This window comes from Hibiscus syriacus, unplaced genomic scaffold (genome assembly GCF_006381635.1).
Source record: "Hibiscus syriacus cultivar Baekdansim isolate YM2019G1 unplaced genomic scaffold, ASM638163v2 tig00110777_pilon, whole genome shotgun sequence".
NCBI lineage: Eukaryota > Viridiplantae > Streptophyta > Magnoliopsida > Malvales > Malvaceae > Hibiscus > Hibiscus syriacus.
The window spans coordinates 1,350,276-1,494,454 of NW_024062858.1; the positions used below are offsets into that span (position 1 = coordinate 1,350,276).

General features: G+C 33.5%; 2 protein-coding genes and 3 pseudogenes across 2 annotated transcripts; 4 read left to right on the plus strand and 1 right to left on the minus strand.

The window, feature by feature from the left end:
* Window positions 1-4,156: 4,156 nt before the first annotated feature.
* LOC120139875 lies at window positions 4,157-11,855 on the plus strand (annotated as a pseudogene).
* Window positions 10,320-27,057, plus strand: LOC120139876 (annotated as a pseudogene).
* Window positions 27,058-28,391: 1,334 nt separating this feature from the next.
* On the minus strand, window positions 28,392-30,221 carry LOC120139877 (bidirectional sugar transporter SWEET7-like). The gene is made up of 5 exons (XM_039154985.1): window positions 30,119-30,221; window positions 29,985-30,021; window positions 29,030-29,411; window positions 28,806-28,925; window positions 28,392-28,687 (listed from the first exon to the last, which is right to left on the minus strand). Exons 1-5 carry the CDS (start codon window positions 30,165-30,167, stop codon window positions 28,496-28,498), a joined length of 780 nt encoding a protein of 259 aa, XP_039010916.1. The 5' UTR covers window positions 30,168-30,221; the 3' UTR covers window positions 28,392-28,495.
* An 8,598-nt stretch (window positions 30,222-38,819) lies between these two features.
* LOC120139996 lies at window positions 38,820-65,973 on the plus strand (annotated as a pseudogene).
* A 3,817-nt stretch (window positions 65,974-69,790) lies between these two features.
* On the plus strand, window positions 69,791-76,407 carry LOC120139928 (ABC transporter F family member 3-like). The gene is made up of 19 exons (XM_039155023.1): window positions 69,791-70,126; window positions 70,222-70,434; window positions 70,564-70,753; window positions 70,930-71,138; window positions 71,234-71,392; window positions 72,241-72,369; window positions 72,452-72,553; window positions 72,656-72,802; window positions 73,272-73,334; window positions 73,437-73,483; window positions 73,596-73,655; window position 73,827; window positions 73,882-73,963; window positions 74,244-74,338; window positions 74,842-74,928; window positions 75,098-75,185; window positions 75,536-75,621; window positions 75,968-76,030; window positions 76,134-76,407. Exons 1-19 carry the CDS (start codon window positions 69,923-69,925, stop codon window positions 76,257-76,259), a joined length of 2,151 nt encoding a protein of 716 aa, XP_039010954.1. The 5' UTR covers window positions 69,791-69,922; the 3' UTR covers window positions 76,260-76,407.
* The last annotated feature ends 67,772 nt before the right edge of the window (window positions 76,408-144,179 follow it).

Below are 144,179 nucleotides of genomic sequence, written 5' to 3' on the forward strand. Positions count from 1 at the left end.
TCGACCACGACATGAATACCTTATTTAGTGGAAGGAATTTCCCGAGAGTGAGGGAAGTTGGGAACCTACCAAAGCTCTATGGAAATTCTAAGATAAGATAAACCAGTTTCACTCTAGCCGCGCAATGAGGGTGTCGCTAGAACTAGAATGTCACAGACCGCTAGCCCATGACCGAACCCAATTCGTTCAAGGCTTCTAAAGACTATCTTTTCCACATTTTGGGCCTTCCAGAAGACTTTACAAAAGATCCAGGAGAGCTGGCCCATCCACCTTGGAGAATGCGATAAGGCGTTATAATTATCAGTAATTATCTTGTTCATAAATCCTATAATTATCACTTATTTTTAGGTTGTAGATAAAGTATGACTCTCATCTTGGCCATTGATGTAATATAGTCTTAAAAGTTGATTGTAAGGGGATCCAACTATAAAAGGAGACTCATTCCCACCTCATTTACATACTTCAGATTGAGGAATACAAGTTAGCATCCACTAAAAACTCTCTCTTTTTCTTTTGAGCACCCATCTCATTGTTCTTCATTACTTTCTTTGTTTTTGCAACATTCTAAGCTTTCTTGCTTAGTGAAGGTTTGGGTTACTTAGTCAGTTTTTGACCTTGAAAACGTCTAAGTCTTTATGAGCTTGCTAGCAGCAGTCTAGCCCCATGGCAATAACATGCTACTCATCATCTTCCCCCCATTCTTATCATCGTTGGGATCTCCATGGTGAAGCGTCCATCGCTGGAAATTTCAACTTTTCATCTCGTTAGGTTTCCTTATTTCTTTGGTTTCATTTCGATTTTCCCCCTTTGATCTTTGGTGTGATGAATCTTGGTACGTTGTTGTTTCCATAGAGGAGGTTGAGGCAGTCATCGTAATTGTCAGTGTCATTGGCAGTTGGGAACCTGTAAGTCCAACTGTTTGGGTTTACTGTTGTTGCTTTCAACAGATGTTGTTGTTGTGGGCAAGGGAAAGACCGATGAAAAGTGACATTTTTGCTTATTAATTGTTGGTTGGATCATTGTTGGACATATCATGGGATGGGTTGTTGGGCCTTGATCGCTGATTAATTTTACTATATTAGTGACATGATGAGTTCACCGTTTGGGGTACAGATTCGAGTCTATGGGTGTAACCAGGTTGCTAGATCAATTATATTATAACATGTCATGTTTGTTTGACTTTTAGGGGGTATTTGGTTCACGGAAAAGATCATTATAAAGGGAAATAATCTTTTCCGAAATTGCATTCTCACATTTGGTTCATGGAATAGATTATTACAAAATACTCTTTTTTCAATAGTATCATTTTTTGGTTAAATTAGTGGGAATGTTATTACCTCCAAATTCTTGGGTATTACACAACTCTCACAACTTTGGATAAGAATATCATTGAACTAATGAATTCTTTTTATAATGATCATTCTCGATTCTTTTTTTTAGTTTTACTCAAAATAATAAACATAATTATAATATAAAAGAATTTGATTTTCTAAAATATTAATAAATTTGAGAATTTAAAAAATATTTTATATTTTTAATATTAATTATTAATTATTTATAATGTTATGGGATGAGAAAAATAATATTATTGCAAAAATATAATTATTTAAAATAATAATTAACTTTTAGTTATTAAAAATAGATCTTATATATTGAAATCTTTGTTCACTCAATATCATAATATTTTTTTTCATATTATATTATATTTTATATAAATAAATATGATACTTATGGATTTTTTAAATATAAATTTAATGTACTAATTATACTAATTATATATTAAATATATTTTTCTCAAAAGTTAGATAGTATAATGATTAAATATTTTTATGAATTTTCATTCAAATATTTATAATATAATATTAAAATTTAAATTTTAAGTAATATATATTACAATGATAATTTGATAAATATATATATATATATTTCTTCAACCAAAAATTATAGGCTTTTTGACCTAAAAATCACCATATGAACCTAATATACCCTAAATAACACCATTTGACCAATATTTCTCTAACTAACACCTTTTCGTCTGAGATGACACAAATACGCCACCCAGTAACGTGCTTTAGTGGGGTTTACTTATGTGGACAAATCTCCAGCTAATGTGGTGTCACGCTGGAAAGAGCGTTTCAGGTGACGCGCATTTGAAAGAGCGTTTCAAGGAACGCGCATTTGAAAGAGCGTTTCAAGGAATGCGTCTTTGCTTTTATTTTTAGGTATCTTGAATTTAGGAGCAATTTTCTATTTTTGTCACTAACATAGTTTAATTTATTTCAATTCGAATCCTTCATTTTCACTTTACGTTAATTTAGTCACCATGCTAAATTTTTATGTTTCATTCACATTACGTCCCTAATTTAATTGTTAGCTACAATTTAATCCTTAAATTAATTGTAGTATTAGTTTAATAAACACATTTTTGTAATTTGTAAATAATTATCTAGTTTTTATTAATTTGCATCGATAATTTTAGCTTATTATTTTTTATATGTTAATTTTGTTTATTTGATTTTAATTTTAATTGTTAAGCAACTTTACTTTAGGTTTAACCTTTTCTTTAATTGGTTAGATTTTAGGATTAATCCTTTAGGGTTTAATTCTCTTTAATTTAGTTTATAATTAGAGCCTTAGACTTTAAATTTAGTCCTTAGATTTAGATTTCTCAAACTTTAGTCCCTAAACTTTTAATTTAGAGAGTAATTTGAATTGGCTCTCACATTAACTTACCCGAGGGACCATTTTAATTATTCGATTCAAAATTTGGTTAAAATAAATTAAGTGTTATATGTTTCGTTAAGGTGAAAGTGATGAAGGATTTTGTAGGTTAAAGATTTGAAAGTGTTACATTTAAAGAAAACACAGACATCGACGTTGGCTACCGCTTGACGAGGGTTACTCCCTTTCGACAATTCTTAAATCATAACCAGAACACTTTACATAATAAATTAATAATTTATAATAACTCTAAACCATAAACATCAAATCTTTATTAAAAAAACAAAGGCGCATTTTTTTAAAACGCTCTTTCAAAGGCATGTTCCTTGAAACGCTCTTTCCAATGTGACGCCACATCAACTAGAGATTTGTCCACATAAGTAAACCCCGCTAAAGCGCGTTACCGAGGGCACGTCTTTGTGTCACCTCAGACGAAAGGGTGTTAGTAAGTAATATATTGGTCAAAGGGTATTATTTAGAGTATATTAGGTTCATAGGGTGATTTTTAGATCAAATCGTCAATATTATAATCTTATATTTTTCTTAAATAAACTAAATAAACTAAAATAATATTTTTATAGTACTCAATAATCATTCCGTAAATCAAACAAGACATTAAAATTAATTTTTTAAAATTTTTGTTCTCGGTTCACCCCGAGAATGAGCTTTTCTCTCCCCCACAGCCCCCACCCACACAATAAAAATCGAAAATGAATGAACATATTTTTTCTAAATAAAATAATAATAGTATTACTTAAAAATCAATCAAATCGATCCAAATGATACTACAACATGACAACAGGCCGAACAGTGGCATAGAAAACCACAGCCATACTTAGATTGAGGCATGCGTTTATTACCAAAAAAATTATTTATTTATTTAAAATCCCAAGCAAATCAATATCCATCTATCACATATATTTAAAATACATTTAATCTAAGTATATAAATACATATAATTTTATTAAGTCACATCGTTTTCTTAGTTTAGTATTCAAAATTCAGTATTTTATAAACAATTACATGTACCGAAAAATTCATATATAATTACAAATTAATCTATATAAAAAATTAATAAAATATTTAATATTATGTTTGAAAAATCAAATTTCATAAAAAAAAACAAATTGAATATTTTTGAATATCAAACTAATTTAATATTGATTAAAATAAGAATTTTATTTAAAAGAATCATATTTTATCCTATTCAAAATTCGAAAATTAAGAGGTTTACAATTTCTACTTTTTTAATATGCATAATCTTATAACGAAATGTCAATGATTGATGGGAAACTATCACGTTTCATAATTTTAATAGGTAAAATCAATATCTTTTTCACAAAAAATTGTTAGATAGATTCTACTCACACTGTAGGAATACCCGCTTATTAAAGAACTCTTCGCCGCCCACTCCCAATACCATAGTCACCCAACGAAGAAATGAGGTCTCAAAGTCGAAGAGGTGATAACTCCACCGCCCCGGAACCTAACAATCAGCCTCCTTTTCACACCCTGGAACGCCTTTCACGGACAGGCCTGAACCGCTTCTTTGCGGCGGTTTACACATTCGCCATCCTGGCTCTACTCTACCGCCATGCGCAAACACTTGTCAATTCCACGACCTTACCCTCTTTCTCCAACACCCACTCTTTGCTCATCGCTGATCTTGTTCTTGCCTTCATGTGGGCAGCCGCACAAGCTCTTCGGAAGTGCCCTATTCGTCGTAAACAGTACCCTGAAAACCTCAAAAAGTTTATCAGAGAAGAAGATTTTCCAGGGTTGTAAGTGTTCATATGCACGGCTGATCCTTACAGGGAGCCGCCGATGGGGGTGGTGAACACGGCTTTGTCTTTGATGGCTTATGATTATCTGACGGAGAAGATCTCCGTTTACGTATCGGACGATGGAGGATCGCTTTTACTCTTTTTGCGTTCGTGGAGGCCGCCAAGTTTGCAAGCTACTAGTTACCATTTTGCAGGAAGAATGTTGAATATTTAGTGAAGAAACACAAAATACAAGTATATTGAACAGAAAATGAATACCACATCTGGTTTACAACTCCTATGCTGTTTATATACAGCTCTTTATAGTTGTTATAGTCTTAAAAGACTTTGTAACTAACCATTAACAACCTCAACTAAACATTAACAGCCTTAACTGCTAACAAATTTCTAAAATCACTAAACAACATGCATTAACTCATTATGCTAACATTCTCTCTACTTCTTCTTATTATTTTAACCTTGAACACACTATTATAGCAAACTCTAAAAAAAACTAATTACAACTCATTTCTGACATTCAATCTTCTTGATGAAAAGATGAACAATTGAATCGAAAGTGTCGATGCTTCCTTTCGTTCACTTTGAATTGAAAGTGCCGATGATTCCTTTCGTTCTTCTTGAATCGAAAGTGCTGATGCTTCCTTTCATTCTTCTTCCTCACCTTCATTTCTTTCTTCTTTATTGTTATTTCAATTATACAAGACCACAAAAAAATACTACGCTACATCATTTACCGAAAATTCCATTGTTCTTTCAAGGCTTTGTTCTTTCCATGAAGATGCTGGTGCAATGATCCATGTGCCATAAACTCGTAAAGCAGAAGTCGTTCTCCACCCTCTTCGCAGTATCCGAGCAGATTCAAAAGATGGCATGGTTCAATCATGACAATAAATCTAACTCTGTGCGGAACTCTTTCGAATTCTTTTGTTTATCTAAAGATATTATAGCCTTTATAACTGCAACAACTGTCCCATCTTTCAATACCCCTATAAAAACGCATGAGAAACTTCCTTTTCCAACCACGGATTCTTCTTTGAATCCACCAGTGGCCCTCTCAAGTTCTTCGTAATTGAACATCTGAGCTCTCCTGATCTTAAGCTCATCGAAGTCGGAACGAATTTTTATGTTTTCTTTTCGGCAAGAAGCAACCTCATTTGCTTTCATGAATTTTGACTCTTTTGCTTTGCAGCGATAGTTATGCAAACTCTCGTTTTTACTTCCATTAGCAGCATCAGAATTCGAAGGCGAAGAACAATTAGAGAAGCACTCCACTGAATTACAACTAGAACAATTGTAATCACAAACACGATCGGCCTTCAAATTACATCCTGATTTTTAGTACATTTCAGCAGGGCAACCAATGCCGAGGTGACAGTGAAGGAAACGAGCAATCAACAACTTGGCCGCAAGGGACTTATGGGCAGCTTCCTCGGTTGTAACTCTAACAGACTTTTCATCGAATAGTTTCTGGGCAGTTAGGGATAGAAATCCAGCCAGTGATTGGGTGGCAGATGGAGGACCCGATTGCAGGAATGATACAGGAGATGAGGGAGGGGCGATAAAGGGCATTACAATGCCAGTCAGATTGCTTACATTTTCAGCAGTTGAAACTGCAGCTCCAGGTGCCACTGGTTCAGGGACAAGGACAGCATGGCCAATTCGCTTACTGTTCTTATGAGATCCGAAACACCAGTAAAAGCTCCAACAGCTTCCCCATCGTTTCTTCTGAACTGTGGTAGGTTGGACTATGGACTTGGCTGAGACGATGGCGGAGGCAGCCGCCGATGGCATATTCTCCTCCTCTTCCATGCAGCGGAAGAAAAAATATAAAATCATGACCGTTTGGCGAATGATACCATGTTGAATATTTAGTGAAGAAACACAAAATACAAGTATATTGAACAGAAAATGAATACCACATCTGGTTTACAACTCCTATGCTGTTTATATACAGCTCTTTATAGTTGTTATAGTCTTAAAAGACTTTGTAACTAACCATTAACAACCTCAACTAAACATTAACAGCCTTAACTGCTAACAAATTTCTAAAATCACTAAACAACATGCATTAACTCATTATGCTAACATTCTCTCTACTTCTTCTTATTATTTTTAACCTTGAACACACTATTATAGCAAACTCTAAAAAAAACTAATTACAACTCATTTCTGACATTCAATCTTCTTGATGAAAAGATGAACAATTGAATCGAAAGTGCCGATGCTTCCTTTCGTTCACTTTGAATTGAAAGTGCCGATGCTTCCTTTCGTTCTTCTTGAATCGAAAGTGCTGATGCTTCCTTTCGTTCTTCTTCCTCACCTTCATTTCTTTCTTCTTTATTGTTATTTCAATTATACAAGACCACAAAAAAATACTACGCTACATCATTTACCGAAAATTCCATTGTTCTTTCAAGGCTTTGTTCTTTCCATGAAGATGCTGGTGCAATGATCCATGTGCCATAAACTCGTAAAGCATAAGCCGTTCTCCACCCTCTTCGCAGTATCCGAGCAGATTCAAAAGATGGCATGGTTCAATCATGACAATAAATCTAACTATGTGCGGAACTCTTTCGAATTCTTCTGTTTATCTGAAGATATTATAGCCTTTATAAATGCAACAACTGTCCCATCTTTCAATACCCCTATAAAAACGCATGAGAAACTTCCTTTTCCAACCACGGATTCTTCTTTGAATCCACCAGTGGCCCTCTCAAGTTCTTCGTAATTGAACATCCGAGCTCTCCTGATCTTAAGCTCATCGAAGTCGGAACGGATTTTTATGTTTTCTTTTCGGCAAGAAGCAACCTCATTTGCTTTCATGAATTTTGACTCTTTTGCTTTGCAGCGACAGTTATGCAAACTCTCGTTTTTACTTCCATTAGCAGCATCAGAATTCGAAGGCGAAGAACAATTAGAGAAGCACTCCACTGAATTGCAACTAGAACAATTGTAATCACAAACACGATCGGCCTTCAAATTACATCCTGATTTTTGGTACATTTCAGCAGGGCAACCAATGCCGAGGTGGCAGTGAAGGAAACGAGCAATCAACAACTTGGCCGCAAGGGACTTATGGGCAGCTTCCTCGGTTGTAACTCTAACAGACTTTTCATCGAATAGTTTCTGGGCAGTTAGGGATAGAAATCCAGCCAGTGATTGGGTGGCAGATGGAGGACCCGATTGCAGGAATGATACAGGAGATGAGGGAGGGGCGATAAAGGGCATTACAATGCCAGTCAGATTGCTTACATTTTCAGCAGTTGAAACTGCAGCTCCAGGTGCCACTGGTTCAGGGACAAGGACAGCATGGCCAATTCGCTTACTGTTCTTATGAGATCCGAAACACCAGTAAAAGCTCCAACAGCTTCCCCATCGTTTCTTCTGAACTGTGGTAGGTTGGACTATGGACTTGGCTGAGACGATGGCGGAGGCAGCCGCCGATGGCATATTCTCCTCCTCTTCCATGCAGCGGAAGAAAAAATATAAAATCATGACCGTTTGGCGAATGATACCATGTTGAATATTTAGTGAAGAAACACAAAATACAAGTATATTGAACAGAAAATGAATACCACATTTGGTTTACAACTCCTCTGCTGTTTATATACAGCTCTTTATAGTTATTATAGTCTTAAAAGACTTTGTAACTAACCATTAACAACCTCAACTAAACATTAACAGCCTTAACTGCTAACAAATTTCTAAAATCACTAAACAGCATGCATTAACTCATTATGCTAACAAAGAATATTATTATGGATAGAAGCCCCCATGTCTATTTTCGTCGGTTCATTCTAAGAACTCCGAGACCGACAAGATTAATGTAAAGCCCTTTTCACTAACTTCAACTGTTGCCTTAATCGGATGTACCGAAGATGGGGACGAGTAATATAATGGGGACCGACAAAACTATTGTTGTAAATAGGGTTTATGATGTAACGATAAATGATATTATTTTAGTTTTGATGATTTTAGGTTTGAAGTTTAGTTTCGAAAATTTTCTTTTTCTTTTGTTAACAAAAAATTATTTTATTAATTTTTTATACATAAAACCTCATAAATTCGTGTTATATAAAAATATGTTTATTTAATAATTTATTTTAACTATTTTTTGATACATTTATTTATTCATGTCATATTAGTCTTATTTTATCTGTTATATTATATTGTGATTGTTGATGCTTGGCTTAAAATATTCCAAATCGTATTCTTTTCTTTTAAACTCCCATCATCTTCTATCATTCTATTAATTTAGACTTTTTAAAATTTTCCTTAAAAATTGTGAAACTCAAACCAAAAATTAGAGGATAATAACTCTGAGATCAACGTGGAATCATGATATATTGTTTGTCTCCTCCTTCTCTACCTTTCCATAGTTGAGATTTGATAGAAGATACTCTAATGTTAAAAAATAAATGGAAATCCAAAAAAAAAAAGTAGATTAAAACTTTGGAAAGGAAGATTTTGGAAGTATTTTCATAAAATGGAAAAAAGTTTTGGGGCTTTTCATAAACTTTTATAAAGATGCTCTATAATAATGTCGTTAAATAATTCAAAAGTTTAGTATCAAAATTGAAACTTTTTGAAGCCAGACAGAATAACGGTTATCCTGTAGGTTAGTTCCAACGGATGATTCACAATAGAAAATTCGCCTAAAAACCAGAGAAAAAAAGTCTCTAGAGTTTAATAAAATATTATAAAATCAAAATTGTCCAAAATCAGTCCACAAGCCGGACTGTTATAGCCAAAAATCTTGTTTATCGGAATTTTACCAAAAATAGCAAAATCCCGAAAATCACTTTAAATTGAAATTCAAAATAAAATAAGCAATATGCAAAAAATTTGGCCGAAATCGGATTTAAAATGACTTCCTAATTGACAATCGAAATATTACCATAAATAGTAAAAAATATCTAAGTCTAGTGATTCGGAGGGGAAAACGGCAGAATTTGAGGTCGAAAAAAGGCCACATGGAGCATAGCTCATGTTGACAGCATGCGCGTCGAAAAGAGCTTTCTGGATTGGGGTCTTATGCGCGATTCTGACACCCGTAGCCAAAGTTATGGCCAAAAGACTGAAGCACACTTAAAACGGCCCCAATGAGGAACATATCACAATCAATTCCCGCCTTTGCGCTGATCTGTCAACTCATGGTATCTCAACGCCATCAAGGTGCAATCTGACAGCTCAACATCATCTGTCTCGGATCCCTCTGCATCACTTTTAAAATTGAGTAACTAAAATAGGAATATGGTCAAAGTTGAATGATAAAAAAGGCATAATTTATCCTTTTAGTTTTGGTTTACCTATCCTAGATTTAATCGACAAGATCTTATTCCACGATGTAAAATTATTTTAGTTTTATATAAATTTATAATTGTTACATAAATGAAAATAGACGACGTAGAAAATAAGAAGATACTTAGTCTTATAATCTCCGGAAATCTTCAACATTATAATAGAATCAGAATTCAATGCACTTGGTGCATTGCATGTGGCAGGAGATGTATGAAAACATGAAGGCGAAAGTTGAAAATGTTATGAACAGAGGAGAAGTTAATGAAATTTACATCAACGATGATGAAGAACGTGAAGCTTTTAACAAATGGAAATCTGGGTTTACTCTCCAAGATCACCCTACTGTTATTCAGGTTCTACTAGATAGCCACAATAACAAAGACATCGCCGGACATTTCTTGCCTAATCTCATCTATGTTTCCAGACAGAAAAGTAAGACATCACCCTACCATTTTAAGGCCGGCGCTCTAAATGTTCTGGTATATATAATTCATCATCATTTTACATTGTTTCCAACCAACACTGTTATACATTTTGTTGGATCTAACGTTTCTCCTTTTCTTTTTCGTATATCAAAGCTTCGGGTATCGACGACCATGACAAATGCTCCTTTAATATTAACCCAAGACTGTGACATGTATTCGAATGATCCTACAACACCCCTGAGGATACTATGTTATGTATACGACCTTGCCATTCAACCTACTGTGGGATTCATTCAATTTCCTCAACGATTTCAAGGCTTGAACAAAGATGACACCTATGGATGCGAGTTTAAACATATAATCCGGTTGTATCCTCAGGGTGCCGGTAGTCTTTGGGGAGCATATTACTTCGGGACCAGAACCTTTTTCCGTCGAAGAGCTCTATTCGGTGATGCATCAGCTTGTGTAGAAACGGGAATTCCTGAACTCAGCCCTGACTATGTTGTGAAGAAACTCATTAAATCCCCTGATGTTTTGGCATTAGCACACAGTGTAGCAAGCTGCAACTATGAGAATAACACCAAATGGGGTTCCAAGGTGAGATTTTTTATAAGGAAATGAACAAGATTGCATGAGTTGATTGAGTTATTAACATTAGTTTTAATTATCAAAATGCATAGTTGAGGACTTATTCACAGGTTATCGGATGCATAGTGAAGGATGGAGGTCCATATTTTACGACCCTAAAAGGGCTGCATTTCTAGTGAATGCACCAATTAACCTCGTTGATTCATTGTAACAATGGGACCGATGGGGGTTTGGCCTACTTGAAATGGGTTTATCCAAGTACTTTCCCATAACTTTTGGAACTCGAACAATTGGATTGCCAGTAGGTCTTGGCTATTCTTGCTACATATTCTGGCAGTGTTATCCATTCCAACTACAATCTATGCCTTCCAACCTCAATTAGAACTCTTCAATGGAGTCTCCATCTTCCCAAAGGTTTAGATTGTAGATTTTTCTGTTGAATATTGTTCATTGCATCAGCTTACCATGATAAACCTATTTGCAGATGTCTGAACCATGGTTTTTCGTATACGTGTTTATTTTCCTGGGTGCTTACGGCCAAGATTTCGTTGAATATGTCACAGAGGGATCAAGTTTCAGGAAGTGGTGGAACAGTCAAAGGATGTGGATGATTAGGAACCTTTCGAGTTTCGCCTTTGCTACAGCGGAGTGTCTTCCTAAGTCGATAGGCTTGTCGACTTACGGGTTCATTGTGACCAGCAAAGTGGTCGATGATGAGCAATACAAACGCTATTCTCAAGGGGTGTTGGAGTTTGAAGTCCCGTCCCCGCTGTTCGTGCCGCCAACAACGGAGGCAATAATCAACTTGTTCTCTTTCATCTGGGGAGCTGTTATAATCTTCAGTGGAGGCAGAGATGTGGGGGAAAGCCTGGTTTTACAGATGTGACTTGCAGGGTGCATTGTGTTGAACTGCCTACCAATTTATGAAGCGATTGCCTTGAGGAGTGACCATGGGAAAATGCCAGGCAAAACTATCATAATTGCAACATTTGTGGCAGGGGCTCTTTATGCTGCAACTTCCATTATTTCCAAGTGATGATACTACTTTCTTTTCATTGTTCATCAAAATAAACTGTTGATTAAACAACAGTACTTGTAGTCTTTGCTTATTGCCACTCATTTTAAAACTACTATTTGTACTTGTTTAGCTGTTATTGATCGCTACTCATTGCAGCTGTTGTATCTTTTAGGAATCTCTTTATAATGTAATATTTTTATTGTCATTTTTTTCTAAAGTTTTTATAACAGAAAAAACATAACTTAGGGTGTTATTTTATATATATATATATATATATATTCGTAATTTTATAACAGAAAAAACAAAATAAATCATTTTTAACAATTTATATTAAAAGTTTATGCTTGCTGACAAATTGGAGCACTTGCTGAATTATTTAACCTAGTCGCTCTAAACTATTAGTCTTATTTTATTGTACAATCTCTAATAAAACAAAAGAAAAAAATGTCAAATATCATAAATGGTCACTAAAATATAGGGTGTTGCAAAATAGTTACAAAATAGTCACTCGATTATTCATATGTTCCAAACTTATCTTTTTCCGTTAAAATAATTGACAACCATCTGAGATGGATGTTAACTTGCTAATTGGGATATGATAATATCGGATCCATAACTGTTTGAGTTGTATTTTGTGGATCGAGTCACTGTTTACAATATGCTATCGAGCTAGTGCTTAAAATATTATGTTGTCGAGTCAATGCTTGAAAGCAACGATCGGTGTCAATAGACATCATTAAAATATGATTTAATCATATCTTGATCAGTAGGTTAACATCCAGTTCATACAACATTCAATTTTTTAATAGAAAATGATGAGTTTGAAACATATGAATAGTCGGGTGACCATTTTGTAACTTTCAATAGTCAAGAGACTCAACAAACAATACTTTATAGTCAGGCCCCATTATGTAAATTTTAATAGCCCGAAGACTCAACAAAGCAGTGTCCTATAATCGAGGAACCATTTGTGCACTTTGCCCATTTTACAATATAATATTACTTAATATATTATTAAAATATTATATTATCTTGTTTGATTAACGTAATACTATCAATCTGATTTATAAGTCAAATCGGTACCACGTTATAAACTCAGAATTATGACTCATAATTTTTGGCTTGATTTAGAACTTTTAGATATCTCATGTAATTTAGTCACATACTAATTCAGTCAAACTTAATCAGATGATAACCTAAACAAATAGGTGACATCCTTGGATTGACGAAATTATACACTATTAGACTTGGCTGTAAATATTTAAGCTAATGTAAAAGGATTGAGGACATTCAAAATCATATATGAAATATTTTTTTACTTGATAGTATCGATATTCACTTGTGAATATTGTTATTAATTCTAATAGTATCGATATTTCTTTTTGAATATCGATATCAATTTAAGCCACGACGTTGATACAATTTTTATGATACCAATATCCTCACATGAATATTAATATTATCATTTATAATATCGATACTTATATTCAATATAAATACAGATTTTATTTAGTTTTTTTCCTTTTAAGGTATTTTTGTTTATTGAATTAATAATGTGAATTGCATCCGAGGGAGCTTACAACTGGTGAGTGGGTACCCCGCCGTCTCTTTGTCGCTATTTATGATGGAGATGACTTCAATTTGAGATTTGCACCTTTTAATATTATTAATATGAACATATGAAATTTATTAAATGATCTTATTTATAAAAAAAATGGTGTCCTTTGTAGATGATTAAGTTTGAAAAATAAGATGTGCACATTCTTAATAAATTAAAGGAATTTTGAATAAATGTCATTCTATAATTATTTTAAATTATTAAAAAATATATAAACACCTACAATGGTTTTAAAATGCCTGGAATCTAATACATGTATACCATTAATAAGATAATAAACTCTGGCAGTCAGTAATTTTGAGAAATTTTCTTTTTCAGGCAGATGGAATGTTTTCGGATAAATTTGAGAAAAGCTTCACATCCTTCTGCATGAGATATTCCACTTGTAGTAAAATCATGTGGACGCAATGAACATTTTTATATATTATGGATGTCGATAACACATCACCGTCGTCCATCTGTTTAATTATTCTTTCTTATTCGATAAGAGGTGATCAGTGAAGTTGAAAGATTTGCAATTATTTTTGTGATCACAGATTTCAATAAAGAAAAAAAAAAGACGAAACAAAGAGGATGGTGACTGATGAAGGTGACAATGGAGGGGAGCAGCAGAGAATCATCTCCTAAACAACATGTTTATCCACATTGTAGCAACTAGGGGCAGCCACAACCCAGCTGTGGATTCCATCGATTGAAATATTTCTAAAAATTGGAAAAGAGTCATTTTTTACCAGTTCCCATTTAACAGTTGCTGAATGTATGTGTGTGTTTGTGATTTTTTTTAATGTTTTTCTCTCCTTCCAAACAGCAAAGAGAAGAAAGCAACAGGCCAATAGTTATTGAAGAAAGCCAAGTTCCTTTCCGTTTTGTTTCTTCTTCCCCAGAAAATGTGCGAGCCAGATGAAGACAACGCGTGTCCTTTGCCGCCAAAACAGCAGCACCACCAGAGGATAATGGATGTGGATGATCTTGATCTCAACACTTCCTGGCCATTGGATCACTTGACTTCCCTTTCTAACCCCACCTCTCCTTTCACCATACCTTCTTCTTCCTCTGACCACCCTTGTTCTCCTCTTTGGGCTTTCTCCGATGAAGATAAGTTCGGCTTTGCCGCCGGTTACAATATTTTTGTCACGTGTTAGTCCATTCTTCAACTTCATAAATTTGCTATTCTTTATCTCTCCCTGTGCTTTTATGTATTGGTTTGCTGATTTGGATTAGTTTTCACTTTTGAATGTTTTGGAGCTTTAATCTGGCTTTGTCTGTCTTGATTGAATGATATATTCTGAAAATTTTGGATAATTTCTGGGTTTAGTTCATATCATAATACTAGAAAGTATTGTACTTATTTAATTGGTCCAAGCATCTAGCTTACCTTAGTTTTATTTGTATTTTAAATTGTACTAAATGCAGGTGCTTCCAATCCAGTAAATGAAAATGCAAAGGAGGACAATGATAATGGAGGGTTTCCATCTCCATGTTTGGGATTGCTGCCCCTTGAAAACCCATATAGTTATCGAGTATTTAAAGAGAGGATGACACAGGCACTGCGTTACTTCAAGGAATCCACTGAACATGTTCTAGCTCAAGTTTGGGCACCTGTAAAGAGTGGGGGTCACTATGTGCTAACTACTTTGGGGCAACCCTTTGTCCTTGATCTACGTGGCAATGGGTTGCATCAGTATACGATGGTTTCTTTGATGTATACGATTGATAAGTGTTTAATTTAGTTAATATTTTTTTTAATTATTCTTTAATCATTGATTTTTGTGATTTATTTATTCATTTTAATTTATTTTCTGTACAGGATGTAAGATTATAGAAATTGCATAAAAATGATACAATTCTGCAGATTTTTTATTTTCGGAATCAAAGCTGGCTGGAATTCGGATTTGGATTAAACTCAAATTTAGGATAATATTTTAAACATTATATTTTGTCTTTGTATTTTAGTTTAAATAGGTTTTTAGTATTTTAAGTAAGTTTTAGGATATTATTTTTATATTTTATCTTTATCTTTGTATTTTAGTTTAAATAGGTTTTAGTATTTTAATTAGGATTTAGAATATTATATTATTTTTTTGGGTATTTTAGTTTAAATAGTTTTAAGTGTTTTAATTAGGATTTAAGATGTTTTAGTTTGTTTTTAGGATTTTGAAGGCTATAAATACCCTCTAAGGGTGAGCCTAGAAACATATCTCTCTCATTTGAGAATAAAATCTTCTTTTTATTTCTAGCTTTCTCTCTATTTTTCGGATACTTTTCTATTATGTTAAGTATGACTTTGGTTATGCTTAGCTAATTTTCTTTCAAGCCGAAGACTAAAGCGAAAACTCAATTCCAAACGTGAGAATTGTAAGGTACTTAAATTGCTTCGGATTTTCTCTCTGTTTTATGAAGCTTACTTTTCAAATCAAAACTATTTCGACATTGGTCCGGATATTGTTATGGTTAATGTTTGAAGAAGGATTTGCTTATTGAAGCATATTCAACTTCCTGAGAACACACTTAGCAAAATTGTTTGCTAAGAGGAAACTGAGATCGGAATCAGTTGTTGTTGAAACGACACAATCCGAGTTGGCAGCGAAGAATTGTTCTTGTAAGCTTACGTGAATCTTGAAGTAAAAATTTGTTTCGATGATCCGAGGAATTTGAGGCGAAGCTGAAGTCTGAGGCTACTTTCACAGTAAGTTTCTCTTTATCTTAATCTCTTTAATTTGTTTATTTAATTATTTTTTCTTTTATTTAATTCTTATTTTTTATTTTAACCACAACTTTTAAAAAAAAATCCTCCTTTTATATTTATTACTATTACTATTTATTATTATATTATTACTTTTTATTTTATTTTAATATATCTTTTCAACTTCATCTGGAATTCTATCTTTTTCTAAAATCAAGAAAGAGTTTTATTAAATCAGAAACATCACAGTCCATGTGGATCGACCCTGCTTCTCTATACTACATTTTCATTTTCATTTATTAAGAAGCCAGGAATTATTTTGATAGCAAAATGACGGTTATCAAATTGGCGTCGTTACCGGGGACTAACGGCAAGTACTGATTTGTTTTTCTAGTTTTTGATTTATGACCAGAAGTAACCCAGGTGAATTAGTAGATCTAGATCCAGAGATCGAAGCACGAGCATGAAGAATCCACGCACAAACGCTTCGAGAAAAGAGAAAAAGACAAGAAGAACAAGAGCAAAGTTCAGAAGTAGAATCAATTCCAGAGACAGACTCTGAAGCAGACGCATACAACATCCCGATGGCAGAAGAAGAACAAACGATCCGAGAGCTAGCCACAGCTCCTGTCACTCAGACGCCATTATGCATTAATTTTCCTAGTGGTGGGACTCCGTTTCAATTAAAGACAAGACTCATTCATCTTCTTCCCACTCTCCATGGCTTTCCCACTGAAGATCCGTACAAACACTTGTTGGAATTCCACATGGTTTGCACTAGCATGAAACCACAGTGAGTTACCGAGGATCAAATTAAATTGAGAGCTTTCCCTTTCTCTTTATCTGACTTGGCTAAAGATTGGTTATTTTTATTTACCTCCAAATTCAGTTAATTCATGGGCAGACATGAATCGAATTTTTCTTGACAGGTTCTTTCCAACGGATAAAGCAAGCGAGTTGCGAAGGAGCATTCTTTCCATTCAGCAAAAGAGCGAAGAAAGTCTTTATGACTATTGGGAGCGATTTAAAAAGCTTTGTGCACGTTGTCCGCAACACGGATTAAGTGAGCAAACGTTACTTCAATACTTTTATGAATGTCTTTTACCAATGGAGATGAAAATGGTGGATGCCGCCAGTGGAGGAGCATTAGTTAACATGACCCCAAAAAATAACAAGGGAATTGATTTCAACCATGGCAGCCAACTCTCAACAGTTTTCGAGTGAACCCAGCTGACGGGTTCACGAGATAAGTATATTTTCCCTTGAAAATAAGTTAGATAAATTAACTGAAGTAGTTAATTCACTTGTTGCAGGAAAATCTGGAGCAACAAGAGTATGTGGGATATGCACAAAGCTAGACCATCCGACGGATTGCTGCCTGCTGATACAAGAAAGAGGCAATGCATAAATCAATATAGTAAGGAACTTTCCAGGTCCTCCACAAAGACAATACAACCCATACAACAATACTTACAATCCAGGATGGGGAGACCACCCAAACTTCAGTTATGTGGCAAATCAGAGACCAACTTATCAACAAAGGCCTCCTCCTCAACAACAAACGCAAAACTCATCATTGGAGGAACTCATAGGAAAGTTAGCAATTTCACAAGAAAAGTTCATTGCATCCCAAGAAAAATTCCAAAACCGAACCGAAACACATCTTCAAAAGTTAGATAATCAAGTAAGCCGACTAGCTCAAACTATGGGAAAATTGGAATCACAAGGAAAACTACCTTCTCAAACGGAGTTAAATCCAAAAGAGAATGTTAGTGCCATCACACTCAGAAGTGGAAAAGTAATCTCACCCGAAGTTCCAGCAGAAAAAGACGCATATCAAGAAGAACAAGAGAAAACGCCACCTCTAGAAATACAAGGTATGTCTGACTCACATCCTTCTCTTTCTTCTCATGAAATCACGCCACCACCCTTCCCATCAAGGTTGATGAAGCGTGATAAAAGAGATGAAGAAAGGGAGATCTTAGAGGTTTTCTAAAAAGTTTAAGTCAACATACATCTTCTTGAAGTAAATCGACAAGTACCAAGGTATGCTCAATTTTTAAAAGAACTTTGCATTACAAAGAGGAAATTAATGGGACACGAAAAGGTAAATTTTGGAGAACATGTTTCTGCAATTTTTCAACGAAAACTCCCACTAAAGATGAATGATCAAGGTATGTTCGTTATATCTTTCAAAATAGGTAATTTCAAAATTAAACGTGCAATGTGTGACTTAGGAGCTTCAATTAATGTTATGCCATTTTCTATATATAAAATGATTACTAACGAGCCTTTGAAGGAAACAGGAATAACCATACAGTTGGATGATCGATCTGTGATCTATCCAGTGGGAGTAATGGAAAACGTCTTGGTAAAGGTCGATGTATTATTCTTTCCTGCAGATTTCTATGTCATTGACATTGAATATGATAGGTCGGACTCTTATTCCGAGTTACTCTTAGGCCGACCCTTCCTAAGCACAGTACATACAAAGATCGATGTTAGAAGTGGTATACTAACAATGGAATTTGATGGTGAGATCGTTGAATTTGATGTTTACAAAGCAATGAAATGCCCTGATTATGTTGAAAGAATTAATTTTGTTGATATTATAGATCTTTTAATTGATGAATATATTGAATCTAATTTTTCTTATGATCTTTTTAAGGATCCTGAACTTTGCCACGAAGATGAAGAAATGGAGTTTGAAAATATTAATTCAATCAATTTTGATTTATCTTTATATTCCTCTAAAACTAAAATTTTACATTCTGTTTTACAGACACCTGAGGTAGAATTGAAGCAATTACCAGAGCATTTGAAATATGTCTTTTTGGGCGTAAATGAAACTTTACCAGTGATCATCTCAAGTAAATTATCCAAAGGAGAAGAGGAAGCTTTGGTAGCGATATTGCACTCTCACAAAGAAGCCATAGGATGGACCATTGCCGATATTAAAGGATTAAGTCCCTCGACTTGCATGCATAAGATCAAAGTCGAAGAAGGAGCAAAGCCATCACGTGAAGGACAACGTCGATTAAATCAACTGATGATGGAAATAGTAAAGAAAGAAATTCAGAAACTCCTTAACGCTGACGTAATCTATCCAATTTCGGATAGTAATTGGGTAAGTCCAATTCATGTGGTTCCCAAGAAAACGGGAGTCACAGTGGTAGAAATCAAGAAGGGGAGTCAGTGCCAACAAGAGTTCAAAATGGATGGCGAGTTTGTATTGATTATAGAAAGTTGAACTCTCTTACTCGAAAAGATCATTTTCCTCTTCCTTTTATAGATCAATTGATTGAAAGATTAGCTGGGAAAACTCATTATTGTTGTCTTGATGGTTTTTTAGGTTTTTTCCAAATCCCAGTGGCGCCAGAGGATCAAGAAAAAATGACTTTTACTTGTCCCTTCGATATATTTGTATATAGACGAATGCCCTTTGGTCTTTGTAACGCACCAGCCACCTTCCAAAGATGCATGCTAAGTATATTTTCTGACTATGTGGAGAAGGGCATCAAAGTCTTTATGTATGACTTCACGATTTATGGTAACACTTTTAATGAATGTCTTGATAATTTAACTAATGTGCTTAAAAGATGCTTAGAATATAACATTGTTTTGAATTATGAAAAATGTCATTTTATGGTTGATAAAAGGTTAATTTTAGGTCATATTATTTCCTCAAAAGGGATTGCGGTTGATAAAGCTAAAACATATGTTATACGCTCACTTCCTTACCCTACAACTGTGAGGGAAATTCGTTCTTTTCTTGGCCATGCAGGATTTTACCGCAGGTTTATTAAGGACTTTTCGAAGATAGCACAACCTTTATGCAATCTACTTCAAAAGGATCAAGACTTTGACTTTAATTCAAAATGCAAAGAGTCTTTCGATTCATTAAAGGAAAAGCTTATTTCAGCTCCAATTATTCAGCCGCCAGATTGGAATCATCCCTTTGAACTTATGTGTGACGCATCGGACACTAGCGTTGGAGTCGTTCTTGGCCAAAAAATAGGGAAAGAGCCACATGTCATAGCCTACGCGTCCCGAACTTTGGACTCGGCTTAGAAAAATTATTCGACAACGGAAAAAGAACTTTTTTGCTATAATTTTTGCTTTAGAAAAATTTAGATCCTATTTGTTTGGTACTAAAATTACTTTTTTTTATGATCATGCAGCTATAAGGTATTTGATGAGCAAAAAGAAAGCAAAACCAAGGCTTATCCAGTGGATCCTTCTTTTACAGGAATTTAACTTGGAAATTAAAGACAAAAAGGGATGCGAAAATCTGGTAGCAGATCACTTGAGTTGAATTCCCCTTTCCACATCCGAACCACCACTTAGAGAAGAATTTCCTAAAGAAAAATTGATGGTGGCGCAAAGCATAACTCCATGGTTTGCAAACATGGTTAATTATTTGACCACAGGTAAGTTACTATTAGATTTGATGAGAGCTGAAATCAATCGAATTAAGCGAGAATCCCGATACTATATTTGGGACGATCCTTATCTATGGAAGCACTACTCGGATCAGGTAATTCGACGATGTATTGCCGAAAGTGAGGTAAACTCAATTTTACAATTTTGTCATTCTTACTCTTGCGGTGGTCATTTTGGGCCAAAACGTACATCTCATAGAATTCTTGAATACGGTTTCTATTGCCCTAACATCTTTCGGGATTCTTATCTATTTTGTAAAACTTATGAAAGATGTCAACATACAAGTAATTTAAGCCGTAGGAATGAAATGCCGCTTAATTCTATACAAGTTAGTGAAATTTTTTATGTTTGGGGAATCGACTATATGGGTCATTTTACTTCGTCATTTGGAAATATTTATATTATTTTAGTTGTGGATTATGTTTCTAAATGGGTGGAAGCTAAAGCCACTCGGAATAATGATGCTAAAACTATAGTTAATTTTTTGAAAACTATTTTTTCCAGGTTTGGCACGCCACGTGCTATAATAAGTGACAGAGGAACACATTTCATCAACCGAGTAATCGAGTCACTAATGAAGAAATTTGGAGTAACTCAAAGAATTGCTACCGCTTACCATCCACAAACAAATGGACAGGCTGAAGTATCAAATCGAGAAATTAAAACAATTCTTGAGAAAATTGTTAAATCGGACCGAAATGATTGGAGTTTAAAATTAACCGATGCACTTTGGGCATATCGAACTGCTTATAAAGGTCTCATTGGGATGTCACTATACCGGCTTGTTTTCGGTAAACCATGCCATTTACCAGTCGAGTTAGAACATCAGGCTTATTGGGCCGTTAAACAATGTAACATGGACATGGATGCAATTGGTGAAGCTCGGAAATTATACATTCAAGAACTTGAGGAAATCCGAAGAATTGCCTATGATAATGCTCGGATATTTAAAGAAAAAACAAAAGAATTTCACGATAGTAGAATTTCTTTTAAAACTTTTTTTGTCGGTTAAAAGGTTTTATTATTTAACTCCAAATTTAAACTTTTTGCAGGAAAACTCAAATCAAAATGGCTCGGACCGTTTATAGTTACTCAAGTATTTCCTCACGGTGCTATTGAAATTGAAGATAACTCAGGAGTACGATTTAAAGTTAATGGTCAAAGATTGAAGCCATATTATGAAAATGCTTCGGTTGGTCTAATCGAAGAAATCAATTTAGATAAACCCACGCTTTGAAAAATCAGGTCGTCGAGCTAACGACGTTAAACAAAAGCGCTTGATGGGAGGCAACCCATTTCGTTATATTTTTGTTTTTATTTTTTAAATTTTTATTTTCGTTTTATTTTTATTTTTTTAGCGAACTTTATTTCATTCTATTTATTTTATTTTGATTAATTTTATTTTTTCTGAACAGATCTAAATTCCGATCGAATATTTAACGGGAAAAAAATGCAGAAAAACTGACTTGGTTCGAACTGAGCAGAAAAATTCGAACAGAACATTGCAGAAAAACCTGATTTGGTTCGAGCAGTGCAAAAAAATACACTGCAGATTCAAACAATGCAGTGCAGGAAAAAAAACAGTGCAGAAAAAAAAATAGATTTGGTTCGAACTGTGCAGAAAAGTTCGAACAGAAACAGTGCATCATCGGACAATCTACTCTATAACAGCTCGTCTCGACGAGGCCGTGATCGCCACTAGATTGGGGAGTATTCTTTTTTTTCCTCTCTTTGTTTTTAAATTTGATATACGTTTTGGGACAAAACAGAATAAGTGAGGGGGAAGGATAAGCATGTGTCAAATTTTTCTTGACTTGTTTAATCGTTTGAAATTGAGTTATTCTGATGTTGATATATTGTAATCGTTGGTTGCTAGTCTTGAATTTCGCTTTATACTCTTGCTTCCTTTTAGATTATGACTATGTTTTTTATCGAATTTAATTTGCATGATTGGTGATTGATATAGCTAGTGAATTTTTTGTTGAGTATTGATATTTCATGCTTTTGTCAATAGAGATGAACTTGACTCAATGCATATAAACTTTTCTTGTGAGATTTGAGCCTAACGAGTATACATTTTCTTTCTTGCTCATTGTTTGACTTGTGTGTGCCGAACTAATTAGGATATTCTAGAACTTGTAATCACAATGGATATCGAGACTACATGTTGAACGTAATGTTTTAATGTGATAAGGGCACCTAGGATAAACCCACTTTTCCCAAAAAACCTACCCATTTATATATCCACTAGTGAACCACATTTGAGTCTATTTCCCTTTCTTTGTTTTTACACCTCATAATTAAAGCCGAAGCCTTTTTTTTTCCTCTCTTTTCACACCCTTACCTAGACTTGAGATCTTGTATCATTGTTGTTCCAGGGAAAAAATCAATGTTTAAAAAAAAACAAGTTGTTCACTGTATCGAACAGCAAAAAAAAAAGACCCTTTGTTCGGGAAAAAAAGAGAAGGAAAAAAATCGATCACTTCAATTGTCTTTCATCTATTCTTTTTCCTTGTTTTGTTCTTCATTGCGCTTCATGTTAATTCGTGGATTGTTCTTAATTATTTTGATCTCTTGTTTCGGTATTTTAAATCTTTCTTTTCTGCCTTTGCCTACCTTAACCTAAGCCCCGTTACACCTTGTTTAAAGACCCATTGATTATTGCATTATGTTCATTTTTCGTGATGGAGACTTGATTGGATTCCAAGCCTATGGTAATATTTTGGTTAGTTTCGGTTTGAGCGGTTCCATTTACCCCAAACACTTTGAGCGGATATGTGTGAATCTTTGTGAGGTATTGAGTCATGTTTCATTGAAGTTGGCAATTAATTGAGATATCTTACCTACTTTAAATTTTCTTGGTTATCTCTTTGCTTGATTGTAACTTGAATTCGACAAATGTCATTGACTTAATTCGATTGGAAGTTTGAGGAATAAATTGAAATTGAAGATGACAACTTATGATTTTGATATGTTAATTGAAGAATGTTTTAGGACAAGCATTGAATAAGTGAGGGGGAATTTGATAAGTGCTTAATTTAGTTAATATTTTACTTTTAAATTACTCTTTAATCATTGATTTTTGTGGCTTATTTGTTCATTTTAATTAATTTTCTGTACATGACGTAAGATTATGGAAATTTCACAAAAAGGACACAATTCTGCAGATTTTTTATTTTCGGAATCAAAGCTGGCTGGAATTCGGATTTGGATTAAACTCAAATTTAGGATAATATTTTAAACATTATATTTTGTCTTTGTATTTTAGTTTAAAGAGGTTTTTAGTATTTTAATTAAGTTTTAGGATATTATTTTTATATTTTATCTTTATCTTTGTATTTTAGTTTAAATATGTTTTAGTATTTTAATTAGGATTTAGAATATTATATTATTTTTTAGGTATTTTAGTTTAAATAGTTTTAAGTGTTTTAATTATGATTTAAGATGTTTTAGCTTGTTTTTAAGATTTTGAAGGCTATAAATACCCTCTAAGGGTGAGCCTAGAAACATATCTCTCTCATTTGAGAATAAAATCTTCTTTTTCTCTCTAGCTTTCTCTCTATTTTTCGCATACTTTTCTATTATGCTAAGTATGACTTTGGTTATGCTTAGCTAATTTTCTTTCAAGCCGAAGACTAAAGCGAAGGCTCAATTCCAAACGTGAGAATTGTAAGGTACTTAAATCGCTTATGAATTTTCTCTTTGTTTTCTGAAGCTTACTTTTCAAATCAAAACTATTTCGACATTGGTCCGGATATTGTTATGGTTAATGTTTGAAGAAGGATTTACTTATTGAAGCATATTCAACTTCCCGAGAACATACTTAGCAAAATTGTTTGCTAAGAGGAAACTGAGATCGAAATCAGTTGTTGTTGAACCGACACAATCCGAGTTGGCAGCGAAGAATTGTTCTTGTAAGCTTACGTAAATCTTGAAGTAAAAATTTGTTTCGATGATCCGAGGAATTTGAGGCGAAGCTGAAGTCTGAGGTTGCTTTCACAATAAGTTTCTCTTTTTCTTAATCTCTTTAATTTGTTTATTTAATTATTATGATTTTTTATTTAATTCTTATTTTTTATTTTAACCACAACTTTTAAAAAATCCCACTTTTATATTTATTACTATTAATATTTATTATTATATTATATTATTTATTTTATTTTAATATATCTTTTTAACTTCATCTGGAATTCTATATTTTCTAAAATCAAGAAAGAGATTTATTAAATCAGAAGCACCACAGTCCCTGTGGATCGACCATGCTTCTCTATACTACATTTTCATTTTTATTTATTAAGAAGCCAGAAATTATTTTGATAGCAAAACGACGGTTATCAATGTTTTCGGTGGAGGGAGAGAGTCAGGATAGAGTTAAAATTAAATATTGATAGGGGTCAAAATATTAGATTATTTAAGAAAAATATAAAGACTTATTAAATATTTAAACTCGAAATTAGTGAACAAATTACCTTAGTGATTAAGAGGATTGTTGTTATCCTTGAGGTCCCAATTTCAAACACTGCGTATATAGGGTATGATCGTTCATTGTCAAATAGCTAAAATTCTTTGTATATATACTACATTGTATTCACCTTAATTTATAATAAAAAAACTCAAAATCACAAGAAAACTTTTAATTTGTCTAATATTTAAACTTACACTGACATAAATTGTAATTAGACTAAAAATTTGAGAACACGTACTTATTATTCTTTAGTTCAACCACTACTTGATTAAATATTTAATGAATTTTTATTTTTTTAATTTAAATATTTTTTTACATGAATCAAAATATATTAAACCAAAATTATATCGAATATATAAATTTTAACAGGGTCGGGGCTTTTGGGCCGTAAGGGAGCTCTGTGAGTAATGTCCAGCTCGGACTTCCTGCCGTGTTTTAGGGCAAAAATTACCAGAATGGACTCCGAATGTACAGTATTATTCCAGCAGAGAGTATTCACGGCTTGGTCATGCTCTGCATTACAATGTCCAGGGAACCTTGGCGTTGCCGGTCTTTGACCCTTCTGGACAGTCTTGTGTTGGTGTTCTTGAACTCGTAACAACTTCGCAGAAGATTAACTATGCACCCGAGGTTGATAAGTATGCAGAGCACTTGAGGTTGGGATTCTTCTCCAGTATAGCCATTTTACATTTTCTTATATGATTAGTTGAGTACTGCTAAATTATCAGTCTTCCTAGTCATCGGTCTTACGGATATTTCTAGCTTTAAATGCTCTGAGATTCCTCAGTCATGTAAATTCAGTTCTTGTGCAGGCAGTGAATCTGAAAAGCTCAGAAATATTGGATCATCCGATCATCCAGGTGAGTTTTAATTGTAACTTTATCAGATCTCGTTATTTTTGGATTCTTGAAAAAAAAAATCTTCCCCATATCCTGACAAACTAGTGCTTTTATACCAGATTAGCAATGAAAGTCGTCAAAATGAACTGGCTGAAATTTTGGCGATTTTGACAGTGGTCTGCGAAACTCACAAACTACCTTTGGCTCAGACTTGGTACCTTGCAAGCATCGCAGTGTTTTGTTCCATGGTGGTGGTCAGAAGAAAAGCTGTACAAGTTTTGATGGTAGCTGCATGGGACAAGTTTGCATGTCAACAACTGACGTGGCATTCTATGATGTAGATACTCACATGTGGGGTTTCCGCGATGCTTGTCTTGAGCATCACCTACAGAAGGGTCAGGGGGTTGCTGGGAGGGCATTTTTATCGCTCAACTCCTGCTTTTGCTCAGACATCACCCAATTCTGCAAAACCAAGTATCCCTTAGTACACTATGCTCACATGTTTGGATTAACCAGCTGTTTTTTTTTTTTGGGATAAATGATTAACCAGCTGTTTTGCAATCTGCTTTCGTAGTACTTATACTGGAGATGATTATGTTCTCGAATTTGTTTTGCCCCCTGCTATTGTTGACCACAACGAACAACAGACAGTATTAGGCTCCATACTGACAACGATGAAGCAGCATTTCCGAAGTCTTAAGGTTGCATCTGGAGCTGAACTGGAAGAGTATGAAGGATTTATCGAAATCATTGAAGCTTCTTCAGAAGAAAGGCCTGATACAAGACTGGAATCCATTCCAATTCATCAATCTGTGAAGTCACCATCCGAGAATAACACCTCACCCAACAGAGAAGAACATCAATTAGATTCTTCGAAGCAGCGGTTAACTATGAATTTTGACCCTGCAACTCATGGATACGACACTGTTGCTAGTGGAAGCCACAATCCTGATTGTCCTCTGCCGAATAAAGACATTAAAAAACCAGAGAGAAAACGTGGGAAAGCTGAGAAATCAATTAGTCTGGAGGTGCTCCAACAGTATTTTACAGGGAGTCTCAAAGATGCTGCAAAGAGCATTGGTGGTATGCATCTTCTCTCTTTGAGAAATTTTCATTACCTTCTAAACTAAATTTGTGTAAAAGAATATATGTTTTTGGTACATATTGATATGGACTGTTCTCAGAGAGATTCTTGGATATATAATTTTCAAATACTTGGATGACGATAATGAAAGGGTTTTGATAGCTTGTGATGCTGATCTTCAGGAATGTGTAGATGTTTCAAGATCATCAGGCAGCAATATCATTAGATTGTCTGTTCATGATGCCACGGCCAATCTAGGGAGTTCTTGTGAGAGCACTGGTGAGTTATAATTAGGTTGTAGATATATATTATTAGTGTAATTCTTACTCCTATAAATTATAGGAGGGTGAAAGTGCAGATTCTTCTTTTTTGTCTTGTATGATAGGTGGTTTAATTGTAATTCAGCAATCCACTTCATTCTTAACACAGCCCAATTCCTCCCTAAATCCAGAAGCTAATCTTTTAGACCATTCATTGGTACCAAGATGTCTTTAATACAAACTTAATTGAGTTTTTTTTTTGTTATTTTTTTGTTGCTCTTCCAGTTTCTCAAGACTATGCTCTGATTAATTCGAACGGAACTGTGCCGCACACCTAATTTGGTGAGTGAATCTTCCGACAAAGATTTTCTACATACACAGCCTCGAATTTGAGACTTGTTTAAACATTGTCAAATTATTTATCACTTGAATCAACCCATTAATCATTATTAAAGCATAATGAAACTATGCTCTAAGAAAATATTGGAGCACCTTGGGCTTACACTTCATAAGATAAGAAAATCTAATGAATTTCACATTTCAATTTGCTCAACATAGCCTCTTCTATAATTTTGTATATATTTTCTAGTCATTTTTATTGTCTAATTGTTGTCGATAATACTTAGATGGTAATGGTTAAAGTGGTCTTAAAAATGGAAAATAAAAAATGGAGATAAAATATAGAAGAGGACCTAAATGATTCTCTTATTCTACTTTTCATTAATCTTGACCGAGGTGATTTATAGTGACATTTGATGTCAATGTTAAATTTAAGATCATTATGATCACTCGCATATTAACAGACTGAATTGATATGATAACATGTAAATAGTCGCATATTAACAGACTGAATTGATATGATAACATGTAAATAGATTTGTTTCTAACAGAATATGTGAATTTGTCAGTAATCATGTCAAAAATCTTATTAAGAAAAGGATTATAAATAGTAAAGAATAAGACTTCAGAACCTCTAATAAACAGAAAATACATTTCGGAGGATCTCTTATTATGAAATTACTTGTAGAGAAAATCCGAGGGAGAGATCACAATTTTCTTCAACAACATTAAACCATTAAATGCAGAAAATTTTGTTCTCCATAGCCCAAACCATAGATTTAAAGCAAAAAGGAACCAAACACGGATTGCAAAGAAGTCGAAAGGACTCCATGTTTATAACTAAAACAAACTCTCACTGATTTTTGTCTATAATTCTGACAGAGAGTTGGATACATAACTATACTGGAAATGGATGGTTTGGGTCTCTTAAGGTGCTGCTCCGACGCCCTTCTTGGGACCAACCCCGCCGTTGGAAACCGCCACCGACGACGACGGCGAGAGTTGCATCTCTATCTTCGCCTCTTCCCTTGCTGCTATTATTCTCTTTGTGGACTTGTAATATGTACCGTATAACAACAGCTGCGCTAAACTAAACATTGTTCCCACTCCATTTGGAACCTGCAGCACACATACATTTATTATGTGTATTCAAATACAAATAAACACAACAATTTTTCTCTTAACTTCCACCAAATAACATAAATAAAAAAAACCAGTCACAATAAGTAAAACTTACGGCAATAAAAGGGTCGAAAGGGAGGAAAGCGTAAATAGTCCAAGCAACACCGTTGAGGAATGAAGCCAATGAGAGGGAAAATGGCATGTACTCCACACTTTTGGTCGTAATCACCAGTTTCTGCACCATCATCGTTTATTATTATTATATATATGTTCTCTCGTGTAGATATTCTGCGTCCGTTCCTACGAACGGGCACATTCTCCTACCATATTAACACTTACCATGACAGATAAAGGAGCGGCATACATCATGATATTGAAGGAGATGGCTATAATTCCGACGACCATGGAACGTCGTTGAGTGGTGTGAGCTATGGTGAGAACGAAAGCACCCAGAGCGGCCATTAAAATGATCTCAACCATGGCGATTAGCACCACCATGAGTCGCTTCTTCTTGTCGTGACAGAAGACAACGAAGAGGGTTAGGAAGACGACCTCAATGGCGGTGCCGGCTCCATTGATGGTCACCACAAGGGTGCTGTTAGGGTGCACCATTGGCAGCCCGTAGATCACCCAAACCATGCAATTTATTAAGGTCGCTAGGTATGGGACTGGGGAAAACTGCTCCACTGAACCTTTCTTCCAAATTCGAATAAAAGTTGGTCTGCAGTAACAGATGCTATATTTAGGCAAAAAGATGAATAACATAATGAAGGGAATTAAATCTCATTATTTATTTATTAAACTATTGTAAATTGGAATTTATAATTTAATTAACTTAATTTCATTCAAAAAATTACCACACAAAATGCCTTCTTTTATTCCTAAATCATTATCTCCTTTGTAATAAAAAATACTATAAATTCATTTTGGACCCACACTTTATTTTTTGAGAAAAATAATTAATTTTGCACCGTTGTTATTTTAATTGGAACAATACAATATTTATTAACTTGCTTTTTTTTCTATGCCAAAAAACCAATTTGGGTTAAACTGTTTTCCTTTTTTATAAGGCAAGAAAATTAATATTCATAATAATAAATATAATTTCTACATACATAATAATTTTGATAGATATTATCACTCCATTAAATATTAATTCGATTAATATTATTGTTATTGCAATATATTGAAAAACATAGACTCGAATATGTTTTAGTGTACAATATCTTCTTATCGTTTCCGAGATGGGACGAAAATGAAAAAGATAATGCTAAAGCACAAAGAAGAAGCTTACAGTGGAGACAAGAACAGGAAGAGTGCGATAACGTTCCCTGGGAAGAAGAAGAAGAAGAACTCATTAGTTAGTTTGTATTTTTTTTTTCTTAAGTTCTGATATGAATACACAGACGTATACATAAACTAACATACCAGTGACTCCAACTACATTGCGGATAGTGTTGACTAGGTGAGCCACCATGACTGAGTTGAATGGGGCGAGTCAAAAGGGGTCCTAAGATTTATATAGAGAATTACAGCGTAGAACAAATACAGATGAGACGTCTTGAATTTGTGAAAATCATATATATAGAGGAATTGTTGAACATGGTGTGGGGACGGGTAGAGCTTTAGGTGGTTTGGCAAATTCCCTAAAAAGGGTAAATTTGTATTTTGACATCTGAAATTAATTTCAAAAATATAATTTTATATTAAACTCTAAAGATTTTAAATCCGAGCAACTACGTCTTTAGAGTTTGTCAATGATTAAGAAAAAATTCTGAACATATATTAATTTATAATCACCTCAGACTATAAAAAATAAATTGGTATCTATTTCGTTTGATTAAATTAGGATATTTAAACTTAATTCATTTTGATACATATTTTTTAGACTAATTAAATACTTAGAATTGGATTTTAAGTTTAAATTAATATCCAAATTTAGTTTCATAATATAAGTATCATTTTTGACAATAAAAATAAAATTTAAGTACTAATTTTATCAAATTTAGATACTTAATTGGATCAAAAAAGATTAAATACTAAATTAAACCTTAAAATTATCTAAAATAATTTAAATATCAAAATATACCTTAAAATCAAATACAGAAGAGTTAATTTCACTATATGTCCCCGAATTATGACTTTCATTTTAAATTGATTCTTAAACTTTTGAACATTCTAATTTCATCCCCAAACAATTACTATCATTCTAAATTCGTGCCCAAACTTTTGAATGTTCTAAATTCATCCCCAAACTATAACCCACATTCTTATTGATCCCCAAATTTTTTAAATATTCTAATTTCATCCTCGAACTTTTGAATGATTTAGGGGGTGTTATTGGAATGTTAAAAAGAATTTGACCAATTTAGAATGAGACCCATAGTTAGGGATGAATATGGAATGTTTAAAAGTTTAGAGATCAATTTAAAATGTGAATCACAATTTAAGGGTAAAATTAAAATATTTAAAATTTTAAGGACTAATTTAAATAAGGGTCATAGTTTGAGGATGTATTATGGAATTAACCCATTATAAAAAATAAGTGGTGGTCTATTGCATCAGATGCAGTGGGTCGTTACATGTCTCTAAGAAAACGTTGTTTGGGAAAACATCCCTGACGAATCAAAAGAAAGAACGCTTTGTGATTAATCACGGATGGGATTGATGCGACTTCATGTTAGATTCTCAAATCAATGATTTACAAAGAATGAGCCAACATTTTGATATTCTTTTATTATTTATCGTTAAAAAAATAATAATCATATTGATATATTATCATAAAATATTGTTATATCATCATTGAAAAAATAATATATTCGTAGTTATGTTTATTTTTTAACGATAGGTGACCAAAATAAAACTAAAACTTAACATCATGTATAATTTTTAAAAAATAGTTAGGTGACCAAAATAGAACCATTAGAATATATAGATGACTAAATAACATTTTTCCACTAAAATAACCTAGAGAATGTTGGTTTAATATTTAATTTATTTTTAAATAAATAAACTGGACTGGAATGAACCACTAGTAGGTTTGATATAATCAGATTGTTAATCATTGGTTTGAATAATGTGAAAGGTGTTTATTTGGTACAAACGTCAGAAATGGTTTCTCATAATGGTGCAGCTCAGTACGATGCAGCCTGTATGGCAATGCATTTATCATCCACTATTAATTAATTACCTCGTTATATTTGGTATGATATCCAATTACATATAGCACCATTACTATTCACCATAATGACATGATTTAATCTCCTCATATATATGGTAGGGTATCTAATACATTTCTGCAGCCTCAACTACTGGTGGGTCATGTTAAGAATATAATCATTATGCATTTCATTTGTATTTATTGTAAAAATTAACATATTTTAAAAAGAATTTTTTTTTCTAAATAAATTATGAGAATATTATTTATAGTCATTGTATTTTAATGGACTTGTAAGAGTTAAGGTTTTTAACTATCATGCAAAACAATTAAGCTCAATTTGTGTGTAATGCTTTTATTTTATTGAAGTTTTAAAAGAATTCAAAAATTATAGATGATTTTATTGTTAATTTTTCGGAACTTTTACTTTCTCACTTGATTTTTTTGTTGTTGAATTTATTAAGTATTTATGTCGAGAACTATTGTTGATTGGAAACCCAAGTTCATTCAAGACCCAAACAGCGAACTCAATCTATCTACCTAACCATAATCCAAACAACCAAAACCCTAAGCTCGACCCATACTTGACCTAAGCCCACTATCACCAAATCCAGCATACCCAAAATTTGGATCCGAATAAAACCATGATCCAACTCGAACTCTACCTAATCAAATCAATCGTTCATGACTCTCCTCCACGTGTCTCAATTGCCTCTCACTCGTTCCCCTCAGTCCGATCAAAATCTTTAAAAATCTAGTTGATATACCTCTCAAATGGTCAGTTTCGCATCCTTATATAAACCACACATCAATATAGACTACAACAAATAACCTTTGATAATAGAGTACGCAAACTACAATCATTGATTATAATCAATCCCTCGACAGACAACTAAACAAATTGCACACAATCACATATCCTAAGACATTTAAACCATAAGTAAATGTCAATTTTACTTTCGTATGTGAGTGCCTTATCACTGATTACTCAATGTAAACAAATATAAGAAGATGCATACAAACTTTTTACAGAACATGTATCTCGCCAATGTATGATATAAAGTACTTCATTGCATTATTATTTTACCAAAAACAAAACAACTGGAATGATATAAAGTAATATCAATTGGTTATGTGATGTCAAAAATGAAATTGCTTTTGACTAAACCTCTGGGCACTCTTTAAATGTTGATGAATAAAATACATAGATATTCTTTTCCCCCTTTTTGTTCTAAGCACAACAAAATTGAAAACGTCTCCTCTCCCACTTGTTCTCTTCACCTCTTTTAAGTTTGTTGAATATTCATGTCGCAAACTATTATTTATTAATTGTTGGATCTATTTTTTATATAAAGAAAGAACTTGTTGGATCCCAAAAGATATGTTATACAACGAAATATCTTTAAAAATATTGTCTTGTACACACCTCAAACTATTTATCTTGTATCCTGATTCGTCTATTTGATGCAATAATTCCATAATGCATCTACTAACATGCACCATAATAACGTGACAATGTGAATATATAAACGTAAAAGACCAAATGCTCCATGGGCATGTAATTCAAACGTGAACGAGGGATTTCACCAAAAGGGAACAGAAAGATAGATGACTTTTTCAATAGCTGTAATATTAATATTGCATCAGCACTTCTTATGTTCGAGAGAGCAGACATGATGAAATGTTAGGCCTTGTCGGTTTTTTTTTTATTAATCTAGGATGAGTATCAAGTAATATCTATTTAAAGACTTATGATCAATCATTTGACATTGAACGTTTATCAGGACCTCAAAGAATATTAATAATTCATTAATCATTAAAGTCGTTTGTGGTCTTTATCTTTTCTTTTTTTCTCATATATTTTATTCATTTTAGAACTGTGCACGTTTTGTTTTGATTAGGGGAATTTATTCCAAATAGAATAAAGGGGGAAAAGACAGATATCCAATCCAACTGATCTCCAAGGTATTGGATCCTAGAAAAAACAGAAAAATCACATCTATATATGTTTATCTATAGACATAGATGTACGTAAAATTTTATGTTGGGAAGAACTTATAAAATTATAAAGGACGAAAACATATTTTCAAAACAAAATACAAAGAATCTATCTAAAATATATGATAATTTGAAATTTTCAAAAAAGTCAATTGCCTCTGATCCATCTTATCGATGGACGTTGTTAGCTCGACAAATGGAAAGATTACGGCACTAGACATGGAAGACTGGCAAAAAGAGGAAAGTCCTTGTCAAGAAAAGGAAGGCATTGCATGCCCTCCCAACATCAATGGACAGCCTTGACTTTGCAGCTCAACATATTCTTTCATCTCCAACAAGTGTGATCGTCTGGGGCCGGAATGAATGAATCCAATTCTGATAATGCCCCTCTCTTTTTTCACCTAAATATGCAAACAAAAGGAAATGAAGATGAGAATGCGTGCACCGGTGTCCATGGATGGATAGATGTCCGTATTGTGACGGACACATGATTTTATGTTAGCGAGTGAATTTATATATTTGCATACGCAATGTTTAAACTCGGGACCTCAAAAAATAACAATATTTTCTTTTTACCGAAGCCGCTTAATTCGTGTACAGTTGAATTAATTTTTGAAGTTTTATTATTTTTTTGTAGTATATAATTTGAAATTAAGATAACATTAGCACTTTTTGTTTAGGGGGTGAACGTTGTGTTGAGAATCATTGACCTAAAGGAATGACAGCACTAAAACTGCACTAAAATTTTAAACATTTTTACTAGAACAAGAACTCCTACTCAATCTTTGTTTGTTCTTCCTTTTTTTCTGAACATGGAATATTGATTAATTATCCAAAACCTGACCTATTTCTTCTAGAAGTATAGGGACAATAAATATTCATCATCTTCATGAGCTTATGAAATTTTATTTTAAAAAATATTATAAAAATTAAATTAGAGATCAAATCAATCAAACTTTTATTTTTTAATTCAATTAATTCGATCAGTTAGAATGTATATTGATATTACTTTAATATATAAAATATACTTTATATCAATAATCTTATTCCGATGTCAATTAAACGTATAGTGTGTAATGACATAAAATATAGTTTTAGTTTATTTGATATTAAATTATAGATTTGATCTTCAAAACTCATCTTCTTTTAATAATAACTAATATTATAATTGATGGCAATGATAATTTCATTATGGTGTGACTGATTGGACACTAATCAAAAGTAAATAGGTTTATATACAAGTTATTTTTTCGCTTTTAAATATTAATTAAGTTAAATTTTATAAATATATTTTTATATAAAATATTTTGATTAATCCAAATCACAAATTAGAAAAAGAAAACTCATATTGTCTTAATAATAATTATTATTATAATTCATGACAATGATAATTTTATTCTGGTGTGATTGATTAGACACTAATGCAAATATACAAGTTATTTTCTCTTTTAAATATTTAATTAAATTTATAAATATATTTTTATATTAAATATTTTAATTAAACTACATCACAAATTAGAAAAAAAATTACCTTCTTTTTATCTCAGCCTGCATAGTTTTATTCTTTTTTGTCCTATACACTTTATGTCATTTATCAAGGAATTTAAGTTGCATCAAAATGATATACAAATTAGATTTTAGAATCAATATTCTTAAGAATTGATAAATTGGTCTTAGTGATAAAAGAAAATATTATTTTCTTTAAAGAGATTAGGTTCGAACGACTGTGTGTACATAGTGTATGTGTTTTGTCAATAAATTAAAAAAATCTGAATAAATAGTACTACCAATTCAAATGCAAATTCTTGAGCTTAATTAGTGACATTATTAATTGTTCCTTAACGATGAAAATATGTTAAAATGAATGAAAATTGGTGTTTGCCACTTGCAAATAATCTCTCACAAGATAAAGAATGGTTTGGGTTTTTGCAAAAATTAAAGAGTGCAGAATTAAGAATAAAATTAGTCCGATTACCTAAAGGGGGAAAAAGACAACTTGAAGATAAACTTCTAATTATTTATTTAAAAGTTGAAATTATGAATCAGAATCATGGAAGTGGATGGCTGCATATGAGTTGAATTACGTAAATATAATCATTATTCTTCAATAGTCGCCCCACGCGCGCGTGTGTGTCATTGAGAAGTATAAAATGTACTGTCTATATCTTTGAACAGTCCAGACCAAAACACAATATAATTTTTTGATCGATGAATACTTTGATTCACGTTCAATGAACTTCTTACTATAGTAATAACTGAAATTAACAATGAATGCAATACCTCAATGATCGCCCTAGAGGTTTATGAAGCTGTGGGTGTAGCATCACCACTATTTTTAGACGTAGACTCACTCTCGAACTCAATGTGATCAACCCATGTTTTTCTTAAATGTAAAAATTATCCATAAGTCCGCCAACTTAAATTCTTAGCTTAAAAATAGCCCTAGTTACTTGTTTTGGACTTAAATCAAACCATCAGCCCAATTTTGGCTCACTAGCTCTACTTAAGCCCTCAACTGGATTTATTATAATCATATTAATATACGACCGTTGACCTTATTCAAGTCGAGTAAAAAAATTTAGTTATTCGAGTTGATGAGTCATATTTTATAGCTAAAATTTGATTTGAATTTTTTTCAAATCGAGCCGAGTTTCTGCTTAAATTTAATTGTAAATATTTATAATATTATGATATTATTTGATTTCAATTTAAATAGTTTTTATAACCATAAATACATATATATTTATTCATATGTGATATACATATATCACAACACATAGTTGAGGGATTCAACTCAAAATTGAAAACAAATCCACTAATTACTAAAACTTTTGAGTTATTCAAGTTACTATTCGAGTTGTATTTTATAACTCGATTTGAACTTTAATTTTTTTCGAGTCAAGTCGAGTTTATGAAATTACAACACGAAGTCAATTCAAGTCGAGTTTGGTCAACACTCAAACTGAATGAACTTGACTTGAGCTCGAATTTGACTCGAGTTCTTAACGGGCCGAAGCGAGTTACTTGATACCCGACATGAAAAGCTAGCGAGCATCTCGAAAAAAATAATATATTAAAATATTAACTTTTAAAATTAAATTAGTAATAATATCAATATTTATATGTTATTTTAAAAAATACAATATAAGGTTTTCATATGCTTAAGATTCGAGTTCCAGTTAAAGCTTCAATTTAACTAAGTATGAAAATATTTTGAGTTCAAGTTTTTCTAAGCTCGATTCGAACTTCAATTTTTTTCTCAAAGTTTGAGTCGAGCTTGACAATTTTAAGCTAGTGAGCTTTCAAGCTCGGCTCGACTTGTTTACAACCCTAGTTTTGAGTTTAAGTTTTTTCGATCTTCAATTTTTGAATTCGAGTTCGAGTTGAACTTGACAGTTTTAAACTCACAAGTTTTCAAGTTGAATAGGCTCAGCTTTGAACTTTTAGAATCGTATCGAAATCAATAATATTCAAAATCAACTTGATACGTTTACAACTCTACGTATGGCTTCATGAAAGTTCTTCCAAAGAGAGTATAATAAATCTAGTTCTTCCGAAAGAGAGTATAATAAATCTTATGAGTTGTCCTACTTTTATGTTATCCGAACTTAACATGATGAGAACCCTAAAATTCTTTAACTGATTGCTGTTTTTTTTCTTTCTTTGGTTGTAAGCAGGGACGTTAATCTTAATGTTGGTTGTTACTGTCGATATTTTTTTTTGTCTTTTATCTACTTTCTTATGTTATATCTTTATTTATTCCTTGGTTCTTTTAATTTTTAATAATTTGTCTTTATAACATGTTTTCCTCTGTTTCTATATCACGTTTCCCTCGTCTTTTGGCACATTTTCGGTTGTTTGATCGTTATTTTTGTTTATCGTTTTCTCAGGGCTATATTTGACATCTTAATGAATGATCAAGATGACTCTTATTTGTTATTATGTTGAACTTCCATTTTTGGACATTGGGATTGAATTTGGATGTATGATTTATGTTCGTGGATAGTTTTTTCACGTCACTCGATTCTAATTTATAATCAGATTTGTTCATATATATTTTATGTGCAAACTCTTTGGTTAGGTTTAGTAATGTTTTGTAAGTATGTCTTTTGTGTTATCTTAAGTGACTAATTTATTGTATTAATGATTATTTAAAAAATATCTTAATTATATGTTTAATTTACATTTATGTATGTAAATTTTTATTATAATTTTAAATATTTTCTATTTTTAATAAAATTAACGGTTTGTTAAGAGAAAAAAAACTTAACATGATGAGATAGGCCAATACTATTGGACTAGAGATTTTGGTGCCTCATTATCTCATTTAATAGGCCTTCATTCCCAATGGGTGAAGTGAACCATATTGCTGGTCAGACCCAAACTCCGAATCATTATTCCTTCATTACCAATCTGGGCGGCTCATACTCAAGTGACTCCAAACTAAGGTGCTGCGTTTCGAAAATAATGTTGGTAATAGAAGATTTATATCATAAATAAGTACTTAAAGTATATTATTATTTTTATTTAAGTATTTAGTTTTTTTATCAAAATAAGTATCTTTTTAATCAAAATAAGTATTTAAAGTATCTTTTTGTCAAAATAGGTATGTAAAATATTCAAATTTTCATCTAAATTTTAAAAAGTTGACTCATAATATTATTAAAAAAAATACTTTAGGTACTTAGATTAAAAATTGAATTCTTTCGGTATATATTTTGGCTAAAATATATTTTATATACCTATTTTGAACCAAAAAATAATTTAGGTAGAAAAATTAATATATTTGAAGTACTTATTTGTAATAAAAGCCGGAGTAGATCTAGCTACATTTGATGCCAAACAAAAGTAGCTACAGTATGTAAACTGAAACATTTTGGAATTTGTAATTAGGAAGGTAACATTTTTTTGCTCTTATGGATGATGATTAGTTGATTGACTGACACAAACTAATACTTTTCGTTTCTGGAATGACATTTGGGACTGTTTGTTTGCAGCTGGGAGTGCTTGAAAGAAATACCACTTGGTGATTGGACGGATAACATATTGTGCAGCATAGGAATGCCTATAATTAAAGGATTAGAGCGTTATAATTGTCAAGTTTTGTGTTTCAATCGGAAAATTATCATGATACGACCAAAGATGTGGCTTGCAAACGATGGCAATTACAGGGAACTTCGGTGGTTTACCACATGGAAGCAAAAGGACAAGCTTGTAGGATTTCAGCTCCCACTCGAAATTTCTGAGGCCTTATCACAGACATCAGTGCCTTTTGTTATGGATGCATTCAGTTTTTGGACACGTTAGCTTAACATTGTTGGTTCTGCTGTTTTTAATTTGCTATAAGTTTTCTGCCTTAGCTTATAATGATGCCTTGACTGGATATTGATTAGGGATGATTCACTTATCCTACTTATCATCATATCTTCACTATGTAATGATGCATTTGTAACTTAATTTGCAAATGGGCTACATTGCACGAAATATGAAACTTCGTTATGATTTCTTGATGAAATGATAATATTTTAACCTCTTTTCTCCCTTGTTAGAGCTGTTGCTGCTGAAATTTGTGAAGAGCTTTTTACTCCTAATCCTCCCCATACCGAGCTTGCATTAAATGGAGTTGAAGTTTTCCTGAATTCCAGTGGGAGTCACCACCAATTGAGAAAGCTAGACCTTCGACTTCGGGCATTTATAGGTGCTACTCATACTCGTGGAGGGGTTTACATGTACAGTAACCACCAGGGCTGTGATGGGGCTCGGCTCTATTATGGTAAATGACATGCTTTTTACTGCATTTTACGGTTTAATTTTATTACTATTTCCCACTTTACATCTCATGATACTTTAGATTTCAGCATAGCATTCATCAGCAATACGATTGAAGTAGTAAGCTTGCTTTGGTTTTATCTTATCTCTTCTGCTCCAGTAGAAAATGCAGTATTTTACACAAAACTATTTGTAAGCACCATTTTTACCCGAGCAGCCCCTACACATTGCAGTTCCAGCAACTTCCAGCAAACGATGACAGACACGTCCCTGTTCCAACAGCTTCCAGGAAGCATATCAACCACACACGTTGCAGCTCTATGGTGAGTCACCACCATAGTTTGGTGACTCACCGAAAGCCATCCTTAGGACTGGTCCAAGAACAACATCATTAAGGCTTATAAAAGCCATTATCTGCGAAAAAGAAATAAAGAACCACGAACATAGAGGGGAAGAAAGCACAACCAACAACACAGCAGAAATAAAGGAGAGAAGAACTTACCCTCGGAGAGCCCAAATGTCGCCGGGAACTGCCGGGAACCGAAGGTAATCTTCGGTTTATTCTAAGATCTGGAGCTATTAAGGGATTTTTAGGGGTAAATCAGGGTGGATTCGATTTGAGGATCGAATAAGCTTCGATTTGGGGATTTTTTTTTAAATTTTCGGCCACAACGTACGGTGGTCGGCAACGGTGCCGGCGGGGGAGCAAGGTGGTTGGTCGGTCCCCGAGCTCCCTCCAGGCGAAGGCTTTAAGAGAGAGATGAGAGAAATTTTTTTTCTCTCTTCTAGAGAAAGAGAAGAAAGTGAAAAATGATAAGAATGAAGGAGTTAGGGTCAATTAAAGGGTATTTCCTCTGTGTAATTTCTCGCATGGGAAAACCATACGTGTTATCCCCTGATTTTGTAGACTTCTATTTTAGTCACTAAATTAAATTTTCGAGCATTTTAATTTTGTTTTCGAATTTTATTTTATTATAATTTAGTCCTTAACATGTTTATATAATATTTAGGGTAATTAATATATTTAGCCCCTGTAATTTTATTAATTTTTATTTTAATCCCGAATTAATTAATTATGGGTAAATTACACTGTTAACACTTAGTTTTTATGATATTTCGAATTAGGCCATTAATTTATATATTTTACATTTTAATCCCAAATAGTTTGATATTTTTCATTTAATATGTTTTGCATTTTAATTTTATAATTTTAATTTCTTTTATTTTGATCATTAATTATTTGCAATATTATTTTATTATTACTTTTGATATATATTTAAATTATTACTTTCATTATTATTATTTTATTATCTTAATCATAAAAATATATATTTATATATATATTTGTTTAAATAATAATATTTATTTATTTTTTTAATATTAAGAAAGGACAATCTTAATATAACTAGATATCATATTCTGGTATTTTAAATAAATAAATATTATAAAAATTATATATTTAATTTTATTATGTTTTATGAAAAATTATCGCATTTTCAATATTTATTTATTTTTTAATGTTAAGAGAGGGCGGTCTTAAAATAATTAGACGTCCTATTCTGATATTTAATATATATATATATATATATATATATATATATATATATATATATATCATTTTTATAAATATATATATTATTTTTACTTACTTTTTATTATTTTTTAGGAAAATTATTATATTGTTATTAATATTTATTTATTTATTAATATTAAAGAAAAGGCAGTCTTAAAGCAACTAGATGTCATTTTCTGATATTTTTAAATAAATAAATGTAATATTTACAAAACCCTATATATATATATATATATTTTTCCTTAGAAATATCATATTAAATTTGAAATAACCTGATTGTAAATTAAATTCATATTCAAATTCTTAAATTCTATTATTAGAGACAATTTATAATCGTCAGAGACCAATTTTGGGCGTTGTGGGGGTGCTAATCCTTCTCCAAATGTAACCTGTTGAAAATATTTTGATATTTCGATATAACAAATTAAGATAAATGAATTTTAAAATTTTCCAAAAAGATTTTCTAAGTATATTCGATATAATTATTTGAATATCAAAATATTACTCTAAATCTTTCAAAAGTCATTTTTAATCCTTACTCAAGTGTAAAATTAAGTTTTAATCTTAAAATTATTTCAAAATAATTTTACAAAGTATTTCGAACCATTTCAAAGCCAAAAATTCCAGATTGCTCAGAGGGAACCGATTCCCCCCCAAGGGGGTACCGATTCCCCTTGAATGGTTTGGCTCCGAGAAAAACAGAATGCTCCGAGGGAACCGATTCCCCCCAAGGGGGTACCGATTCCCCCCTGTTTAACGGTCGAAATATTTGAATTTTACACTTAGGGAACCGATTCCCCCCACGCTCCAAGTTGTTTTATTAATGGTTTTCACACTTAAACGGCTCCATTGACTCCACTAATCATCCCCAACATTCAGAATCAATTGAGGGAGTATTTAAACAAGTTCTGAAGCCTTTGATCAACAAGAAATTATAGAGAAACAAGAGAGAAAGCATCAAACACCAAGTTTGTGCAAATCAAGCCAATTTTCCTTTCAATATTCATTTTGCTTTCAAGAACACCATTTGTGCTCATTTGTAATTATTTTTGAGTGTTATTTTCTTGTTCTAGAATTGTGCAAACATCTTACCTTGTAAGGTTTTCCTTCTAAATTTGCAAATTTGTGTATTTCTCTTTGAAAAAGAGTGTGCTCAAGAATTTGGGGTATAATTCTTGAGGGAATTGTAAGGTTACTCTTTGTCCTCAAAAGAAAGACAAATTAGTGAATTTGTGGAAAATCCTTAGTGTGGATAGCTAAGGTAGTGGACGTAGACTTTGGTTGAGAAAGTCAAACCACTCTAAATCGTTGTGCAATTACTTTCAATTTTCTGCAAAAGCTTCCACCAAATTTTTAATTACCAATTCACCCCCTCTTGGCCGATTCCGTCAATCGATTAACTCAACAATTGGTATCAGAGCCTAACTCATTTGAAGGTTTAATCGCCTCTTGAGTCGATTCGGGAAGAGTTACATCGATAATCAAAGTCATCAATGGCCTCCACTTCAAACTTCGACTCCGATCTCGATTTGATGCCCGTCAACAAGCCTCCTTTCTTCAATGGGGCTAACTATGCCTATTGGAAAAATAGGATGATGTACTTCATTCAAGAAAGTGACATGGGAGCATGGAATGTTGTAGAAGACGGATATATCAAGCCTCTTACTCATCCAAGAATGTGGAGTGAAGGAGAGACAAGATTGTTCCAGCTCAACTCTAAAGTCATTCATATCATATTTTGTGCTCTAGAACCAGATGAATACGGAAGAGTTTCATCTTGTACAACCGCCAAAGAAATATGGGACAAGCTTCAAGTCACTCATGAAGGTACCGATGAGGTAAAAAAAATCTAAAATTAGTATTCTAACGCATAGCTATGAAAATTTCAAGATGAAACCAAATGAAGATATCAAAGCTATGACAGATAGATTCTCAACGATTGTCAATGGTCTCAAATCATATGGAGAGATCATTTCAAATGAAAAGCTTGTGAGAAAGTTAGTCTACTCCTTTCCAAAATCATGGCAATCAAAAAAGACGACAATCATCGAGTCTAAGAACCTAGCGTCCTTAACTCTTGAAGAACTAACGGTTCTCTCCTCACTCATGAAATGATGCTTGAAGATAAGGTGGACCTCGATAAGATTGACGAGACACCAAAGGAGAATGAGAAGAAGAAAAACATTGGAGTTGTTCTCAAATCCACAAAAGACGAGAGTGATTCGAATGAAGATGACAATGACGAGGAAATGACATTGTTTGCCAAACGGTTCAAAAAAATGATGAGACCTTACCGAGGAAGAAAATTCAAACGAAATGAAGGCCTAAAAAATGAACCAAAAGAGAAGGACTCGATCATTTGCTATGAATGCAAAAAGTCGGGGCATGTCAAATATGATTGCCCACAATTGAAGAGAAATGGTCAATCAAAGAATAAGCACAAGGCTCATGTGGCTACATGGAGCGATGAAGAAGGTTCCGATGAAGAGGAACAAGAAGTAGCAAACTTGTGCTTGATGGCATTCGGGGAAGATTCTAAGGTAACCTCTAACTCATCTGATTTTGATGATTTATCCTATGATGAGCTATTAGAGGAATATAATGGGTTGGCTTCGGATTATGAGAAATTGTTTTTAAAATATAAAAATGATGTTTTAAAATTGAAAAATGAAAACAAACTCATATCCAAAACCAACAATGATCTTGAAAGTAAAATCAAAGATGTGCAAATCAAACTAGAAGAGTTTGAAAAGAAAATTTTGGATTTGCAAAATTTACTTTCAAATGTCAATGATGATCATCAAAAGAAAATTGATGATCTTAAAACTTCTTTTGATAAAGTTGGAACAAAGCGTTTTGAAAAAGGAGAAAATTCAAAATCAACTTTGTTAGAAAATATTTTAAAAACTACAATCATAGAGGTCCCCAATGAACCTCTAATAGAAAAATCGTTAGAAGTATGTGGGTTCCTAAAGAACTCATTACTACTAAAGATAAAGATATCCTACACAAATGGATACCTAAGGGGACTAGGATTTTGGAAACTAATGAATATGGACCCAAAAGAATTTGGGTACCAAAAATAAAAAATTAATCTATGTTTGTAGGGAAATGAGCATTGCTACAAGGCACGGGAAACAAATTCAAATTCATGGTACCTTGATAGTGGATGCTCGAGACACATGATCGGGGACAAAAATCGGTTCATAGAGTTTAACGCCAAAAATAGAGGTGAAGTGACTTTTGGTGATAATTCAAAAGGTCACATTGAAGGTATAGGTACAATAGGTAATACCTCTTCCATACAAATTAAAAATGTTTTATATGTGAATGGATTAAAGCATAATCTTTTGAGTATTAGTCAATTTTGTGATAAAGGATTCAATGTCATGTTAGAAACTAATGGTTGTAAAGTTATTGACATTGCATATAATCAGATTATGCTTGTTGGTCATAGAATAGGAAACATTTACATGGTGCATTTAGATTCTATTAATGTGACTAATTTATGCTGCAAAAGATGAGCATGATAGTTGGTTATGGCATATGAGACTAGGATATGCTAGCATGAGTGTTTTGCAACGGTTAGTTCAAGGAGAATTGGTTCGAGGGCTTCCTAAACTAAAATTTGATAATGATAAAATTTGTGATGCTTGTGCTAAAGGAAAACAAAAGCGAGTTTCTTTTAAATCCATTAATGATGTGCCAACTAGTAGAGTATTACAATTGATCCACTTAGATCTTTTTGGGCCATCTAGAACTACTAGCTTGGGTGGAAAACAATATGCATTTGTCTTGGTAGATGACTATTCTAGATATACTTGGGTTCTATTCTTATGTACTAAAGATGAAGCATTAGAAAAATTCATCACGTTTTTAAAAGTAAACCAAAACGAAAAAGGTTACTCTATAACTAGTGTTAGGAGTGATCATGGAACTGAGTTTGAAAATCTTGGATTTACTGAGTTTGTAATTCTAATGGTATTAGCCATAATTTTCAGCACCTAGAACCCCTCAACAAAATGGAGTTGTTGAGAGGAAAAATCGAACTTTAGAAGAAATGGCTAGAACCATGCTTTGTGAAAACAATTTGCCAAAGTATTTTTGGCCGAAAGCCACAAATACCGCTTGTTATGTTATTAATCGAGTAATGATTAGGCATATTTTAAAGAAAACTCCATATGAACTTTTCAAAAATAAAAAGCCTAAAATTAGTTATTTTCATCCTTTTGGATGTAAGTGTTTTGTTTTAAACAACGGTAAAGACAATCTTGGCAAATTTGATGCTAAAAGTGATGAAGGAATTTTTCTGGGTTATTCCTTAAATTCTAAAGCTTATCGAGTATTTAATAAAAAAACTTTGGTTGTAGAAGAGTCTATACATGTTGTTTTCGATGATAATCTCCTTCCGAGGAAGGATTCTTGTTTGAATGATGATGTAGGTATTATAAATACAAATGAAGTTAGACATGACGTTGGAGAACCATCATCAAAGGAAGAAACGAAAGATGAGGAAACTCATGATCCTCTCGAGAATCCAACCATTGAAGAAAGGGAAGTATCTTATCCTAGAGAGTACAACTATGTCAAGGATGGTGAAATTATAGGTGATCCATCTAAAGGGGTAACAACTCGATCTTCGCTTAGAAATATTTGTAATTATGTTGCATTTATCTAATGCATAGAGCCTAAGAATATTAAAGAAGCATTAAACAATGAACATTGGATTATGGCTATGCAAGAAGAGTTAAATCAATTTGAGAGAAGTAAAGTATGAACATTAGTTGAAAGGCCTAGTAATAAATCTAATGTAGGTACTAGATGGGTATTTAGGAATAAGCTTGATGAGAGTGGTAATATAGTGAGAAACAAGGCTAGACTTGTTGCTCAAGGGTATACTCAAGAAGAGGGCATATACTATGATGAAACATACGCTCCCGTAGCTAGGATAGAAGCAATTAGAATGTTATTAGCATTTGTATGTTTTCATGAATTTAAATTATATCAAATGGATGTTAAAAGTGCATTTTTAAATGGTTTTATTAAAGAAGAAGTGTATGTGGAACAACCTCTAGGTTTTGAAGATTCAAAATTTCTGGATCATGTTTTTAAATTGACAAAAGCACTTTATGGTTTTAAACAAGCTCCTAGAGCTTGGTATGAAAGATTGTCAAACTTTTTAATTGAAAAAGGTTTTTCAAAAGGGAAGGTTGACATTACATTATTTTTAAAGCATAAAGGTAAAGATTTATTAGTAGTTCAAATTTATGTTGATGATATAATATTTGGTTCTACTAATGATGTTCTTTGCAAGAATTTTCTAAGCTAATGCAAAGCGAATTCGAAATGAGCATGATGGGGGAGCTCTCATTTTTCTTGGGACTCCAAATCAAGCAAAAAAAAGATGGCATCTTCATCAATCAAGCTAAGTACGTCAAAGATATGCTCAAGAAGTTTCGACTGGAAAATTGCAAGCCTCATAACACTCCAATGAGCTCTTCAACAAAGCTTGACTTAGATGAATGAGGTAAATATGTAGATGTTAAATTATATATGTCAATGATTGGATCTTTACTTTATCTAACTGCAAGTAGATCGGACATTATGTTTAGTGTTTGCTTATGTGCTAGATTTCAATCACGCCCTAAGGAATCACATTTACTAGCTATTAAGAGAATCTTTAGATACCTTAAGGACACTCCTAGTTTAGGACTTTGGTATCCAGAGACTCTAGCTTTAGCTTGCATGCCTTTTCTGATGCGGATTATAGAGGATGCAAATTAGATAGGAAAAGCACCTCCGGTACTTGCCAATTCCTTGGAAATATGTTGATTTCTTGGTTTTCAAAGAAACAAAATTGTGATGCGTTATCTACCACTGAAGTCGAATACATTTCAGCTGGTAGTTGTTGTGCACAGGTTTTATGGATGAAACAACAATTTTTTGATTATGGAATTGAAGTAGGTACCATTCCTATCAAGTGTGACAATACTAGTGCTATTTGTCTTACTAAAAATCCCATCCAACACTCTATAACTAAGCATATTGAAATAAGACATCATTTCATTAGAGACCATGTCACTAAGGAAGATGTTGTTCTAGAATTCGTTGATACTTTGCATCAATTAGCGGATATCTTTACAAAACCTTTAGACAAAGAAAGATTTTGGACACTTAGGAGAGAATTAGGTTTAACTGACCTATCTTCACTTAGTGTTTAAATCAATTGTACCACTTTTAGAATAAATGGAAAATGCTTATAATAATAATAATTTTTTATTGGATTCTTTGCTATTAGTTAGGGGGAGTTTATGATTCTTAGTTAAAATTAATTTTATGTTCAAATGTAGTTTAAGGATAAATTGTTTGATTGAACATAATTAATTTTTCTATATATGAGATGCCAATACCACTAGAACAAATTAATTTAGCATTTGTGAAGGTTTAAAATACAGATTTTTGAATTATAGGGCAGAGGGAATCGATACCCCCAAGGGGAACCGATACCCCCAAGGGGAACCGATTCCCCCTTTGAATAGGAACCGATTCCCTTCTTGAGGGAATCGATACCCCCATGGGTTCTGGATATATCACGACCAGAAAACCCATTCTCTCAAAACCTCTCTTCTTTCTTAAACGTCCTTCATCTTCTCTTTCTCTCTAAATCTCCATTTTTGCCAAAATCATCAAATACAAGTCGGAATTAGATCGTTCTTCAACTTCTAATCCTTGTAAACAATATCACATTCTCATAAAATCCAAAATTTCAAGGTAATATTTCAAAATCCTCAATTTCATTGATTTTTGAACTTAGGACTAGTTTTGATTAGTTCTAAGATTAACATTACATTGGGCATTTGTTATATGATGATTTTACAACCAATTTCGTAAAAAATACTCAATTTTTCAATTTTTTTTTAAATTTTGAAATAAAAAAATCGAAAGTTGTTGTTTTAATTGATGTTTTTTATTCAATTATGTTTTCATAAAAACTATACGTATTATTATTTTCAAACCTTATTTTCCAAATAGTTTTTCAAAACATTACCCTTTAGGATTTGGTTTAGAGAACCTTGAAATATTGGGGACTCATTTGAGTTTTGAGTTTGATTATATTGTATACATGTGTTTAAATTTGCAGGTTACATATTCTATTCTGATTCTTAAATCATGTCAAATCCTAAACGACCTAGGACATTATCTAGTAGCTCAAGTCAAAATCGACCTCTTATTCCTCCACCCAATCCAAATAACCCAAATATGACCATTATGAACTCTTGTTTCAAGGTACCTGGTTGTGGACAAGATCTATACCATATGTACCATACTTTTTTTGAGTCATACAAAATTAGGGAAGAGCGTATCCCTTCGATCCAAGCTATAGAAGATATGGACTTCCAATATCTTCATACTCTTAAATCCTAGAAGTTTGATAAACTCTTTAAACTCAAACCTTTGGTTTATCATCAATTAGTCCACATTTTTCTATTCCAATGTGGCATGTGTCCAAAACGAGCGCCGATCTGAAACTATAAGAATTCGATCCTATATTTTAGGACAATTCATTTTTATTGATTCCGGCACAATCACTACCCATTTTGGACTAGATAACTCAGGTTTAATGAAAAAGAGACTGTGGATTCACCCTATAAGTCTAAGGATAGTGAAAGTACCCTAAGAACTCATCGTGATAGATTCCTTCATTATTTGATCTCTTGGTGCTTTAGATTATCCGGAGGTAGGTACTCCTCCCTTAGAAACATAGATATATGGTGGATATATTGTATCCAACATAAAAAGAAGATTAATCTGCCACATATCATCTTTAGTGAGTTTCCATAAACATTGTTCCTTCCAAGAATATAGAAACCTTGGTTTATGGTTGTCTCCTTAGTAATTTGTTTATCAAACTCGATATTTGGGTCAATGGGTTTATCGTCCCGACCTCAGAACTTTTAATTGTGAAACATTTTGATGTTCATGGATTATTTTATTTTGGGTGTTTGAATTTTTTGGATAATTGGATATTTGAACTTACATGCTTATATATTTGGTTTGATTTTCACTTTCATTTTGAGCTTAATGTTTATTTTTGCATCATTTACATATTAGTTGCATTATGACCAATTTTTGTCATTTCACATTATTTATGAATATTGAATTATGGAACTAATGACTAATCTTTCTCTTGATTATGATCTTAGCAGCTTACGTTATATTTAGTTATCAATTGGATAATTGTTTTTCAAAAACTTGTTTAAAATCTTTTAAAGGTCTTTTTTATTTAACAAAAAGGGGGAGAAATATTAAAGTGTTTTTAAAGATGAGAAGTGTTAGAGTAAGAGGGAGTAATTTCAAAACTTGATTTCAAAATCTTAAAATTACTAAAATGTTTTGTTATATCAAAAATGGGGAGATTGTTGAAAACATTTTGATATTTCGATATAAAAATTAAGATAAATGAATTTTAAGATTTTCCAAAAAGATTTTCTATGTATATTCGATATAATTATTCGAATATCAAAATATTACTCCAAATCTTTCAAAAGTAATTTTTAATCCTTACTCTAGTGTAAAATTAAGTTTTAATCTTAAAATTATTTCAAAATAATTTTACAAAGTATTTCGAACCGTTTCAAAGCCAAAAATTCCAGATAGCTCAGAGGGAACAAATTCTCTTCCAAGGGGGTACCGATTCCCCCCTGAATGGTTTAGCTCCAAGAAAAACAGAATGCTCGGAGGGAACCGATTCCCCCCAAGGGGGTACTAATTCCCCCCTGTTTAACGGTCGAAATATTTGAATTTTACACTTAGAGAACTGATTCCCCATGAGGGGGTACCATTTCCCCCCACGCTCCAAGCTGTTTTATTAATGGTTTTCACACTTAAATGGCTCCATTGACTCCACTAATCATCCCCAACATTCAGAATCAATTGAGGGAGTATTTAAACAAGTTCTGAAGCCTTTGATCAATAAGAAATTATAAAGAAACAAGAGAGAAAGCATCAAACACCAAGTTTGTGCAAATCAAGCCAATTTTCCTTTCAATATTCATTTTTCTTTCAAGAACACCATTTGTGCTCATTTGTAATTATTTTTGAGTGTTCTTTTCTTGTTCTAGAATTGTGCAAACATCTTACCTTGTGAGGTTTTCCTTGTAAGTTTGCAAATTTGTGTATTTCTCTTTGAAAAAGAGTGTGCTCAAGAATTTGGGGTATAATTCTTGAGGGAGTTGTAAGGTTACTCTTTTTCCTCAAAAGAAAGACAAATTAGTGAATTTGTGAAAAATCCTTAGTGTGGATAGCTAAGGTAGTGGACGTAGACTTTGGTTGAGAAAGTCGAACCACTCTAAATCGTTGTGCACTTACTTTCAATTTTCTGCAAAAGCTTCCACCAAATTTTTAATTGCCAATTCACCCCTCTTGGTCGATTCCGTCAATCGATTAACTCAACATAACCGACCACGAATCTTTTTTTATTAAAAAGAACGAATTTTTGGTTAAACGCAGACCAATTTATCTTTTAACTGATGTTTTCTTAAAAACTCTATTAAAAGATGATTTTTAGGTATTCGACCTACCAAAACCAAAAGGACGATGGCGACTCCAAAATATTTATTTAAAAAGACCATTTATTTATCCACATCACTTTTCCCGCCAAGTAAAATTTCGTGCCCGGGCAAAAACCGGTTACGACATCTTGGCGACTTCGCTGGGGACCCTGGTCAACCTAAAATAATTATAAATTGTCTCTATCAATTAGAATTAAGAATTCAGATCTATTTAATTTATAATTCTTTTATTTCAAATTATTTATTATTTAAATTCTTTTTATATCCTGATATACTAATATTTTTTATTTTTTTATTTAGTTTCAGATATTAATTTCATTTTTAATTTTTTGTCAAAGGTTTGAATATTTCTACTCACACACAAAACATACATTGCATAAACATAATCTCTATACTTGAGATTTTTCCCTTTTAAGTGGGAGTGAAAGCGGCGTCTTCGTGAGAATTTATTCTCCGTGTCAGACCTAGCAAGTAGCTTTTGGGGTTCATATATCATATTTTTCGTGAGAATTTATTCTCCGTGTCAGGCATAGGGAATGTTTCCCCTCGAATTGAACTCAATCCACTTAAGTCTGTAATGGACCAGGATTGAGGGTTTGGCAGCCAATGGGGCACCAACAAGGACAGTTCGAGTACCTTTACTTTTAGAACTGAAACCTTGCATATAATAAACCCTAGAAATTCTCCTAATCTAAGACAATACTGAAACTCTGTTCTTTGGTGTACACAAAGGAGAAATAAGCTATAGCTTTTAATTTATTTGATTTCATTTTTTTTTCTAAACAAAGCATGGAACTAGAAATCATGCAGTTAGGTTAATTTTTCCAAACAAAGCATGGAACTAGAAAGCATGAGTTTAAGATTTATACCTTGATAGATAGAATTTTTTTCTGTCTATTAGTTGGTACTAACCATTTTATCTTTTTTTTAATACATTTTATTTTGCTCTAACTTGTTTATATTGATTTTTTGTGCTTGCATTGCATGATCATGACATAACCAAAAGGTGTTGACTTGAAAGACTGTTCATCAAATTGAAAAGTTTTCATAAATGGACAAAAAAATTATGATCAAGCAAACTATGACGCATCCAAGGAAAGACATCCTGAGGGAACTAAGCATGTTATTTGAAGGATCAAAATAAGAAATTGAGCACAAAAATGGAAATCATGCATGAAGATTTCCAAAAGATCAGTCAAGCTTTTCGAAATGCTGGCATAGGAAACACCTCAGAAGAGTGGATAACAGGGGTCACCAAACTGAAAAAGAGTTGCGACATACATGAACATCTTATCAAAGAACTCCGTAACCATAAAGATTCCCTTACAAGGGATAATGAGCAAAATTGCCTACAACTCCGAAGGTTGACACAGAAGATGAAAGAAAAAAGAGAATGTCATGGAAGAATTGCAGTCCAGACAAGCAATATGGCCTATAAGTTGATAAACTTAGCTGACTTGACAAGGAATTGAAGCAGATTAATAATTCAACTGTTAAGCATGAATGGAAACTAACTTGGCTCTAGAGAATTAGGAGAGAAAGTTATAAAGTTTTGTTGAAGTTAGGACTGAAAGTTGTCCCCTACATGTAAAAGTTTTGTTTTATGCACTGAAACTTTTGTGTTCAATGAAATATGTTTTAAGATGATAACTCTTGAGCAACACCTTTTTATACATGCATTTTCATTTTGCATCTTTGCATTTGAACTTTTATGTTTGCTTTTGTATTGCACAATTTGCTTTCTTATTTTTGCATTTCTACGTCTTTGTATTTGCATTTGCATTTGCATCTTTGCATTTTTACATTTTCATTGCTGCATTTGCATCTTTGCATAATTACATTTTGTTTCAAACTATTTTACATACATGTAATCATGACAACGTGGAATAATTCGTGGAGAATTCCATGATAGAATTTTTGAAATCAAAGTGGAGCTAACTTGGTATTCCTAAAGAAGGATAAGAACCATGAATGAAATTTTAGCAATGGTTGGTAGAATCAAGAAACTGCAAGAGCAACTTATCAAGACTCAACAAGAAATGACTGATCATGCAAAAAAGTTCCAGTCTGATTCAAAAGAAGAAATGACCACGTTAATGGACATGATGAATGATATGATCCATGGAAACCCTTAGAGGATTACGCTTAAAGGCTGTGAATAAGGTTTTGAATGATAATGATGAGTTCGAAGCAATATTGTCTGATGATCAAGAACCTATTAGGGAGCATGATAATTCAAGACAGCTTCAAGATTTGGTCCAAAGGGGAAATTTAAGGAGTCTGGTGAATACTACCCCAATTATAGCTGAAAGGAGCATCCAGAACCCCCACGATCACAGGAGAGCATTTAGTCGTTCAGAACGATCAAGGAAAGTGAAAATCTCTCGAGCGAGAAAAACTCTGAAGGTGTTTCAAGAATCCATCTCAGATCTATACCCTCATTTGGTTAAAGGTCAATACATTACACCAAGATTGGTGAAAGTGTCACCAAAGCCTTATGCCCATTGCTATGATCAAAATAGCTTCTGTAATTTTCACTTGGGGGTATTGAGGCATTCAACAAGGAATTGTTGGTCACTGTTAAAAGAAATAGAGACGCTCGTTGATAAGGGAGTTTTGACACAAGAAATGGGGGGCAAATAAGGATGAAAATCCTAGGCAAAGTACACGCCCAACATTCGAGGAATGATAGAGAAAGTTAAATAAACAAATGGAAGTTGTTATCTACTACTGTAGTACTTTCTACTTTCAACATCTTGTTTGAACATGTTTTTGTTCCTTTCTCTATCTTGTTGTGATAAATAAATTTGTGTTGCTTTTATGGTTATGAGCAAGGAATTAAATTTTAATCTTGAAATTTTTTGAGTATCAAGTAGATTAAATATTCTTTTTCAAGAATTATAGATCTTTGGCAAGTGGTAAAATTATACCTTCCATATCCCATCCAATTCCAATTATTTGACCCTTAATAAAACCAAATCTTGACCATACATTTATCTGAGACTCTGAAGTCATGTCTCTACCTGTTTTTGAGACACCATATCCAGATGTTTACCTTCTTGGGTAGAGTTGATTGGTTTATAACATTCCACCATATACACGACTTCAAAAGTCATATATTTGTCATTCCAAGTACAAAACCATCATAAACCAAAAAACCTCAAAAGAACAAAACTTTCAAATTATCCATGAATATTCCTGCAAGAAGAGACGAGATGAGGCATCATAGATCAACTTATCGAAGATAATTTCGAGTGATTGGGGCATACTCAAAGAAAGAAAAAAAGAGAGATAATTATATCATGCATTAATTACATTGTTTTCATGTAAAAAAAAGATTAATCTTGAATATTCATCCCCCTGGGGATACCTCTTTTTACAAAGGCTTCTGTGTATGAGATGACGAACGAAATTGTTTCATTTATCCTTTCAAATATATGTATATATATATATATCCCTTGTTGTCCCCTTTTGAGCCTATAATATTTTTTTCTTCTGATTCAACCCTAACCAAGGACCACCCTCCACATTGGGGGGGCAAGATGAAGAATATTTGCTCATAGGAATAAAGATTGTCAATCTAGTTTTATTATGAAGGCAAATCTTCATAAAATAAAGAGAGTTTTGAACTACAAGGTAGGTCAAATACAAAGGACTTGAAAATCAATTCCAGAAAAAATAAAAGAATTTTTGAAATACAAGAGGAAAAGGAGGTTCTCAAAGCAATTGAAGTCCTATATTCATTCATCATAAAAAAGGAAAATAAAAAATAAAAGATGAAAAAATAAAAAAGAAAATAAATTGAATCAAGATGGGTGACTCATTGAGCCTCAAGCTATAAGGTTGATCAAGTGCAATTAGTTCAAAGATTCATATTCAACAAGAAGTGCAAGAAATGCTGCAGATAAATGAATCGTATGGAAGGATCCATAAAAAGAAATGATGAAAGACGAGTCACAAAGCAGATCCAAGTCAAGCAATGCAAGATTGAAGGCATCAAAATGAATTAATCATTGGTTCAATTACCCTTAAACACTTGTTTTAGCCTTTTTTATCCCTTTCTTTCGTAACCATGAGCCCTGACCTACGTTACGTACCTGAAAAACTCAATTCTAATCATACATGGATTTCTATGTGAAAGATACTAATACTATCTTCAGATTTCACTCCGCCTCTCAGGAGTGATTTTTATTTGCAAAAAAATTGGTTTTTAAATCTTTAATGCATGGTATAGAAAAATGATAAAAGGGGGGTTCAAGACGTAAAGTTTCTAAATAACGTATTGAAACCAAAGGAGGATTCGAGTTGAAAACCTGAAAAGGTGACTCGAATATTGAATGGTGCAACAACGACATAAGAGACGATCTTAAGCTCTTGATAAAGCACCACACATCCCAAAGATGTTCCTGAGAGTCTGAAATCAAGAAGTATCTCTATGAGATGAGCATAACAACCATTTCTTCAAGTTAGTGAAAGTTCAAAGATACATATATCATGAACCAACTTGAAGAGACCTTAATTTACCAGAATCAACCTACACCTTAAATCAGTCAATAATTTTGACACTTGCCATAGGACTATGATTTTTTGATTTAAAAGTGTAGTTGATTTATTTGACATTCATTAAATTCATGCTTATGATTTGATTCTATTGTGAATCTGTGATAGGCAACACTTTACAAAATTCTTTCATTCTTTGATAAAGAAAGGAGAAAAAACATTTTCAAACAGGACAGTCTCATATGAGGAAGGTCCTTAAAGCAAATTGTTGCCTATTTTACCTCTATTGAAGAAAAAAGAATAAGCAAGGCTAGAATGATGAAGCATTTCACTTTCTTGAAAGCAAGGTGGTCCAAGAAGCCAGAAAGTCTAGAGAATTGAACTTGTAACGATCTCCTATGACATTATTAGCAATTCATCAAGAAATATTATTACTTATCTCATGCTGATGGCAATAAGCATCATCAGGCAAGTTACTTCCACCATCTATCAATCCATGTCCTCTAGTAGATTCTCCAATCACAGAGCCATAAGTCCCATTAGGTGTATTATATGAATGAATAAGTCCACCACCTGCACTCTGGTTATACCGTGATGCTGGCTCAAGTCTTGATATATCATTGCTACTTCTTCTATGCCAATCATTTTCTTTGTCGGGATTATATCCATTATGTCATTCAGAAGATTGTTGAACTTGAATTTGAGAACTTATGGCATAGAATAGGACATTGGAACAAATTCTACACTTATATACCTTTCATATTGGGTAACATTGGTTATAGGATTCCAAAAGTATAGAGATAACCAGTTTTACTATCAAACAAACCTTTCCATGGTTCAGAAAGAGTGGGATATGGCAGTGCATATCTTGGAGTAGCAGAAGAGACAGTCGTTGTAGCAGTTATTGCAAGAAAAGACACCAACAAAAATCCTCGAGTCCATCCCGATGATGTTTATTTCTTCCAGTAAGGTTGTTACACGGGATGCCACCGACAATAAGGTCGAATCTGCGAAATCTACTAATCAATTGCTCCAACCGATCATCATTCAGTTCTTGCACATATGCCTTCAAAGGTATGCTGAGCTGGTAGAGGGGAACCTCTGCACCACCAATCCCAGAGAAAAGACAAGACATTGATGTACCAGGGGAACATGTCTCCTAAGACCAAAAGATGATAAGCCACCGTGTCCGCCTAGAATGGATCACCAAGCGATTTATACCACTCTGTCTAACTAGACCCCTCCATATCCAGAACATGATCACCTCATTCATAAGATACATATATCTTATATGTTTCCGTCAGAATGATTGAGTACTTCTTAAGTTTGTGACAACATGAAGAGAATTCCTCAAATTACTTGACAACACTGCTGTTTAGTGACACCAGAATGAGAATATTCAAGATAAATAGATTTGGGGCATGGATAAAGCTACAAGTACCCACAATGGGGCATTACCAAAATTGGACCTCGTGGAGATCATGAGATTCAAATCAATGAACATTGAGAGTAAACCTTACAATTTAGAATATTGGGGCATTTTGAAGGCTCATATCAGCAAGAAAATAATTTTGAATACATTTTGAACTTTCATATCAGTAAATATTGGGGGCATGCTGAGAGCCCATTTCAATCAGAAATAGGAATATTGACGTATTTTGAACGTTTGTATTAGCAAATGTTGGGGCATGCTGAAGACCTATATCATTTTATGGAAAGATCATTGCTTTGAGTAAATATTTCCAATGAGACAAAAAGGTATGAAGAATGAAAATGGTGAAACAGTGACAGTGGAGCTGACTATACATAATTGCTTTGTTCATCAGGCAGTTACATTATGGTCCTGTTATTGAACAAATATCTACTCAACAAGTATGGTTTCAAATACCCAATCTTCTTAACCATGTGTCACATGACAGCGTGTTCTTTGTTAAGCTACATCACATTTACATAGATAAAGATGGTCCTCATGCAAACCATTCGATCCAGGGCTCAGTTCCTTAAGATCTCGGCTTTGAATTTGGTCTTTTATGTGTCAGTAATGATTAGAAATATTTCTTTGAGGTTTTTGGCGGTTAGTTTCAACTATACTGTTGGGGTTACGAAGCTGTTTTTCACAACATTTTTTGCTTACTTGATGACATTGAAGAATGAGGCTCATTTTATGTATATTACCCTTATTCCATTTGTTACTGGGGTTATCATTGCCAGTCAGGGTGAACTGAATTTTCATCTATTTGGTTTATCATGTGCGTTTCATCTACAACAGCAAGAATTCCATAGATATCTTTCTGTACATGGCTCCTATAGCTGATGTGTTTCTACTTCCTACAACACTCATTATGGAAGAAAACATGATCGATATCACACTTGCCCTTGTTTGAGATTATATCAAGATTAGTTGGTATCTTTTATTCAATTCAGAATTGCATATTTTATGAATTTGACCAACATTTTGGTCATGAAACACACTAACATCTCACTTCTATTCCTACTGAGTTTTGTTCTCAAGTGGTCATGTGACATCATACAAAAACTTTGAACACTATTAAAGAGCTTCCCTGGCCAGAAATCTATGCAGAAACCACAGAAAGTGTGAATGTTTGTCAAATGTTTTACGAACATATGTGCAGAAGCCACAGGAAAAGATGAATGTGTTGTCAAATGTTTTACAAACATCTGTGTAGAAGCCACATCTGGATGAATGTGTTATCAAATATTTTACGAACTAGTGATTATGGTGTTAAACCAATGTTGTGATCATATGGTTTTCATTTATTGATGCAAGATAAAGCCTGTCTTCTTCAACCCCAAGGTTAGAAGTAAGATATGATGAAGATTTCTTTCCACAGAAGGGAAGCTAAAATTTTAACAACAAGAAACTAGTTGAGCTAACTAAGATTGAACGATAGGTTGTTATCTCAACATGATATGGTCTGAAAGGCTTTGTTCGAGATCTGATTAGATGTGGAGACATAAAAGGAATTAGGATAAATCTTTCTTAGGATGTGTTTCAAGAGTCAAAGTAGAATAGACGTTGCTCTCCTAATTAATCTATGCTGAGTTTATATATCTACATATACATTCTTCAAAGATGACAGATTCTCTCTTCAAAGATGATAGATTCTCTTTTCAAATATGAAAGCTTTATTGGATTTCTACACAAGTCCAGACGAAGAAAGCCGATGTTATCAAAGACAAAAATGGGGACATTAAGGTCATGATTCTGATTACAACCAGAGTTTCATAAATGAAACATTTCTTCGGAGACTTTAATGAAACAAAGAAGACACAAAGATACAAGTTGATCAAATGGTTCTTCAAAAATGAAAGCTTGATAGCATAAGTTGCTACACTGATATATGAAGTAAACCCTGGAAATGAATGATCAAGTGGAAGACCGAGTTCGCCACTTTGAAATCAAATGAAGGATTTCACATTCATGCATTCATAATAACATCATTTGCATAATAGAAAATACATCACATTGATATATTTGATTGCATTCAAACATGAAGTTTTATAGGTTTTTATATGAAAAAATAAGATTCATGATGGAAAATACCTTACAAGTGTAAGGTAGAATTCAAGCCTCAAGTACAGGAATCATGCAAACATCTGAATAATAGATGGATGTAATCCACAAATGAAGCATTATTTTGAATTTGGGTCATGTTACCCAACTAAAAAGTTATTTCAAAAAATGAGAAAACAATTTCCAAAGTTTATCATTTAATCTTTTCTGAAAATGAAATTGTTGAATAGTAAGAAAATGATTTCCAAAGTTTCTTACTTAGTAAACTATTTCCCAAATTTGTAAGTCCTACGAGCCATCCATAAGACCTTCAGTGCAGGATGTTTTCAAATAGCAATTTATCTCACTTGAGATTGTTTTTCTTAAAACAAAATTTGTCTCGCTTGAGATAGTTTCACTCGAAATAACAATTTAACTCACTTGAGATTGTTTTTCTTAAAACAAAATTTGTTTCTCTTGAGACAGTTTCACTAGAAACAGAAATTTCCATCACTCGATGGATCAACATTTCCAGAAAGAGTTCATAATGAGAAGAACTCATCTGAAGAGGTAGAAGAAGTTCATAATGAGAAGAACTTGTTCAACCTTTTGTTCGACTCTATCGCAGAAGGAGATAGATCAGCATCAATATTTCCAGAAGGAGTTCATAATGAGAAGAACTCATCTGAAGAGGAAGAAAAAGTTCATAATGAGAAGAACTTGTTCAACCTGTTGCTCAACTGTATCGCAGAATGAGATAGATTAACATCAACATTTCTAGAAGGAGTTCATAATGAGAAGAACTCATCTGAAGAGGGAGAAGAAGTTCATAATGAGAAGAACTTGTTCAACCTTTTGTTCGACTCTATCGCAGAAGGAGATAGATCAACATCAACATTTCCAAAAGGAGTTCATAATGAAAAGAATTCATCTGAAGATGAAGAAAAAGTTCATAATGAGAAGAACTTGTTCGACCATTTGCTCGATTCTATCGCAGAAGGAGATAGATCAACATCAACATTTCCAGAAATAGTTCATAATGAGAAGAACTCATCTGAAGAAGAAGAAGAAGTTCAAAATGAGAAGAACTGGTTCAACCTTAGTTCAATTCATCACATATGGAATTGAATCAACAACACCTCACTCGAGGGATCAATATTTCCAGTGGAGAGTTCATAATGAGAAGAACTCAGCCGATGAGGGAGGAGAAGTTCATAATGAGAAGAACTTGTTTGACCTTTTGATTCTATCATTGAGGAAGAGATGTCAACATTGACATTGTCATTCTTAATTAAATCCATTGTAGAAGGAGGAGGATCGTCATTCCCAGTGGAAGAGTTCATAATAAGAAGAACTCGTCCGAAGTGAGCAAAAAGTTCGTAATGAGAAGAACTTATAGCTCAAAAGTTTGAACAATTCAAGCTAAAAATGGTGCTTTATGTCTTTTCTCCATTCTTTTTCCACACCAATGAGCAAAGAGGGGCAGCTGTAAGCACAATTTTTACCCAAGCAGCCCCTACACATTGCAGTTCCAGCAGCTTCCAGCAAACGATGACAGCCCCTCCACGTCCCCGTTCCAGCAGCTTCCAGCAAGCATATCAACCACACACGTTGCAGCTCTATGGTGAGTCACCACCATAGTTTGGTGACTCGCCGAAAGCCATCCTTAGGACTGGTCCAAGAGCAACATCATTAAGGCTTATAAAAGCCATTATATGCGAAAAAGAAATAAAGAACCACGAACATAGAGGGGCAGAAAGCACAACCAACAACACAAAAGAAATAAAGGAGAGAAGAACTTACCCTCGGAGAGCCCAAACGTCGCCAGAAATTTTCGGTAACCGAAGGTAATCTTCGATTTATTCTAGATCTGAAGCTATTAAGGGATTTTTAGGGGTAAATAAGGATGAATTCGATTTGAGGATCGAATAAGCTTCAATTTGAGGATTTTTAAAACTTTTCGACCACCACATACGGTGGCCGGCGGGCGGAGCAAGGTGGTCGGCCGGTCCCCGGGCTCCCTCCAGAAGAAGGCTTTAAGAGAGAGATGAGAGAAAAAAATTCTCTCTTCTAGAGAGAGAAGAAAGTGAAAAATGAGAAAAATGAAGGAGTTAGGGTCGATTAAAGGGTATTTATACATTCGTTTTGGTGAGGGCCTCTGTGTAATTTCCCGCATGGGAAAACCATACGCGTTATCCCCTGATTTTGTAGATTTCTATTTTAGTCACTAAATTAAGTTTTCGAGCATTTTAATTTTGTTTCCAAATTTTATTTTATTATAATTTAGTCCTTAACATGTTTATATAATATTTAGGGTAAATAATATATTTAGCCCCTGTAATTTTATTAATTTTTATTTTAATCCCAAATTAATTAATTATGGATAAATTACACTGTTAACACTTAGTTTTTATGATATTTCGAATTAGGCCATTAATTTATATATTTTACATTTTAATCCCTAATAGTTTGATATTTTTCATTTAATAAGTTTTGCATTTTAATTTTATAATTTTAATTTCTTTTATTTTGATCATTAATTATTTGCAATATTATTTTATTATTACTTTTGATATATATTTAAATTATTACTTTCATTATTATTTTTTTTTATCTTAATCATATAAATATATATTTATATATATTTGTTTAAATAATAATATTTATTTATTTTTTAATATTAAGAAATGACAGTCTTAATATAACTAGATGTCATATTCTTGTATTTTAAATAAATAAATATTATAAAAATTATATATTTAATTTTATTATGTTTTATGAAAAATTATCGCATTTTCAATATTTATTTATTTTTTAATGTTAAGAAAGGGCGGTCTTAAAATAACTAGACGTCCTATTCTGATATTTAAAAAATATATATATATAAATATCATTTTTATAAATATATATTATATTTACTTAGTTTTTATTATTTTTTAAGAAAATTATTATATTCTTATTAATATTTATTTATTAATATTAAGGAAAAGACAATCTTAAAGTAACTAGATGTCATTTTCTGATATTTTTAAATAAATAAATGTCATATTTACAAAACTCTATATATATATATATATATATATATATTTAATATTTTTCCTTAGAAATATCATATTAATTTGAAATAATCTGATTGTAAATTAAATTCATATTCGAATTGTTAAATTCTATTATTAGAGATAATTTATAATCGACATGGATCAATTTTGGGCGTTGTGGGTGCTAATCCTTCCCCAAACGTAACCGACCACGAATATTTTTTTATTGAAAAGAACGGATTTTTAGTAAACGCAGACCAATTTATCTTTTAACTGATGTTTTCTTAAAAACCCTATTAAAAGATGATTTTTAGGTATTCGACCTACCTAAACTAAAAGGTCGATAGAGACTCTAAAATATTTCTTTAAAAAGACCATTTATTTATCCACATCACTTTTTCCGCCAAGTAAAATTCCGTGCCCGGGCGAAAACCGGTTACGACAATATTGTTCAGTTTGTTGAGAAGTAATTTATTTATTTCAGATGGGTGTTGCTGTGTTGTTGTGAATGGAGAGGTTGTTGCTCAAGGCTCACAGTTCTCCTTGAAAGATGTTGAGGTAATGGTTGCTCGAGTAGATTTAGATGCGGTATGGTATAAATTTGCTGTCGTTCATTATATTTATGTTCTTTGTGTATTTGGAAAGAATTCTTACTTGAAGCTTGAATGCTAGTATTAACCTTTTATGTTATATTAAGGTTTCACGAACAAAAGAGAAGGGCAAAAAAAGATGATTTCCTGTTTGAGAATTTATTCCAGAAGAAGTCTCATAAGTAAATGATGTGAAGGCAATTACTGAAGATAAACTACTATGAATGCCTTATAGTCACAAAAGGAAGATTCTATTTATGCAAATTTGTGTCAAGTTAGGGCTTTCTCTGTATTTTCTAATTGTTCTGTACATTTTATATTGCAATTTTTGCTTTTCTTGTTAATGACAGGTTGCTAGTTTAAAAGGATCTATAAGTAGTTTTCAAGAATAAGCAAGCTGCAAAACCAAAGTCTCATCAGTAGCTGTGCCTTACAATATTTGTCAACCTTTTAACCTTAAAATGTTATTTTCCAGTCCATAGAAGGTTCGTTCTTGGTCAGAAAACATTGTTGTGAACATAGAATTATTTTAGTATCAGCTATTTCTTGTTACCTAATTGCATTATTTTATGAATTGCAGATCATGTATCATTCTCCTGAGGAAGAGATAGCATTTGGTCCTGGCTGTTGGCTATGGGACTATTTAAGAAGTGGAGCTTCTGGATTTTGCTTCCTCTTTGTGGTGGTACAGACAGTTCCTCTGTAGCTGCTATAGTTGGATGCATGTGCCAACTTGTTGTCAAAGGTTAGTTTTTTATTTCATGGTAGTCTGCTGCTCACTAACACTGCTTCTTTTCTGCTTTTATATAAGAATTGAGAAATAAGAACTTCAGTTCCTAATGAAGAAGCCTTTCCTGTCACTAAACCCTTGGCGCTGAGACTTCTGTGGCATATTTTCTGTCAATAATTAATTCTATGCTTGCATACCATGTTTTAGAAATTGCAAAAGGAGATGAACAAGATAAAGCTGATGCAATACGGATTGGGAATTACACTGATGGGAAGTTTCCAATTGACAGCAAGGAATTTGCTAAACGCATATTCTATACAGTCTACATAGGTTCTGAAAACAGGTCAGGTCACTGCATACATCCATAGCTTCTCTTCTTTGAGCTGGTTGTGAGTGTCTTAACTTTGTTGTGCTGACTGCTCACAATTTATACGGTACTAAGTATTATTAGTAACAACACTAAAGAGGGAAGATAGCATTACAATGTGCAATAAAATTTCTTATTCCTGAGTGAATGATTGATATTTAACTTCCATAGTTCTAGTAACTCTCCTTTATGGTTGCTCTTCAAGAAATCTGTGATCTACTATCACATTCTTATGTCTTCAGATTGATTTATTGATTTTACTAGAAATATAAGGAGAGCCGTCCATATACATGTTTACTGTCAAGAAAAGTACATCTGGGAATGGTTTTTCAAATTCCTTGAAAAACTCGAGCTCTTTAGGAAATTGGATGTATCAACTGGTATTAAACATCACCTAAACACCATTCTTTTCAGTTCAATTTGATCGTTCTGTTTGAGTAAGGTATTTTTTGTTTCAGATTGATTGCAGCTTTACATTCGTGAAATGTTACATTATAATTTTAGGAGCGTTCTTTTTATTGCAGTTCTGAAGCCAAAAAAATGCGGGCTAAAGTATTGGCAGATGAGATTGGTTCATGGCATCTTGATGTTTGCATAGATGGTGTTGTTTCATCTCTACTATCCTTGTTCCAGACACTGGGAAAAGACCACGTTATAAGGTTAACTTTGCAAGGACAAGTTTTCTAATTTCCTCTATAGGGTCAACTGTCCCAGCAGATACCATAGCCGTTCAATGGTATCTTAGGCCAAATGCATATTTTCTGTCGATGAGTATCAAAATTAACGATAAGAGTTTATAATGATTATTGCCATCATCATCTCTTGGAAATGCCTTATGTTTCTCTCCTTGAAATATATTGTCTGAGAAAACTATTTAGCCAATCTTTTTATATGGATGTGTGAGTGAAATGATTGTTTTCGGTTTTGCAGGTTGACGGGGGATCCAATGTTGAGAATCTGGGATTGCAAAACATTCAAGCTCGAATAAGAATGGTGCTAGCTTTTATGTTAGCATCACTATTGCCCTGGGTTCACAACAAAAAAAGGATTTTATCTTGTTTTGGGTAGCTCCAATGTAGATGAAGCGTTACGAGGTTACCTTACAAAGGTCTATACTCTATACTAAACCTTTTATTTATTCTTTTCCTCGAAATTAGGTATGTATAATTAGTGTTTTACTCATGTCATTCTATCCAATAGTTGGCTCAGCTAACAATTCTCTGCATTCTCTAGCAGGATATGCATAAAACGAGTTCTGACAGGAATTTATTATTTATATCTTTTACAGTATGACTGTAGTGCAGCAGATATAAACCCAATTGGTAGTATTAGCAAGCAGGATCTCCGGACATTTCTGCGATGGGCTGCCAACCATCTTGGTTACTCATCCTTGGCAGAAATTGAAGCCGCTCCACCTACTGCCGAGCTGAGCCTATTCGTTCCAACTACAGCCAGGTATTGTTTCCTTGGACCTTCATAATTTTATTAAAATTCTTAAATGTTTCTATCAATCTATCTTTCTTTTCCGTTTACTAAAATCGTCAAAATTAAGTTTAAAACATGGAAGATTTAATTCTACATTATACATGAAACAGTTAGATGAAGTGGACATGGCAATGACATACGAAGAGCTATCGGTCTATGGGCGGCTGCGTAAAATTTTCCGTTGCAGTCCAGTATCGATGTTCAAGGTTTGATTGTTGAACTCCTTACTCTATTTGACTAGATAGCATCCAATGTCCTTGGTCTTTAGCTATCTTGATTCCCCATAGATGTGTTTGCTTGAATATGGCTAACTCATAGACCGTATAGTTTAAGTGAGCTCAAAATTTCCTACTACCGCTTGTGGAGTTAACCACATGAAGAAAAATCTAAAATCGAGATTTAGCGTTGTTCAAATCTACAAGTTGACGCATTCGTAACCGATTTCTATGTTTATGGTAGTCATTTTTCCTGTACTGTCATATTTGTTGCAGAATCTTTGCTATAAATGGGGTGCAACATTAACTCCATCAGAGGTGGCTGATAAAGTAAAACACTTCTTCACGTACTATTCCATTAACCGACACAAAATGACTGTATCGACTCCTCCGTATCATGCTGAGGTAAACGTAAACATCAGAAGTCGTTGCTAAGTTTTACTCCCAACTTAAAGCTTGACATATTATTCTATGTGTATACCTTCCTGCAGAGCTATTCACCGGAAGATAATCGGTTCGATCTCCGCCAGTTCCTTTACAATGCACGATGGCCATATCAGTTCCGCAAGATGGATGACCTAGTGCAGGAGTTGAATGGTGACAAAGTTGCTTTTAAGGAATCATGCAACAATGAAAAACTGGGTGCAACAGCAGGTGTAGGCGGGGTGGGAGCCGTAGCAGCGGCCGCCGGCGATCCTAAAGCCAGGATTTAACTAGAACAAGAGATTTGAATTTGGTTAGTTCAGTATAAAAAACGATTGTTTCAATTGTTTATTTTGTACTTCAGTTTCCCTTTTTATTTGTCCGATTTAGGTGCTGCAGTCAACTCGAACTAAGCTCACCCCCAATTTTTATATCCTTTTAATGTATGTAATAGATATATGATGTGTACAATAATAAATTATATCAATAAAACTAATGTTTTTAATATGGATTCAAAATTGGGTTTAAAATATTTTTTTAATTTTTGTTTTATAATTATCTGTATATAATTTATTGATTGTTTAATTTGAATCAAGTACAACATAAGTCTATTATGGGGACGATTCTTTCAACCCAAAAATTTCATTAACAAAATCAAGATTCGAATCCATAAAACTAATATAAAATATAATTCATAATTAATCACAGTTTACTATTTCTGTCCAAATTTTATGTAATTTTGATAAGATTCTAAATATAGTATGTTAAAATATCAATTTTGGTACGACAATAATTAACGTAATTGTTGTAATTCTTAAACTAATTTATGTAAAAAGAAGGTAAAGTACACAAAAGGCCCCCTAATTATATGATATTTTTTTTGTTGAGTCATCCTACTATTAGAAGTTATAAAATGATCATTTGACTATAGGGTGTTGCTTTGTTGAGTCATTCCACTATTAAAAGTTAAAAAACAATTGCTCGAATATTCATATGTTCCAAACTTATCATTTTTCATTAAAAAGTTACAGTTGTCTGAGCTGGATGTTAACATTACTGATTGAGATATGATAAAATTTTGAGTAATTAGGATGATCAAATGATCACTTAACTATAGGGTTAATCCAAAAAACTCTTCATTGAATACGAGCCTTAACATATTGGCCCAAGAGAGCGAGGATAGATAATGTTTCGTCAAGTGGTTATGTGGTTATATAATAAAAAGTTTGGAACATATGAATAAGGTTTTTTATCCAAAGAGTTGTATGGTCATATTACCACATAACTACTCAAAGCCTTACTAAAGAGGGAAAACATTGAATACAAGCCTTAACATATTGGCCCAAGAGAGGGAGAATGGATGAAGCAAAAAAGAATCATGTAGAATCAAATTTATGATCTTCGGCCTTCGAATAATTTTTGAGGAGATTGGGCTATGGAGGAGCAAAGTCTTCCAATGTCACACCTGCTAACAACTTCCTACCCTTTGTACTTCAAGTTGTCCAGGGAGATCTATGATGAGACTGGATACCGCACTGAATATCGATCTCAATACAAGAACTACATGAATGCTATAGCGGCCTTCAACGAGCTAAGATGTAAAGTCTTCCTGACCACTCTACGAATGGAAACTAAGAATTGGTACAACTCCCTGCTCGCGTCAATTGTGAAAGACTTCAAACAGTTAGTGTATGTTCGTTGGACAGTTTTTGGTTAACAATGGCTCCGCTTAAAGACTAGTCTACTAAGTGTAACCCAAAGACTTGATGAGCCTCTAAGGGATTATACGATGGTATTCTTCAGAGCTGCGTACAACATTCGTGATCTATCGGACGATTGGACAATCTACGTGTACATCTTTGAGCTTCAGTTTGAACCTCTAAAGTATGCGTGGATAAACGTTAGGAAAACAAGGATCAACCAATTATATGAGTTAGCCAGTTGGTATGCCGAGGCGGAGGAAATAGGAACTCTCTAAGACATACAGAAAGTCACAGCTTAGTAATCATCGTTTAGCTTATGATGACAGGAAGAGTTCCCATGATGACTCTATAGGCTGCTTCTCGCGCGAGTATTGATGAAAATTCCCTCTTAACATGTTAGTGTTGAAGCGTTTCGAATTCACGCAAACATCAGATTTCTACTTTAAGAACTAGAATTCTCAGAGTATTTCCTCATTATCTCTCCGAAAATGTTATGATCCTTAGCTATGTACACCATAATCTTAAGATGCCTCGACTTATTTTGCAATCTCTCTCTAAGAGTCTCAAGATGTCTCCTAGTTGACTAAAAGGATTAAGCCACCTTTACTACTCTTATTAAAAGTAATCTAAATCAAGAATGATCAACAATTAAAATTGTTCTTACTTAAAAGGAGAAATGATAAGAAAAGCGCATTTCTCACTTTGCATAAAAAGAAAATAAGGGTTTGTTTATTTCACGGAAAACATTTTCTAGAAAATAAAAATGTTTTCTGTAAAATGAATTACATCTTTTGGAAAACATTTTCTGGAAAATGTTTTATCTTTTGGAAAACATTTTCTGGAAAATGTTTTATCTTTTGGAAAATATTTTCTGGAAAATGTTTTATGGTGTTTGGAAGATATTGTGTAAATCATTTTTCACTAGTTGATAGTTTTTTTTTAGAAATTATTTATTGCAAATATAAAATATAATAAATAATATTATTTATTATAAAAACTTAAGATTATTATTTTAAAAATATTAGAATAATTTATTTAATACTATTTATGCCAATATTATTATTAAAATGTTATTTCTATAATTTTATAAATAAAAATATTAACTCTAGTATATTATATTAAAATAAAAATATGATAAATTATATTGAATATCTATAAAATAAAAATATTATATATTTTAAAATTATTAATAAATATTTTAAGGAATTTTTTTAATATTATTAGGATATGATATTAATATTAAATACATAAATAAAAGTATTCACTATTAATAATTCAATAATATTATTTTTAAGAAATCATTAAATAATATAACTTTTAACAATAATTTATTATAAATTATTAAAATAAAAATATAATAGTATCATATATTATTATAATATAATTGAGTATATTATTGTAATAATATTATTATTATTATTATTATATTATTAAAAATATTAATAAAAATATTTTAAATATGTTATTAATTAATATTTTTATTAAAATGATACTAAAATATCATATTAATATTAAATTTATAAAATAATATTATTTTGAGTATTTATGCTTTAAAGTGAAAAGTTTGGAAAATGACTTACGGAAAATTAAACCGTAAGTCATTTTCCAGAAAATGCAAAGAAAATTCTGTTGACCAGGAAAATATTTTACATTTACCAATATGTTTTCCTCCAACCAAACATTGAAAAGTGAGGAAAACTTTTTCTAAAAAATGTTTTATGTGAAACAAACGAACCCCAAGTTTCACCTACATGTATAAAGCCTTCTGCGATTTCAATACCTTATATGGAATGTCGAAAATACGATAAATTTAAATTAATAAAAGCATAACTTTTTTCTTGATAATAATTTTAAATTAAAATGAGAATTAAATTAATAAAATTTTAAAATATTAGGGATTTATTGAATTATTTTGAATTAGGACTAAAATGATACAATATATAAGTTTTAGGAATTAAAACTATTGTTATATCATACTACATCACTATTTTTGTTAAGTCAACATTTTTTTTTAAATTTAAGTCAACAATTAAGGGGTTAAAACAAGCTAAATTATAATGTTAAGTGTAATTTTAAAAAATAGTTATGTGATAAAAATGAGAAATATGAGAATAGATTATTGACCAAATAATTAGTTGACCTAAAAATGCAATTTAAACAAAGAAAAAAGTAAATTACTCAAATGACCATTTAATTATGGGGTTAATATCAGTATGACCAACATACTTTTAATTTTGGCAATATTATACTTATTTAAGTGGTTTCAATGTAGTCACTTACTGTAAAAACAGACGGTGTTGTTGAAGTGGTTGTTATTGATTAACGGCAAGTCATAAATAGTTATGTGATCATATTGCCAAAATTGAAAGTATGGTGATCATATTAATACTAACCCCGTAATTAAGTAATTATTTGAGTAGTTTATCTAAGAAAAAAACCCTAGCATCAGCCATCGTACCAAAATCTTTTAACAGCAAAACTTGAATACAGTACTATAAAACAAATCAAGTAACAAGCTTCATTTTTCCTACTGATTTCCTTTCATAATTCGCTCCTTTTAACGAAAGAAAGGGGGTTAAGAAGAGATTGGGATTTGCCATGACTGAAGTGGCGAGCTCAGTGGTTCACGAGGTGCTAGGCCGCAGAGCCGAGGATGTGGATCAACCAATCATTGATTACATCATCAACGTCCTCGCCGACGAAGATTTCGATTTCGGAGAAGACGGTGATGGCGCCTTCGAGGCCATTGGTGAGCTTCTCGTCGCAGCAGAATGCGTCTCTGACTTCTCTGAGTGCCGCAAGGTAGCTTCCATCCTTTCTCTTATTTCATAAATCCATAAAGAAAAATGAATCAAATTGTGGCGCTTTTGGTAATTTTCTTTTGGAATTCATGGTAGGTTTGTAGTATATTAACTGAGAAATTCGGAAAGCATGGATTGGTTAAACCGAAGCCAACTGTCCGGAGCTTAGCAACGCCATTTAGGATGAATGAAGGTATGGAGGAGGAGGCTCCAAAGAAGAAGCCAGAGCCGGTTGATGGTCCATTACTGTCTGAACGCGATAAAATGAAGATTGAGAGGAGGAAGAGAAAGGAGGAGCGCCAAAGAGAGGTATGACCAGTCAAATCAATTATTAGTATACTTGTGTTCTGTTGCTGTAATGTGAAACAACTAAGAAACTATTTACTAAGTGTACTTGTGTTCTTATACTATTGTGTTTTGGTGTCATGTGTTGTGCAGGCACAATACCAAATGCATTTGGCAGAGATGGAAGCAGCCAGGGAAGGAATGCCTGTTGTTTGTGTGAATCATGACAATAGTGGTGGAGCAGCTGTCAGGGATATTCATATGGAGAACTTCAATGTTTCTGTTGGTGGCCGTGATCTCATTGTTGATGGTTCAGTTACACTTTCTTATGGAAGGCATTATGGTGGGTTATGTTCCTTGTCCACATAGAGTTGGTCTATTCCCAAGAAAAGTGTAAAAAAGAAAAATTAAGAAACGTTATGAAGAGACATTTATATTGTACCCCTATGCCTTGTTGATTTCTTATTGCTGCATTATCTTGTGAGTTGTTTCTAATCTATTATGCTATTCTCTTCGCAGGTCTTGTGGGAAGAAATGGTACAGGGAAAACAACTTTCCTTAGGCACATGGCTATGCATGCTATTGAAGGAATTCCTTCGAACTGTCAGATTCTACATGTCGAGCAAGAAGTAGTTGGTGACGATACAACAGCCTTGCAGTGTGTTCTTAACTCTGATATTGAAAGAACCCAGCTCTTGCAAGAGGAAGTGAATTTACTTGCACGACAGGTTGAAAACAATTAGCTTTTTTAACTAAAAAAAGATTCATGTAGTGTATGTCCTTTTCTGGTGATTGTTCTGAGAAATTTATTGTTTCTCTTAAGAGAGAATTGGATCTTGAAGATGAAAATGGAAAGAGTGGCGAAGTTCTGAATGGACTGCCTGAGAAAGATGCCATCTCTCAAAGACTTGAGCAGATATACAAAAGGCTTGAGGTCATTGATGCCGATTCTGCAGAGGCTCGTGCAGCTTCTATTCTTGCAGTAAGTTCTGAAATAATGTATTTGGTTGATGACCTAAAGGCGCCCACTTGATTGAAGATTAAATAATTGTAATGAAAATGAAGCAATCAGTCAAAATTGTAAGAAAAAAAAAGGAAAACAGAGGATTTTTTTTTTAATTTAATGAACCCAGGTTGCAGAAATGTGTGCAAACTTCCTAATATCATTATTGGAAAAGTTACTGCTACAAGGCAAATCATTATAACAGCATAGGATGGGTGTAAACCGCTCAAATTAAACAATTTCTCAAGTTAGTTGTTTGCTTTCTTGATCCTTGTTATTTTTGCTAAGTAGCAGCCACAATGTGATGTTACGAGCTCTATTATGTGGTTTGGCTCTCGCTACCGCTGATGTTCGGACTGAAGGTGATAGCAATGACAGTGGTTATGTCTGAAACTGTGATAGTGCAATGCAACTAAAAATGCATCTGCGACTGCAATTTAAGTCTCGTAGTTATGTGAAGCAACATCCTAAATATATATATATGTGTGTGTGTATAACAAGCATTCTGTCTAGTCTGCTGGCAGCCTGTCTAAACCCATCCATGTCTTGTAGGATGGAATTTACCCTTGGGGTAAAGTCTTCCATCGAAGAACAAGGATGGCATAGGCAGAGCATGATAAAGACTTTCGATAGACTTCAAACCACTACAATTATGGAAATTCTCAAATTTGTTGTTTGCTTTCTTTCTTGGACCTTGTTAACTACTCATAGCATGTAATATAAGTAATAAATGGCATGTGCGTTGTTTTAACAATATTATATTTAGTTATACCATTGCACCACTTTATTTGTAGTAATTATCAGCTCTCACGCCCAAAATTTTCCAGGGTCTCAGTTTCTCTCCAGAAATGCAGAAGAGGGCAACAAAAACATTTTCTGGTGGATGGAGAATGCGAATTGCTCTAGCCCGCGCCCTATTTATAGAACCGGATTTGTTGCTTCTTGATGAACCTACAGTAAATTATTTGTCTTATATTCCTTTGTGCCATGCATTATTTTCTGGAACCTTGTAGGATTTATTTTTTATATTATTTTCAGAACCATCTTGATCTTCATGCTGTCCTGTGGCTGGAAACTTACCTGGTGAAGTGGCCAAAAACATTTATAGTTGTGTCTCATGCTAGAGAATTCTTGAATACGGTATTTCTCTTCTACTGCTTGCTTTCTAGCACATCTTGTTAACTATTATTGACTAAAATAATAAATTTCTGTTTCTCTGTACATTGTTGCTTTTATTTTCAGGTGGTTACTGACATTATTCATCTGCAAGGACAAAAATTGACAGCCTACAAAGGAGATTATGATACCTTTGAGAGGACAAGGCAGGAACAGATTAAGAACAAACAGAAAGCTGTTGAGGCAAATGAAAAAGCAAGATCCCACATGCAGGTCTTCATCATTGAACTAAACTTAAAAAAATACTACATTGATGCTGCATTTTCTCGTGTGGTTTTATGGTCATCTTAATAAAATCAAGTCAAAACTATTCTTTTGTTGATTGATGTTCTATGCCACATGCTGGCAGTGCAAGTCAGTTAGAGCGTACTTCAATGTATAACTTGTTCTTCTTTCATCCCCTTCATCCTATTTTAGTAAATATTATCTCAGACCTAGTCAAAATGGAAAGTCTACTTTTATTCTATTTCATACCAGAAAAGGTTTGTGTCACTTATAATCTCTGTCTGACTAAGTTGGCAATGACATATTCATTCATGGTTGCCAATAAAATCTTTGTTATTGTCTGATAAATTTTCCATTGTTAAGTTAATAGATAATTTTTTTCTAGTGAATTTCTTTTTTGTTTTTCATGAATTAATGAGAAATACCTTGTTTTTGACATCCTTTTTTTCATCTGCAGGCCTTTATTGATAAATTTAGGTATAATGCAAAGAGAGCATCACTAGTTCAGTCCAGAATCAAGGTCAGTTTTAAATATAATTTGGGATGATTTTTATGTAGTTGTACTTCTACTGGTCAAAATCTCTCTATGTATGTGCCCAAGCTGACTGGTTTCTTTCTACAGGCATTGGAGCGGATGGAGCATGTAGATGAAATTGTTAATGACCCTGAGTATATCTCCTTCAGTGCTTTTATCTTATCAATTTTGTGATCCTTGAGTGGGATTTTTGATTCCATTGGGGTTTATTAATTTATGATTGAGTTGGCCATTTTTGTTATGCAGTTACAAGTTTGAGTTCCCAACCCCAGATGACAGACCAGGGCCTCCTATCATAAGTTTCAGGTTGTTTTCGGAACTTCTTTAGAAGATTTTGAATGATGTCGGTCCTGAAAGCCTTTAGAAGTGCCAAAATGACAATTGGGTGCTTCTTTACATTTAACTTTCTCATTTGGTGGCTAAGGTTCTGACATGTGGCTATCTTTATTTTGACTTTGATCAAGTGGCTTTTTGAAGTGTTTTGGATTTGGTGCTTATTGGTCCATATTGATGTTGTTTGCTATGTTTGCAGTGTGCATCATTTGGATATCCTGGGGGACCAATTTTGTTTAAGAATCTCAATTTTGGTATTGATCTAGACAGCCGCATAGCAAGTAAGGATAATTGCTTCTTGAGTTTGTTTTTTTTTCACCGTAGAGTCTCATCCATGTTTCTTGCTCTCTTTTTTCCTACTCCTTACATGGTACACATACCTCAATTGGGGGCGAAAAAGGTCTCTTGCAAGTGTTTGCAGATAAAATAAACTAGATGATGTCATTCCAATTTATGCTGTCTCATGGATATTCAAGGAATTAGTACCTTTATTGTCATAATTTGGATACTGTCCCATTTATCTGGTTCATTTTTCCTTCTATGCCTGTGTATGATTTGCAGTGGTTGGTCCAAATGGGATTGGCAAGTCAACAATACTTAAACTAATTGCTGGGGAACTACAACCGAGCTCCGGGACAGTTTTCCGCTCGGCTAAGGTATCTTAAACCATCCATTTTCCTATAATTGATTTTGGGTATGTTACATATGTTTTCTTACTCCACTCACCACTAAATGTTTATCCCATATTATTTGTTTATCTTTAAATTTGAGATTGTCCTAAATGCTTGTACACTAATAAGAGAAACCATTAATTGTTCCACATTTGGATTCCTTTCTGTATTACAAATTTCTTCTTTAACACTTGATTGAGTCTTGTAATTGACTGTGGATACATTTTAGGGAGTAGAAATGATGTCTAATGAAGGATTATACTATTGAAAAGTAGCAATAAAAATTTAAAAGGGGATTAAGACATTCAAAATCTGATTAAATAGGCATGTATAGACAACAGTGAAATACACTTTATTTTCTGTGCATTTTAAATGGTTTCAACATTATGTGTCATAATGACTGATACCAAATTGTTCACGCTAACAAAAACCTCTAGTGGTTTTTGTACATGTTAGGCTCAAGGAGACTGACATTACTATATCAACAGGTTCGCATTGCTGTGTTCAGTCAGCACCATGTTGATGGACTAGACCTGTCTTCAAATCCCCTGTTATATATGATGCGCTGCTATCCAGTAAGTTGTGTTTTTCTGAGTCCTTGTGTGTGATGTGAGAACAATCTAAAGTGCTTTAAAGGCCTTCATGGCAGTCGATATTTATTTCATTATTTTTGCTTTCCCTTATTCGTGGTGCTTAAGAAATTTAATGTGTTTAAATCCGTTGTTTGACGTCTTGGTCTTGCAGGGAGTGCCTGAACAGAAACTTCGTGGACACTTGGGTTCTTTTGGTGTTACAGGAAATCTTGCACTGCAGCCAATGTATACTTTGTCTGGTATGTTTACATTCTTGTGTTAGGATATGATTTTGATAATTTGAAAGTTTTTTATTAATTTGCATTTAAGATGAGCCTGAACTTTGGATATCAAAAGGATTTTATGCTGGCTAATTTAAGGCATTCAGTGAAAAGGAACAGAATATTGTTTCTTGATGTTATTAAAGAGTTGGTTTCTGAATGCTTGTTTTCTAGGCTACAAACGAGTGCATCCTGGTCATTGGGACTAAGAGTCCAGTTCTTTTCTAATACATCAAATGGTTGTTGTCTAGGATTTAATATTACGTTGTATGCATATATGTGAATGTATCAACAGACATGTTACTAATTGCTTTGAATTCCGAGTCTAGGTGGTCAAAAGAGCAGAGTTGCTTTTGCAAAGATAACTTTCAAGAAACCACACATAATATTGCTTGATGAGCCATCCAATCATCTTGTAAGTCTTTTAAACTTATTTCTTGATACTAAGACATGGTTAAGTCTTTTCAATTATTCTAGGATTTGGTTGGAAAATATTTTTGGTCTGAGACCCCGTGTGCGGTAGCCACAAGGGCCCGACTAAGTCCGGAGTTGAGCTGGGTTTGATCCCGTTTTGGAGAGCAAGCTCTCCCAATGCTTTCTAAATTGCACAGCTTGAACTTGAGACCTTACTGAAGGGGCCACGAGCTCCTTGCTAACATGAACCAACAAGCCAGCAGTTGTTGGTTGATTGGAGAAGTTTTATAACAGCAGACAGTGCTATGACCGCTGACTTTGGCCTTCGATTTTGACATGAAAATTAGGATTTGGATGCTGTGGAGGCACTAATTCAAGGCCTTGTCTTGTTCCAAGGAGGGATTCTGATGGTATACTCAAGTCCTGTTCTATTTTTCAGTTTAGTTAGCAGAATAAAAAACTGGTTTTTTTTTTGGAATTCTGGGATCGAATTGTGTGTGTTGTTTCCTGCAGGTTAGTCACGATGAACATCTTATATCGGGAAGTGTAGACGAACTGTGGGCAGTGTCTCAGGGTAGGGTGAACCCTTTTCAAGGCACTTTCCAGGACTACAAGAAGCTCCTCCAGTCCTGTTCCTAGGAGCATTATCCTATTGGAGCATTCCCTGTGTCTGGTATCGACATGTTTTTCTGCATCACATTCCTCCTTTCAATTCGAAGTAAAAATATATGAAACGATCGTATTTCTGCAAAAGCTTATATGTTAGCGTTTGTTATTGGGGTTCTCATGAAATTGCTTGAATCTTCACAATTACACTATTACGAGGTCTACACTTACAACAACGCACTTCTTTGAATGTTGCATAGCCAACACATGCCTCTGGCTGGCTATGGGAAATATATATGATTATTTATACACTGATATTTAGAAAAGACCCGATGAATAAGGCCGGACCTAATTCGACTCCATAAGACGACAGCTTGTAATGCAAGTGAAGATTATGGCATGGCTTCCTCATGTGAGGACGTGGTGCCTTCAAACAATACTTCAAATCTGGCAATGCTCAAGCTATTTGTTGAAGAGGTGCTTGAACTTTAGTTTTAAACGTCCTCAATCATTTCCCTTTTTAAGGTACTTGAATTTGTCAAATCTTGGTTGAACATAAATATTATATCTATTTTTAAAAATTAATTAAAATAAGAAGGGTACTATCTAGTTCTTTTTTACGAGGGGTACAATCGAGTTGATAATTAAAGTAGGAGAATTACAATAGTTTATACCATTGAACTTTCAACTTTTTCAATTGTAGTATTGAAATTTAGTTTTGATTTCAATTGTCACTAAACTGTTAAATTTTAACGGTACAATTTAATAGATAGATCTTTTTATCAATGCGATGATATAGATAAAATGATATTATTTTAGACACTAAGCTGTAGGGGTATATGATTTTGCCACCAAAATTTTGAACAGTTTACGATTTGGCATTACACTTCTCTGACCTATGTTGGTAATTGATCGTCTTTTGCGATAAGATTGGTACTAAAACAATTTGTATCATTTTTCTTTCTTCTTTTGAGATTGTTTTTTTTTCATGGAATCCATTAAAAATGGACGAAAACATCTACAATCCCTAAAAAGCATGTTTATCAAAATCAGACCTGATCGGTCGGTTCAACCGGTTGAACCGTGAATCGGTGGCCTGTCCGGTCCGGTTACCTCACAAAATCGGGCTGACAATGAACCGGTTGAAAACCAGTAAAATTGGGGTGAACCGGCTGAAAACCGGCAAAAAACGGTTTGAACTGCCGGTTCACTTTTTTTCTTTTAAAAAAAAATTAAACCAAACGACGTCGTTTGTTCAACGAGCCAAGTCAAATTCGAGTACTGCTGAGCTCGACTTGAACTCGAAAACTTTAAAAGTAAGCTCAACTCGACTAAAAAACTCACGAGCTAAAAATTATCAAGTTCAACTCGAACTCGAAATATAATATTAAAAATTGAACTCGAAAAGGCTTGAACTCAAAAAAATTTAGAAGTTCGATTGAAGCCTAAAATTTGAGCTCAATTGAAGCAAAAGAATAATTCGCTCTGTGCTCACCAAAAGCCTCCATAATTTTGAATATCAAATTACTTCTATTATTTATAGAAGTAAGTTGGGATGCTCTTCTATGTTTCTTAGCCATGTGGGATTGTTTTTTTTTTAAATTAAATCAAATGACATCATTTGTTATGATTTTTTTAAGCCCCAATTTTATTTTTTTGATTATAGTTATATAATTATATTTATTATTTAATATGTTTTACCTTAAATATTATGTTGTAGTTGATTTGAATCATTTTGTTTCACTTGATTTTATGGTTTTTAATTTATATATGTTATGACTTGTGATATTTTTATACCTTTTAATATTATAAACTTAAAAAAAGTGTTACATATATATTAATATTGCTTTGAATATTATGTAAAATTAAAAAAAAAATTATTTTATATAAAATCCGGTTCAACCGCGGTTGAACCAGTGAACCAGTACCTTCATCGGTTCAATGTCCGGTCCGGTTTTAAAAACATTGCTAAAAAGTCCTAAAACTATATGTTAGATTTTTTTGTTTAATTTCGTTGATTTTGAGTTTGTGAAAATCAATCCTATGAGAAGAAAGATGAGTGAAATGTGAATGTTTTGGTACTTATCTTTTCGTAAAAGACAACCAATGATTGGTGTTAATTGATTTTCGACGACGATCGAAACAATATTTTATAGTAAAAAATGAATTATTTAAAAGTTTAGTGACAAAATCGATATCCTTAAAGTTCATCGTCTAAAACGACGACATTGTAAGCATCAATAGTTGTACCAAAATAATGTTGTCCATATCATCACATTGTTTGGATTTTATCGACCTAGTAGTATAATTGAAGTTACAACTAAAGTTTATTTCTATAGTTAGAGAAATTGAAAGTTTAATTGTATAAATGATACATCGTCTAAAATTCAATAATATATAATATAATTTACCCTTAGAAGATACTCTATAAGATTGTTGAGCAAAACAATCATCTAAATTTTGTGTGTCTTGAACTTAGATGGTGATGGAAGTAACTACATTGTCTCAGGAAAGACGGGCTAATATACGGCGTTACCGGATACATTAAAAGAAATTTAATAAATTCGGTTTAGCGTTACCGGAAATGTTGAGTAATAATAATGCAGTAGGTCTAAATCATGAAGAAATATTAAAAAATTTGGCAACCGGCAAACTTAGCTTGTCGGTTTATGTCGATACTTTATAAAAATGTATCGATCTATATCAATATAACATGTAAAAATATGACAAAATCAGTCTCGAAAAGACAAAAGCGGTAAAGCGCTACCAGATATATTAAAAGTGTCGATTCTTTAATATAAGTATCGAAACTTTGTGAATTTAAAAGAGAAGCAATTTTAGCTCCTATAAAGTGTCGATACTTTATAACAATGTATCGATCCACAACGATATAACATGTAAAAATATGACAAAACCGGTCTCGTAATGATAAAACCGGTATAGAGATACCGAATATATTGAAAGTGTCGATACTTTAATATAAGTATCGACACTTTGTGAATTTAAAAGAGAAGCATTTTTAGCGCCTATAAAGTATCAATACTTTATAACAATGTATCGACCCACAATGATATAATAGGTAAAAATATAACAAAATCGGTCTCGAAAGGACAAAACCGGTATAGAGCTACCGGATATATTGAAAGTGTCGATACTTTAATATAAGTATCGACACTTTGTGAATTTAAAAGAGAAACAGTTTTAGCGCTTATAAAGTGTCGATACTTTATAACAATGTATCGATCCACAATGATATAACACGTAAAAATATGACAAAACCGGTCTCGAAATGACAAAACCGGTATAGAACTACCGGATATATTGAAAGTGTCGATACTTTAATAAGTACGTGTAATAAATTATCGATACTTTCAAAGAAATAGGTAATTATACTATCGAAAGTATCGACACCTGACATAAAAGTATCAACACTTTGGTAGTTGTATCGATTAAATATAAATAACATATCCAGGGAAAATATAAAGTGCATAGTTAAATATCCTTTGAAAAATAGATAGAACGGATGAGTTTTTGAAATCGAAGCGTAATTATTGTTGCATTTTAGAAGATGTTTCTAAAGCGAAGTTTGTTTGATTGTTGCTGCAGTCGAATCGAAAAGTACGTTGTCGAAACCCTAGTTTTTTTTATTAAAGTAATCGAAAATAAGGTTTTTATGTGTTGTTTGAGGTTTTAGAGTAAAGAAGCATTTAAGACCAATTACAGGTAGAAAGTGATATTCGAGGTAAAATATAAATATCGATACTTTTATTAAATATTATAGGTAGAAAATGATATTATAGGTTGTATAAATGTGTCGATACTTGGAGTATTGAGTGTTCCCATTCGTTTGAAAGAAATAGGGATTAGGATTTTTGGGTTTGGTTTGGGGATTATATAATATTATAGGTAGAAAATAAATATGGATATTTGTTTATAATATTATAGGTAAAAAATGATATTGTAGGTTGTATAAATGTGCCGACACTTGTTGTAGTGGCCATTTAAATTCTTTTGAAGGAAATTGTTTTACTACAAGAGTAATTATCGATATTCGTATATTGAATAAAGTGTATGTAACCAGTATTTGATTTGATTTGTGTAAACTGATATATGAAGGAAAAATAAAGTCAAAGGATTTTGGAATTGTTGGTGATGAAGATGACTTTGAAATTGAGGCAGATATTCGAAAGCTACCAAAGGGTGGATATATGTACTTCTAGTAAGTATCAATGTCTTTTTGTTATTATTGTTGAAATGATAATTGGATTAAAGTATTTAAGAACTTTAAATTGATTACAAATTTTAAATGTTGAAGTATGGTCGAATGCCAAAGGATGAAGGAAGGTGGCGAACACATCGGTTCGATATGTAAATTGAAATTGACATTGAGTATTATTTAGCGTTAATGTATTGAATAAGAAACGTTTATGCTTAATATTAGGTGAGAAATGATTTGTTGGAGAAATGGAATTCAATGAGTGATGCTGACAAGGAACCTTACATCGCACAGTTAAAGATGAATAGTGAAGAATACAAAGAATGAAGGAAAGTACATGAAAATAAGGTATTCATTAAAATTATAAATACATTGATACAAAATATATAAGAACTATAACATTATATATTGTTAAAAAAAATATAGGAAGTGTCAATAAGGCGCAACATTAAAAGGGTAAATTCATTAATTAAACACCTTAAGGAGAGAGAAGGGTCAGTTGAATGTGCTAGGAGAAATGGGGTTTGGATCATTGGTAGGAATAAGAGATCGACCTATTCGGAGGGAATTGTGTCAATCCTTGATGGAGCAATTTGATGTCGAACAATGTATTGCTAAATATGATGATTATTCATTTCCTCTGGGGATCCCATGTGCTGCAGCCGTCTTGGGGGTAGGAAATGAAGGCAAAAGTGTTGTATAAGTCCCTAAGAGTAAGAACTGGAAAGCACTTGCCTCCAAATATGATTTGAAGTAGAAGGTGACATATGTTGAACTTGAAGATGAAATCAAAAGTGGATCTTACGGGGGGATAAGCTGAAGGCTCGAGTTCTATTGTACCTTGTCGGGATCTTTCTTTGTCCAACGAGTGATACGTCAACGAACAAGGACTATATGAAGCCATTTGTAATGAAGGCTTGAAGGGTGAATTCAATTGGCCTGAACATGTCCATTCGAGATTGATTGAATCAATAATCACCTTTAAAAAGGGCAGCCAGAGATACCTCAAAGGGTGCATAGCAATCTTAGAGGTAAATGAGTTGAAGAACATTTTTGTTTTTTTTATATAAAATGATAGTATAATTATTATATAAAATTATAAATTTTATTATAAATGCATATTGCAATGTTCGATTTTTGGTCGGGCTGTGAGGCAGTGCCGACTTATGAAAGAACCGGAGTGGCACACATCCTTGCATGGGGGAAAGAAGAGGTGGTTAGAGTGATGAAAAAGTTGAAGTTGGATAGGCTAGGGAAACAAGAAAGGGTAATAAATGTAATTAAATAATATTAAGAATATAATCAATGTCTTAATATTGTAATTTAATTTTGAAGGTTATTGGTAAGGAGGCAGTGGAGGCAGAGGAGAAGTAAGAAGAGATTGTTGTATTGAGGGATGACGGTGAGGGGGATGGCGATGAGGGACAACAGAATAAATTCAATATTTTGATGTATGAATTGGCTGATATCAAAATATTCCTTTTTGATATCATGCAAAGACAATCAAGAGTTGAAGAGACACTTGAGAGGCATAAGGGGGAAGTGGAAGGAAAAATAGATACAGTGGTGAAAAAAGTTGAGGTGTTGAGGGGTGAACTTAAGATGGTGACGGGTGAAAAAATTGATGGAGTGGTGAAGAAGGTTGTGGAATTGAGGAGTGAACTTACGGGGGTGAAGGGGGTGGTTGATGAATACTTGGATGAAGGGGAAAAATTGAAGGGTGATATAAAAGAGATGAAGAGCTATGTAGAGCAAAAATACAATGAACTGAAAAAATATGAAGAAGAAAATATGGAGGAAGAAGAAAAGATGGAGAAAATGAGGAGGAACGATGTCGATGTGATATATACACCGGAGAGTGTTATAGATGCATATTTAGATTTGGAATGTCCTGCACCCCAGAAGAAGAAGCAGAAGTTAAGTTGAATAAAGTAAACTTAATTTGATCTTTATCATGTTGTTGTGACAAAAATCTGTATGCAAAATTGTAGGTTGAAAAAGTGGATATTCCAAGTGGAATTGATGACATCGAAGTTGTAATTTGTGATTATTTATGGAATAATGGGTTAGAATCGGGGTAAGTGAAATATGTTGATTTGTGAGTGATATTTAAATATTTCATGATAAGATATTAATCCTAATGATTCATACAGATATTTTGTAATCTCAATGGGAAATCAATTCGCTAGTGTATCCGACGTTGTAACGTTGAAGCCTACGGAATGAGTTGGCGGTGTGGTAAGTAGAAAGTACAAAATGTTAAAACCTATTGAATATGTTCTGATTGTGTAATTAAATTTGATAGGTTATTGATTTGCTCGCCTGGACAATATGCTACGATTCGAAAAAGTCACTCTGGAGGATTGGCTACCTTCCATACCACTTAGCAGTGAGTTAAATTAATAAATGTTGAAAAGTAGTGTTATAGCCGGTAAATTAATAATGATTGTTGCGTAATTGTTGTAACATGCATTGGATGCCAACAACAAAGTAAGTGTTGAGAGTATTGCTACCTTTTGGGGTCCCATATTGGATAACTATGTGAAATTCACCGATTGTGAGAAGGTAAGATACCATACGAATTGCAAATGATGTTTTCGGATATAGAATGTTGAATTTTGTCAAATTGGGTGTGAAATTTGTTGCAGATCATGATCACAATAAACTACCTTAATTAACATTAGTATCTGTTGGTGTTGGATATGGTAGATCGTGTTGCAACAATATATAATAGTTTGTTTACATCTGAAGCAGCTAAACATATAGTGAATGATGCTAAGAGATTAATATGTATGAAAGGAAATTATATAAATTATAATGCATAATTTGTTTGGATCATAACTTTATATTTTTTAATGCAGATAAAAATATTAGATAGTTATAATAAGAAATACAATTGGGTAGAAGCATGTGGATCTCTAGGAAAGTTCCCCTTGAAAAATTTCAAATTTGTGGAGCATAAGATGAATGAGCAATTGAATGGGTATGAGATGTTATCATAAATAGAAAGCTTAATTTATGCAGGTTTCATAATTGACATGTGTGGTTTTCAAATTTTGTAATAGATATGATTGTGGCATGTATGTGATGATGAGAATGGAATCGATCGGTTCTACAGGGGCAACTGGTGATTTTGTAAGTGGAATTAAAAATTCGTTTGCGGTTAAATTGTTGAAAGTCATAGATTAAATGTTGTGGTTTACAATACTTAACGTACTGACAATTTGAATATAGGTTATTGGACAATGAGATCGATCGCGAATATTAAACGATCTCGTAAGTCACAATCAAAATTACTAAGAGAGAATAACAAAAGCTACCATGAGACACAAGAATAACAAAAGGAAGCGATGATGTAAATGTAAGGTTAATTTTGTATAAGATTTATAATTTTGTATACGATTTATAATTTTATATGTGAATGTAATTATGTATAAGATGAGAAAAGTTAGTAGTAGGTTGTTGTACATGTTTCTTATACACAGTAAGAGTCATGTTGATACTTACGATATATGGAGATCGTTGTCTGCATTATTCCAAATGTCATCATAATTGTCATCATGTGCGGGACTGAATGATCATTCCATATTGAGGGTATATACAATAGCTATAAAATTCAATAACTTTAAAGTAAAAGGTAAATTTACAATTTAGTTGGTAAAAATAGACTTTTTTAATGACAAAATTAATAAACACAAAGATTTGTTTCCAACATTTTGTCCAGTATGGTTCCCAAACGTAAAGTTCCCAAACGTAAAGTTCCCAAACGTAAAGTTCCCAAACGTAAAGTTTCCAAAAAATAGATAAGCAGATGTGTCGATACATTTATACAAAGTATCGATCCCAAAAACATCGAAACTCATAATTATAATGTAATAAGTAATTTTGTAATATAACTGGTATAAATATACCAATTTTATGTGAGAATAGGTCTACATAATGTATCAACACTTTTGAAATTAGTGTCGATACTTTTTGTCCAGAATGAATGCCCAAAATGGTGAATGCATAAAGTGTCGATACATTTGTAAAAAGTATCGATCCCAGAAACATCGAAACACAAAATTATAATGTAATAGGTAAATTTTCAATGTAACCGGTATAACTATACCGGTTTTATGAGAGAACAAGTCTACATAATGTATCGACACTTTTGGAATTTGTGTCGATACTTTTTGTCCAGAAGGAATGCCCAAAAGGGTGCACGCATAAAGTGTCAATACATTTATAAAAAAGTATCGATACCAAAAACATCGAAACCCATAATTGTAATATAATAGGTAATTTTACAATGTAACCGGTATAAATATATCAGTTTTATGTGAAAATAGGTCTCATAATGTATCGACACTTGTGGATCTTGTGTCGATACTTTTTGTCCAGAATGAATGCCCAAAATGGTGAACGCATAAAGTGTCGATACATTTATAAAAAGTATCGATCCCAGAAATATCGAAACCCATAATTATAATGTAATAGGTAATTTTGTAATGTAACTGGTATAAATATATCGATTTTATGTGAGAATATGTCTACAAAATGTATTGACACTTGTGTATTTTGTGTCGATAATTTTTGTCTAGAAGGAATGCCCAAAAGGGTGCACCCATAAAGTGTCGATACATTTTTAAAAAGTATCGATCCCAAAAACATCGAAATTGATAATTATAATGTAATAGGTAAATTTCCAATGTAACCGGTATAAATATATCGGTTTTATGAGAAAATAGGTCAGCATAAAGTGTCGACAAATTTTAAATTTGTGTCGATACTTTTTTAAATATCGCGTGTTTTATCCCCTTCATTATTTATAGATTATCATCGATACAAACTCCAAATCGACTAGCCTACCTTTGCTGAGATAATCCCAATCGACAAACCCTAAACTTAAAGGCAGAAGAGAACTCTTTATCTCTGACGAATACCAGCGTTCTAATAACAATGACGATACGATATTAAGGTAAATTTATCAATATTTTATGGGTTTGATTGATTTCCAGATTTGAGTTTTTTTCCTGAATGTGTTTGTGTTCCAATGTAACAACATACATACCCAAAATGGCTCCAAAACGTCAGCTTCAGAAGCGCGGTCTTTCTCAAAGCTCTTCTCAACCCAGCTCTTCTCAACCACAACCTCTTTCTCAAACAATCGCTTCTTCTGAGGAAATCAGGTCGTTCGAATCTCTGAACTTTAGATCCGATGCGGAGAAAGAAAGATGGTATAAGAGTTTTAAAGTAATGAAGATTCGTCCCGAACGTGTCATTGACCTGGGTTTCTTGTTCGATGATAAATATGAATTTTGTTTTAAATTTACACTTACATCTTGGGGTTGACTTGAATTCCTTGGTGTAGAACCAAAATATTACCTCAACCTAGTTAGAGTCTTCTACAACAATGCTTCCTTACAGCACGAGCCTAATAAAACTAATATAATAGGAATTAATACCCATGACATGGGGAATGATATATATATATATCTCCGGATACTATTGCGGAGGGTCTAGGTGTCTAGAATAAAGGGGATTCAAATGAAAATAATTTAGATACTACAATACAACAGGTTGCTAGAAATAGCCTAATTCACCTAGATGTAGAGTCAAAGTGTTTCACAAAATGCTCATTTGGTATATCCGACATACTAGGGGAAAACATTCAATGATTCGAGATAGCGATTATTGGTGGATAGCAAAGTATAAATCCAAAACGGCTCCAAACATTGCTAAACTGATATTTAATACAATTGTATATATGGTCACAAAGGGAGCAACAATTTCAACTTCACTACTATATGGATGTGTCATCACCCATCTGTTGAATAAGAAATAAGTTGATTTTTTTGCATGACGCCCCTGTTCGATTAACCCGCAAGATTGACATGTTATTTATTAAAAAAACGGGATATGATTTTGTTGAAAAAGTCAGTTGGAAGCGTGTCAAGGATGTTAGATTAGATCAAGAGACGGAGGAAATGAACCCCATTGGCCATGAAGACGACCAACCAATTGGAGACGCAATGATGGAAGAAGCTGCAGAAGCTCCAGTTGGAGAGGATATCACAATTAAGACGGTGATGTAATACATGATCAATTTTCGGGAGCATATTGATTCCCTTGTGAGTGGAATACGAGCCGATATTTCATCATTGCGCGATGAAGTCTCCATGTTACGTGATGAATTACGTCAACGACATCAAACAAGTTAGGTAATTAATTATTTATGTTTCTAAACATTTACACGTTCTAAAATGTATTTTATTTTCTTTTAACAGATGTGGACAACCAAGCGGTCAATGAAGATGAAGATGACGATGAAGATGATGATGATAATGGTGATGATGATGATCCAAACAAGTATATCGTGTCTGTAACGCCGCTACAAGAAAACTTGTAATTTTTTATCTCAATGGTGTCCTTGCCTACTTCCCAAGATAACCAAAATGTTTTAATTCTATTATTTTGTATCCATTATTTTACCATATAAGCGTAGAACTTTAATCTCATTTTCTTCATGTTGTAGATGTTGTCCTCAGAACAAGATTATATGAATTTATGCATTTTTGTGTAGACAATTTTGTTGTTGGCATTTGGTCTTCCAAGATGAGGTTAGAACTGTTGAGCAATTGAATTACTGTAGCCAAAATCGTTAATATACAATTAAATGTTAACATTTAAACTTGATTACAATCTCAGGAATAACGTTGACCGTGTACTTGAGAAACTACCTTAGTTGTCTGAGCATTTTCTATTCATTTAGGTAAGATGAATGTCATTACAGTTTGTTGACTTTTATTTGTCTATGATTCCTACATATCTATGTTTGACTGTTTGTGAACAGGATCAACAAAATTGCAAAACATACGATAATGTTACCTACTGTAAAGATCTCAATGATGTTTGAAACACGTTTCCTCATTTTAACGACCTAAATACACTGTTGTTCGATGATTCAACAGACAAAATGATTTATAATCCGGTAAGTTACATTTATGCAATATGTTTTTCCAGTTAAATAGGTGTCATACATTGATTGATTAACAATTTATGTGTTTATATAGAAATACAATTACATATGTCCACATCCCTTTGACGCTGCTTCCAATTCGAACGACAATGCTCTAGGTATGACACAAATTTATTCATGCTTATGCGAATTTAGTTTATTGTTAGTAAAATTGCACCTCATTAGTTTGATAATTGAAATTATTTATATATGTCCTCAGAAAAAAGCGGTAACATACGAGAGTATTTGAAAAATTTGTTGACGTCGCCTAATGTTCCTGACTTCGTTAGAAATAATCCTTTTTCATCGGATTAATTTCGTTGTTGGTACATTATTTGAACATTGTTATGTATAAATTTGTTGTGTATGTATGTTTTGGTTTGAATATATAATGACATTTAATCCCCGAATCGTTATTGGTTGATTGGTTGGGATTTTACATCCATATTTGCTTCTATCTATACATATACATTTGAGGATTGTTGAAATATCAATACTAGTTATTAATGTATTTTACATCTGCGTGCAAATGTATCGAAACACATTATTAAAGAATCATTTTCTATAATCTCCACAACAAAGTTTTCATACTTAGAAATATCGGTAACTTACAAACATGTATCGACACGTAAAGTTTCCAAACTTAAAGTTTCCCATAAAGTGTCGATACATTTACTAAAAGTATCGATCCAAAAAACATCGAGACCGAAAATTATAATGTAATAGATAAATTTACAATGTAACCGGTATAAATAAACCGGTTTTATGAGAAAATAGGTGTTGAAAACATTTTTATATTTCGATATAACAAATTAAGTTAAATGAATTTTAAGATTTTACAAAAGATTTTCTAAGTATATTCGATATAATTATTCGAATATCAAAATATTACTCAAAATCTTTCAAATGTCATTTTTAATTCTTACTCAAGTGTAAAATTAAGTTTCAATCGTAAAATAATCTCAAAACAATTTTACAAAGTATTTTGAACCTTTTCAAAGCCAAAAATTTCAGATTATCTAGAGGGAACCGATTCGCCCTGAATGGTTTGGCTCCGAGAAATAACATATTACTCAGAGGGAACCGATTCTCCCCCCAAGGGGTACCGATTCCCCTTATTTAACGGTTGAAATATTTGAATTTTACACTTAGGGAATCGATTCCCTATGAGGGGTATCAATTCCCTCCACCCTCCAAGATGTTTTAATAATGGTTTTCACACTTAAACGGCTCCATTGACCCCACTAATCATCCCCAACATTCAGAATCAACTGAAGGAGTATTTAAACAAGCTTAGAAGCCATTTATCAACAACAAGAAATAGCAAACAACAAGAATCAAGAGAGAATCAAAGAGAAATCATCAAATCTAAAGTTTGAGCATTTTCAAGCCTATTTCATTCAATATTTATTTTTGCTTTCAAGAACACTTATTGTGCTCAATTGTATTATTCTTGAGTGTTCTTTCTTTGTTCTAGAATTGTGCAAACATCTTGCCTTGTGAGGATTTTCTTGTAAGTTTGCAAAATTTGTATTGTTCTCTTTGGGAGAGAGTGTTCTCAAGAATTTGGGTTATAATTCTTGAAGGATTTGTAAGGTTACTCTTTGTCCTCAAAAGAAAGACAAATTAGTGAATTTGTGGAAAATCCTTAGTGTGGATAGCTAAGATAGTGGACGTAGACTTTGGTTGAGAAAGTCGAACCACTCTAAATCGTTGCGCAATTACTTTCAATTTTCTGCAAAAGCTTCCACCGAAATTTTTAATTGTCAATTCACCCCCTCTTGGCCATATTTTTCGATCTATTAACTCAACAATTGGTATCAGAGCCTCACTCATTTAATCGCCTCTTGAGTTGATTCGAGAAGAGTTACATCGATAATCAAGTCATCAATGGCCTCTACTTCAAACTCCAACTTCTGTCTTGATTCATTGCCCATCAACAAGCCTCCTTTCTTCAATGGAGCTAATTATGCTTGTTGGAAGAATAGGATGATGTATTTCATTCAAGCAAGTGACATGAGAGCATGGAATATTATAGAAGATGTATATATCAAACCCTCCACTTACACAAGATTGTGGAGTGAAGGAGAGACAATAATGTTCTAGATCAACTCCAAAACTATCCATATCATCTTTTGTGCTCTTGGACCGGATGAATACGGGAGAGTTCCATCTTGCACAACCGCCAAGGAGATATGGGACAAACTACAAGTCACCCATGAATGCACAAATGAGGTAAAAGAATCTAAAATTAGTCTTCTAACTCATAGCTATGAAAATTTCAGGATGAAACCGGATGAAGATGTCAAAGCTATGACGGATAGATTCTCCACGATTGTCAATAGTCTCAAATCATATGGAAAAATCATTCCAAATTACAAGCTTGTAAGGAAGTTAGTTTACTCTCTTCTAAAAGCTTGACAATCAAAGAAAATGATGATCATCGAGGCTAAGAACTTAAAATCCTTGAGCCTCGATGAACTTATTATCTCTCTCCTCACGCATGAAATGATACTTAAAGAAGAGGAAGACCTTGGGAAAAGAGATGAGCCAAAGAAGGAGACGGAGAAGAAGAAAAACATTGGAGTTGCTCTCAAATCAACAAAAGATGAGAGTGACTCAGATGAAGATCACGATGACGAGGAGATGACATTGTTTGCCAAACGGTTTAGAAAAATGATGAGGCCAAACCGAGGAAGAAAGTTCAAACGAAATGAAGGCTTCAAGAATGAACCAAAAGAGAAAGACCCGATCATTTGCTATGAATGCAAAAAATTGGGGCATGTCAAATATAATTGCCCATAATTGAAGAGAAAGAGTCAATCAAAGATTAAGCACAAGGCTCACGTGGCTATATGGAGCGATGAAGAGGAACAAGAAGTAGCGAACTTGTGCTTGATGGCATTCGGGGAAGATTCTAAGGTAACCTCTAACTCATTTGATTTAGATTTAGATGATTTATCTTATGATGAGTTATTAGAAGAATATAATGGGTTGGCTTCGGATTATGAGAAATTGTTTTTAAAATATAAAAATGATATTTCAAAATTGAAAAATGAAAATAATCTCATATCCAAGACCAACAATGATCTTGAAAGTAAAATAAAAAATTTGCAAATCAAACTAGAAGAGTTTGAAAAGAAAAATTATGATTTGCATATTTTACTTTAAAAAGGTCAATGATGATCATCAAAAGAAAATTGATGATCTTAAAGCTTCTTTTGATAAAGTTGGAACAAAACGTTTTGAAAATGGAGAAAATTCAAAATCCAACTTTGTTAGAAAAAGTTTTAAAAACTACAATCATAGAGGTCCCCGACGAACCTCTAATAGAAGAATCGTTAGAAGTATATGGGTTCCTAAAGAACTCATTACTACTAAAAATAAGGATATCCTACACAAATGGATACCTAAGGGGACTAGAATTTTGGAGACTAATAAGTATGGACCCAAAAGAATTTGGGTACCAAAAATCAAAAATTAATCTATGTTTGTAGGGAAAGGAGCATTGCTACAAGGCACGGGAAACAAATTCAAATTCATGGTACCTTGATATTGGATTCTCAAGACATATGACTAGAGACAAAAGCCGATTCATAGAGCTCAACGCCAAAAATGGAGGAGAGGTGACTTTTGGTGATAACTCAAAATGTCACATTGAAGGTATAGGCACTATAGGTAATACCTCTTCCATACAAATTAAGAATGTTTTATATGTGAATGGATTAAAACATAATTTATTGAGTATTAGTTAATTTTGCGATAAAGGATTCAATGTCATGTTTGAAACTAATGGTTGTAAAGTCATTGACATTGCATCAAATCGGATTATGATTGTTGGTAATAGAATAGGAAACATTTACATGGTGCATTTAGATTCCATATATATGACTAATTTATACCTAGTTGCTAAGGATGAGCATGATAGTTGGTTATGGCATAGGAGACTAGGACATGCTAGTATGAGTGTTTTGCAATGATTAATTCAAGGAGATTTAGTTCGAGGGTTGCCTAAACTAAAATTTGATAATGATAAAATCTGTGATGCTTGTGCTAAAGGAAAACAAAAGCGAATTTCTTTTAAATCCATTAATGACATATCCACTAGTAGAGTATTACAATTGATCCATTTAGATCTTTTTGGGCCATCTAGAACTACTAGCTTGGGTGGAAAACAATATGCTTTTCTATTGGTAGATGACTATTCTAGATATACTTGGGTTGTATTCTTAAGTACTAAAGATGAAGCATTAGAAAAATTCATCACGTTTTCAAAAGTAATCCAAAACGAAAAAGGCTACTTTATAACTAGTGTTAGGAGTGATCATGGAACTGAATTTGAAAATCTTGGATTTACTAAATTTTGTAATTTTAATGGTATTAGCCATAATTTTTCATCACCTAGAACTCCTCAACAAAATGGAGTTGTTAAGAGGAAAAATTGAACTTTAGAATAAATGGCTAGAACCATGCTTTGAGAAAACAATTTGCCAAAATATTTTTGGGCGGAAGCCACAAATACCGCTTGTTATGTTATTAATCGAGTAATAATTAGGCCTATTTTGAAGAAAACTTCATATGAACTTTTTAAAAATAAAAAGCCTAACATTAGCTATTTTCATCATTTTGGATGTAAATGTTTTGTTTTAAACAATGGTAAAGACAATCTTGGCAAATTTGATGCTAAAAGTGATGAAGGAATTTTTCTAGGTTATTCCTTAAATTCTAAAGCTTATCGAGTATTTAATAAAAGAACTTTGGTTGTAGAAGAGTCTATACATGTTGTTTTCGATGATAATCCCCTTCCGAGGAAGGATTCTTGTTTGAATGATGATGTAGGTATTATAAACACAAATAACGTTAGACATGGCATTGGAGAACCATCATCAAAGGAAGAAACAAAAGATAAGGAAACTCATGATCCTTTTGAGAATCCAACCATTGAAAAAAGAGAAGTATCTTACCCAAGAGAGTACAACTATGTCCAGGATTGTAAAATAATAAGTGATCCATCTAAAGGGGTAATAACTCGATCTTCTCTTAGAAATATATGTAATTATGTTACATTTATCTCATGCATTAAGCCTAAAAATATTAAAGAAGCATTAAAAGATGAACATTGGATTATGGCTATGCAAGAAGAGTTAAATCAATTTGAGAGAAGTAAAGTATGGACATTAGTTGAAAGGCCTAGTAGTAAGTCTACTGTAGGTACTAGATGGGTATTTAGAAATAAGCTTGATGAGAGTGGTAATATAGTGAGAAATAAGGCTAGACTTGTTGCTCAAGGGTATACTCAAGAAGAGGGAATAGACTATGATGAAACATACGCTCCCATAGCTAGGATGGAAGCAATTAGAATGTTATTAGCATTTAAATGTTTTCATAAATTTAAATTATATCAAATGGATGTTAAAAGTGCATTTTTAAATGGTTTTATAAAAGAATAAGTGTATGTGGAACAACATCCTGGTTTTGAAGATTCAAAATTTCCAAATCATGTTCTTAAATTGAAAAAAGCGCTTTATGGTTTAAAACAAGCTCCTAGAGCTTGGTATGAAAGATTGTAAAATTTTTTAATTGAAAAATGTTTTTCAAAAGGGAAGGTTGACACTACATTGTTTTTGAAGCATAAAGGTAAAGATTTATTAGTAGTTCAAATTTATGTTGATGATATAATATTTGGGTCTACTAATGATGTTCTTTGCCAAGAATTTTCTAAGCTAATGCAAAGTGAATTCGAGATGAGCATGATGGGGGAGCTCTCATTTTTCTTAGGAATCCAAATCAAGCAAAGAAAAGATGGCATCTTCATCAATCAAGCTAAGTACGTCAAAGATATGCTCAAGAAGTTTGGACTAGAAAATGGGAAACCTCATGACACTCCAATGAGCTCATCAACAAAGCTTGATATAGATGAAGAAGGTAAATGTGTGGATGTTAAATTATATAGATCCATGATTGGCTCATTGCTTTATCTAACCGCAAGTAGACCGGACATTATGTTTAGTGTTTGCTTATGTGCTAGATTTCAATCATGCCCTAAGGAATCAAATTTACTAGCTGTTAAGAGGATCTTTAGATACCTTAAGGACACTCCTAATTTAGGACTTTGGTATTCTAGAGACTCTAGCTTTAGCTTGCATGCCTTCTCTGATGCAGATTATGGAGGTTGCAAATTAGATAGGAAAAGCACCTCCGGTACTTTTCAATTCCTTGGAAATATGTTGATTTCTTGGTTTTCAAAGAAACAAAATTGTGTTGCCTTATCTAACACTGAAGCGGAATACATTTCAGTCGGTAGTTGTTGTGCACGAATTAGGTACCATTCCTATCAAGTGTGACAATACTAGTGTTATTTGTCTCGCTAAAAATCTCATCCAACACTCTAGAACTAAGCATATTGAAATTAGATATCACTTCATTAGAGACCATGTCGCTAAGAAAGATGTAGTTCTAGAATTTGTTGATACTTTGCATCAATTAACGGATATCTTTATAAAACCTTTAGATAAAGAAAGATTTTGGACACTTAGGAGAAAATTAGGTTTGACCAACCTAACTTCACTTAGTGTTTAAATTAATTTTAGCACTTTTAAGAATAAATGAAAAATGCTTATAATAATAATAATTTTTTATTGCCTTCTTTGCTATTAGTTAGAGGGAGTTTATGATTCTTAGAGAAAATTAATTTTATGTTCAAATGTAGTTTAAAGATAAAATTGTTTGATTGAACATGATTAATTTTCATTATATGAGTTGTCAATACCACTAGAGCAAATTAATTTAGCATTTTGAATGTTTAAAATCAGATTTGTAGCATTTTGGTGTAGAGGGAATCGATACCCCCTGAAGGGAAACCGATTCCCACTTTGAAGGGGAACCGATTCCCCCCGGTAGGGGAATCGATACCCCTTGGGGGTTCTGGATATAACACGACATGAATACCCTACTTCCTCAAACCCTCTTCTTCTTCCTTTTACCACCATTCACTATCTCTATCTCCCAAATCTCCACTTTGCTTCAAAACATCGATTTCTAATCAGAATTAATTCAAATATCATCTCCTAAACCTGTTGGAATCATCAAACTAGTGCAAAAATCATCACATTCTCACAAAAATCCGAAAATCTTCAAGGTATTTTTCTAAAACTTCTACTTTATCAATTTTTGAACATAGGACTAGTTTTAATTAGTTCTAGATTGAAATAGTGATTGGGCATTGATTGTTTAATGTTTAGAAACTAGATTTTACAACTAATTTCATCAAAATCTCACAATTTTTCAATTAATTTTAGAATTTTCGAAATTAAAAAAAACTGTTTTCAAATTGTTGTGTTTTGATTTAATTATGTTGTTACTATGAAAATTATATGCATATTAATTTTAAAATTGTTTTTTAAACATAGTTTTCAAAATTTTGCCCATTAGGATTGTTTTAGAGAACCTTGAAATATTGAGGACTCAATTGAGTTTTGGGATTGTTATATTGTATACATGTGTTTTAAAATTGCAGGTTATTATTTCTATTCTGATTATCTTAAATCATGTCTCACAAACGTTCTAGACCTTCCTCTAGTCGTTCTAACCAACCTCCAAACTCACCTCCAAATCCTCCACCTATCCAACAAAATCCTAATCCCGATGATCCAAATATTACCATTCAAAATTCGTGCTTCAATGAACCCGGTCGTAGACAAAATCTCTACTTTAGGTTTTGCCAATACTTTGATTCTTACAAAATCCGAGAAGAACGAATCCCATCTCTTCAAGCCATATTAGACATCAAATTTTAACATCTTTCTACCCTAGAAGAGTGAAAATTTGATAAACTCTTTGAGCTTGAACCAATAATTTACCACCAACTCATTCGTATCTTCCACTCTAATGTCATTTGCATTCAAAACCGGGATAAAACCGCAACCATAGGAATCTGATCCTATCTTCTATGACGATTCTTTCATCTTAACCCGGAATACATTGCCACCGCATTAGGTTTAGATAATGACGGGTTAGATAATGAAAAACTAATGGTAGGATCTCAGTATAAACGAAGGGATAGTGTGAGTATTTTAGATCTTCATGACAGTTTTCTTCATCTAATGATATCTTGGTGGTTTCGACCATCCGGAGGCCGTTACTCTACTCTTCGAGCCTTATATCTATTTTAGCTACATTGTGTCCAAAATAATCTTAAAATCAACCTTCCACAGATTATCTTTACTGAACTTGTCGAAACCGTAAATCTTGTTCCCAATAAGAAATTATGTTCATCTCTAATTTACGGTTGTATTCTAAGTAATTTGTTTAAAAAGTTCGGGCTTAGAGTTGGTCTTGATGCCTCTTTTCCACTCAAAAACCAAATCAACCTATTCCCTTTGACTAAATCAGGGTGGAAAATCAATGAAGAAATTGGTTTTTGGGTTCGTACCGGTGAACAATCTCCGGAAGCAGATGAAGCCGACGATGAGTCGGAGCAGCACGAGTAACAAGCACAGCAAGAACATCCAGTGCCTCCATACTTCTGATCATTTATGGAGAATCTTGATATGAGGCTTGCATCCATCGATTCAAATCTGACTGCTACCACCGAAACGATGAATCATCGTTTCGACACTTTAGACGAAAGTACTTTCACGTGATGTGACCAACATTTGGACACATTTATCTCCTCCTGATGCGCCAATGGACGATTAGGCCTTGTTTCTTGCTTAGCTTTATTGGATAAAAACTTCAAACTTATTGTTTTCAACATTTTGAATGCCTTTGGATTGTTTGACTTTGATTATTGGATGTTTGAATTTGTTTGATGGTTTATGGATGTTTGAACTTATATTTCTATATATTTGGTTTGGGTAAATTTATTCATTATTGCATCATTTACATCTTGTTAGATATATGATCAATTTTGCCATGTCACATTGTTTATGAATATTGATTATTAAACTAATGGCTAATATTTCACTTGATTCTGATCTTAGCAGCTTTTAGCTTTTGTTCAATTGGCTAATTTTTTTCAACACCTTGTTTAAGATCGGTTTATGGTCTTTTTGATTTAACAAAAAGGGGGAGAAGTGTTAAGGTGTTAGGGGAGAAGTGTTAGAGTAAGGGGGAGTAATTTCAAACTTGATTTCAAAATCTTAAAATTACTAAAATGTTTTGTTATATCAAAAAGGGGGAGATTGTTGAAAACATTTTGATATTTTGATATAACAAATTAAGTTAAATGAATTTTAAGATTTTACAAAAGATTTTCTAAGTATATTCGATATAATTATTTGAATATCAAAATATTACTCCAAATCTTTCAAATGTCATTTTTAATCCTTACTCAAGTGTAAAATTAAGTTTCAATCGTAAAATAATCTCAAAACAATTTTACAAAGTATTTCGAACCTTTTCAAGGCCAAAAATTCCAGATTGTCCAGAGGGAACCGATTCCCCCTGAATGGTTTGGCTCCGAAAATAACAGATTACTCGGAGGGAACAGATTCCCCCCAGAGGATACCGATTCCCTCCTGTTTAACGGTCGAAATACTTGAATGATACACTTAGAGAATCGATTCCCTATGAGGGGGTATTGATTCCCTCCACGCTCCAAGCTATTTTATTAATGATTTTCATACTTAAATGACTCCATTGACTCCACTAATCATCCCCAACATTCAGAATCAATTGAAGGAGTATTTAAACAAGCTTAGAAGCCATTGATCAACAACAAGAAACAACAAACAACAAGAATCAAGAGAGAATCAAAGAGAAAGCATCAAACCTCAAGTTTGAGAATTTTCAAGCCTATTTCATTCAATATTCATTTTTGCTTTCAAGAACACTTATTGTGCTCAATTTTATTATTCATGAGTGTTCTTTATTTGTTTTAGAATTGTGCAAACATCTTGGCTTGTGAGGATTTTCATGTAAGTTTGCAAAATTTGTATTGTTCTCTTTGGGAGAGAGTGTTCTCAAGAATTTGGGGTATAATTCTTGAGGGATTTGTAAGGTTACTCTTTATCCTCAAAAGAAAGACAAATTAGTGAATTTGTGGAAAATCCTTAGTGTGGATAGCTAAGGTAGTGGACGTAGACTTTGGTTGAGAAAGTCGAACCACTCTAAATCACTACACAATTACTTTTAATTTTCTGCAAAAGCTTCCAGCGAAATTTTTAATTGCCAATTCACCCCCCTCTTGGTCATATTCATCAATCGATTAACTCAACAATAGGTCTACAAATTGTATCGACACTTGTGGAATTTGTGTCGATACTTTTTGTCCAGAATGAATGTCCAAAAGGGTGCACGCATAAAGTGTCGATACATTTATAAAAAGTATCAATCCCAGAAACATCGAAACTGATAATTATAAAGTAATAGGTAAATTTACAATGTAACCGGTATAAATATACCGATTTTATGTGAGAATAGGTCTACATAATGTATCGACACTTCTGGATTTTGTGTCGATACTTTTTGTCCATAATGATTGTCCAAAAGGGTGCACACATAAAGTGTTGATACATTTATAAAAAGTATCTATCCCAGAAATATCGAAACCGATAATTATAATGTATTAGGTAAATTTACAATGTAACCGGTATAAATAAACCGGTTTTATGAGAAAATGGTCTACAAATTGTATCGACACTTGTGGAATTTATGTCGATACTTTTTGTCCAGAATGAATGTCCAAAAGGGTGCACGCATAAAGTGTCGATATATTTATAAAAAGTATCGATCCCAGAAACATCGAAACCGATAATTATAATGTAATAGGTAAATTTCCAATGTAACCGGTATAAATATACCGATTTTATGAGAAAATAGATTAGCATAAAGTATCGACACCTTTTAAATTTGTGTCAATACATTTTGTCCAAAACGATTGCCAAATGGGGTGCACGCATAAAGTGTCGATACATTTATTAAGAGTGTCGATCCAAAAAAACATCAAAACCGAAAATTATAATGTAATAGGTAAATTTCCAATGTAACTGGTATAAATATACCGATTTTATGAGAAAATATGTCAGCATAAAGTATCGACACTTTTTAAATTTGTGTCGATACATTTTGTCCTGAACGAATGCCAAATGGGGTGCACGTATAAAGTGTCGATACATTTATTAAGAGCGTCGATCCAAAAAACATCGAAACCGAAAATTATAATGTAATAGGTAAATTTACAATGTAACCGATATAAATGTATCAGTTTTATGAGAAAATAGATATACATAATATATCGACACTGTTTAAATTTGTGTTAATACTTTTTTAAATTACGCATTTTTTCCCTTCATTATTTATATGTAATGTTATATAAACCCCAAATTGACAAACCCTAAAGGCAATAGACTCTTCCACTCCGACGAATACCAGCGTTCATAACAGTTACGATCAGTTCTTCATGTAAATTTATCGATATTATGGTATTCAAATTAGTTTTTGATTGATTTCCAGATTGGACACTTTTTTTCCCTTCATGTGTTCGATAGGTATGTTGTCAAAACCCTAATTTTTTAGAATGTTAGTATTTAGAAAGAGGGGTTAGATTTTAAAGTTTGTTGTTTTTTAATGGTTATAGGTTGAAAGTTCAATCTTTGTTTACGAAGATGATGACCTTCAAATGGAGCTCCAGCGTATCAATATTGAAGAAAATCGAAAATGACCAGTAAGTATCAATGTATTCATGTAATTGTTCTTGAAATGGATTGGATTAAAGTATTTAATCCAATTTAATTGATTCAAATATCTATAGTCTGACTGAATGCGAAAGGATAAAGGAAGCTCATAATCATGTTGACAGCATAGCCAATAAAACCTCTTACAGGGTCCAAGTGATAAGCTAGGAATTGGTAAGGTAAGCTTCCTTTGAGGGTTTAGGTTTTAGAGCCCTCCAACGTAAGGAGTGTATGATTGAACATTACGTATAATAGTTGTATTCAGTTATTGAAGAATTGTTCTTAATTTTATATAAGGATAGTTGTTATGATATACGTTCACGTTTCGGGACCAATTAGTTAGATGCATGCAGTACCCTATATCCTCGAGGCAGAGCACAAGAAATCTAGCACTTAAAGATTTACCAAGAGCGGTAGCTTTTGCTCTGCATGAAGACCGAACCTAGAATCAACTTTGTAATTATGCCTATCATGCTGAAGAGAATCTGCTGAATAATAGGATTTGCACACAACTGTAAGTATTTTAAACCCTAAACCCAACTACTCATATAGAAAATTATGCAACAGAGATGTCAATCATTTTATGGGAAATCCTGACATCTCTGTTGCATAATTTTTCATGTGAGTAGTTGGGTTTAGCGTTTAAAATGCTTGCAGTTGTCTGCAAATCCTATTATTCAGCAGATTCTCTTCAGCACGATAGGCATAATTACAAAGTTGATTCTAGGTTCGGTCTTCATGCTGAGCAAAAGCTATCGCTCTTGGTAAATCTTTAAGTGCCATATTTCTTGTGCTCTGCCTCGAGAATATAGGGTACTGCATGCATCTAACTAATTGGTCTCGAAATGTGAACGTATATCATAACAACTATCCTTATACAAAATTAAGAACAATTCTTCAACAACTGAATACAACTATTATACGTAATGTTCAATCATGCACTCCTTACATTGGAGGGCTCTAAATCCTAAACCCTCAAAGAAAGCTTGCCTTACCAATTCCTAGCTTACCATTTGGACCCCCATGTTTTATTGGCTATGCAGTCAACATGATTAACCTGGATAATCCTAATTATAGAACTGATTCCAGCCATTATTGCGAGAGACTCTAATCTACAGATTGTTTGGCATTTATGTGATGATGCGGATGAAATATTAAACGGTCTCGTAAGCCACAATCAAAATAGACTACGAGATGAAATTTTGTTAATTTAGGGGAAATTTTGTTAATTTAGGGGAAATTTTGTATACGATTCATAATTTTGTATACGATTTATATTTTTGTATGTGAATGTAATTATGTATGAGATGAGAAAAGTTAGCAATAGGTTGTTGTACATATTTCTTATACACAATAGGAGTCATGTTGATACTTACGATATATGGAGATCGTTGTCATCACGCGTGGGACTGAATGGTCATTCCATTCCGTCTTTGAAAAAATCAATTGATGTAGGTTGTGTGCTTGTATTCAAACTGAGCTTGACTTGAGGACATGTTAGTTTGTTATGTCCCTCACCGTTGCAGTACCCACATCGCCTAATTTTCTTTTCGACCTTGTTCTTCAGTACTTCTTTTCGCTTACGTTGTTTTTGTTGAGGGTCGCAAACGTTGTTTACTACACTGCTCTGGTTGACTAAATCATTCAAACCAAACAAGTTTTCAAATTCTTCTGTTAGTCTTTTTATCTCATCTCTTTCGGTTTTGAAAGACGTGTCTATCTTTGATGCAATGTAGCATAACCTACTTGATGTTGAACGTAGAGTAGCGAGCCTTGCCATTTGCATCACTTCTGGAGGCACATTCAAGTCAACATAAATAGGTGCAGAAGCCTTCGCATCCTTAGTCCACCTACTTTGAATCAAAGTCCCGGGCAAATATGTGTAATCCAAGTGCTTCAAAATGTGAAGTTGATGGCGATACAGAAGTCCAACGGTCTTGAATTTTTTGTAGGAGCAAATTAGGGTTTTCATACGAGAATCAAAACTAATTTCAAATATCCTTTTTTTTTTCTTTTTACTTTGTCAAAATATAATGTTGACATTCATCTGATAAGGACTGAATCTCTTCCTCAATCCAGTACAATGTCTCCCGTAGAAGTTCATATTGGAACGCACGAAAGATTCGCGGGTAAAAATCTCAGTAGTATGGCTTTCAAGGTCGACCAGTTTTGTGATCTGGAAGGGCTTTGTCTGGGAACTTAAGTAATATGCTTTCAACTCGTTCACACGCATTCTACTAATTTCATCTTCAATTGCACGAATAACATCTAAATATGTCTTCTTGTGTTTCAGTGCAATCGCTAGTGAAGCATTCATAGGCTCACACCTTTGTGTTGAGCGAATATTGGCAAAGAAATGACCGGTTAGATATGCTTGTGCCCATAAGTACCGAGTATTTCCCTTCTCAATCACCCATGGATGCTTTTCGACTTTAAATTCTGAAACAACCGAACGCCATTGAATATCAAATTCCTCGGTTGTCCACCAGGAAGCCATGCATTTTGAGAATGCTGGTGTAAATTTTGGGTCACCAATTTTAGCTTGTGCATTGCGAGAAAGATGCAAAGAACATAATATGTGCTTAGCATAAGGGATAACAGAATTTATAGCCCTCTGCATTTCCCCATCCCCATCGGTGACAACTGAAATAGGCAATTTATTCATCATGGCTTCTAAAAAATTCTGTAGCACCTACTCAAAAGATTGAGACGTCTCGTCAGCGATTATGGCAGTGGCAAACACAATTGTGTTATGGTGATGATTGACACCGATAATAGGCATAATTGGTCGACCATACAAATTATCTTTGTACGTTGTGTCGAACGCAATTACATCACCGAAGCATGTGTAATCTGATCTCGATGTAGAATCCGACCAAATAAGATTATGTAATGCCCCTGATTCATCTACCGAGTATGTCATAAAAAACTCGGGATCATCATGTTTCTTATAATCAAAGTAAGCAATAAGCGCATTCACATCCTCATCGACGATTTCCTTTGCTTTACCTCTTTGAAGTTCTTTGTATAGGTCTTTATGTGTAAATCCAACATTATGATAGCCCCCTGCTTGATGCGTTAAATAGTTCATTACTTGTGACGAGCCAACACCGACCTCTTTCAATGTTGTTGCCTCATCGATATCAGCCTTACTTACAGCTCTATTAGAACGCATAAATGGTGTCATAGCAGGTGTTCACAATGCATGATTATGTTTCTGATAAGACTTACTTATAACCCAATGATCGTTTGTATTTGTTGTTGTAACTACGACTCTAGCCTTGCATCCTGTTCTTGTGACTGGCGTATGAGCACGTTGACGATCAACAATATTGACTTTTGATACTCGAAACCCTTCTTTGGAACAACAAAATTCTTATGTCTTCATATTCCCTTCCACGTCAAGCCGTGTTGTTCCCTTACGTGCACTAAACCCATGTTCCCGTATGAATCCCTTGTAAAAGTACCAAGCTTGATCACGTGAAGAGAAGAGCTGACTAACCAATCTGTCAGATTCATCAACATTATGTACTTCATGGCATTCCTCGGTTGGCTTTACATTGTCTGCATCAGTATGATCCATGGCAAAAATTGTGTTGTGCAAGTTCAGTGATCCCGGAGTTGATGGAGATGTAAGTAAAGGTTCATTGAACATGTTTCAGTCGTGCTTTCAATAGGATGTGGTATTGGTAGTAGTAGTGGAAGGGTGGGTACAACATTAAATTCGCAGGTTTGTACAATAACTACCTAAATATGTGTCGATACATTTTCTAAAAGTATCGACCCAAAAAACATCGAAACCAATAATTATAATGTAATAGGTAAATTAGCAATGTAATTGATATAAATATATCGGTTAATTATAAAACAGGTCAACATAATGTATCGACACTTGTGGAATTTGTGTCGATACATTTGTGTCAATACTTATTGTCCAGAATGAATGCCCAAACGAAGTGCACACATAAAGTGTCGATACATTTATTAAAAGTATCGATCCCAAAAACATCGAAACCGATAATTATAATGTAATAGGTAAATTTACAATGCAACCGGTATAAATATATCGGTTTTATGAGAAAATAGGTCAGCATAAAGTATCAACACTTGTTAAATTTGTGTCGATACATTTTGTCTATAATGAATGTCAAACAGGGTGCATGCATAGAGTGTCGATATATTTATTGAAAGTATCAATCCCAAAAACATCGAAACGAAAATTATAATGTGATAGGTAAATTTACAATGTACCCGATATAAATATATCGGTTTTATAAGAAAATAGGTCTAAATAATGTATCGACACTTTTTAAGTTTGTGTCGATACTTTTTTCCAGAATGAATGCCCAACAAGGTGCACGCATAAAGTGTCGATACATTTAAAAGTGTATCGATCCAAAAAACATCGAAACCGATAATTATAATGTAATAGGTAAAATTTGTAATGTTACCGGTAGAAATTTACCGGTTTACTTAGAAAATATGTCAATATAAGCGCTACCTATTACATTATATAAGCGTTACCTAATATGTTATTGTACTTGATAATATTTCCGATTAAATGTCTATTTTATTATATAAGCGCTACCTATTACATTATATAAACGCTACCTAATATGTTATTGTACTTGATAATATTTTCGGTTAAATGATATAAAATAACCAGTCTCTATTTTAACCGGTCAATTGTTTAACCGATCACGCCGTTTTTTAGTCTTTTTTAGACGCCGCACAGCAGAAGTTCCCCACAAAGTATAATCCAGCAACCTCCTAAGTAATCCAACCAAAACATAATCTTGTCAGCCTCCACAACTTGGAGCTTTGCTTCTTGAGCAGCTTTCATAAGCAGAATGATTTCGCATGGAGTGCATCGAATTAAGAATTGATATTTTTTTATTTTTTTCTCCAAATTCTTTTTTTCTTCTAAATTAAAACTTTTATATTAAATATTCATATTTTTCTTTACACGGAATTCAAATTGCAGGTTAAAGGGATGACAATCGTTAATAATTGAGTGATGGATTTTTTTTTAAAACTTCAGTAATGAAAAGAAAAACTAATTAAATTGTAGTGACTGTTGATGTAATTTATCCATTAAATAATGATTAACACCTTCTGTAACCTTGGCGGCTTTACCCCTTAACCGCCAACTACAAGAGATGCAGTGAAAAGCACCCCTCTTCAAATCTCGTTAATCCAATCGATTCCAGACCAAGAACAGGAATGGATAACAGGGACAACCACAACGATAATGCCCCCAGCTTGGTCTCTCGCGAGAAGTTGGGAGAGGTCGCTGGTTGGGTCAGCGCCACCGTGGTCTCCGCCTTCTCTCCTCCATCGAGCGTTTCTCCTGTGTCAACCTCTCAATCGACGATCCTGATGATGACGACAATCCTGACGAGGCCAAGGACCGCCCTCTCACCTACTCTTAAATATCCTTTCCTACTCCGTACAAATATTGATACTTGCCATGGCATATTCTCGGTTTCTGTTGATTTAGGGTTCTGTTTACAGGAAAAAGAAGAACGAAAGAGAACTTTATATACTCTAAGATTTTTGCTACTTCTGATTGAAAAATGGAATTGTTATGCAATAAAGGTTGGTTCTTTTGGATATTCAATGATCTGACTTGTTTGATGCTTTGTTTTCTCAAATGTCTGGAGTAAAAACCCTCGATCGAAAAATATGGAGCTTGATTTTACTATTGCATTTGATTCCTAGGTTTGTTATGTGAGTGTCTTTCTGTTATCGGTTGAAGGAATTACTGATGTGGTTTCTTTTATATGATGTTTTGGATTACTCAATTCAATATATATATATATATATATATTAACTTATGCGATTAGTACTTCAATTCTTTGAAATCTTTGGAACGAATATGTGCATTTGTCCTTTTGACAACACAGACATGCCCTGCTGCTTGAACCCGAGTACTCTAGGAAGAATAGCAATCTCTATTCTCTTTTATCATTGATGTCACTCAATGTGTTCAAAATTGCGCATTTGTTATAAAGGAGAAAGTTTACCTTTCCTTTTTGCTGTCCCATTTGGATATGGCTTTAGACTGCCCATCCCTTTTTCATGGCGGCTTCTGGGTTCAGATTGTTGGCTTGCATTTGTTTTGGTTTTTGACCTCGGTGCATAATTTGGTAGCAGTAGGCTTCAGCTTTTGTGTGTTCTTAGTAAATGATAGAGATCTATTTCGAGCCCTTTTGGGAATATGGGATTGAGTGTTTATCAAACATTTAGAACCATGTTTTCAACTGCAACTATTTCTCCTTTTCTCTCTATTGGCTTTTCACTTGTGTAAAGGGAAGTGAAAAATAAAGATCGAGCATCTAACTATGCTAAGATTGAGCTATAAGTCCTACCTAGCTTCAAATGAATCAGTATTTCCATGTAAATTAGGTGTATAATGGCCCTGAAGATTGTACGCCTCTAAGGCTCATTTCAAATTCTGCCATGGTTCACTAAGAAGCTTTATATTTACTTCTTGTGATTGCCTGTTCTTAGCCCCTGACCTATTTAGGAACTATAGAAGTTATCGCTTTTATGCTATGCCAACCTACTAAGCTGTCAGCATTATATTTGCTGTTAGGTATTTATCCCTCGGTCATTTTCTTCTCTTTGAATGCACTTATGTGCATTGTGAAATGGATATAGAAATCTGTACATTGCTATCTCAATGGCTTATTCTTGCTTGCTTAGTCCGACTGTATAATCTCCTATTCAATTTTTAAGGAAAATATACTTGAGAAGATTAGATAGATGCAGGAAACATTACTTGACATAAAGAAGCCTTTGATCTGCTAAGAAAAAGGAGAAAATCGAAGAGAAAGACTGTATTTTCTGTTTCCTTCTTTAGCATTTATAGCAAGTGAATCTCTCTATTTAGCCCATGCTATCTGATTCTTATACAAATATTGCATAGTTTTGTTGTAATCTAAATGCCCAAAATAACATCTGGCATGAATGTTTGACTTTACCGATTATTTCTGTCTCCCTGATCCTTCCAGCAAAGCAACATGAATATGCAACGGCGAATTATGTACAACCTTGCTCTCTTTCCCTTCAATCTCTTACTCTCTGGTACCTGAACTTTGGCCTGCTTGTGTGGAGATGGTTCCATCAACCATCCTGGTTTTGCTTATGCTGCAACACCTTATGCCATGTTTTTATCAGATTATATAATAAGTTTTCTCCTTTATAGATCTCTTTCTAGAGCAGTTACTCCATTGAAATCAGAAAATAATTGTCAAAGACAGGAGCAGCAAAGACGCCAAGGCTTGACTGTGCTTTAGCTTTGAACAAAGGAGCGGGTATTTTGGCACTCAAGTACTCGAACATTGGTTCATCATCCGGACTTGCAGATTATTTGTCCCTTTTCCAACCATGATAGTGCACTTTTCGCAGGATTTAATGCCAAAAAAGACAAATATAGCTTTCTAGATAATCTATGCTCCTCTTTCCTCAGCTAAGGATAATATTACAATCAAAGCTCAGCAGCGGCAGTTTGTGTTTCATTCTTTCCGAGGTTTCTCTGGGTTTGATATGATTATGTCTTGCAGGAGAGCTACTTTTAGGACACTAGTTGGGCCTTGTGGGCGCATTGTTAAGAGGCAGCCCCACCGGAGGAAGGTTGAGCGGAAAGAAAGGCCCCAACATCATCCTCAACCCCTTTTTAAAATGAAAAAAATGGAAGTAGAGACCCTATGGATTATAGGCACTATTAGCCTAATCCATGTCTCTGAGGTCTAAGTCATAGTTTTGTTGTTTTTTGTTTGATGAGAATCTGTGTGTCAAGGGGCTCCGATGATGAGTGTGAAATGATGCAAGTCGTTCTAATTTCTGAAAGCTTAATCAAAGCTGTGGAACTAAACTCACTCTGATGGCGCCACTGTTCATGCCTAAACCAAATGTGGATCTGCCACTATTCATGCCTAAATAGACACCTGTAAATTTTGAACGGTAGATCAAAGCAAGGTGAAAAGTTTATGCTGTTGTCTGTCAAACTATGAAACAACAAAAACAATTGGTAACCAACGAGGTGAGTTTCGAGCAACCAGATAGTGAAAGACCTTTTTACAGATGTCCAATGTTTAATGTAGGTCGCTCAGATCAGAGCATAGGCTATAACTGTCGAGTGAACTCAAGACATTGAACAATGCCAGTGATAGTAACAGGTTTTGCTCGAGCCACTCTCCATATATTTCATTGGGGGAAAGGAAAAGACCTTTACTATCGTAACAACTTACACAAGTAGTGATGATAATATAATTTAAATTTAATAAATGTTAATTTGCTTCAATTTAAATGATCAGATTTAAAAAAAATATATTCAAATTGGATTGAATTTTGTGAAGGGTGAAGCCGAATGAAAATTGAGTTTTGGATAAAAGATCTTGAATATTTCTATATATTTAAGAAATAAAAAATTAGCTAGGTAAAGAATTGTCCGTCCAGCTCAGTTGGTAGAACGCAAGACTCTTAACCTTGTGATCGTGGGATCGAGTTTCACGGTGGGCAATTCATAACTCTGACTGTCGGAGGTCTTCCACGGAAGCTGCTCTCAACCTGACGTTGGGGGCAACCTACTATCCTACCTCCCTCTCACTACATTACATATGGGAATAGGGTCAGCTAATTTTATTTTTTTATTCGAGATAATTATTATAATGTTGTTCTCTATATATTTTTTTTAATTAGGAGAGAGTTGTAACGTCATAAAAATAGGTCTTTTTTTACGTTTAATAAATAGAAAATAATTCTGTAACCCCCAGACCCGGTCTGTAAGTTAGACCCAAACCTAAGTGGTCACATATCTCATTCAGAGTTTTTTTTTAATTCTTAAAATACATTAGATATAATATATAACAAAATATTAATAATACAGATATATCCAAAACGATAGGAAATACATGTCACCAAACATAACCGAAAAACATATAGAGATATACGTTCGTACAAAATAAGTAGTTGATCTCCCCTGATGCCAAATCTGCTAGCTTGCGGTCTGTTGTTATCTGAAAAAGGGTAAAAACTACATAATGAGCTAAAAAGCCCAGTATGCTCCATATAGTATAAAAAACATATAGATAAAATCTTTCAATAAAATCGATCTATGCAACATGTTTTTATTTTTAAACATGAAGACTACCCTCATCCGTTCACATCATAAATGTGTAGGTTCCCCAGAACCATACACCCAACCGCACATGCCATTTAGACCCTGAGCACAAAGCCGAGAAGTCTGCAGATAATCTTCCTTCAACAATACCCCCCAATGACAATATTAAACATGAATGTATTCAAGTGAAAACAATGATTAATCACTTAAAACATAAAAATGTTTCATACTTGGAAACCATATGCAAAAATACGGAAATCAGAATTCAAAACAGTAATATATGGTAATTCAAATGTCAAATAATCAGATTTCAGAAATCGGTATGAAATACTTTAATCCAGAAATTATATCGGAATATACAGTAAATCAGATATCAAATACTTGGTATTCAGATTAATCATTTTAAAACAGTAATGTAATACTGTAACGAAACACACCTGTAACAGTCTGAGAAATCAGATAGATAATCCTATACTGAGTTTGTCGATCACGCTCTGCTACAGCGCTAGATCCTACGAATTGAAAAAATCCATATTGGAATCCTAATATAAATAATCTTAATCTTTTTTCAAATAATATACGAAAACCTACGAGTAATTCTTATAGTACGCGGTTCGGGCCGATCTGAAGAAATGAACAACTCCAGACCTAACAGATCCACGCTAAGGTGAAACACGAGTACCTTCATAAAATATTTTATTGAATCAATTCATTAACCAAAACTCAAATAAATAATCAAAATATTAAAATTCTAAGCCTTTTGGGTTCACATGCTCGATTCGGGGATTTCGGGTCAGAATTTGGCAAAACGAACTTCGGAATCAGATTCAGAACGTCGAAAAACATAAAGCATGACCTTCTGAAATTCTGAATTCTTGGTCAAAATCAAAGTCAACGGGTTTGACTGACGATTTGGAGACTTTCGGGTTCGAATTTGGTGAAACAGACCCCAAAAAAAGATTTGGGACGTCGAAAAATGTCAGGATAAGTATTCTTGGAAAAGATTAACGGTCGTTTAATGGCCGGTCAAAGCTGGTCAAAGTTTTGGTCAAAGGTGGTCAAGATATGAACAACCATTGAAAATAACATCATTTTAAAAAAATACCAAAATATCACCGTTTTCAAAATAATTACTAAAATATCATTTTTTTAAAAAAAAAATATGAATTTTTTTAAAATTACGAAAATAATACCCTTTTCAAAATAATTATCAGAATAGAACCCTTTTCCAAATAATTAGCAGAATAGCACCCAGTCAACGATCGGGTCAACGGGTCGGGTCGGGTCAACGGGTTGGGTCGTAACCGGTCAAACTGGTTCAAAACGGTCAAACTGGTCATTTTGACCTTCCCCATACGCAGTGGCGGCACGTGGGGGAGTGTGGGACGTCTTCCGGTAGCGTATAATTCACGGAAAAATTTCTAAAAATTATTTTGAGCAATTTCGAGGTACTTACAAAGCTCGGTTCAAATTTTTGAACGGCGGAGAATTCCATTTCAACAAATCAAAAACTTTGACCGCTTAACCTCCCCACGCGCCGCTGCCGACGGAGACCAAAGATGACACCGGCAGACTCGAAACGGCACAAGGAACACGATGGTGCAGGAGGTGTCGTAAACGGAGCAACGGTCGACGATGAATTTAAGATTTTCTCAGAGATTGAGCTTAAAAAGGTCGAGACTTTGACTTGAAATTCACAGCGTTTGGCAGCGTTTCGTTTCAATTAATTTAAGGAGTTTGTTCCTCACTCGATGATGAACACGATGGTGTTTTCAAAATGACGATCAGAGGTCGGACGACGTCGGGATCGTGGTTAGAAGTTGGGGCTTGAAAGGAAGAAAACTTATAAATTTTTGCTTAATAATTCACCCCCCACGCACATCTGATTCTCCATTTAATAGAGTGTCTCCCGACACTTTTTTTTTGGGTAAATTTAGGGCTTAGTCCCTGAATTTCTTTAAACTCTACAACAACCTACAAGTTTTGAAAACTTTTAATTTAGTCCCCAATTTTCACCAATTACACAATTAAATCCTCAAATTTCAATTAAATGTTATTTTCAAATTTCCAGGTTGTTACAATTCTCCCCCTCGACAAGAAATTTCTTCCTCGAAATTTACCTTATGAAAATAGATGAGGAAATTGAGCCTCCATTGACTCCAATGTCTCCCAAGTAGCTTCTGATGGGCTACGATTACTCCACTACACTTTTACCATTGGAATACGCCTATTCCGAAGAACTCGCTCATCTCTCTCTAAAACCTGAATAGGCTCTTCCTCATATGACAAATCAGGTCTCAGCTTTACCTCATCAACCTGAATGATGTGATCCAGATCTGGATGGTATCGCCTCAACATAGACACATGAAGAACATCATGAATACGACTGAGCTGGGGTGGCAACTCAAGCTGATAAGCAACAGGTCCAACTTTCTTCAAAATACGATACGACCCAATAAATCACGGACTCAGTTTACCCTTACGTCCAAATCTCAATACCTTCTTCCATGGGGATACCTTGAGAAAAACTTGATCTCCAACCTCAAACTCGATATCCTTATGTCATTTATCTGCGTATGATTTCTGCATATCGAATGCCTCTTTTAAGCGATCACGGATCAATCTGACAGTATCTTCAGTCCTTCGAACCAAGTCTCGACCCAAAGTTTTTCTATCATTCAACTCTGTCCAACATATAGGAGTACGACATCTACGTCCATACAGAGCCTCGTACGGTGCCATGCGAATACTCGCCTGATAACTATTATTGTAAGCGAACTCAGCTAATGTCAAGAAATCTTCCCAACTACCATGGAAATTAATCACACAACCCCGTAACATATCCTCCAACACCTGAATTACTCACTCAGACAGTCCATCAGTCTGAGGATGAAAAGATGTACTAAAATTCAAACGAGTACCCAGAGCCTCGTGCAAAACCTTCCAGAATCTGGAAGTGAACCTTGATCTCGATCAAATATGATAGACAACGGTACACCATGAAGTTTAACAATCTCCGAAATGTACAACTTAACCAGTTTGTCCAGAGAATAGTTAATCCGGATAGGGATAAAGTGTGCTGACTTGGTGAGTCGATCAACAATCACCCAAATAGAATCCTTTTTTGAAGGAGTCAGACGAAGACCAGTAACGAAATCCATCGTAATGTGCTCCCATTTCCACTCAGGAATATTAATTGTCTGTAACAATCCAGATGGATGCTGGTGTTCTTCCTTAACCTGCTGACAAGTCAAACACCTCGCCACAAAATCTGAAATATTTTTTTTCATACCAGTCCAGAAGTAGCGCTCTTTGAGATTATTGTATATTTTGTCCCCGCCAGGATGTATAGCATAAGGACTACTATGAGCCTCCTGAAGAATAACCCGTCTCAACTCATCATCTTTAGGAACGCAATAACGACCGTGAAAACACAAAATACCATCCTGATCCACAGTATACTCTGAACTTGATCCTTGCTTAACTTGCTCAATAATGGGAAGCAATGGGTTATCCAGAAGTTGTTTGGTCTTAATCTCATCGGTCAAAGTAGGTTTAACCTACAACTCTGCTAACAAACTATTATCATCAAATAAATTCAAGTTGGCGATTAAGGCTCTGAGATCTGATATCGTCTTACAGCTCAAGGCGTCTGCCACTACATTAGCTTTCCCTGGATGATATTCTATCTCTAAATCATAGTCCTTTAGAAGCTCCAACCAACGACGTTGTCTCAAATTTAATTCTTTTTGAGTAAGTAGATACTTCAGACTCTTATGATCAGTATACATATAACACTTTTCTCCGTAGAGGTAGTGTCTCCATATCTTTAAAGCAAAAACCACGGCAGCTAACTCCAGATCATGAATAGGATAGTTACGCTCATGCGGCTTTAACTGACACGAAGCATAAGCGACAACCTTCTCATCTTGCATCAAAACATATCCTAATCCAGAGTGAGAAGCATCACTGTAGACAGAAAAATCTTTTCCAGATTCAGGCCGAATCAGCACTGGGGCTGGAGTTAGAACAGTCTTCAATTTCTCAAAGCTAGTTTGTTGGTTCTCAGACCATACAAATGGAACATTTTCCTCAATAGTTTCGTCAGAGGAGCTGCAATAAGGGAGAACCCCTCAACTAAACGACGGTAGTAACCAGCTAAGCCCAAGAAACTACGGATCTTAGAAACGTTACTGGGTTACTTCCAGTTCAGAATAGCCTCAACTTTGCTTGGATCTACCCAAATACCATCAGCAGAAACAATATGTCCAAGAAAAGTCACTTCGCTGAGCCAAAACTCACACTTGCTCAACTTAGCGTATAACTTATTCTCCCTTAGAGTCTGTAGAACAATCCTTAAATGCTCCTCATATTCTGCTTCACTTCTAGAATACACCAGTATATCATCAATGAACACAACTATAAACTGGTCAAAACACCCTATGCATCAGATCCATAAAAACAGCAGGGGTATTTGTTAACCCGAATGACATCACTAAAAATTCATAATGCCCATACCGAGTACGGAGAGCAGTCTTCGGAATATCCGAGTCTTTCACCCTGAGTTGATAATACCCAGACCTCAAGTCTATTTTTAAAAAGATAGAAGCCCCTCGAAATTGGTCAAATAGATCATCGATCCTGGGCAGAGGATATTTGTTTTTAACCGTGAGCTTATTCAACTTCCTATAATCAATACAGAGTCTCAATGTCCCGTCTTTCTTCTTGACAAAGAGAACTGGGGCTCCCCACGGTGATACATTGGGTCGAATAAATCCCCTATCCAACAACTCTTGAAGTTGGACTTTCAGTTCCTTAAGCTCCTTTGGGGCCATACGATAAGGAGCCATTGAAACCAGAGTGGAACCAGAATAGACTTCAATCTCAAATTCAACTTCTCTATCCGGAGGTAATCCGGGTAACTCCTCGGGAAAAACATCAGGAAATTCCTTAACAATCCAGATGCCTTCAATATCATATTGAGAACTCCTAGTATCCAATATATAAGCAAGAAACGCCTCAGAACCTTTCCTGATCATCTTCTCAGCTACCAAAGCAGACACAACATTCGTCAGAAATCCACGACGTTCCACGATCATTATAATTTTTCGATTATCTAGGGTCTTCAGAACAGCTCTCTTGGTTTCAAAATCAATATTTACTCGATGTTTGTCCAACCAATCTACGCCGAGAATTAAATCAAACTCTTCCAAATGTAACTCCATAAGGTCGGTCAGAAAAATCTCCCCATTGATCTCTATAGGACACTTTCTAAAAATACGATCCAACACAATGGACTTGCCTAAGGGACTTTGAACTATCACCGAATTCTCAGTATTCTCAACAGGAATATTTAGACCCTTAGAAACGGAATGTGATACATAGGAATTGGTAGAGCCACTATCAAACAATGCAAAGTAGGGGACTGAATGAATACTAACAGTACATGCAGTCACATTAGGCCCATCACGATCTTGTCGAAGTCTGGCAGTGTAAACCAATGCAGGTTATCTGGCCTCAGATCTGACTGGACCCCTACTCTGAGATGCTCGGCCTCTATTAGCCGATCCTGGTGCTCTTCCCTGACTATGACTCACTACTGGAGTCTGAACAGTACTCTGAGTACGAGCGGGAGTCTGAACTATAGTAACTGGCACTGGACAATCCCTTATAATATGGTCACCAGAACCACATCTAAAACAGGTGCCAAATTTTCTCCTGCATTCCCCAAGATGATGTTTCCCATAATAATCACATGTCTACAAAGGTTGTAACCCGGAAGATCCACCATGTCTAGAAGGCTGAACAGCTGAAGAACCAGATGCAGCAGGTCTAACACTCACACCGACTCTCTGAAATGAATTATTCCTGCCTCTCTTGCTAGGATATGCAGAAGAATCAACAGAACCAGAATGCCTCCTGAATCGGTTTTGAGCCCGATCACTGTCTCTCTTGCGCTCCATACCCAATCGCTCTATTTCCTTCGCAGTCTTGGCTATCTCAACCAAGGCATCACAATTCCTCTCCCGGTGAGTAGCAACTCGGCTCCTGATTTCATACCTGAGTCCATTCTCGAACCTCAAGCATCTATCTACATCAGTGTCAACAAGTCCAGGGGCATAACGACTCAATTGGATGAACTCTACCTCGTAATCCATAACAGACATATCACACTGCTTCAGATCTTGAAACTCCTGGCATCGCTCCTGCAGATATCTCTCCCCAATATAGCGACTCCGAAAACGTGTCTTGAAAAGATCCCATGTCAACTGGTTTCTCGGAATACTACCAGAAATTGATTGCCACCATCTAAAGCTCTCTTTCTTCAACATAGTTAGGGCCCTCTTCAACTTCTGTTCAGGTCTGAGGTCCATCTCATCCATAATCCTCTCCGTGTCCTCCAGCTAATATTTAGCGTCTGTCAGAGGTCCACCAGTAATACCCTCGAATGGAACTACACCAGTAGCAACCAGAGAATTTGAAATCTCAACCGCAGTCATATTACTAGGGGCTCTGGTAGCTCTCTGAAACATGCGGAATATAGCTCTATTAGTGACGTCTTCGTTCATGTCAGTATCCTCATCTCCAGTGATATGAGGGTATCTTACAGGAGTAAATTGGTCATCATGAAAAAGGGTCAGATTTGCTTGCAGAACAAGAGGATCACGTGGAGACATCGGATCATCTATCGTAACAGAAGGTCGAGTGAATCGTCCTCGACCACGGTCACGTCCTATCCTACGACCTCTAGCAGCACTCATTGTTGGATCTATCAGGCTCTACAGAAAGAATTTGAAACATATGTCAGATTAGCATCAGGGATCTCGAGAAAACTTTAAATCATAAAATAAGGTGACATTTTTTTTCTTCAAAATTTCTTAAAAATCCAAAGTTTAGGACTCATATACAGTCCGAGTGTTTAAAACTGAAAGCTCTGATACCACCAAATGTAACCCCCCCAGACCCGATCTGTAAGTTAGACCCAAATCTAAGTGGTCACATATCCCATTCAGAGTTTTTTTTTAAATTCTTAAAATACATTAGATATAATATAAAACAAAATATTAATAATACAAATATATCCAAAACGATAGCAAATACATGTCACCAAACATAACCGAAAAACATATATAGATATACATTCGTACAAAATAAGTAGTTGATCTCCCCTGATGCCAAATCTGCTAGCTTACGGTCTGTTGTTATCTGAAAAAGGGTAAAAACTACATAATGAGCTAAAAAGCCCAATTTGCTCCATACAGTATAAAAAACATACAGATAAAATATTTCAATAAAATCAGTTTATGCAACATGTTTTTATTTTTAAAAATGAACACTACCCCCACCCGTTCACATCATAAATGTGTAGGTTCCCCAGAACCATACACCCAACCGCACATGCCATTTAGACCCTGAGCACAAAGTCGATGAGTCTGCAGATAATCTTCCTTCAACAATACCCCCCAATGACAATATTAAACATGAATGTATTCAAGTGAAAACAATGATTAATCACTTAAAACATAAAAATGTTTCATACTTGGAAACCATATGCAGAAATACGGAAATCAGAATACAAAACAGTAATATATGGTAATTCAGATGTCAGATAATCAGATTTCAGAAATCGGTATGAAATACCTTAATCCAGAAATTATATCGAAATATACAGTAAATCAGATATCAAATACTTGGTATTCAGATGACTCATTTTAAAACAATAATGTAATACTGTCAGGAAACACACCTGTAACAGTCTGAGAAATCAGATAGGGAATCCTACTACTGGGTTTGTCGATCACGCTCTGCTGCAGCGCTAGATCCTACGAATTGGAAAAATCCATATTGGAATCCTAATATAAATAATCTTAATCTTTTTTTAAATAATTTACGGAAACCTACGGGTAATTCTTGTAGTACGCGATTCGGGCCGATCTGACGAACGAACAACTCCAGACCTAACTAATCTACGCTCAGGTGAAATACAAGTACCTTCATAAAATATTTTATTGAATCAATTCCTTAACCAAAACTTAAATAAATAATCAAAATATTAAAATACTAAGCCTTTTGGGTTCACATGTTCGATTCGGGGATTTCGGGTCAGAATTTGGCAAAACGGACTTCGGAATCAGATTCAGAATGTCGAAAAACATAATGGATGACCTTCTGAAATTCTGAATTCTTGGTCAAAATCAAAGTCAACGGGTTTGACTGACGATTTGGAGACTTTCAGGTTTGAATTTGGTGAAACGGACCCCAAAAACGGATTCAGGACGTCAAAAAATACCAGGTTAGGTATTCTCGAAAAAGATTAACGGTCGTTTAATGGCCGGTCAAAGCCGGTCAAAGTTCTGGTCAAAGGTGATCAAGATATGAACAACCATTTTATGAAAATAGCATCATTTAAAAAAAATACCAAAATATCACCATTTTCAAAATAATTACTAAAATATCATTCTTTTTTAAAAAAATTACTAAATTATTTTTTAAAATTACAAAAATAGCACATTTTCAAAATAATTACCATAATAACACCCTTTTCAAAATAATTACCAGAATAGCACCCTTTTTCAATTAATTACCAGAATAGCACCCGGTCAACGGTCAACGGGTCGAGTCAACGGGTCAGGTCGGGTCAAAACCAATCATTTTGACATTCCCACGCGCAGTGGCGGCGCGTGGGACGTCTTCCGGTAGCGTATAATTCACGGAAATTTTTTTAAAAATTATTTTGAGCGATTTCGAGGTACTTACAAAGCTCGGTTCAAATTTTTGAACGGCGGAGAGCTCGATTTCAACAAATCGAAAACTTTGACCGCTTCACCTCCCCACGCGCCGCCGTCGACGGAGACCAAGGATGACACGGCGGACTCGGAACGGCACAAGGAACATGATAGTGCAGGAGGTATCGTAAACGGAGCAACGATCGGCGATGAATTTAAGATTTTCTCGGCGATTAAGCTAAAACAACGTCAAGACTTTGACTTGAAATTCACGGCGTTTGGCAGCGTTTCACTTCAATTAATTTAAGGGGTTTGTTCCTCACTCGATGATGAACACGATGGTGTTTTCAAAACGTCGATCAGAGGTCGGACAAAGTCGGGATCCTAGTTAGAAGTTGGGGCTTGAAAGGAAGAAAACTTATAAATTTTTTCTTAATAATTCACCCCTCACGCACATCAAATTCTCCATTGAATAGAGTGTCCGCCGACACTTTTTTTTGGGTAAATTCAAGGCTTAGTCCCTGAATTTCTTTAAACTCTACAACAACCTACAAGTTTTGAAAACTTTCAATTTAGTCCCCAATTTTCACCAATTACACAATTAAATCCTCAAATTTCAATTAAATATTATTTTCAAATTTCCAGGTTTTTACAAATTCTTAGGAGATTCTTAAATTATTTTAGGTCATTGGATGTGTGTTCACTGAAAATGAATTAGTTAAGATAAATTATGATCCGATCTGAATTTGGATGGAAGATTAAATTGTGAAGATTAATGACTAGAGTGTGACTATTGAAAGTTTAGTTGCCAAAGTGAAAATAAAGGGTAAACAGAAGGATTGCTTGCATGATTAGACCATTGACTAAAGTTTGATGTTAATGTATAAACATGTTAGGTGTCAATTTCTTATAATTTGATGTTAAAAGCCTAATTTATTAATATTTAAAATTGGATAGTTTGAGAGAAATTGATACTAAATGAATAAAGAATTGGAGAAAATCCTTCCAAGAGAGTTTAGTGCTTATTTCCATATTTTATTTAGGGGTGTTCAAAATTCGGTTTTAACTGAATTAACCGACCGAACCGAATTAGTTCGGTTAATTCGGTCGGCCACCGAATTAATTCGGCCGGGGAACGATTAAGGATTTTTTTGAAATTCGGTTAACGGTTAATTCGGTTCGAAATCGGTTAATTAACCGAATTAACCTTTAAATATAATTATATTAAGAGGCCCAATCCATTTAAAATCCATTTAAAACCCAAATCAATATTAATTAATTAAAATAATATATATAAAAACTAAATGCAAAATGTTTGAATCAAATTAATTAGATATTATTTATAATTAGATATTATTTAAATTAATTGTAAATTATTTTTTTAATTAAAAAAATATTAAATTCTAAAATTCTAAAAAATTTTGGTTAATTCGAAAATTAACCGAATTAACCGAAATTTATTTGGTTCGGTTAATATTTTCGAAAAAAAAATTGGTTCGGTTAACGGTTAAAGAAAAAAAAAGTTCGGTTAATTCGAAAATGGTAGTTCAGTCGGTTCGGCCACCGAATTAACCGAATGAACACCCCTAGTTTTATTAGGGGGAAAGTAAAGAAGGAATTCATTCATCTTCAAACACCATTGAAGAAGCTCACAGAAGTTTTAGAGAGATAAATACCTAATTAACCTTAAATTAGCATTCTAAATCCTAAATTAATTAAATATTTATGAAGCCCAAACAATTTGTTATTACCTACCATCATTTATTTCATCATTCATCAAGTGTAAGTGAAATCATAAACTTGAACTTCTTCGAGGATTTGTGGGAAATCAGGTTCATGTGCAAATATGATTTAGAAGATGAATATACATTTGAATATTTCTTTTGATATTGTTAGACAAAGAGGGTTTAGTGGAAACCTTAAACCTAAAGAAAAGCTAAAATCTTTGATTAATTCATTGATTTAACGCATTTCCAGAGCTCATATTAAGCAATTATACTCATAACCAAGTCTATGAAAATTGGATATATTTTGATTATATAAGTTGTTATATGTAAACGTGGTGAATTATATACTTTGACTTAATTAGAGCACCTCATATGGCATGTGTGATAATGTGATCTTGTGAATGCCTAATATGATTTGTCTATAAAATATACATTCGATTGTGATAACTAAGTTGTTGATTATTTAGTTGAGTCTTAAATATAGAGTTCATAATTAAGTTCTTGATTATTTGAACGAGACGAAAAGAGGTTGTATATTTGGCGAGATAAAGGGGTAATGATTTTTTTATACTATTGGTGATGAGGTGAGATTGAAATATCCATATAACACTAATGTACATTTCAGTTATACTTTGTTCATTATGAACTATTGATTTGTATGTATGCTAATCTTTTATTCAAGTAATCAAGGATTACATCTTTGTTTAAATCTTGTTGTCATGACCATTAATATTATACCTCCATATATGTAACTTGTTCAAGTGATTATCATCATTTGATCCTTTTTTTATTAGTCTTGATTATCTCATTTAGTCATATAAATGTACTCCATTTGTTTTGATTGTTTCTTAAGACATTGATTTTTTCTGGAATCGAGATTGCATTTTGAGGGTTGCGAATCAACTTCAATCCATTTTTAGTGTAGTCGTTTTAGTTAAACTCCAAAAATGGTGATTATGCATACAAGTGTTTTGGGAAGGACGCATAATTTTATGTTAGGGACGAACTTTTAAAATTTCAAGGGATGACAGATAAATTTTCAATAGAAAATATATAAAAAAAATATAAAACATTTGGTAATTTTAAATTTTCAGGGGAACGACCTTCCCCACTCGTCACCGATCCATCTCTGTAAATGTTCATATGTGTTTTGTATTTTGAGCTATGTTTTATAAAATTTTAGTTATTTGTATAAACTATGCTAAGTTTGTTTGCTAAGTTTTTATGATGTTTTGACGATGATCAGGTTTAGTAGTAAGTATATAAATCATGTTATGCTTTGTGAAAATTTGAAATATTTCAAAAGAATCCTACATTCCTTAAAGAAACCATGAGAATTTTGTTTATAAGTTAACTTATTGGACTTGTAAGAACCAAGTTGAGTATTGGACTCGCATGCACAAGAATTGATCCTAATTTATGTTCAACACTTTGATTTTATTGAATTTCTAAGGGAGTCTAATAATAGTGAATAGTTTAATTGGTATATTTGAAAATCAACTAAAGTAAAAAATATATCAACCGTTAGAAGTTACTTTTAACTTATTTCTAATTATTAAAAATATATATTCTTAACTTATTTTTCATTTATCTTTTTAAAATATATATATATACCTTGTTTTTTTTCAACTATTTTTATTTTTTCATTTTTTGGTAGTTTTACTCTTATAAATATCAAAATTCTTTTTCATTCTAAACATGTTACAATTTGAGAATTTCTCATCTTCCACTTGTTCTCTTTATTTCTCTTAAGTTTGTTGAGTATTCATATCGAGAACTATTGTTGTTTTTGTGTCTCGTTTTTATAACGAAATAGTTTGTTAAATCCTGAAGTCCTTAAGAACAGTGTCTAGGATATACCTCAAGGTAATCCAACCCTAACATTATCTCGATTCAACTCGATAAATTCCCTACATGTGATCTTTATAGGGTATACGACCAAATGTGTGAGCCAAGTTGGGTGATTTCAATGGGAGGTTGTGCAAATGGTGGTGCATACTATCACTACTCAAACTTAGTTGTTAGAGGTTGTCCACCCACTGTAGATTCATTATTGTATGTACTTCAAGTACAGAAAAAGATCAACATGAGCAAGAATTTCCTCCATTGGCGGTCCAAGTAAGGATATCAGATGTTATTTCTGAGATACTTGCAAAGAGTATGAAATGTTAAGGACAAATAAATACTTACACCAATATAAATAACTATAAATAAAACAATTTTTTATAAATACTTTTTACCAATATAAATAAATATTGATGCTTTATTTAATTTAAATTTGAAGTACACCACATTTAACTCATTTTTTCCGTGTTCCAGCAGTGTGAAGACTCGGAGCATCATCTTTATGAAAGGTGATTAGTGGTGGAGATACGTTTGATTCTCATAATCGTCAAATTTTTTTCTATGCATATATAATTTAGGGTAAAGTACATAAAAAATTCCTCGACTATAGGGTATTGCTCTATTAAGTCCCCTGACTATTAATAATTACAAAACGGTCCCTCGATGATGTTTTGTTGAGTCCTCCGACTAATAAGAGTTATAAAATGGTCACCCGACTATTCATATGTTCCAAACTCGTCTTTTTCTGTTAAAAATTTGACTGTCGTATGAGCTAGACATTAACATGTTGACTAAGATATGATAAAATCTAATCTCATAACCATTTGAGATGTATTTTATGGATCAACTTTCCGTTTATATTATACTATCGAGCTGGTGCTTGAAAGATTATACTATCGAGACACTGCTTGAGAGATTATACTATCGAGCCACTGCTTGAAAGAAACGACAATGTCATTAGACATTATTAAAATATATTTTTATCATATCTTAGTCAATAGGTTAATGTTCAGCTTAGACAACAATTATTTTTTAACGGGGAAGGACGAGTTTGGAACATATGAATAGTCGGGTGACCATTTTGTAACTTTTAATAGTCGGATGACTCAACAAAGCAACATTATATAGTCGAGTGATCATTTTGTAATCTTTAATAGTCGAGGGACTCAACAAAGCATCACCCCATAGTTAGGGGATCATTTTTGTACTTTAACCTAGTATTTGTGAGAGATATGTTTGGCTTTGGCTTTAGTTATCAAATGAGTCAGCAATTTCGGAGTAAATTTGAGGAACACCCCCATAAATTAGGCTTTTTGATCATAAAACTTATGTATGCTGTCCTGGCCTGAAGCACTATAAAAGATGATTGGAAAAAAAAAAGCTTTGATAATAATAACTCAATAATGTTCCCAAGCTGGTGGAGTTAGTTGCCTAATATATCTAATATATCTTTAATCAGGATTGAGAGAATGTTGGGTTGTGATCTCATTTTCAAAAAAAAATATAAATCATCGTATAATATATATATTTATATTTTTATTGATGATTTAATTTCGTTATTCTAAAATTTTGTAATTTCAAATATAATTCATTAAGTTCATACTCTTAACATAAAATCTTATAACTGACCCAAACCTTAACTAAACTATTTTTTAATAGCTGACTAAACTAAATTTAATTTAACTAATGAACTAACAAATTGTATGATTATATAATTCGTTACAAAGATGGGACATTTGCTAATATATACATGCTCCCTCCAACTCATATATGAATGCATTACATCGAGGGAAAAAATGAAGAAAAGTATCGTAGGTGGTAGCGGTGGGTCAATGATGGATCCTTCTTTCATTTTTCTTTAGCTATTGATAGATCCTCTAATAGAAAAAAGAATAATCTCATCAATTAACAAATTAAAATATTATATTATAGTATAAAAATGGTGGAGTTGGAGAGATGATTAGTCTCATCAATTCAAGTCTAATTATATAAAATTTAATTTTATATCTTAAATCGAATTTATTGAGTGATGTTAATGGTTAAAGGGAAAATTATTTCTTAAAGTTACGGATTTAGGTAGTTATATTTATAAGGTGTATGCGCATTATTAATGATTAAAAAATATTATAAATAAATATTATCTTATAATCGTCTCGTAATATTAAAAAAATTATATCCTAAAACTTAATTTTATGTGAGGAGTGTACCCTTCAAGTCTCCATTCCCTAAAAGAAAAAGAGTATCCATCATTGAGGAATGGGATATTCTATTCAATCACACAATTCACGTATATATGCTTTTGATATTATATATGTATAATTGGGTGCAATGTAGATTGTGAAATGAATGAGTGGAAGTAATTAATGGGCGAATATAGCCAAATCTGTCCACATCCAAGCTGCCACATTAGTCAAATAGAGTTGGCTAATTATCAAACACCTAGGCAGGAGAGAAAGAGAAAGATGTTTTTATAAGATTAAACTATTATAATAAAAATGAAATAGAATCTTATACAAAATCCAAGGTTTGATCCCATTCATCACTGTATCCATAAATATTAATATCATGCAAGTCTAAATTAGGGATAGACATAGGTCGAGTTGGGTTGGATTTTTGATCTACGACACAAGAACAATGGATCTTCCATCTGAGACCCGACATGACCAAAATAAAATTTCACCTGATCCGAACCTGACCCGATATATAACTTAGAAACTCGATCCGGCCTGAAATAATAAAAAAAATATTAGTTTTATTCAATAAAAACAGTGACTTAATTGAAAATTTTTATATAGAGAGGGGTATTATTGTAATTATTCTTAAATATATAAGGTAAAATTATATATTTTTTCGGGTCAGTCGGGTTGGGTATTTTTTACCATAAACCCGACCCGAAACTGATTTTTTTTAAACAAAACTCGATTCGATCAGGTCGGATCAGAACCCGTCAGGTTCGGTCCCATGTCTATCCCCAGGGATGTGGTTGAGCCGGCGCAAACTGCACGACGGCACAAGGCCCCCAAAAAAGGGCCCAAAAAAGTATATCTATAGTGTCGTTTTTCAATAGACGCCACTATAGATAGTCCTATTGCGGCGATTGTCAAAAAACACTACTATTATTATCCTGAAATCGAATATATCTAAAAAATAAATACCCTTTATAAGAATTTATACATAACCCAAAAACCTAACCAAAGTCCTGCCCATCCCTAGCTCCAAATGAAATCAACTTTTTGGAAGGTTTGAGCAGGGGAAGTCTTTTTTTTCCATTTTCTTTTTTCATATAACAAATATTTAATTTTAGAGCTAATTACACCACACTACCAATAATCATCATTTTAAATTGTTTCTACATTTATTGAATATATTTGATGATAAAAGAATATGTTATTCTCCTTAAGAAATCATATTTGAATAGTTATGTTTACAGGATGTTTGTATGTTATTAATATGTTAAAAAATAATATGAATAAATATTATCATGTAATCATCCTAAACCATTGAATTGATCTCTAAATTTATAAATATTTTAATTTTATGACTTTCATTCTAAATTGGCCCTCAATTTTAAAAATTTCTAAATTTATCCATAAACTATTAGTATATTCTAGTCGCATCCATGTTAATAAAATTCTTGAAAATTTGTTAATTATCATATAAACATTGAGGTGTATTATGTAATAATATTATGTGGTATAAACAATAATAAATATTATATCACGTCCTCTGAAATAATTATTTAGAATGAAATTGAAAGGTTATTTTATTTTTATTTTTTTGTGTTTCTCAATTTATTGTAGATCTTTATACGTTTCAGAGTTAAATTATTATTTTAATTAAATTTAACATTAATTATTATTTATATCACATTATATTATATTTTTTTTGATAAATTCTAAATCTAATTCTAATCCTACTTAGAGGAGAGGTGAAGGGGATCTCTACAGGAAAGAATGGATGCTTTAATAGGTCTAGAACTCATAACATAATGAATATGAAAGAATAAATATGAACACCATGACCAACCAATCAAACGTGGTGTTAATTATATAATATATCTTTGCTGGGCAGAATCTATTAATAGTTGAATGTCAAATGTCTTTGATCCCCCATAACCATGCGCTGCTTTCTACATGATTCATGCCATCAAAGTCGTACTTTTATGTGTGCCTGTAAAACCTAAAGGCTTTCATGCCCTCAAAGGTTTTCAGATTGGTGGCAATGATTGAGCACAAAATGCATGACGTACGGATTGAAGGGATTGATAGGACGGTAGTTTTTTGAAAATTTTAAATTTATATATATTTTAGATATTATTTTATATTTTTATTAATAATTTACTTTTATTTCTCTTAAAATTGCATAAATTAATTTCTCTTAACATAAAATCATACCACCGTTTCAAATGGACCATTCGTCTACTTTTATCATAGGCCATACTTATGCAATATGTGTCGTAACCGGTTTTCGTCCGGGCACGAAATTATTTATTTTGGGGGGAAAATCGATGTGAATAAATGGTTTTGAAAATAATTTGGGAGTCGCCATCGGCCTTTTGGGTCAGGTAGGTCGATTACCTAAAAATTATCTTTTAAAAGAGTTTTTAATAAAACATCAGTTAAAAGATGAACTGATCTGCGTTTTAACCAAAAATTCGTTCCTTTTAATAATAAAAGGGGATTCGTGGTCGATTACGTTTAGGGAAGTATTAGCACCCCTACAACGCCCAAAATTGGTACTTTTTAATTATAAATTGTCTCTATTATTAAAAATTAAAAAAAAAATCAAAATATATTTAATTTAAATTTATATTATTTCAAAATTAAAAAATATTTAAAAATATCGGAAAAGAACTTCTAGGTGCCTTAAGACAACTCTTTTCTTCAATATTAAAAAATAAATAAATGACAAACATTTTTTATGACAAAAATTTATTTTAATATAGTAAGATATTTATTTATTCAAAAATATCAGAAAATGACTTCTAGGTATCTTAAGACAGCTCTCTTCTTTGATATTAATAAATAAAAATATATTAATATTTTAATATTTTAAATAAAACTAAATTATAATTTTTATAATATTTAATTTTTTAAAATACCAGAATAGGACATCCAGTTATATTAGGACTGCCCTTTCTTTGATATCGAAAATAATAAACATTATTATTTAAAAAATATATATATATTTATATGACTAAGATAATAATAATAATTAAAGCAATAATTAAAATATAAAAGTAATAACAAAATAATATTGTAATTAAATAATGATCAAAATAAAAGAAATTCAAAAATTATAAAACTAAATATAAAGTATTAAAAATAAAGATAATAATTCGAAATATTATGAAAGATAATGATTAATAGTGTAATTTAACCTAATTAATTAATACGTGATTAAAATAATAATTAATAAATTATGAGGGACTAAATTTGATGTTTTCCTAAATATATATAAATACAGTTAATGGTTAAAATATAATAAAATAAAATTTAAACACTAAATTAAAATGATTAAAAATCAATTTCAGTGACTAAATTGCAAAGTTACAAAACTGATGGACTGCGGAAAGGGTTTACCCTTTCTTAAATTACACAGATACTCCTCCCCCTTAAACGACGTCGCATGGATGAGGGTTTATAAACCCTAAACCGGCTGGCCCTTCGGGCCAACCATTCATTTCTTCATTTTATCTTCTTCTCTCAAACAGAGAGAAGATTTCTCTCTGGCTTCTCTCTAAAATTAGAGAGAAGCCGTCCCGGTCAGCCACCGCTGTCAGGCTCCGATTGCCGCCGTCGGCCACCGTTAACGGTGGCCGGAAATTACAAAACCCACCCCAAATCAAAGCCCCTATTTTTCTATATCTAGATCTAAGGTTATTTTAGCTTAAAACCTTACCAATCGTCGTAGATCTAGGATATTTCTCTTCGACGTTTCGATTCTGTGATGACTTGTGTAGGCTATCACGACGGCGATTTCCTCGGTAAGTCTCTTTTTCTCTTCTTTTGATTTGTATTTTCTGGGATCGTTGGTGTAGTTCTTGCTTTGTTGGTTGCTGTGTTCTCTTTCTCTATCTTTTTTTTTTCTCTTTTTTTTCTGTTCTGTTTTTTTGTCGTTCTCTGCCGTCTGTGGCTGTCTGTTCTCTTTCTTGCAGGTGGGGTGGCTTTTATAGCCACCACCGAGGCTCTCGTTGGACCGGTTCCAGAGATGAAAGGCCCGGTGAGTCACCATAGCTATGGTGGTGACTCACCATAGGGCTCAACGTGGGTAGCTTCGTGACGTTCTGGAGTGTCGGCAGCAGCTGTTGGACCACCTGGACTCATCGGAGGCGACTGGAAGCATCTAGAAACGGCTGGCTGCTAGGGTTAGAAACCCTAGGGTTTCCCATCTGGAACTCTTTTGGGCCGTTGGATCTTGCCAGATCCAACGGCTGATGATGTTGACGGCGGCTGGGGGCTAGGGTTTGAAAACCCTAGCTGAAACCCTAAATCAGTTTAGGGTTTCCATTTGGGTATGGGTCGGTTCTGGTTGGGCCTGGTATTTGGGCTTGTAAATGGGCTTCCAGTTTTGTAATTATTTATTAAATAATAATAATATATAATATTAATAATAATAATAAATAATAATAATAATAATTATTATTATTATTATTATAATAATACTAATACTAATAATAATACTAATAATAATAATTTTAATAATAATAATTTTAAATAAAAAAAATTGATGTCTACAGTTGCCCCTCTTTGCTCATCCTTGTGTTAACAAGAATAGAGCAAAGACGAAAAAGACAATAATTTTTTCATTTGGCTTCTTTTGAGCAGGATGGAAATGTTGAAAACATCAGGCACTGAAGGGCTTACAGATGACCCGAAGGTTTTTGAAAACATCAAAAAGCTCCCGAAGGCTTTTTGGAAACATCATGCACTGAAGGGCTTACAGATGACCCGAAGGTTTTTGAAAACATCAAAAAGCAAAGATCATGCACTGAAGGACTTACAGATGACCCGAAGGCTTTGAAAACATCAAAAAGCTCCCGAAGGCTTTTTGGAAACATCATGCACTGAAGGGCTTACAGATGACCCGAAGGCTTTGAAAACATCAAAAAGCTCCCGAAGGCTTTTTGGAAACATCATGCACTGAAGGACTTACAGATGACCCGAAGGCTTTGAAAACATCAAAAAGCTCCCGAAGGCTTTTTGGAAATATCATGCACTGAAGGACTTACAGATGACCCGAAGGCTTTGAAAACATCAAAAAACTCCCGAAGGCTTTTTGGAAACATCATGCACTGAAGGACTTACAGATGACCCGAAGGCTTTGAAAACATCAAAAAGCTCCCGAAGGCTTTTTGGAAACATCATGCACTGAAGGACTTACAGATGACCCGAAGGCTTTGAAAACATCAAAAAGTTCCCGAAGGCTTTTTGGAAACATCATGCACTGAAGGACTTACAGATGACCCGAAGGCTTTGAAAACATCAAAAAGCTCCCGAAGGCTTTTTGGAAACATCATGCACTGAAGGACTTATAGATGTGAGAAATAGTTTACTAAGTAAAAAACTAAGAAAATCGTTTTCTTACTTTTCAACAATTTCATTTTAGAAAAGATAAAATGAGAAACTATGAAAATCGTTTTCTCATTATGTTTCAAAATAACATATTGATTGGGTAACATGCCCTAATCTCAAGATAATTTTCATTCTTGTGGCGTTGCGTCCATCTCTTTTTCAAATGTTTGCATGATTCCTGTATTTACGGTTTTGAATACCTTCTTTTTGTAAGGTATTTCTTACCATGAATCTTCTTGTTATTCCGAAGATTTGTAAAACTTCATGTTTGAATGCACTCAAATGTATCAATGTAATGCATTGTCTATTGTGCAAATGATGTTCTTATGAATGCATGAATGTTGATGCAATCTTCATTTGACTTCAAATTGGTGAACTTGGTCTTCCTTCACTTCATCATTTATTGCCAGGGTTACCTCTGGATATCAGTGTAGCAACTTATGCTATCAAGCTTGCATTTCTGCAGAATCATCTGATCAACTTGTATCGTGGTGCCTTCTTTGCTTCATTTAAGTCTTAGAAGAAATGTTTCATTTGTGGAACTCTTGTCGTAGTCAAAATTATGACCCTGATGCCCCATTTTGTCTTGGATAAAACCAACTTTATTTGCTTGGACTTGTGTAGAAATCCCATAAAGCTTTCATCTTTGAAAAGAGAATCTATCATCTTTAAAAAGAGAATCTATCATCTTTGAAGAGTGTAGATGTAGATATGCCTGACTCAGCAGGGATTAATTAGGAGAGTAGAGCCTGTTCTAATTTGACTCTTGAAACATATCACAAGGAAGATTTATTCCAATTCCTTTCATGTCTCCACATATAATCAGATCTCGAATAAGGCAACTTGGACCATATCATGTCGAGATGCTTAACAACAACTTGTCGTTCAACCTTAGTTGGCTCCACTAGTTTCTTGTTGTCAAAATTTTCAGCTCTCCTTCTGTGGAAAGAAGTCTTCATTATATCTCACTTTTAATATTGAAGTTGAAGAAGACAAAATTCATCTTGGGTCAATAAATGGAAACCATATGATTGCAACACTGGTTCAACACCATAATCACTGGTTCATAAAACATTTGACAACACATTCATCATCTCATGTGGCTTCTGCTTGGATTGCCGGTCAAGAAACTTCTTTGCATAGTGTTTAAAACTTTTGTATAATGTCACAAGACCATTTGAGAACAAAACTCCATGGGGATTCAAGTGTGATGTTGGTATGACAAAAAAGTTGGTCAATTTCTTAAGATATGCTAGTGTTGAATTGAATAGGAGACACTAACTGATCTTGATATCATCTCAGGCAAAGACAAATGTGATACTGATCACATTTTCTTCTATAATGAGCGTTGTAAAAATTAGAAACATATCAGCTATGGGGGCCATGTACAAGAAGATGTTCATGGAATTCTTGCCGCTGGGGATGAAACACCCATGATAAAACCAAAATAGATGAAAACTCAGTTCATCCTGGCTGGTAATGATGACCCCAGTAATAAAAGGAAAGGGTAATATAATTAAGTCGAGCTTCTCTCTTCAATGTCATCAATTAAGCAAAAACTGATGTGAAAAACAGCTTCATAATCCCAGCAGTAATGGTTGAAACAACTGCCAGAAATCTCAAAGAAATATTTTCAATTATCACTGATACAGAGAATGCAAAATTCAAAGCTAAGACCTTGAGGAACTGAACCCTGGATCGAGTAGTCTGCCTGAGGATCATCTTTATTTATGCAACCGTAATGTAGTTTATCAAAGAACACACTGTCATACGGTTAAGAATATTAAGTTTTTGAAAACATACTTGCTGAGTAACATTTGTTCAACAACATGATCATAATGTAACTGCCTGATGAACGAAGCAATTATGTATAGTCAGTTCGACTGTCACTGTTGCACCATTTTCATTCTTCATATCTTTCTGTCTCATAGGAAATATTTTTTCAAGTCAATGATCTTGACAGATGATGATGTGGGCCTTCAGCATGCCCCAACAATTGCTGATACGATCGTTCAAAAATGCATCAACAATCCTAATTCTGATTGAAATGGGTTTTCAGCATGCCCCAATATTTGCTTCTTGTTAATCTGAGTCTTCAAAATACCCCACATGGATCTGTCTGAAGGAACCTTTAACATTCCCCAATATTTTACTGATACAGATGTTAAAAGTGTGCTCAACATTACTTCTTGTTGAGATGAACCTCCAAGAATGCCCAAATATTCATATTGCTGTGAGCCTTCAAAATGCCCCAATATTCTATTTATGGTTGAAATGGGCCCTCAAGATGTCCCTCTAGATTTATCTGATTCACTCTCAATCTCTGTTTAACTTGAATATCATGATCCCCACTATGTCCAATTTTGACAATGCACTGTGGTGGGTATTTGCGGCTTTATTCGTGCCCTAAATCTGTTTATCTTGAATACTCTCATTCTGGTGTCACTAAACAGCCGTGTTGTCAAGTAGCTGGAGGAAATTTCTTCATGTTGTCACAAACTTAAGAAGTATTCAATCATTCTGACAGAAACGTCTGAGATATGTATCTTCTGAATGAGGTGACCATTTTCTGTATCTGGAGGGATTTAGTCAGACAGAGCAGTGAAAATAGTTTGGTAATCCGTTCCAGGCTGACACAGTGGCTTATCATCTTTCAGTGAAAGCCATCTCTGAAATATACTTTTCTGTGGGGAGAGAAACCAATTTATGCGAACAGTAATCTGATGCAATAGCAAGACTACATATACAGTGGTACAGGCTCATAAAAATCCATACCCATGCAACATGTTGATTCTGATAATAACTCATCTGATTATGAAGCGATCTTTCAGGATGATTTCACAGATATTGATAGTTCTTCTGATATCGAGGAAATCATGAGTTCTGATTCTGATGAAGAGAGTAAACTGTTATACTTGACAAAAATGGGATTCTCAAATGCTGAAGCTTCAATAACCATGGAGAGATGTGGTTCAGATTCATCAATTGCAGAATTGACAGATTTTATATGTGCTGATCAAATGGCTAGGGTTACTGATGCACTTCTTATGGTAGAAGATAGGAAGCTATTATGCAATGATCCCAATTACAAGCAAAGGCAAAACTTGGGTTATGATTTGTGGAAAAGGAAGAAGCAGAGGAAGCTTGAAAAGAAGCTTCTTAATGAAGATGATCATGCAGTTCATATTTTAATTCCAATGATCGGTTCTGTAGTTCCTACCAAACCAGATCAAATAACTCAAAGAACACTTCCAGAAGATGCTATGGAGCACATTACATTTGTTCCAGTTAATGTTTGGACTAGAATATCATAATGCTTATTTGATGTAGAGCCAAAATTTGTAGATTCGAAGTATTTCCATGCTACTACACTGAAAAGGGCTATATTCATAATTCTGCCAATTAAGAATAGATTTTCTCTTATTCTGCTTCCTCCATGTGCTGATGCTTTTCCATTGACAAAGAAATGATAGTCTTCATGGGATCCAAGAACAAAGTTGAACTGCTTACAAACATGTACAAAAAGTTCCAGATTGACAGAAAGGATCTGTAAGGCTCTTGAAGCTTTATGACGATGAGCTACCTTCGAGTGTCCAGAAGTATGTTCTTGATGAGTGCCGAAAATGGAATCTGGTATGGGTTGGAAGAAATAAAGTTGCTCCACTTGAACCTGATGAGGTGGAAATGCTTCTAGGTTTCCTTAAAAACCATACACAAGGATCTGTATAAAGACATATTTCCCAGTGATATCAATGTCCTGTCTCTTTTCTCTGGGATCAATGATGCAGAGGTTGTCTTCTACTGTCTTGGCATATTTTTGAAAACAGATGTGCAAGAACTGAATGATGATCGGTTGGAGCAATTGATGAGTAGATTTATCGAATTCGACCTTGTTGTCGGTGACATCCAGTGTAACAACCTTACTAGAAGAAATAAACATCATCAGGATGAAATAGAAGATTTTTGCTGGTGCATTTTCTTGCAATGACTGCCACAGTGACTGTCTCTTCGGCTGCTCCAAAATACACATTGTCATATCCCACTCTTCCCTAACCATGGAAAGGTTTATTTGATGGTAAAACTGGTTATCTCAACTTTTGGAATCCTGTACGGCATACAAATGTAGAATTTGTTCCAATGTCTTATTCTGTGCCATAAGTCCTCAAATTCAAATTCAGCAATCTTCTGAAGGACATAATGGGTATCCTCTTAACAAAGAAAGTGATCGGCATAGAAGAAGTATCAATGATAGATCAAGACTTGAGCCAACATCACGGTATAACCAGAGTGCAAGTATTGACTTGTTCATTCCCATAATACATCTTACTGGGACCTATATCTCTGTGATGTAATCTGCCAGAAACATGGATTAATGGCTAGGGAAAGTAATTTGTCTGGTGATGCTTATCGACCTCAACATGAGATAAACGATAATCTTTCTTGATGAGCTACTAATAATGTGATAGGGGAGTGTCACAAGTTTAATTCCCCAGACTTTCTGGCTTCTTGGACCATTTGCCTTCAAAAATGTGAAGTGCTTCATTCCTCTGGCCTTGTTTATTTTATTTTATTTTTTTTTACAACCGAGGTAGAATAAACAACAATTGCTTCAAGGACCTTTCTCATTTGAGACTGCCAGGTTTGAAAATGTTTTTTTCTCCTTTGTTTATTGAAGAATGAAAGAATTTTGCAAAGTATTACCCCTTTCAGGTTCACAATATAATCAAATTATAAACAATAAGTTTAATGAATATTAAATAAATCAACTACACTTTTAAATCATTCAAAAATCATAGTCCTATGGCAAGTGTCAAAATTATTGACTGATTTAAGGTGTCGGTTGATTTTGGTAAAGTAGGTTTTTTCAAGTTGGTTCAGTATGTCGCTTCGGGCTTCCACTAATCTTGAAGAAAAGGTTGTTATGCTCATCTTGTAGAGATGCTTCTCGTTTCCAAAATCTCATGAACGTCTTTGGGATGTGCGGTGCTCCTTTTAAGAGCTTAAAATTGTCTCTTATGTCGTTGTTGCACCATTCAATATTCGAGTCGCCTTTTTAGGTTTTCAACTCGAATCCTCCTTTGGTTCTAAAATGTTATTTAAAAATTTACATCTTGAACCCCCCTTTTATCATTTTTCATATCATGCATTAAAGATTTTAAAAACCAATTTTTGCAAATAAAAATCAATCTTGAGAGGCGGAATGAATTCTGAAGATATTGTCTTTTACTTAGAAAACCATGTATGATTAAAATGGACTTTTCAGGTACGTAACGTAGGTCATGGCTTATGGTTACGAAAGAAAGGAATAAAAAGGCCCAAATAAGTGTTTAAGGGTAATCAAACCAAGGATCAATTCATTCTGATGCCATCACCTTGCCTTGCTTAACTTGGATCTACTTTGTTGGGGATTTTTCCATCATCTGGATCCCTCTAGACTGCCAAATTTTGGATTCATTTCCATTTTCTCATATCTTCAACATTTCTTGCTTTTCTTGTTTGTACTTGATCAACCTTGTAACGTGAGGCTCACCCATCTTGATTTAATTTTTTTTTTGTTTTGTTTTGTTTTGCTTTTCTTTTTTCTTTGCTGGATGAGTATAATACTTCAATTGCTTTGATCACCTCCTTTTCCTTTTGCATTTTGGAGGTTTTCCATTATTCTTGATTGGATTGATATTCAAGCACCCTGTATTTGACATACTTTGTAGTTCAAAACTTTCATGACTTCATGGAAACTTGTCTTCGTAAAAAATGTATTGACAATCTTTATTCTTGTGAGCCAATATCCTTTACCTTGCCCCCCAATGTAGAGGGTGATCCTTGGTTAGGGTTGAATCAGAAGAAAAATCATTCAGGCTCAAATGGGGATAACAAAATGATATATATATATATATTAAAGGATAAATGAAACAATGCCGTTCATCATCTCATATACAGAAACCTTTGTAAAAAGAGGTATCCACAGGGGGATGAATATTCAAAATTAACTTTATTTACATGAAAAAATGTAATTAATGCATGATATATTTATTTCAATCAATCACTTTCCCCTTCTTCTTTGAGTATGCCCTAATCACTCGAAATTATCATCAATGAGTTGGTCCATGATGCCTCATCTCGTCTCTTCTTGTAGTAAGATTCACGGATAATTGAAAGTTTGGTTCTTTTGAGGTCTTTTGGTTTATAATGGTTTTGTGTTTGGAAGGACCAATGTGTGACTTTTGAAGCCGTATATGGTGGAATGTAGTATCATCAATCAACTATACCCGAAAAAGGTAAACATCTGGAATAGGTGTAAAAACAGGTAGAGACATTACTTCAGAGTCTCAGATAAATGTAGTGTCAGGATTTGGTTTTGGTAAGGGTCGAGTAATTGACATTGGATGGGATATTGAAGATATAATTTTACCACTTGCCAATAGATCTATAACTCTTGAAAAATTAAAAGAATATTTAATCTACTTGATACTCAATAATCTCAAGATTAAAATTTGACTCCTTGCTCATAACCATAAAAGCAACACACATTTATTTATTGCACAAAAGGTGTAGGAAGGAAAAAAACAAGTTCAAACAAGATGCTGAAAATAGAAAGTACTACAGTGGTAGATAACACTTCCACTTATTTATTTTATCATGCCTCATTATTTCTATAATGTTGGGTATGTAATAGGATCAGGGTTCTTTTCTTCATTCGCCCTCCCATTTCTTGATCATTTCTTGTGTCAAAACCCCTTTGTCAACAAGCATCTCAATTTCTTTTAACAATGGCCTACAATTGCCTGTAGAATGCCCTTTTACCCCCAAATGGAAATTACAAACACTATTTTGATCATAACTATGAGCAGAAGGGTTTGATGTCATTTTAATTGGTCTTGGTGTGATGTATTGACCTTTAACCAAATGAGGATACAAGTCTGAAATGGAAGTTTGGAACACTTCCAAAGTTTTTCTTGATCGCATGACTTTCTTTGGTCGATCCGAACAGTTACTTGCTCTTTTTCTTTTGCAATTGTAGGGATTCTGGATGCGACATACATTCACATCATCAGCTTTTGCTTTTTGATCCATCGGGCTCTTGGATATGACTTTTGAGTTTTCTTCATTGATTACATTCTCAATTAAATCTCCAGTTGTCACAAGATTCTCGAATTCCTTTGTCGGATTTGCATGCATCAACTCGCGGAAAGGAGCGGGAAGGGAATCACGAAACATACGTGATATCTCTTCTTCTAACATGGGAGGTTGAACTTGTGCTGCCACTCCTCTCCATCTTAGGGCATATTCTTGAAATCTTTCATTGGTTTTCTTCTTTACTCTTCGAAGATCCATACGTGTTGGAGCTAAGCCTTTAACATATCGATATTGTCTCAAAAATGCATCAGCTAGATCTACCCATCTCTTGATCTGTTCTTGGGTCAACTGATTGTACCATACTACTGTTGGGCCAACAAGACTATCATGGAAAGAGTGAATTAATAAATCATTAGAACTCAAATATCCTTCCATTTTTCTGCAAAACATTCTCAAATGGATTAAGGGACAACTGGTGCCATCATATTTCTCAAAATCAGGCATTTTGAATTCATGGGGAATAATCAAATCTGGAATCAAGCTGAGCTCTCTTGCTTCTAATTCTTTGTGGTAGGCACTAACATCTTTCATGTTTTTGATTGCTTTCTCTGTTCTCTTGACTTTCTCCTCATATTGTGAATAATTAATGAGGCTATTCTTTGAGTTTGAGTGGGATGCCCCAGGGTATGTTATCTTTCTCGACTCTTCAATCTGATAGCACGATTTCTCTATAGCAGTTGTATCTTCTTTATCAGATTCCATTCTCTGGATAATTTGATCTTCATCTGGTACTGAATCTGAAACTTCTTTCCTTGTATCCCGAGGTAACCCTGTCAATGGTTCTGGCCAATGGTCTCGTAGTCCTTCATAAGATTGCTCCATTGTTTTCATGATGATGGTACAGTAAAATAAATGAATGATCTTGGTTTTTACTGTTACAGAAACCTTTCATGAATTATTTATATGTTTTTATAATTAAATTACATGACAGTACTTAAATAAAAATGTGAAAAATGCATAAATGGAATAATAAGAATGCACAATGTGCAATTCAAAGATATAAAAATACAAAATGAAAATGCACAGATACAAAATGTAAATGCATGTATGAAAAGGTGTTACTTAAGAGTGATCATCTTAGAACAGATTTCATTGAACACAAAAGCTTCAGTACATCAAACAAAACTTTTACATGTAGGGGACAACTTTTAATCCTAACTTCAACAAAACTTTACATATAGGGAATAACTTTCCCATTTTCTTCTCTAAAACCAAGTTAGATTATCAGCTCATGGGCCATATTGCTTGTCTGGACTACAGCTTCTTCCATGACATTCTGGTGTTCTTTCATCTACTATGTCAATTCTTGGAGTTGATCATTTTCCTTTGTGAAAGAACATTTGTGTTCAAAAAGTTTTTGGACAAGATCTTCATGTAGGTTGCAACTCTTTTTCAGTTTGGTGACCCCTGCTATCCACTCTTCTGGGGTGTTTCCTATACTAGCATTTTGAAAGGCTTGACTGACCTTCTGGAAGTCTTCATGTATGGTTTCCATTTTGGTGCTCAATTTATCGTTTTCAACCTTCAAATGACGTATTTGAGCTTCAAACCTCAGCAAATCTTCTTCTCTCTGGGCGCCCCTACTGATATTCTTACATTTGAAGACTTTTGGTATTAATCTATCAGGACCCTCGGTTACCCAACTAGGTCGATCATTTACCATAAATTGTAAGGTTCCATGATCCAAAAGACTTTGGACTTGACGTTTGAAGGCAAGACAATTCTCGATGGTATGTCCTTGAGCTCCGGCATGATATTCACAATGAACATTGATGTCATACCAATTCGGATATGGAGGTTGGAACGGTTTTATGTAATATGGAGCCACTTCTCGTGCTTCAAGTAACTTTTCATACAACTCTTTATATGATATGGGGATAGTATCAAGATGAGAACCATCTTTTATCTTGGATTGAACCTGAGTTTTAGACATCGGGAGCAGACCAAACTTTGATAATTTCTGATTACATGATTTCTTCTCTTCTCTGGGAGCTTGTACGGTCGTCACCATTTCTTTGGTATCTCCAGACAATTTGTGAATACGAATAATGACTGTCTGTAATTTCTCAAATTGGTTAATAATCGAAATCCTTTGCATATCTGAAACTGCAGAGTTAGGTTTATTGAGCTCTCTCTCTTTCTGTGCTGGAATCTCTTTTCCTTTGGCCAAAACAGATATTCTATCCATCATCTTGGTCATCTGCTCTCTTATTTCTCGTATCTCCTTTTGCTCTTCAATGGTCATATGATCTTTGGGTGCATAGCTTGCTTCTATCCTCAGAGTTTCCTCAGGATGTCTTTCTTTGGCCGCATCATATTTTGTTTGATCATAAAACTTTTTGTCCATTTACGATTTCTTTCCAATATGGTGAACAGTCTTTCAAGTCAACACCTTTTTTTTTATGATCATGCAATGCAAACAAAAAACATGAGAAAAAATAAACTAGTTAGTACCAACTAATGAAAAAAAATCTATCTATCAAGGTATAAATCTTAACCTCATGCTTTCTAGTTCCATGCTTTGTTTGGAAAATTTAACCTAACTGCATGATTTCTAGTTCGCATGCATTTATTCAGGGAGAAAAAAATAATAATAAATTAAATAAATTAAAAGCTAGAGCTTATTTCTCCTTTGTGTACACCTATGAACAGAGGTTCAGTACTGTCTTAGTTTAGGTGAATTTCTAGGGTTTATTATATGCAGAGTTTCAGTTCTAGGAGTAAAGGTACTTTAATTGTTCTTGTTGATGCCCCCTTGGGCTGTCAAACCCTCAATCCTAGTTCACTACAGACTTTAGCGGATCGAGTTCAATTCGAGAGGACACATTTCTCTATACCTGACACGGAGAATAAATTCTCACGAAGACATAGAGCATATGAACCCCGAAAGTTACTTGCTAGGTCTGACACGGAGAATAAATTCTCACGAAGACGTCGCTTTCACTTCCACTTAAAAAGGACAAACTCAATTATAGAGCTTTATGTTATGCAATGCAAGTATTGTGTGTGAGGAGAAATGTTCAAACCTTTGACAGAAAAATAAATAACGAAATAAAATACTTACAAGTAAAATGAAACATATAAATATTATGAAAATAATAAGTAAATATAAAAATTTTGAAAAGAAAAAATTAAAATTTAAATATATGAACTTTTAATTTTTAATTAATAGAGACAATTTATAATTGATTTTAAAGTTTGACCAGTCCCCAGCAGAGTCGCCAAGCTGTCGTAACCGGTTTTCGTCCGGGCACGAAATACTAAATTTGGCGGGGAAATTGATGTGAATAAATGTTTTTGAAAATAATTTGTGAGTCGCCATCGACCTTTTGGATCAGGTAGGTCGAATACCTAAAAATTATTTTTTTAAAAGAGTTTTTTTTTCAAAAAAAAAACACTAATAAAAAATGAAATGATCTGCGTTTATAACCAAAAATTCATTCTTTTTAATAATAAAAAGGGATTCGTGGTCGGTTACGTTTAGGGAAGGATTAGCACCCCTACAACGCCCAAAATTGGTACTTTTTAATTATAAATTGTCTCTATTTATTAAAATTTAAAAATTCAAAAATATATTTAATTTATAATCCTATTATTTCAAAATTATATAAAAATATTTATTTATTTAAAAATATCAGAAAAGAACTTCTAGGTGCCTTAAGACAGCTTTTTTCTTTGATATTGATAAATATTAATTTAAATAATATTGTTTATTTTTTAATTTTAAAATATCAGAATAGGACATCCAGTTGTATTAAGACTGTCCTTTTCTTCGATATTAAAAATAAATATTTAAAAATTATTATTTATTATATATATATTTATGAAAAAATATTTAACATATAATAAAAGAAAAATATTACTAAAACAATATTTTAAAAACAATAAATAAATGAAAACATATAAATAACTGACTAAATTACAGTAAAAATAAAATCAAAAATCTAATTCATAATTAATCAAAATTATAAGGATTAAATATGCTATTTCTTTATTTTATTTATTTAATGACAAAAATAAAATTATTTAAAATTCGGATATTAAAATAAAATAAATTAAAAATATAAACTAAGGATTTAAATATTATTTATTAAAATTAAGGGATTAAATCTGTTATTTATCCTAATATATTATTTTAATATAAAGGACTAAAATAAATAAAATTAAAATTTCGAGATCAAATTAAAAGGTTCAAGATTTGATTCCAGTGACCAAATGAAAAGTTACAAAACTATGGTGGCAGCGGGTATAGTTTACCCACATGAGAAATTACCGATATACCCCTTCCCCAAAACGGCGTCGTTTGGGGAAGGGTTTAAAAACCCCTCAAGGCCGGCCCTTAAGGGCCAGCTTCTCACTTTCATCCTTCCTCTTCTCTCTCTAGCTGAGAGAGAAGAGAAACTCTCTCGTCTCTCTCTAATTTTCTGTCGCCGGCCGGCCACCACCAACGGCGTCGATCACCACCGCCGGCCACCACCGTTGGTGGCCGGAATTCTTAAATTACCCTAGAGTGTAGATCTCGACTTCCTAAGGCCGAATATGGCCTTCACTTGTCCTAAAACGCTTTAGATCGTTCTAGATCTAAAATAAATCGAAGGTTTTACCTTCGGTTTTACAACGATTCCGGTGGTTCCAAACGGTTTGGAGGCTTTTATGATGGTAAGATGCTCCTTTTCCTCTTCTTTCTGTCGATTTGTTCTCGTATTCTGCTCTCTGTTTGGTTCACTGTTCTTGTCGTGGTTTTTGTTTGTGTGTTGGTTGCCTCTCTGTTTTGGTTATCTCCGATTCTTCCTCCTCTCCTCCTTTTGTTGCAGGTGTGGTCGATGGCTTTTATAGCCATCGACGGTGTGGCTCTCGGACCGGTCAAAGGAATGGAGTTCGGTGAGTCACCGAGCTATGTGGTGACTCACCATAGAGCACTGATTTGGTGAGGCAGCTGGCTTCTGGAAAGCTCGACGAGGCCGGCGTCGTGGCAGTACCGAAGCGTCGGCAACAACTGGTTGGACCATCTGGCATCAGAGAGTCGGTCGTCGGGGTGGCTTCTGGCCTTCTGGAAGCCTCAGAAACGGCTGGGACTCACTGGAACTTTGGAGCAGCGGCGGCGTCTGGAAGCTAGGGTTTAGACAACCCTAGCCGAATGTTACAAACCCTAAAGGGTTTGGGTTCTGCTGGGCCAATTGTAATCGGGCTTAAGTTTTGGACTTTGTAATATTTTTATTATTATCATTATTATTTTATTTAATAATAATAATATATATATATATATAATAATATATTTTAGTTAATAATAATAAATAATTAAAATAATATAATGAAAAATTAGTGTCTACAATATGCATACCACAATAACAGTTTTTTAAAACTTGATAAGGAAGGCCTACAGTATGAACTGGCCATAGCTCTGCCCATTTCTCTCAATATGATTAATTCTTCCGATTAGCTTTTGCGCCCACTTCCCTACTCTATATACTTCATTACACAAATTACGAGGCAGTCAACTATAGGACAGATGTATGCTTTTATTTGAGAGATAAATTTATAAAAATGTAGAGAAAGTAAACTTATAATAGAAAAATGAAAATAGATTATCAATTGAAAATATAATTAAAAAATTTAAAATACAAAATTTTTTGAAATTTTAAAAAAACCGCTCCCATACAGTCCATCCCTATCAACTACCATATAAAAAAGATTAGCGGTTATATGCGATCACTTATATACAATCTTTTTGCTTAAACAAAGTCACAGCATGCAATGCATCATACGGCACAGGTGCAAATTCACTTCTAACTTTAATAAAATACTTTAATTCCTATTTTCTTCTCAAGTACTTTAAACTCGGTGTTTCATTTGTTTAAAACACTTTAATCCACATGGTTTCATTTTAGAGGAAAATATTCTTTTGTTAAATAAAACCTTTAATTTATTACCAGTCAAGGTTTATCACTAATGTAATAAGTTTTCTTTGTCTAAAGTGATAATATGACACGTAGTAGATCATCATTTTAGACACATGATAATGTCATGTCATCACTCTGAATATATGATAATGATAGTTATTACTTTAGACATGTGATAGGAATTAACATTGTTACTTTAGACATATGATATATGCCACATCATCATTTTGGACATATATAATTTATCATGTCAGTTATAAGAATTGATTGTTAATTAATTAATAGTTTCCATCTAATCAAAAATATTTTATCCTCAAATTAAATCGTTGGATATTAAAGTGATTTAAAAGAATAAAATGTCAAATGATTATATCATAAAAATTAGATTTTTTTTGGGTATTATGCCTAAAGCAGAAACAAATCATAATAAGCTGATTCCAGCCATAATATGATCCTAAACACCAATGCTAATTGATTGTTCCAAGGGGAAACTATTGTGAATCATATCGAAAGCTTTGATTTTTGTTTTTTTTTAAACAAAGAAATTGCTGTTGTGGAGAAGGAATATGATGTCATACTCAAGGAAGGTCCCTCCCATGGGGCACGGGGGCTTCAACAAGTGCTCCTAAAAGCTGAGTTTTTGTGACTTTCTTTTTCCTTTTCTATATTAATAATCTTTAGGGTGGCAAAGTTCCTTCCCCACCTTAATAAATTTTTTTCTTCTTTTTCTTCAAAATATAACTATGACAGATTATAGCAGCGAACGTTGCTTTAAAAATCATCTATTTTTTTGGTATAACCACTTGTTTTAATCTGGTGATTGATAAATTCAGATCGAGTATTGCAGGAGTTTATTATGAGACGATTCTCTTAACCTATTTATTTGATTTATAATGTTAAAATTTGAACATCTAATTTTATTTAAAGAATTACGTGTCTAATCTCACTAGACCAATATATTGTTAGTAGAAATTATCTGCTCTTTAATTTGTTTTATTATAAGCTCAGCTGCATTAAGTAGAGACGATGAAAGTACAATCAAACCATATGAATATCCCTTTGAATAAGTATTCAATGAAAATGTATATTAGTAATTAATTCCATGATTGAAAAGTTGTATTTTTTTCTAATTACTTAATTATTATTTTGATTAATGATGCACCAATTGAATTATAATTTTATAAAGCCTCATCCATATAAGAGCCAACAATTACCCACAAACCCACATGTGAGTGCATGAGTGAGTGCATGAGTGAGTGAGATGTGGTATTTTGATAGATTGAGTTTATTAATTAAGAAATTAATAATGAAAGGTCTTGAGTTGGATGCTAGGTATCTTCGAATTAATTGAACAAAGAGAAAAATTATGAATTTATCAACCAATTTATATTTACTTTTTTTTAGCTTGATCAACTCAACTATTAAATAAACATGGATTTTCTTGATAATTTATTTTCTGTAAATTAAAGTTGAATTAAAACCTAATTTTTTTGTATTTCAATTTTGAAATAATTTTTTAGAAGAAAACTCAAATACTAGTCATATTTTATATAAATGATAAAGTTTAGAGTGAATTTATAAAGTCATTAAAAATTAGATTTGAGTATAATTACTTGTAACTATAGTCTACATATATATTGACATATTGAGGTAATCATCGTAAGTAGTAAACTATTTTGTTTGAGTCTTCTGACTATTGAAAATTATAAAAGGATCCCTCAATTTTGAGGTGTTGATTTTGTTGAGTCCTCTTACTATTAAAAATTACAAAATGGTCATTTCACTATTCATATTTCTAAACTCGTCTTTTTCAATTAAAAACTTGACGACAGTCTGAGCTGCACAGTAACATGTTAACTGATATATGATAAAATATAATCTCAAACGACTATATAGTTGAAATGATTATGGGATAAAATTTTATCATATCCCACTCAACATATTAACGTTTAATTCATGCAATGTCATTTTTTTAAACGGAAAATGACAAGTTTAGAATATATGAATACTTGAGTGACCAAATTGTAACTTTGAATAGTTGGAGGACTAAACAAAATAACATCTTATAGTTGAGGGATGATTTTGTAATTTTCAATAGTTAGTGGACTCAATAAAATAGTTCCTATAGGGGAACATTTGTGTACTTTACTCATATAAATAAGGGTAAACCACACGTTTAGTACATCAACAATCACATTTATTCCATTTTGATCACCCAATTATTATTTTTTAAATCATCCGTAATGATACGATTTGGTTTCCTTTTGGTCATTCTTCGTTAAAATATTAATAGAACTACTGACGTTACATTTAAAAAAACTAATGATGACATGACATTATTTTATGATGATATGTCAGCGTCATCGTTAATTTTTTAACATGAACGACTAAAATGAAAGTAAAATGTAGCGTTATGTATAATTTTAAAACAAAAAATAATTAAAACAAAACAAAAATTATAGTTGTGATCCTAAATGTGCAGTTTATAAATAAAGATATTAATAATACAGATTTAAAAAAAATCTCAAAACCTATCAAAAATACTAAATAAAAAGGAAATAAAGAGAGAGAGAGAGAGAACGTTGAATAGGAGTAGGGATTTGACCTAGGTAATAAGGGAGAAGAGAAATATTGGGAAATGCAAAAATGATTGACCAAAACGTAAGCTCTACATCCCGAGGAGTTGCTACAATCAAAGCCCTTGTAGAATTGACCCATCCTGTCCTCTCATTTTCAAAACTTTTGAACCCTCACGTGCAACTGCGATTCCTTTTTTACCTTCTTACCTAGGCCCTCGTGCCACCCATTTTTCTAATCTTATTATTTGCATTCCATCACCGGTTTATTTTAACTATTTAATCCTTATTTTTAAGGGTAAAATACATAAATTATTATATAATTATAAAATATTGATTTTTTGAATTCTTTAATTATTAAAAGTTATAAAATAATTTATCGATTATATATTATTGTTTTATTGAATTACTAGACTATTAAAAGTTACAAAATATTTACTTAACTATTTATAT

Bases quoted from the DNA above. Each gene is read 5' to 3' on its own strand.
- LOC120139877 (XM_039154985.1), bottom strand. From the start codon at position 30,167: ATGGTGGCTCACCTAGTCAACACTATCCGCAATGTAGTTGGAGTCACT. The intron at 30,022-30,118 runs GTATGTTAGTTT...TCTTCTTCCCAG, and splicing joins CAATGTAGTTGGAGTCACTG to GGAACGTTATCGCACTCTTC. The intron at 29,412-29,984 runs GTAAGCTTCTTC...CTGTTACTGCAG, and splicing joins TTCCTGTTCTTGTCTCCACT to ACCAACTTTTATTCGAATTT.
- LOC120139928 (XM_039155023.1), top strand. From the start codon at position 69,923: ATGACTGAAGTGGCGAGCTCAGTGGTTCACGAGGTGCTAGGCCGCAGA. The intron at 72,554-72,655 runs GTATTTCTCTTC...TTTTATTTTCAG, and splicing joins CTAGAGAATTCTTGAATACG to GTGGTTACTGACATTATTCA. The intron at 72,803-73,271 runs GTCTTCATCATT...TTTCATCTGCAG, and splicing joins AAGCAAGATCCCACATGCAG to GCCTTTATTGATAAATTTAG.